Source organism: Argentina silus, assembly GCF_951799395.1.
Source record: "Argentina silus genome assembly, chromosome: X".
Taxonomy (NCBI): Eukaryota; Metazoa; Chordata; class Actinopteri; order Argentiniformes; family Argentinidae; genus Argentina; species Argentina silus.
In genome coordinates, this window is record NC_139653.1 from 8,791,094 (window position 1) to 8,935,272 (window position 144,179).

General features: G+C 42.8%; 7 protein-coding genes across 13 annotated transcripts in view; 4 read left to right on the forward strand and 3 right to left on the reverse strand.

Annotated features, from left to right (window-relative positions):
* The window catches only part of qkib (QKI, KH domain containing, RNA binding b), a gene marked incomplete at its 3' end in the record, with an annotated part of 51,796 nt that extends 30,333 nt beyond the window's left edge, over positions 1–21,463 (forward strand). The window contains exons 4-7 of one of the 4 annotated variants that reach the window (XM_083694431.1): positions 1,443–1,586; positions 14,015–14,102; positions 14,711–15,007; positions 17,715–21,463. In XM_083694431.1, the coding sequence (XP_083550557.1) occupies positions 1,443–1,586; positions 14,015–14,102; positions 14,711–15,007; positions 17,715–17,797 (612 nt within the window). Of the gene's footprint in view, positions 1–1,442; positions 1,587–14,014; positions 14,103–14,710; positions 15,008–15,802; positions 15,907–17,714 lie in introns of those variants that run through there. The other 3 variants (XM_083694432.1, XM_083694433.1, XM_083694430.1) reach the window with 3 other exon arrangements.
* Positions 21,464–31,954: 10,491 nt separating this feature from the next.
* Positions 31,955–37,253, reverse strand: LOC310822116 (uncharacterized protein). Of its 2 annotated transcripts, none has more exons than XM_083694426.1 (2): positions 37,180–37,253; positions 31,955–35,780 (listed from the first exon to the last, which is right to left on the reverse strand). In XM_083694426.1, exon 2 carries the CDS (start codon positions 35,672–35,674, stop codon positions 34,289–34,291), a length of 1,386 nt encoding a protein of 461 aa, XP_083550552.1. In that variant the 5' UTR covers positions 35,675–35,780; positions 37,180–37,253; the 3' UTR covers positions 31,955–34,288. The 2 variants fall into 2 exon arrangements, with proteins under 2 accessions (XP_083550552.1, XP_083550553.1); XM_083694427.1 differs by lacking the exon at positions 37,180–37,253 and adding an exon at positions 36,202–36,236.
* A 2,269-nt stretch (positions 37,254–39,522) lies between these two features.
* Positions 39,523–45,994, forward strand: timm23b (translocase of inner mitochondrial membrane 23 homolog b (yeast); the record flags this gene model as incomplete). Its single annotated transcript, XM_083696216.1, has 2 exons — positions 39,523–39,601; positions 45,882–45,994. The coding sequence occupies 2 exons, from the start codon at positions 39,523–39,525 to the stop codon at positions 45,992–45,994; spliced, it is 192 nt and encodes a 63-aa protein (XP_083552342.1).
* Positions 45,995–49,027: 3,033 nt separating this feature from the next.
* ncoa4 (nuclear receptor coactivator 4) lies at positions 49,028–55,274 on the reverse strand. 3 transcript variants are annotated; one of them, XM_083694424.1, is made up of 11 exons: positions 55,146–55,274; positions 54,473–54,544; positions 53,114–53,240; positions 52,647–52,787; positions 52,418–52,509; positions 51,969–52,077; positions 51,145–51,246; positions 50,883–51,014; positions 49,530–50,603; positions 49,269–49,361; positions 49,028–49,164 (listed from the first exon to the last, which is right to left on the reverse strand). In XM_083694424.1, exons 1-11 carry the CDS (start codon positions 55,181–55,183, stop codon positions 49,159–49,161), a joined length of 1,986 nt encoding a protein of 661 aa, XP_083550550.1. In that variant the 5' UTR covers positions 55,184–55,274; the 3' UTR covers positions 49,028–49,158. The 3 variants fall into 3 exon arrangements, with proteins under 3 accessions (XP_083550550.1, XP_083550549.1, XP_083550551.1); XM_083694423.1 differs by having other exon boundaries at positions 53,114–53,255; XM_083694425.1 differs by lacking the exon at positions 54,473–54,544 and having other exon boundaries at positions 53,114–53,255.
* A 989-nt stretch (positions 55,275–56,263) lies between these two features.
* On the forward strand, positions 56,264–60,387 carry yipf3 (Yip1 domain family, member 3). The gene is made up of 9 exons (XM_083694429.1): positions 56,264–56,493; positions 56,877–57,086; positions 57,370–57,476; positions 57,587–57,632; positions 57,794–57,886; positions 58,092–58,223; positions 58,328–58,441; positions 58,599–58,722; positions 59,399–60,387. The coding sequence occupies exons 1-9, from the start codon at positions 56,422–56,424 to the stop codon at positions 59,527–59,529; spliced, it is 1,029 nt and encodes a 342-aa protein (XP_083550555.1). The 5' UTR covers positions 56,264–56,421; the 3' UTR covers positions 59,530–60,387.
* A 1,333-nt stretch (positions 60,388–61,720) lies between these two features.
* lrrc73 (leucine rich repeat containing 73) lies at positions 61,721–65,722 on the forward strand (the record flags this gene model as incomplete). The annotated part of the gene is made up of 6 exons (XM_083694434.1): positions 61,721–61,992; positions 62,402–62,562; positions 63,029–63,151; positions 63,619–63,719; positions 64,940–65,135; positions 65,501–65,722. 6 exons carry the CDS (start codon positions 61,721–61,723, stop codon positions 65,569–65,571), a joined length of 924 nt encoding a protein of 307 aa, XP_083550560.1. The 3' UTR covers positions 65,572–65,722.
* Positions 65,723–75,295: 9,573 nt separating this feature from the next.
* On the reverse strand, positions 75,296–109,132 carry tjap1 (tight junction associated protein 1 (peripheral); the record flags this gene model as incomplete). The annotated part of the gene is made up of 8 exons (XM_083694422.1): positions 109,072–109,132; positions 102,057–102,263; positions 99,994–100,022; positions 92,368–92,529; positions 87,103–87,169; positions 81,177–81,284; positions 80,430–80,513; positions 75,296–76,786 (listed from the first exon to the last, which is right to left on the reverse strand). The coding sequence occupies exons 2-8, from the start codon at positions 102,213–102,215 to the stop codon at positions 75,296–75,298; spliced, it is 2,100 nt and encodes a 699-aa protein (XP_083550548.1). The 5' UTR covers positions 102,216–102,263; positions 109,072–109,132.
* Between the last annotated feature and the right edge of the window lie 35,047 nt (positions 109,133–144,179).

Sequence of the window (144,179 nt, forward strand, 5' to 3'; positions counted from 1 at the left end):
AAAATCTGCCCCAAAAATGGAAGGACACAACCACAGACAGCTAGCCATCAATGTTCCATTTGCAGCTACAATAGAGAGAGGAAAAAAGAAAATACAAAATATATGTGTTAGGCAGAAGAGAAGGATGGGGATGTAGTGAGGGATACATTTGCTTGACCTCTTATTTCTCGGGACAAAGCCAATTAGATTTAGTGTCTAACCTTAACCCTTGCATGACTGAAACTTTCTTTTCTTTCTTAAACTGAGACATCTGTTATTCATTGAATACTGAATTGAATTATTTAATTCAGCTGGGAGTGTTTTGTTCTTTAAAATGTGTGTATGGAGATATTTTCATCTACAGCATGCATGTTGCAGGGTGGAGTGGTATCTGGATTGGACACTAGAGGATGTCAGGTCCATTCTCATTAATCCATGTTTATTTTCCCGAACATCAGTCACATCACTAAGAACCTAACCTGTCTCCATCAAAATAAGATGTGGTCTGAGCTATATTATCTAGATAACCAGTGCTGTGTCTAGGTCCTGCCTGTATCCTGTGCCTGTGCCTGTGCTTGTGCATGTGTGTGTGTGTGTGTGTGTGTGCTCAGAGAGGTGTGTGTGTGTGTGTACAAGGCTATAGGCACTCAACTCTGTTTCAGCAGTAATCCTGGGTTAGCTAAGAACAAGCCCTCTTTGTAGAGGAGCGCTACCTTTCATATCATGTCCTCCGCTACAGTGTCTGGGTTGAGGCAGATCAAAGGCGCGTCTGTTCGGATACGCTCTGTATTTGTTTGTTTTGGTGTGTGTGTTTCCTTTGTAGCAATGGCTGGTTGTTGTTTGTTCTACAGTTGTGGTTTGGGGAGGAAGCAGAGGAGAGCATGGTTGACTTGTGTTGTATTCCCATCACTGTTTTGTGTGATATTATAACTTTGAGAGACTCAGTGAAATTCTAAATTCTGTTGGGGTTCTAGGTGTTGGGGTTCTTTGTGTGTGTGTGTGTGTGTGTGTGTGTGTGTGTGTGTGTGTGTGTGTGTGTGTGTGTGTGTGTGTGTGTGTGTGTGTGTGTGTGTAGAGCGTCCTGGTAAAAGGGAAGAGTGACTAGTGATTTTAACCTCTGTCAGTCTCCATTGTTTTCACCCAGACAGACACTTTTAGATGCTCACGTGGAGACGAGGAGAAGTAGGAAAGCTATATCTGATAAAGAGAGAGGGGTCACATTCCACATGTACGCCTAGTGACGTCATTAAAGAATGTGGGTCTGTGAGTTCAACCAGTTGAACAGGGGTCTTGTCATGCAAAGGATTATTGTACTTTCACCGTTCTCATCAACCACCATAAATCAGGGTGAAGGTTCTGTGGACAATTGAAAATGTGACCATTTGATATTGATCACTGGTGATGACTGACATTCATTTTCTAGATTTGTTTTTTAATTGTCACTTACCCCCCCCCCCCCTCAGGAGGAGCAGAACCGAGGCAAGCCCAACTGGGAGCACCTCAACGAGGACCTGCATGTTCTGATTACGGTGGAGGACGCACAGAACCGGGCTGAGATCAAGCTGAAGCGGGCTGTGGAGGAGGTCAACAAACTACTGGTGCCTGCGGTGAGTGTGTGTGTGTGTGTGTGTGTGTGTGTGTGCGTGCATGCGTGCGTGCGTGCGTGCGTGCGTGCGTGCGTACGTCCGTGTGAGAGAAAGAGAGACAGATAGCATGGCATGTTTTTGCTGATACGCATTTTCTGCCTTTCGTTTCCTGATGTCACTTGATGAATAGGAAGTGAGAAATTCTTCATCCCTCTTTAAAAGGGGAAGTTTAGGTCTGGGCTTGCAGCCTGCAGGATGGTGTAATCTTAGTCTGCTGTGCACCAGCTTCCTTTAGTGAATTTTGAATGTTATTTATTGAATGTACTATTCACAGATTCATCTACAAGTATATGATATCAAGTCCCTGGGTGGGGTGGGGGTTTACAGTTAACGTGTCACAGGAGGGTCTCCATCACTGGGATCATGTGACTGGCCCGTTAGGAGGGGTTATTAAAGCTGTCATACATAGATCTGGTCAGCCTTCTAACAAAGAGAGCATGACCAGTGTGCAGTGCACTGTCCTGTAGCTGGCCTCATTGATCAAATGACCACTCCTACTGTATATTAATGGAGAACACAAGACAGCCATGTCGGCTGTAAGATGAGGGACCTGGCTGGGGCTGGGAGTGGTGGGACATACCTTGGTGCATGTTAGTGGGGTGTTGTATTTAGGTTGGAGCTGGAATCAACTGGGAGAGGTGACCAACTGTGTGTTAGTTAGTCGGAGGGCAGGTCGGGGCTGATTTGGGTGAAATGACTCACTTACTTGCTAATAAGGGACATACAAGGAGGAAATGATAGAGTCATGTGACTATCATCACGGGACAAGCGTATTCCTACCCTGATGTAAGTAAATAAAAGGACAGTGGCAACTTCTGTGTTTAAGGAATATGTTACTTGGTGTAATCGGCAACAGAGTAGTCCATGCTCTGGGTGCAGCCGTGTGGTCTGAGCCGAGAACTGAGTTTTACCTCAGCTCTTCTAGTGTTTTACCCATTTGATCTATCACCCAGTCTGAAGCAGGATACAAAGCATTACCATCTTAATTGGTTTGATAGTTCTTGTCACACCTAACGTGATCACTCACCATCACAGGATGTTGTGAAAACCAGTTCCAAATGGTTGGCCTGATTATCATGTCTTCTAACAGTCTACATCTTGACCAGTGTAGGCATATAGCATAGCTGTAACTGGGAGAGAACTGTGTCATTGGTGCTGTCATTGAATTTATGTGGTTCAAAGTGCACATAATTGGGGAAAGTATTTTGATCAACTCTTGATTCTTGATCAAGTTCTTTTTTAATTTTAGATTTAATTTTAGATTGTTCTCCAAACTAGATTGATTCATTTTTATTCAGAGTGTGTTTAGCAGCAGAGGCCGCTTTCACACTACAATCATAAAGCTATGGCTCTGCCTCACTGGGCTGCCATGGCAACTGCCCCCTGGACAGATAGAATAAGGATGTCACTCACCCTCAGGCTCCCACTGCAACAGGCAGCAGTGTTCTGGTTATCAAACTGGAAACACCAGCATCCTGGAACCAAGTTTCCCTCTATGGTCCGGTTCACTCCAAGTCTGTTTCTCGCCCTCTGTCCCCTCTTCCCTCTCTCCTGTCCCCTATTTCCTCTCACCTATCCCCTCACCTCTCACCTGTCCCCTCACCTCTCCCCTGTCCCCTCTCCTCTCCCCTCACCTCTCCCCTGTTCCCTCACCTGTCCCCTCACCTCACCCCTGTCCTCTCACCTATCCCCTGTCCCCTCTCTCTTGTCCTCTCTCCTGCCCCCTCTCCTCTCTCCTCTCCTGTCCCCTCTCACCTGTCTCCCCTCACCTCTCCCCTGTCCCCTCTCCTGTCCCCTCTCTCCTGTCACCTCTCACCTGTTTCCTCTCCACTCTCTCCTCTCCTGTCCCCTCTCCTCTCCCCTCTCACCTGTCTCCTCTCCCCTCTCCCGTCTCCTGTCCCATCTCCTCTCCCCTCTCACCTGTCTCCTCTCCCCTCTCCCGTCTCCTGTCCCCTTCCCTGTCCCTCTCACCTGTCTCCTGCCCACTCTCCTCTCTCCTGTCCCCCCTCTCCTCTCCTCTCTCCTGTCCTCTCTCCTCTTTCCTCTCTCCTGTCCTCTCTCTCCTCTTCTCTCTCTCCTGTCCTCTCTCCTCTCTCTCCTATCCCCTGTCCCCTGTCCCCTCTCTCCCCATCTCTTTTGATAAGGCTTGGAGACAGTGTGTGTGGTAAAACCCATTAGCCATGTTTGCCTCTGGGGGCTTGTCATAGACAAAGAAATGAGAAGATGTGTTTTTCTCTGTGCGTAATCTAACAGCCAGCATCTTTGTTTCTCTTACTACCCTAAAGAGTTTCCTAATACCATCTGAAATGTACATACAGATTAAACACAGTTCTGCTCCTCATTTGGGCAGTAGAATTACACAGTTGGATAATGTGGTCCATTGCATGGAGCTACTGTAGATGGTTGATTGTACAGTATCAATATTCATCTTCATTGTCATCATCATCATCATCAACCACTGCTAGAGGCAATAAAAAACAAGTGTACAGTAAACATGTTGTCCCCCACAAATTATGTAGCCCTCTATAAAAGGAGGGTGATAAAGAAACCTATGAATGAAGCTAGATGTTTATTCATAAACATTTTATTATGACACTCTGAATGTCTCTGTTTTACAGTGATGTGTCCCGGTTGCCTTTCTCTTGGTGTGATCACCTTCTGTGACCAAAGAGACAAATAATTTGGGCACCATTAGGCTACTATCCTACTAACTCTATTGATATAAGATGCCTTTACTCCAAACACACATTTCACCAATAGGCTAAAACAAAATATTTGCACACACACACACACACACACACACACACACACACACACGCACACACACGTGTGTTTGCTTGTGTGTGTGTGTGTGTGTGTGTGTGTGTGTGTGTGTGTGTGCGTGTGCGTGTGCGTGTTTGCGCATGCCTGCATGTCTTTGTGATTCACAGCTCCCAAACATAGTCATTGAAGCAATTCCTCAAAACTCAAATTCTCTGCAATAACAGAGATGAGAGAGGAAGTGCTGATCAGAATGTGGCATTCATACAGTAGGATCTGATTTATTGGCACATACTGTCTTTGGACTGTCCTCAATTCAAATAGATATGATACTGTAACTCTGAATCATCCTTTCCAAACGTTTAATCATTAAATGTGGCAGTTAGCCTTGAGGTCAGAGAGGCTGACCAATAGGTCACTGGTTCAGTCCCCACCCCAGGAGGGAGGCAGATGTGAGCTAGTGACTAGTAGGTTGCTGGCGTCATATCTAAGGTGCCTACCACTGCTGTTGTGCTCTTGAGCAAGGCACTTAACCCCTAACTGCTCCAGGGTGTTGAAGGTGTGTGTGTGTGTTGCCTTGGGGGGGGGGGTGCAAAAATGACCACATACCAACAATTGATTTGAATTGATTGCACTGCTAATAAAACAGTGTTTGTTTGTCTAAAACTCCAAAGAAGAAGTGTCTATTTTCAGTTCATCAGTAGGAGGAAGTACAACGTTAGCGTTTTGTCTACACATCTGAGACAACGATAAGAGGGGAAACTCTAACAGCAAACTCTGCCACCTGCTGTAATGCTGTCACTGCTATCAGTGGAGCCCCCCCCCCCCCCCCCCGTCTCTCTCCCCACCTCTGCCTGTGCCCCCCTAGCAAAAGCAGTAGCCATGCCTGAACGCTAACTGTCTGGGTGCTGAAGGGACTGCTTTAATTAAAGTCCTGTCTATCAGCATGGCTCCTGGCCCCCACTAACCAGACAGATGCAGCCTGCTTTAATTGTCAGGGCTAAAGTGGGTTTCAAGTAGGTGTGTGTGTGTGTGTGTGTGTGTGTGTGTGCGCGCGTGCGTGGTGCCTCCGTCCATCCGTCCATCCCATTCCCTCTTTTGCCCTCCATCCCACCCCTTAGGCTTGGCCAGCTGTGCTGCTACAAAGTTTGAGCGCAGGCGAACCTGAGCAAACACACACACACGCTCTTGGAACCTGAATCTCTGCAGCACAGCCTCTCTGTCAAGTTAAACACCTCCTTAGCTCCTCTGCTTGTGGAATATGTACACTTGACAGTTTTTATTCAACACCGGCTGTCTCGAGGGAAACGGCGAGCAATTGGCTCCAGCTCTCGTTTCCTCACCTTTCTATCCCTTTACCATATCTGCCTCCCTCAGTCTCTCATACTCTCTCTTCTCTGTTCTCACTCTCACTCTGTCATGCTCCTGCTCAAACGTTCATACCCTCTCACTGTCTGTCCTACTTTGTACTCACACTACTAAAGCCTGCATTCAAACAATCAATGGTTCAGGATAAAAACTCCACAACCATTACTGTAGACTCTCTATCCCACATAGATGCTTCAAACTTTAAGAATAAGAGAGTTGTGGGCAACTCTTATACACTTTGTAAATAGAGCTACAGTGGATTCTGTTTGAATTCCAGCACTAAATATGTACGTACGTACGTACGCACACACACACACACACACACACACACACACACACACACACACACACACACACATTTTCTATGTTTTGTGAGAAAAGCTTGAGTGGGGTTTTAGGATGTTGTCTGGGATGCATTGGTCCAGTTTGCAGGTTTTGCAATGAAAGTGCTTACCCAGCATGTTCAGTGGGGGAGTTAGTCATAGACAGCTGACTGTCTCACATTGTAGACAGGATTAAAGACGACGTAAACATTCACTTGCAGGTCTTTCAAAGAGGTGGCTATGCCTCGTCAGTCCCTCCACATCCTTCGGGGGTTGTGGGAACTCGATTAAAAATCAATGCAGTGTACAAGCCAAGGCGAGAGAGAGAGTCACCCGTTTGTTAGGTGAGTGAGGGGGAGCATCGCTATTTTCTACCATTGTTGTATTATGAGTGAAGAGAGTGCTTGAGAGTGGCTGAACAAAAGCCCACTGGTTTGTGGGAGTTCCCATCTGTTCCCTCTGCAGCACAATACACACACACACACACACACACACACACACACACACACACACACACACACACACACACACACACACACACACACACACACACACACTCACACACATACACACACACACACACACACACACACACACACACACACACACACACACACACACACACACACACACAGCACTCTCTAGCACTAACACAATAGGTTCTCTCTTGCATGACATGTTGTTCTGTTGCTCTCTGTTTCTAAGAGTGCAGAGGAGAGAGGACTGTGTGCGTGTGCCGCTATGTGATTCTGATTCATGTCAGGTTAGGCATGTGACTGATGTGTGGCAATGTGAGTTAGACTGCGTGTGTGTGCATGTGTGTGTGTGTGTGTGTGTGTGTGTGTGTGTGTGTGTGTGTGTGTGTGTGTGTGTTGGTATGTGTGTGGCTCCGTGTGTGGCTCCGGTTCTTGTATGTGTGAACAGCAGGGACCTCTTCTCTGGTCACATGATTGAGTAGTCATCCAGGTCTTTGAGGCTGAAAGACCATCAAAAGAGCCTTTGTTTACAACTGGAGTGTGGAAATCCTGAGCTGGGCTTTCAGCTCCTGCAGGGCTGGATAATGCTCTCTGTGGGGCTCTCTCCCCCTCCACATAAAGTTCTTATCTCTCCCTCTTTCTCTCTCTCTCTCTCTTTCACACGCACACATTCTCTCTTTCTCTCTCTCTGTTCAATCATTTTGGAGACTAGTTTTGAATCTCTATCTCTCTCTGGGTGATCCACCCTGTCCTGAGCAAACAGACATGTTTTGGAACTCACCCAACGGGCCCCCTTCCTCCCTCTCCTCTCTCCTCTCTCCTCTTACATCGGGGATCTGAGAAAAAAATGGGGGGAATGGGTTGAAAGAGGTTAGAATATGCGTCTCCGTGGCAACCTGTTGAGTGGCTCTTGTCCCGGGCTTTCAAAAGAAGCAGGGGTCATGTGACTGTAAAAAGAGAGGCTTGAATTCCTCCCCAAACTGCCCCTGTTTTCAGACCACGGGGGTAGAGCAGGGACCCCTCAAGCTCTGGGAAACAAGCTGTCTATCTCCATCCTCACCCTATCGCCCCCTTCCTCTCCTCTCCTCCCCCCTGGTAGTGAGGGATTCGAACTATTGAGAAAAAACTAGAGAATGTGTTCTGAGAGTTAACACAGAAACAAATCTACTTTGCCATTCTATTTTGCTTAGATATTTCATTTCAGCAGCTGCCACCCTCGGGCGTGTGAAACGAAATGTCACATTAGAAATAAGGCCTGTTCTGACCATGCACCTTCTGTCAAGAAAACCTATATTTTTCATAGACAGGGCTATTGCTGTATACCGCCGCGCTTGACTTCTATGCTATTATGGCATGGATTATGGATGTCAAAAAATGAAGTATTTTTTGAAAAATTAAGCAAGGCTAAGCGGGTCACCATCAACTTCATGTTATTAGAATCTCTTGAATTCCAATTCCAAGTATTCTCACCAAAATCTTAGCTACATGAATATCAACATGAATCCAGAGTGCTTGGGTCTGATAGTGATGGAGATTCAGATGCTCTTATCTGACACAACGCGATACAATGTCACCACAAGCAGACAGAAAATTAGAATGTCGGCTGGAAATGAATTATGAACAAGGTGCCCCGCATGGCCCCAGTAGTCCCACTGGATGATTCAGCTTTCTGCCCAGTTTGGATTTGTATTCAGAGGATACAATGATGAATACAACTCGATAGTAATTGATAATCCATTCAATTGATCCAGTCGATCGATTGTGCTAAAGTTCACCATAGAGCCCCATGCTAGCTTCGCAACACAGTTCAAACCGGCATTACCGCCTCTGTCCCTCTCAGACAACTCTCTCACAGTTATAAGTGATTTAGTAGTACCTAAGCATTCCATCGCGGTAGCCTATTAGAATGCATGGTTCACACAGCACCCCCATGCACTGGGGACACCTCTCCTCTTGACTTCCATTTTTTTTCCCTGAAGCCAATTAACATGAAAGCTCCATGTGCCTGGAGCCGTGCAGGGAGCTCGGAGAGATTATCACCCGAGATGCTGAACGCTTCCTTAAGTCTACCCCCTCCTCCTCAGGCTCCTCCTTCACTTCCTCTGACCTACCATGACTTTGGATTCTAACCCTGTATCCAAAGGAGTGTGATTCCACTACACACACACACATACACACACACACACACACACACACACACACACACTCACACACACATGCACCCGCTAAGTGCTCTCTCGTGTGTGTATGCCCCAGTACACACTAGTAGAAATGCATAAAAGTACATCGACATACGTTATTGTGATAAGTTAAAGACAGCCTGTCTCTTGTCTCTACTGTAGCAACCCGTCCACCCCCATGTCCTGTCCAACCAGGAAAGGCTTTTCCACACCAAGACTGTTCTCAGAATAACCAGCAGGCTAATTTTACCCTCCCCATCGCTTCTCATTGTGTCAGTTCTAAGACAAAGGGCAGACATGGTTTGTTGTTTGAGCCTTGCATAATCAAACAGTCTCTTGTTAGTGTTTGGACATGCAGTTACTGTATAAACAGTTGTGCAACGTGTAGACCTTTTGGGACCTTTTATCCCACATTGTTGCATAAGTCACTGATCATATGAATATTGTATAGCTAGAGTCAATTGTTAAACATTTGTAGCCCTTGCCATTGGTCGTTGGTCTCCATGGTGCATTGATGAACTGTTGAGCGAAACATGGATTCTGTTTGTGGATGTGAATTGTAACGAGTGTTCATCTAATTAGCCAGCTAGGCCAAATAAAAGGAGTGCTACAAGTTCAATTAACATATATATTGGATTAAGAGCCAATTACACTCATGTGCTATAATGCAGAGGTAATCTTTCCCTCTGTGGTTTACTAGTTTAGTGTGTGTGTGTGTGTGTGTGTCTGTGTGTGTGTGTGTGTGTGTGTGTGTGTGTGTGTGTGTGCGCGTGCGTGCGTGCGTGCATGCCTGAGTGCATGTGTTTCCGTGTGTGCGTGTGTACATACTTTTTGTGCGTGAATGCACACGTGTGTGTGTGTGTGTGTGTGTGTGTGTGTGTGTGTGTGTGTGTGTGTGTGTGTGTGTGTGTGAGTGAGAGAAAACAAACAGGAAACGGGGCCTTCCACAGTGTGTTTTCTCTGCGCCGAGCTGCAGCGTCTGTGTGTCCTGTCTCAGCTGGAAGGGTGGGTGTCTGTACACACCCGTGCCTGTCTCCAGCTGCACAGTAATTAATGCAAGTCCCTGGGTGACTGTGTCTCTGGAACAGCCCTGCAGTTGACTCAACTCTCCCTCAGCAGAGCCTCTCAAACAGCTTATTCGATTAGCTGCAGTGACTCCCACTCTGGTTTGGCTCTGATGTTGTGGGGATGGGACATATTGAAAGTTTCTAGTAGAAATTGGTTGGAAAAGTGGTCGGAGTGTCCGTGTGATTGTGAGAGACAGGAAGGGCATGAGAGGATGAGGTGACGCTGTGGCCTGCTGCCAGGAGAGAGGGGGGAGGACAGGGGAGGATAGGGGGATGTTCAGAGAGAGCAGCTGTACTCACTGGGAGTGGGACACGTTCCTGGAGGGCTAGGGAGAGAGAGAGGGAGAGAGAGAGAGAGCGAGGCGTCCGGTTTCCAAATCCACCCCTGTCCTCTCTGTCCCTCTTTAGCCAATTAGAGCGTATCACCCTTCCTGCTCCCAAACAGCTAATCAGAGGGGCTGTTGGAGTTGACAGGCACCGCCCCTTCACCCTTGCCCTTGAGCGGGGGAGCTACATCGTAAAAGTTGTTGTAATGGTCACTCCCGACCCACTTTTACCATGGTGTTAATCACCGTCATCTTTGCTTTTGTTTGATGTCAGTAACCAGTGACATACAGATGATGAGAGTCACAATCTAATGAGAATTACATTTATAAATGCTTAACGGAATTTGTTCTGTGAAATATGAGAAAAGCTTTGTGTGTTTGGTTGTTGCGTACTGTACTCGCCACATTGAGAGAGGAGAATAGATATGTTGAAATCAATCTTCTGACAAAATCCCCAAATAGCATATCAGTCATGATCATATTTTAGAACAGCGGGAACCGGAGGCGAAAAGAGAGAGGGGGGATCAACAAAAGAGAAATAACAGAAATAACAGAAAGTGAAATACTGAGACTAGAGAGGGGGAGGTGAGGGGGAGATAGGGGGAGAGAGAGTCAGATCGACAGAGACTAAGGGAGAGAGAGAGAGAGAGAGAGAGAGAGAGAGAGAGAGAGAGAGAGAGATAGTCTGACAGGCTGTGATGGAAAGGGGTAGGCTGGCAGTCATTGTTTTCCAAAGGTCCTGGTGATCCCAGCCTGAATAGCATCGGAATTATTCCTCTTTATGCAAGCTGACATAAAAAGCATTCCACACAGCCTGACCTGAGCAGGCGACCAAAGGGGGCTGTATCACTGGAGTCCCTGACACACACACGTGTGTGCACGCACACACACACACACACACCCAGAGATAGACATACAGACAGACGGACAGACATACAGACACACACAGACAGACACACAGACAGACAAACAGACAGACGGACGGACGGACGGACGGACGGACAGAGACAGAGACAGAGACAGATAGTGGTTCCTGTGGCAGGCTGTTTGCATTGACATTTTCACTATTAGAATATCACAATATATTCAGTCAGTTCATCGTGACATCTTTTATATGCAGTGTCATTTTCACAGTCTCATGATTCTATATTCTTCCGTGTGATACTGGGTCAGAGTTAAGCGTTGACTTTGACACTCCATCCACCAAAAACAACATTCTCCCGTTTGAATCCCCTGCATCATCCTTTCAGATCTTATTTTGCTTTTGCCAGTAAAGACTAAATCCTGTGCAAAACATGAATTCAAAACCTATGAGAAGAACCATGTCAAATTGAAATGGCATCTCCAGTTCGCATAATCAGTGCAAGAAAATAGGTAAAACCACTTAAACAAAGACGCAGGGGAGCCATTGAAAAGAGGCTTTTAAAGAGTTAAATGCTCCATGTTAGCATGGTCATGGATAGCATGGTCATGGCTGAAGCCCGTCATATTGGATAGTACACATGCAGCACTCCAAACATGCAGGCTGACTGCTGGTGCCCATAGGGAGAGATGGGAGGGAATAATGCAAAACCAAAAAACAGACTTAAGGGTGTATCGTCTGAAGCATTTGTATTGGACTGAAATCAACCTTATTGATGTTTGCTGCAAACACCAGATTCTCAGCACATGCATACACACACACACACACACACACACACGCACGCACGCACGCACGCACGCACACACACACACACATACACACATACACACAATCGTACTGACACAAACATCCACATACACACACACACACACACACACACACACACACACACACACACAAACAGGCACACACACACTCTAGTATCTCTGCCTGGCTTCTGAGCTGTGGCACTGTGAGTTGTGCAGAGAGTGTGTCTTTGTGTCTGCACTTGGCAGGGTTTCACCATACGAGCAGGAAGGGCCCACGGCAACACTGTCACAGAAGGACAGAGAGAGAGGGGGGGAGAGAAACGAGAGAGGGCATAGCAGAGGGTTGGGATACATTAGGAGGGAAACAAGGTAAAAGGGAGTTTAGAGTCTCATTTATTCTAAAAGCAAACATTGTTGTGCAGAGTGAAAAGAAATGAGAAAACTCTAACCTTCCCAACACAACTCCTAGCATTGACACTGACTTTCAAAGACAAGAGCCCAACAGTCATGGTGGATAGACAGTCTCCCTTACCAGAATAACAGCAGCACAGGTGTTACAGAGTCACAGGTGTTACAGAGTCCAACAGGACTCACAGGTGTTACAGAGTCCAACAGGACTCACAGAGTGACAACACAGCACCACTCATTGGCTCCGTGCTGCAACTGCAAGTTATGGAACCGAAATATGAACGTCGTCCACCTGAGTCCAAAACAGAAAGATCACCTCACCTTCTCTTATACTACCCCCCCCCCCCCCCCCCCCCCCCCACACACACACACACACACACTTCATATGCATATTGTAGCGTCAATGTTGCTCAAAGATAATCGAACTGTACCACTCAAGGACAAGTGCACCATTTGTTGATTAAATAACAAGTCAGGGTGATTTATTTCAGAAGAGCCGTTCCTCCAAAGACTATTAATCACTCCAGACTTCACTTATTAAAAAGTATTGATGTTTTGATATATACAGGACTTAGTGACTGTTTTGTTGTTTTTTGCTTCCGGGGGCCTATTTGAGTCTTTGCTCATAGTCTCTTTTTCAGAAGCCCCTGCACTTTGCCCCCCCCCCCCTCACTCTCCTCCTGCTGTGGGCCCTCATCTCATTTTTACAAGTCTTCCACAAAATCGAGGTTCTGATAAAGACACAGAGTCTGATTGCATTTTCCTAAAGTTAATTGTTGCTCCAGGCCTTGAGATTAGTCATCCTAGTGATGTGAGAAGAGTTGGACTCAGATGAACAAAGTATTTCAGTACTGTTTGCAGATGATCAGATTAGAGATGATGTGAATATCACAGATGCTGAGCGGATAAGACCCCCCCACCACCACCACACCACCTTTGTGTGTTTGTGTGTGTGTGTGTGTGTGTGTGTGTGTGTGTGTGTGTGTGTGTGTGTGTGCACTCTGAAAGGATTTTAAATCAAACAATTACTGTAAGGTTAAAGTAGAGATTCTCAGCTTTTGTTTGATGGTATGTGTGTACAGAAATTACAAACTGTTTATGCACCTATTTCAGGGTCCCAAAAAGTGATGGGACACTTGGCTTGACAGGTGTTTCTGGTTCGTTAGATGTGTTCTGTCATATAATTTGTGCAGTCATAAGAGAGCTCTCAATGTCTAGTATTGATTCTAAGCTTTGTGTTTGCCTGGGAAGCCATTATGAGGTTGAAATATCAGAAAAAATCAATCAGAAACATTAAACAAAACCTTAAACCTACCAAAATCATTAAATGGAAAGAAAGCACTGGTGAGCTCAGAATCGCTGAGAGCTCAGATCTCGAACGGCCTGGTAGGCAAAGGAAGACTTCTACAGTGGATGACTGAAGAATGTTCACCATGATTAAGAAAACCCCTAAAACAACAGTCCCACAGATCAGGAGCACTCTCCAGGAGGTAGGCGTGAATGTGTCATAGACCATAACATACCCTAGACATACCTTAGGCATACCATCCCATCCACAGAAGACTTCACCAGCAGAACTACATAGGCTACGCTCCACTAGTTAGCAACAAGAACAGGATGGCCACGGTTACGGTTTGCTAAGAAGTACCTAAAAGACCCTGCAGAGTTCTGGATAAAGGTCTTGTGGACAGATGAGACAAAGATTAACATACTTGATCAACAGCGCAATGTTTGACACTTGGTGTGTGTGTGTGTGTGTGTGTGTGTGTGTGTGTGTGTGTGTGTGTGTGTGTGTGTGTGTGATTAACAGGCCGAGGGAGAGGATAGTCTGAAGAAGATGCAGCTGATGGAGCTGGCCATCCTCAACGGCACCTACCGAGATGCCAACATCAAGTCACGTAAGAATGACATCACCTCTCTCTCTCTCTCTCTCTCTCTCTCTCTCTCTCTCTCTCTCTCTCTCTCTGTTGCCAGGCCAAGGCACTGACTGACACTGGGTGGGTTGGGGGGAGGCTGTTGTATGTAATTCCAACTGTTCTTTTCTCTAACAAGTGAGGAGTTTGTGTGCCATGCAGTGTAGCTGAGCAGCTGTTCTGTGGGTAGCAGGGACTCAATTCAGTCCCTCGTTCATTGTTCTTTCACAGAGTGAAAGATTTGTGCTTCATTCTAATTGCATGTTGGTCACAAAGAACTCTAACCCAATACTTGAGATGGAACGGTAACTCATGTATACCTCTCTCAGATAATGTTAATTGCTGTGTAGTGTACTGTACATGTAAGCCCTGAGCTAGTTTGTCCAACAGTATGCATAGCTGATTCTCCGGTTGCGACTTACAGTATGTGATATGCTTTGAGCGTGCAGTATGAAATGCATGACAGATATTAACGTGTGTTATGTCTCCACCTTTTCTTTTACCCACCTTTCTCTCTCCACCTCCACATCTCCTCCTCCCTCTCTGTCTACATCCCCTCCCTCACCTTCCTCCCTTGTGTCCGCTCCCTCCAGCTGCCCTTGCCTTCTCTCTTGCAGCGACCGCCCAGGCGCCACGCCTCATCACCGGCCCCGGCAACGTGCTGCCCCAGGGTGCCTTGCGCACGCCCACTCCGGCCGGCCCCACCATCATGCCCCTGATACGACAGATCCAGACCTGCATGCCCAACGGCTCGCCCCACCCGGGTGCCACCCTGTTGCCCCAGGGGCCTGAGTCTGGGCTTATATACGCATCACCCTACGACTACCCCTACACACTGGCCCCTGCCACCTCCATCCTGGAGTACCCCATCGACTCCAGCGGTGTGTTAGGTAAGCATGCGTGTCCCTGCGAGTGCCCTGCAGCCCCTCATCACCACCACCCTCCCCACGGCCCGTGGACTCACAACCCCACGCTGCTCCTGCGACACTCCACTTAGAAACGTCCCTCCTCAGAATAATGCCCCCCCCCCTTTCCCCCTCCCTCCTACCCTGCCCCACAGCAGCCTCCAAGGCAGCCCCACTGGAGATCTCCACTCAGAGAGAAGGGTCGACACTAAGAACACTCCAGCTCTCTCCAAGTCTTATGTTTTACTATCCTGAGACACACATCTCTCTCTCTCTCTCTCTCTCTCTCTCTCTCTCTCTCTCTCTCTCTCTCTCTCTCTCTCAAAAAAAAAAAGAAATGTGTGCATAAATGAAGCAGGTGATTAAGTGCCCCACTGGCTTTATGTTATAAAGGAGGGAGCATTCAGTAAAAGGTCCTTTCTCTCCTCTTTCCTCTCTCCCCACACGTATAGCGGCCTTATGGTTTTGTTACGTTACTTCAGAAAAATCGGATTACAGTGTAAACTTGAACTGCTACAAATGCATCAAAATGCCAAAAGCAGCTCCTGTCCTATTGGGTTTAGGGTATTTTAGACACCTGTGTGTTTCCTCTCAGCCAGTAGCAGCCAGAGTTGCAGCCCAGTGCAGTGGAACCAGTCTTTGACCGTGGGTTTTGTTCAAGGGAGAACCGGGGAGGGTGGGTGGGCGGGGGGAGTTTTGATGGAGGGGGGTGGTGAGGGGGGAGCAGCGGAGCCTGGCGAAGATTTCACACTGTCTCTTTCTCTTGTGTAACCTATACAGCGTCCTCAAAGGCGGAAGAGCTGCCCCTCTACCTGGGGTTTCAGACCTGTCACTTTCCCATCACTGTGCAGCGAGGAGAGCATTCCAACCGGCCTCCCTTTTAAAGAAATACACCCCCTCCCTCCCCCCTCACAAAACACACACACACCGCACCCCCTCCACCCCCCTCCCCCCCCCCCCCCCCCCACACACACACACACACACACACACGTTGGACTGGCCGAGGATCGGCACTTCTGAACATCCACAAGCTACATGGGAAGGCCTGCCCTTCCCTATAATGTTCAGTTCAAAGTGACGTGTGTGTTACTGATGACCGTTTTTGATTTCCTGTCCTGATATATATTTGTGTATGATGATGAGGGAGAAAAAGCACTGAGCCCCACATTGCTGCAGAGTCCCCAGGGGAACCCTCTTCCCCCTTCTCTCTCTGGGCGGGTCCGGGGGGCGTCCAGGGGGGGGGGGGTAACATGAGGACGGTGAGGGGTCAGTGGGGGTCAAGTGAGGGGTTACAGAGCCAGGGGGTGGGGGTGGTGGTGGTGGGGGGGGGGGGGGGAGCACCTGGTAAAGCATAGGCTTGACATAGGCTTTATTCACAAAGTGATTCTAGGACATCCTGTCTCCACTGACGGTCTTAATTTCACTCTTATGAAAAACCACAGATTGAGACGAAAATCTATTGTAGCCACTCGAAACAACAGTCAGTGAGCATAGCCTTTTGAAATCGCTTTTTTGAACGATTAAAATGGACTGTCCTAAAATGGCTTTGGGAATAGGGCCCTGGTGTGTGTGTCGTTTCTGACAGGACCCACAGACACTCCTGCCACTAACTCCCTGTTCTCTTCCTTTATTCTTCAGCTGTGGCTTTCTCCACAAAAGGCTAAAAGAGTCTCAAGGAGCCTTACTGAGCCCCTCACCCGACCTGAGTGTTAACACACATGCGCTTTTTGTTTCACAGCTGCCTTTTGAGTAATGATGAACCGTGAGCCGGGCCTAGCAGTCAGACAGACAGACAGACAGACAGACAGACAGACAGACAGATAATAGACAGACAGGCGGCTCCCTCACTACTGACGTTTACACTGGCCAATCCTCCCCCCAAAGAGGCACAGCTCTTTATGCCATGTACAGTATGTGTGTGTATGGTTTGTACTGTATGTGTATATGTGTGTACACACACACTCTCTCTCACACACACACACACACACACACACACACACACACACACACACACACACACACACATACATGCATACGTACACATACTTATTAGACTGTTTTACTGACTGCTAAATTTGGACTTTAAAAAGATAGACAATACTGTCTCGCTTTACTAATCACTTAATTCATTGCCTTTTTTCTACTTCTTGTTTTTTTTTAAGTAAGAGATGTTCTTTTTTTACTACTGCAAATGTGCCTAAACGTTTTCATCTCTGGGCTTTGACCAGAGAGTGAGTGACCAGTATTATATTTAAAAAAACAAATAACTGGAGAGATTCTTTTCCTAATGGTCAACCTGAGATTATGTGACTAGTAAAGCATCCCTCTATATGTGTGCGTGCGTGCGTGCGTGCGTGCGTGCGTGCGTGCGTGCGTGCGTGCGTGTGTGTGCATAAATGCCTAATGTCTGTGTGAATCTGTCCCAAGGACTCAAGAACACAATGGATCCTTATGATCAAGGTTATTCCATAGTCATGAATGCTACTAAATCAGAGATTTCTACTTGTTACAAAACAATATGAGTATAATTTGTGCCTTAACATGAATTTCTAATGATTTGCATAATTTTCTAGATGTGTTTGGTCATATACAGTACATATATAAACACTGATGGTATGACGAGTTGACGAGATGGAAATGGCAAAGGATGACGTACCTAATCCTTGTTTTGGTAATGTTGTTGCAATCCGAGCAGGTGCAGTGACTGCTAAAGTTCGAAGGCACGAATTGCGGGTCCATCCTTACCAAAGGATTGTGACCGCAGACAGAGGTTAGTTTAGCTCCTATGCTTTTGTGTTTTATCTGCCTGCTCACTGTTGGTCCTGATCTGTTTTGCAACATGTACAAATTCTTAAGCTTGTCGTCCCAGGTTTGTGATGTGATGCAAGATACTGCACCCCCTCCCCCCCTATTGTCAACCTTTGGGATGGGAACATTGATTTTGCATATGTTTGTTCTCAGAGTGAGCGTGTGGAGGGTTTTACAATATGGTTCTGATGAATAGTGACCACAACACAGTAGTGATGATGCTTTTGTTGTTTAGGTAGAGACACAAACATACACACCTGCATTTAAAACACAACACTGCTTCACTCAACTCCATTATTTTGATGACCTTATGAATCAGACATGATGTTGATGACAAATAATGGACCACCCCTTCTTTACGCAAAAAAAGAAAAGAAAAAGAAAAAGATTAAGTTTCCCCCTCTGTTCAATAAGAATGTTGCAATGTTTTCAATGCACTTAAGTCTTCACTTGTAACATTGATTGATCAAGTATTACATTTGTATTTATTTGTTTATACAAATCAAATTTAAAGAATCTGACACATTTTATTGTGAAGGACAAAACAGAAGTGGGTGTAAACCTGTCATGTCATATTTGTTTTTTCACTGTCTAATTGGACTGCAATATCTTCCCATTTTCTCTTACAGTTTTTGATACAAATTTCAGTTGTTGATTTGTTGTCAAAAGCATCAAAGCCAGTCTTATGAGTAAAGAGAGATGGATACATGGTAGGCTATTGACCAGAGATGTGCATTGTGCATGGTTTATTCTGATGTTTTCTACAGATGGGGAAACAACACAAAGTGCCAAACCTTTTCCACACTAGAACATATTTTGAGCACTAGAAAGACACACATTTTTACTATTGTTTAAGTCCACATAAAAGTGAAAGTCAGACCAACAGAGTTGATTGAAGTAGGTATTTGAGTGCATAAGTAATGTTTTATATACCGGTAATTCACAATTACTCAATGAGGATTTTGCAGGTCTGTAGTCGACCAGTGCCATGGTCTCTGTTGTATCCTTTTGCTCTAGTGATAAACTGACAGGTGTGCTGTGTGCCTATGATAGATAGATAGATAGATAGATAGATAGATAGATAGATAGATAGATAGATAGATAGATAGATAGATAGACAGATAGATAGATAGATAGATAGATAGATAGATACTTTATTGATCCCTGAGGGGAAATTAAGGCGTTACAGCAGCTCACATCACAAACAACAACAACAAAATAAAGTGACAATAGAATAATAGAATAAAATAGACATCTGAAACATTATATACAGTAAGAACAGTCCAGTATGATTTAACATCCCCCAGCCTGACTCTGATCACCCCGATCGAGCCAGCCGGAGGAGGAGTTGTACAGTCTTATTGCGGCAGGCAGAAAAGATCTCCTATAGCGCTCCTTAGTGCAACGTGGTTGTAATAATCTGTTGCTAAAGGAGCTTCTCTGCTCTGCCACAGAGTCATGTAGGTGATGGGAGGGATTGTCCATGATGGCCAGGGGTTTGGTCCTCATCCTCCTATTGCCACAGTGTCCAGGGTGACATCGAGGACAGAACCAGCTTTCCTAATAAGCTTGTTCAGCCTCTTGGTGTCACCTTCCTTGATGCTGCCCCCCCAGCATACTACCACGTACAGCACTGCGCTGGCCACCACTGACTGGTAGAACATGTTCAGCAGAGTCCTGTACACACTAGAGGACCTGGTATGAACACATTGAGCGCAGCACTTCATAATAGGTATTTACTTATACCCAAATCATTTAAGGTATGCGATGTGCCTGATCAGTTGATGTCAATAATAGCAATTGAAGATAGAACATCCACAAGAGATCATTCTACTATTCATTGCTGCTAAATTATGTGGATCAATAAACATATTATCACTGTATTTAATAATAAGTAATAATGTTGCACTTTATATTGTTGGACATGCTTGAAACCCCTTCTGTAGCAAACACAAGATGTCTTTATGGCTATCATTCACATTCACCAGCAAATCCATAAGATAGGCTTTTGCTGTTCTATTCTGTACACACGTCTACAGATACATATACTACACATACAGGTATTATAAACTGGGTCAAAGGATACTAGGGTTTTGGCACTGTTGATCAGACTGAATTTCCTCAGAAAAAGTATGGTTCAATCACAACTGCTCTAAAACAAATGATTAGAGTGCATTTACAAGGGGTGTTATTACTAAAAGGCCAAACCTTAATAATAAATGAAAACTAAGTTATAACGGATAGGTGACACTGACAAAATTAATGAGAAACAAACTTCACATGAAATTGCACAAAGGCCTGTATTCAATCCATCTATTCATATATTTGGCCCGCCGGCCTGATTATTAACAGTTTTACTCCACTCAAAGTTTGGTCAACCATGAATCCAAACAAGTTGATAATGCAATGTAATAGAATTGACATTTGAGCATTTGTCCCCAGCGGTGACCTTTGGGGGTCAAATGATGCAGTAGGTGTTTTGAGTCCAGGCCAGTACTGTCAACCCTGTGTGTTAGTACCAGGCTGCCTCTGGTGGAGGCAGGGGAGGAAGCAGGTGTCAAGACAGCGTCTGAAATGTGTGCCACTTTATCAGTTCACATTTGTTGAATTATATGGTATCAAACGTGCAAATCAATTGGATGTAGGTTTTTTAGACAATACAATTTTTTTTCCCCTCAATCTGGACATTTTACGCTGAATTTAAAACCATTTTACAACTGCTGTCAACAATATATTTTTCCCCAAACTCTTAGAATCAGATTTACTATCTCTTTTCAATCTGTTAAAGAAGTCACACATTTCTTATTTCTTAACATCTGTTGAATTTTGCTTCATTTGAAAAGAGAGACTACGGCACAAATTTTGCACTGAACGATTTTAGAAAAGCATTCTTCATCTCCTCTGCTCCAGTCAGAAGGGCAGATATGTTTAAAAAGTGAAAACTACAACAAACCTCAGACGATGAAATGAAATGAAACAAGTGAATACATCATGTATCATTTAAGAGTCTTAAACGGACCACAGTGAAGTGGACAGAGTATTCTAGGGTCCACTTTATGGAGGAGTAATTGCCAGAGTATGAATGCATTTACGAAATACGAAATATTCCACTTGAGAATTTTTTTTATGTTTTACTGTAAGCTTCTTTTTATTTTTGTTGTTGCAAAGAAAATAGTATTTACTTGTGGCTTCTTGAAATATATATATAAATATATATATTAAAAATATAAAGCAGGAATGTATATGAAATGTCAGATTTTACTGTATTTTGCAAATAAATAGCAAGGATATTCTAGAGAGCTATTTGTAGAAAAGACAAATATGCATCATAGCAGCTTTATAGCACCACTTTAGAAAATGTCCTATATTTTTGAATATATTTTAGGGCTTTATACAAAAGACAGGACCTTTTCAGTGTTTATATGCAAGTGCATTTTATATTATATGTCCTGAATTGTCTATTGTCTCCTAAGCTGAGGGCACCGGCTGAAGTGACAGCTTTAGCATGCTCACAGCTTAAACTTTCATGGCTAGTATGCTACTTAGAAAATATCATGTAGTGTTGCTTTGTATCATTAAAGCAAAGATGTTCATGTTTGTTGTAAATAGAAAACATTCTTTGAAAAGGCAATAAAAAATTCTATTGAGTAAAAAAACAACAATCAATGTTTTGGCCCTAAATTATTTTTCCACGACAATGTGGTCCTCTTGAATTTGTCATTGTATACTTTCTAAATTCATCTCTGCTATAACAATGAAACATTCATATTCACTTCCATCATTACTAGTGGCTTGACTCTTGAACCTCTGAAGAGCTCTAATGCTTAATAGCAGTCAGATAACAATAACTTTACTGTCTGTTGTTAAGGCTATTCCTTCCTCATTTCATTTGAACTGTCCCTCTGTCCAGATCTCCTGTTCATTCACTTGACTGCTACTAACCATTAGAAATGTTACTGTAATTATCCTATTTTAATTTCCTTGCTGCATTTTTTTTATTTCCTCCTTTTAACATGTGAGCTAAGGGGTGTGTGCTGTCTTTCATTATGGTAAATCATGCTCTCATGATTTTACGAAAGTGTTTTAATAGTTCTTCTTGAACTCTTGGATTCAATCTACCCACCATATGAATCTATATCTTTACTAGCAAAGGAATTCACCCCTTTTTCCTTTCTTCCACAACACATTCAGTCCAAGGATCTGGATTTGCTCAAACATGTTGTGCAAGACATGAAAACGGTGTGTTGGTGACAGTCCTACAATTCTATGGTGGGTCGACTGGGTTCAGGGCTCAGTTGTGATTAGTAAAGTCATGTTGTCATCCTGCTGTCACTAGCTGAGACTAATCTCCTCTATCTTTTTTCCTTTCCTTTCCTTTTGTTTCTCTCCTTTTATTTTTTCCTTCCCCTCTGTTTGTTTGTTTGTTTGTTTGTTTTGTTTCCTAACCCACCCAGCCTCCACTGGCAACTAACCCTTGACCTTCTGACCTCTGAACTCTTCACCCAATGATGACCTGGCCATTGCCTGCCTGCAAATCACTTCTCTGGTAGAGAAAAAAAACAACACATAAAGCAGCCTTGGCGTGTAACGGCCAGCCAAGGCACAGCTTCTCATCATCTGACAAATGGACACACTACAATGGCCTGGCGGCCCCCTCCTGTCTGCCCTGTTTGCTTTTGAGGGGGGCGATCCTGGCTCTAGACTGCACTGAATCATTGTTAAGCAATAAGGCCTGACCCCACCCCCCCTACCCCTCCTACCCACCCAACCCCTCCAACCCACCCAACCCACCCAACCCACCCACCCAACCCACCCTCCTCCTAGCCAAACAACCTCCAATCACACACCACACACTTCATCTCCCCGGTAACGTCCCATCTCTTCCTCCTGAAGATGGTCCTGCCACGTTGCCCAGCTGACCTTCTCTCTGTCACGGTAACTGATCTGGCTCTGAATGTATGGCAGGGTGTGGTGAGGGCCCAGTGCATGCACCTCTCTCCCTCTCTGCCCACCTATCTATCACCACTGACAGAGGGCCCCTCTCACTAGCTTGGCTTGGTTATGACATTAAAACTTAGGGGGGGGGGGGGGGGGGGGGGGTCAATTAAGCAGGACTTCATGTGGGTTTGCAGCTAAAACAGAGCATTTCGACAGAAGACGAGGTACAGAACTTGTATTTATAGTACTAGAGCGAGATGTTGCCGTCAACAATTTATTTGAGGATGTATAAGCCATGCTTGCCTATCTGATGTACAAATGTTGAAATTGTAGATAATTATGTAAAGGGGGATGATAACACCAATGTGAAAAAATGGGCACTTTTATTACATGTGGGTGCTTGCTGGTGAAGTGAAAAATATATATTTTTCAAAAACAGCCTTTTGTACCTTCAAGAAGTATTGTAAAGAAGAATTAACAATGAAACCCTTTATGTCATGAAAACAATCCTGTTTTCTTTACACGGATAGACAAGTGTTCAAGACCAAAACAACCTTTCATTTCAAATTTAGGGTTGAACATTTAACTGAAGGGGGGGGGAATTGAACAAAGTGCCTTATTTTACTCATGGTTTCTGATATGTGAATGTGTCATCATCAGCCTTTAGGCTGCGTACCAGGTCACACAGCCAATCAGCCACAGAGGAGCCCTAACAGCGAACCAATGAGAGTGAGTTTGTAACCTCAGCTAGATCCCGTCTGGCTATTGTTACACTCTCCAGTCAGACTGGGAGAAATTCCCATTCCACCGCTGCCCCTTACCCCACCTCACCCCACACCACCTCCTAATCTGACTAATACACATGATCTATGTGTGACTCCAGGTAGAGTTCAGCATGTCAATACAGAGATTACATAAAAAACACAGATATTACAATACAAAATAAACTTGAAACTTGAGTAGTCGGCATAGAATGGGATAGGGTGCACGCGCATTATATACATGTTTGTTTTTGCTTAGATTGTCAAATACTTAAATTCAGTATTTGACAAGCCGTTTCTGTTGCTGTCTTTTTCAAGGGATGCTGGTAAAATGTCTAAAGCATAAGCAAGAACGAACTTGTACTTATATAAAAGTGCAAGACTTTATTCTTTCTTGTATTATTCTTTTTCTGTTTAGACTTTTTAGTCTAAGCACAGCAGCTTACATACAACTTTATCTAAAAAAACAATGTGGTCGGTGTGCGGACTCCTGACCTCAGTTAAAGCGCTTAGATCCACTGCCCCTGCCTAAAAGGACAGAGATAGTAGTTGAATAATTATTGTTCATGGTGAAACACAGTTCCACTGTGTCCAGTTAGGGTTCCAAACACCAGACGTATAGTCAATTTATGTGGTAACTGGTGAAAACACCACAGTGCTGAAGCGCTGTCCAGCCTACGTTCAGGACAATGAGCAGGTCAAGTGCCATCAGTTGCACTGAAAAATTATGTCCTTGGAAATAGCACTGATATTTGAGACACACCCCATAGTGCCACTGCCAGCGCCCGCGTTTGCGCTAAGGCTGGTTTTACACCATTAAACTATAGACCTTAGTGTCTTACACGTCTTCTCCCGAGAAAATGTCTGGTCTTTTGGTGTTTCATCATGATTGTCTATAAAGGGTTCTCAGAGTACAGTTGAGTACCAGTTAGGAATGTAGTGTGTATTGTATAGATGTGGTATTGCTCCACGGTTGTTCACACAAGAATATCTTGACATGTCCTGGGCAGTCTCTTTACTTCTCACCAAGTATAGTAGCTGTGGTTGTTTCTAAATGAATGTGTCCCACTCACTACAAATTCAAGAGGTGTAAGAAGCCTGTTGCTTGTGCTTGCTCGTATAGTTAAGCTCCTGTAGAGTAGCTGTGGACCTGCACTCTCACTGACTAGATTGACTACACAGAGGGGTGACTCAACACTTGCTGTGGTAATTGGAAGTGAAGGGTTTGTGTGATTGTGCTAACACGTGGTTGTCTGTCAAGTGTGTACTTCCTAGGCTGCACCAAAACATAGTTCCACATCCCCCAGCTTTATTTACTATGCAACAAAATGGCCTCTGATGGCGTATGGTGTATGGGGTTTCTGTGTCTCAAACTGTGTCTTGCTGTGTGCCATTTATTTTCTGTATCAGTAAGTTTCATAATTTATTCTGTCGTGTAATTGCATATTATTATAGCACACAGCATTTAACAAAGCATTTAACTTAAGGTGTATAGGGTTTCTGTGGCTTGCTGTGTGCCATTTTTTATTTGTTTGTCTCAGTAAGTTTCATAATTGACTCTGTCTATTATGATTATGACTATACTTTACTTTCAAGTAATGCAAATGATAGACCTACTTTTTGTATACAGTATAATATAAGAGATCAAAGAGTGGTAGCAAACCAATTGTTTCATTTGTGGGTGAGACATATCATAATCAATAAAGCATGACATCCCATCCTTTAGTAACTTTCAGGTTATGCTATTTTTAGAGATTTTATTTGTGCCATTTTGACAGCAACATTCATGATATGGTGTTTTTTTATGAGTGTTAATCAAGCTTGTTACAGGAGTTTGTGCTGTCAAAACTCGACTTACTCTGTGAACGTTTAATCCATGAATTGTGTATAACCATACCCAGATGATTGCCTATGAGAAAACTAAATGTGTATTTGCAGCCAATGTTACAAGTTTCTAATGTATTTTTCTATCTTATTTTATATGTGTGTAAAAAAAAAAGTAAAAAAAAAAGTAAAATGACTCGTTTCCAGGTTTGAATACATAAACAACAAAACCAGCTACATGATTTGTTTCATTTGAGATTATTTGTAGTTCATTAAAAATGAATCCTCGATAAAGCCTTATCTCTACTACTAATTTGACCTGGTTATTGCAGCTTTTTCTTTCCTCCCCTTTTGGGGAGTTTGGTTGTGAAGTGTTCCTGATAGCCAGTGTTATTTTAATAAATGTTTCCCTACAGATGCATTAACAATGGACAGTCTGTTTTATTACCATCTTCAGGGTGTTGCATAACATTAAATGAGACTGCTTCTAAAAACAATGGGAGCTTATTCATTCATTATACTAGCAGCTATGAAACACTAGATGACACTTGAATTTATGTACCGTAAAGTCATTCTGCCTTTTCGTTCAATTCATGTAAAAAAGATACTGACGTTTTTAAATATGTAGTTTATTCCTGTTAACACTTGTTAACACTTCACAATAAGGATACATTAGTATACATTACTTAATGCATTCACAAAGCCTCGTTCATGTTTAATAAAGACAGTAACAAATGGTTTATTACAGTAGTTATTCATGTTAATACAGGGGTGAAATCTCATGTCGCCGCATGTATGCGGGACAATTTGCAAGTACAGCAGTAGACAATTTTGGAGGCTTAGTCGCGCCTCGCGAAATGTAGGAGTGCTGATGTCTATACTCATAAGTTACCTCATTAGTAAAGATGGTTGAAGTGATTCAAAAAATCTCTAGACAGTTATGTACTAATAAAGCATACATTGCACTTCTGTAGGTACATCATAAATTGAACAAAGTCACATTCTATTCTTTGAGAATCAATGGGTATATGTCATGAATTGAAACGACTATTGAACATCAGATAGAATCCCATATTGTGCCTTAGGTAGGCTCTGCGATATGACGTCACCACAACAAGCAAGTCTTCGCGGCATGGCAGTGCAAGGAGATAGCCGTGTCTTGCTTTACGCTAACTAACTTGCCGGTAGTCACACAGTCTACGAAGGTTTAAGCATAAATAATCATCCCGTCAAAAACACTGATTGTTAGTCATTTGGTCACTGCTCTACATAAATACTCTACATAAAGGTTAGTTTCAATACATGTCAGAATTTAATTGGATTTTGTGGATGGATTTTAACTATTATAGTTTGTTTTATTGTTTACACCTTAATTACATACTTTTCATTAATTAATGGATCCTAAAATCCTTTAATTTGGCTGAACGAAAGGGACAATCTTTGTTTCACCTCAATCCCCCACAATGCACCAGAGTTTGAAGTGAATTAGAGATGCATTCAAGGTCAATGTGTCTCAGGATGGTTTGTTATGGATTTTGTAACAATGGGTACTTCTTTGTATCTCGGGTGAAAGATACACGGATTTTCTGTACTTTGTTATGGAAGGTTCATTCAATTGTACGGTTCACCAGGAGTGGAATTTGAACACTTCTGCTGTAGCATGCAAAGGTACAGAACAATACCTGTACAAATGTTTTGATAGGTGTAAGGAATTTACACTTGATTGATACATTTGAAAAACTGCCTCTCACTTATCCAGCACAACTCCCAGAACAATTGGAAAGAGGCCTGGTAACTTCATTATGTTTATAAATCAAGGTGGTAATCGTGAATGTAGCTTTACTATCTATCTGTACTGAACAAGAGAGGAACACAGAAGGGCAGAGCGGTGGGGTGGAAGGGCAATCAATACCACCCCTTCATGCTATCTGAAATTCAAGGGTGTATAAGTGGAATTGTAGAATTACTATCTGCTGTCATCTCCACAGCATGAGGGTAAGTCAGAGCAACGTCAGAGGCCCAAGCTCAATTGGAGTTCTCTCTCTCAACACATACCACCTTCAGTTCTAACTACCCGCTGTTAGGAAACAGATTTTCCATTTTCCTTTTCCAGCTGTAACAACTATTTCTCAACATGGCAACTACAAGACCCCCCTCTGTCACACACGCACACAAACACTTTTCTGCTCTCATTCCTTGTTTCACTCCTCATTCTCTCTTCCCTGTCCTCATTCTCCAATCCAGAGATTTGCAGAGAAATTGCCATGTCTATCACAGGGCTTAAATTGGCTGGGCTGCTGCGGCCCTCTGCTCTGTGCTGATAAGACGTACCAGGGGCCCCGGCGGCTGTTATGGGGAAGAAATCGCATCTTGTGTCGCCACCGGTGTTGAGCCATGAAAGTGTTTGTTTATGTGGAAGGGGAAAAAATCCCTGCTACCAGATCTCCAATTGGGTTGGGGGACTCTCTCTCTCTCTCTCTCTCTCTCTCTCTTTCATTTTTCCCTCTCTACTCTCTCTTCCCCTCCCTCTCTGGGGCGAAGGGGGCGTCAATTATGCAGTGTCTCCCTAGATGCAAGGCTCCCTGGGCGTCACGTTTAGTACTGAGACAGAGAATTGAGAAGTCAAATGTACAAGTTTACCCTGCCACAGATCACCAGGATGGACGAGGGGGTAGAGAAGAAAACTGTCTTCCCGGCTGTGCAGATTGATTTGTAAATTGATTTGTAAATTGTTTAAGCCACTCCCTGCAGAAAGCCCCATGTTGCACAGAAACAATTTAGCAATCATAGCAGAGCTTTGTGCTCTATTTTGTGTATCAAGTTTTACTTTTTTCATTGTGTATTTGTGTTTTTTGTTCTTTATTTCATCCAGCATAATTGGTGCACCCTGGTTACAGTAAATACAATATTCTCCTCCACAGTGGGGATCATGCAGAACTAAGCATTCATCCCTGTCCCCTGTACTGTATTTGTATATGAGAGAGAGAATGTGTGAGAGTGGAGAGAGAAATATAAATATAAAGCTCTACACACCCTAATAGATAAGGATGGTCACCAAAAGATATGCTTGTTTTTATGGACTTCCAAAAAGCATTTGATTCCATTTGGCACACAGGATTATTCTACAAAGCTATTGAAATGGGTGTTATTGACAGAAATCCTTCAGAAATTCCAAGACATTCAAAACAAAATTACATATCCTAATGGGAAATGCACACAAGCACAAAGCAAAATGCAGTGCTATCTGACTAATTATTATCTAACTGTGTGACTGATCCAAACAACTAAGAAAGACCTTGACAGTGCACAGCCTGGCTGTTGAAAAAGGCAGACGGGAAAACATGGCTTCTTAAAGAGAAAAGGCTGTCACTGCAACTGAAGCAGAGACAGAGCTGCACTTTATCACCAAATTTGATAATTACAAAACAATCAATTATTACCCCAAATTTGACACAATATTAAAAGGTTTTCAAAACCTCTCATGAAGCAAAGCTCCCCATCCTGGTTAAAGAGGAGAGAGAGTGTGGTACATTGGGAGCACTTTACATCACAGCTTGCCGGCATGTGAGAGACTGTGAGTGACAGATCAATACACTATTGTGTATGTCTTATGATTAACATTCATTACATTATGCAATATTTCATTTAAGGGTCAAAATGTGTTTAGTAGTCCCAATTGTTTTTACTTGATTATCCTGATTATTATGAGTAATATTATCGTTAATTATGATGATGATGATGATGATGGTGCTTATTATTATCATTATTATAGTTTTTTTTTGCTGTTTACTTCTTAATCATTATTGTTACCTGTTCTATTTTGCTTTTGAATTTCTGCTTTGGCAATATGTACTTCTAAAATGTCACACCAATAAAATAACTTTGGATTGAATTGAGAAGGAGCTGTGGATGAGATTACGTTCCCTCTGAATCTGCGGCGCCTACCTCCCCCTCCAGCCTGAAGCAGAAGGCTCCCCCTCCCCGTTGGCCCCTCCCCCGTCCTAATGTAACATAATGCAGTGAAGAGGGGGGGCTAATGAGTAGGTAAATGTCCTTATGGGGGGCAGGGAGCCCAGCACTGGCAGTGAGGATGAAAGCGGAGCTTGCAGGGACGAGGTAAAGAGTCCTGAGAGGGGCTTCAGTCGCCACATAGGGATCGTCTTAGCAAAGCCCAGAGCACTTGTGACCTTCATGTCTCTATGCTGGGATGTTGGTCAGCTCTCTGGTGACAGGTGGGATGACTGAAAAGTGATGCATTGCGGCACATGAGTCACGTCAATACCACACCAGTCCATACCTGTGTTATGGTATGGGATCTACGCAACCTTTGAACTGTATCCCCAGTCACTCTTAGTCAAGTAAAACGTTATGGGAGAGGTTATGTTATTATAATGAAGCAGTTTGTACAGTACTTTGTATTCAGTTAAATATTGCATACAGGGTTCATTTTCCTCAGTTGTTTGAAAATGCCCCTTACTGGCATTATGTTCCTCGACCACAGCATACAAAACACATCTGACATGACACTGTTATCTGACATGACACTGTTATCTGACATGTGTTTTGAACTCCTTTAAGCTGTATGTAGTCAAGCTTTGTTATCACAGAATGGCTGCAGGCAGAGTTCATGTGTTGTAAACATCACCTAAATGAGAGGGAATGAATTCCACTTCATTGTGAGAGCAGTGAGTAATTAGCTTGTGTTTATCTAATACTCATGCCCTTTGGCACTTTTAGTTTTTTCACCTAATTTAAACAGCCTTATCAGGCACTGGCACAATTCAGTAGATGCCTTTCTGCTGTGTGAAGATGTGAATGGGTATAACAGTTTTTTTTGTTTTTGTTTTTTACTTCCTGCCTGTATATTATTGCGGGTAGGGAATCAACCAGGTTTACGGGAAAATAAGTATTTGCCTTGTGTCTGTCTGCAATTACATCATGTAAGCCTGATGCAAGCTTGAAACTATATAGTTGGTATGGTATGGGAGAAGGGATGGAGAGGGATGTCTGAAGATACAGATAATCAATACAAATGAATGGTAATTGGTCAGGTTCTCAGCTTAGCTAGCATTTAATGATGAAAACAACTGCCATTTTCAGTCTTGTGCATTTGGTAACCAGTAGCATTCTGTATTCAGTGAACAAAGTGGATGAATAGATCTTTAGGAGGCCTCTTCAACCAAGCCATGAGTGAGCACAGGCTGAATCGGACTAAAAACTCCTTTGTTTATGGAAAGGCCTATAAATGAGGGCTTACAAATTTGTTTTCAAGGTGTCCAAATTCCTGCTGATCCGCTCCCTCCTCTATCTCGTCTCCTCCACTGATTTCAAAGACGAATAACGCCCTACAGCACTGTTTTCACGTTTCCACGGAGACCTTGCCTCACTAGGCTCCCAATAATGGAGCCCAAATAAGACAGGAAGGGAGCAGTGGAGGGGGTTCCAAGGCAGAAAGAAGCAACAAGAACGTTCAGAGATGCATTCATGATGACATCACTACCATTTCCCACAGCCGTTCTCATAGAGGGAGCCCTCTGCCTTCATTCATTGGCTGAGAGTTGGCTTTTCAGAAGCCCAGGGAGGCTATTGCTCCCCTCATCTCAATGGCTTTTTGTTGCAGAACACAGAGCTTGTTTCTAGACCCACAAAAAAGCCTGGGTAATTTAGTTTGGGGTTGCCAGGAAGTCTGAGCTCTCTCGCCTGGTAACAATGGCAAATGTTATTGCCGCACTTCGAGGAAACCAGAACCTCCACAGCTGCAATGCCTGAATTCTAATTTTTTCTCTCTCTCTCTCTTTCCAAATTCCATCATCCCTCCATCTCGACTGATCTCAAGAACCTGACTGTGACAGAAAGAGGAGCTATTTTCTTTGCGGTGTAGGTCCCCTAGAGGTTTTAGTGAGCATGTGTTGTTTGAGCATCACAATGTGTTTTACATGACACTGGTTGTTACTGCATATGCTGTGTCTTCACCCGTTACGAGAGCTTTTACTTGGAGTTGATTTGTATTTTTATACAATTATTCTCGCATGGCCAAAGTCACATATTCTGATAATAATATAAGTGAGATCTAATTCTTACATTTTTTTAAGCAGCAAAATAAACCTTCCCTTGATTCACTGTGTGATGTACCAGTCCTTATACTGTAAATTAAATCAAACATGACTGAAAGAATTCTCTGACAAATTCTGCTTCACTGAAGGAGGAAAAACTGTGCTGCGTTTCAGTGGGCCGCACCATTGTGGAACACATGCAGAGGAATCACGTCAACTCCTCCTAGCATCTCTCTCAAAGCTGGCTCAAGACATGGCACTCTCTTGAATGCGACTGTGTTCCGGTGAGTTTGTTGCCAGCCTTCCTTTCCATTTAGAGTGTTTTGCTGCCATCTAGTGGAGGGATTTAATTAATGGCTGTAAAAGCATGAATGGTGACTGTTGTATCATAGGCGTACCACATTTTAATTGTCATCACATATCACAGCTGAATCGTCAAACAACAATTTAGCTGAACAGTGTGAAACCAACCATAGTCCCTTTTAAAAAAACATGCTGGACACTGTGGAATATTTCTTTCATCAAAGGTTTATTACAAAAATGCAAGACAAAACATGTCAACTGTTTTCTAATGGCAAACACAATACAAAAAACATACACCTTTATAAGATGTAGGTCCGCTGCATCAAAAAAGGAAACAATGACAGCGAAAAAGAAACTGATATGAGTTTCAGAAAATAATGAGATTGCTGAAAATCAAAGAGAGGAGACAGCTGTTTGCCACTTCAGAAAGGCCAGAACCACAACAAAAGACAAAAACCAAAATCAAGTGAACTCGATTCTAGTCAAGTTTGAGGAGGGCCAGGAATCTAGCCCTTCAAACAAACAAACAAACAAGAACTAACATAAATAAAAGGGAAAGTACCAAGCTTTTTTTCTTTTTCTTCTTTTTTCTCTCTCGAATATTGTGGGTGCAATACACTGGGTCTGTGCTTGATACATGCAACTACACACACTTCCCCTAGGTGTCATTTTTATGCACTTAGAGGTATAAATAGGTTAGAAGTCACAATTAAATTCCAATTAAAACAGTAAATGGTATTCACAAGGTCAAGTGTTGATCATTGTTCAGAAAGTACCCTTGTTGTGCTTAAAGCAAATACAGACATCAAACTGCTACCTCTCTACAAATAATTGAACCGATTATCTGGAAAAAAACAAAAACATTTTGTTACAGAATGTATGAATACAAGCAATATTTGAAAGCTTTGGTGATATTGCAATTGAGAGCATTTGATAATATTTCTGTGAATGGTGGTGGGTTATGTGAAGGGTACATCTGAAAAGGTGGAACTTTGGGGCAAATGGGGAAGGCTTTGCCACCTGGCTTTGTCAACGGTGTTCTCAACCATGGCCATTCTTGTGAAGTACATTCACTACCATTTAAATTGCACCTTACCTCATAATTAAGTAGTGCAGTTTCCCCTACAACCTCAATAGACAAAAACTTGTTAAAATATGAAATCCTTAATCCCAAGAATATTTGACAATATTTGTCCAAATACACTGCATATATTAGTACATATGTAAATTATTCTGACCTTTATAAATGCATTTTTTTTGTACACACTTGTACACACACTTGCACGCACACACACACACACACGCACACACACTTTTCATGCATACATATACATGGAGTCACAATGTATACTTTGTGGTTAATGCAGTAAATATCAACAAATATCAAAATTATGCCATTCTAAATTGTTGGGATTTTTTTTGTATTTCATATTTTGACAATAATATTCTCAAGTCAACAATTCAAACGTTCACAATTAAAAGGTATAACAGTCAACCTATCAGAACACTGTCTGCACAGTAGAAACCAAGCTCAAATTGATCAAACGAAACCAAAAATTGAAACTTGTCAAACCATTCTTTCTAAACCAAAATGGTTGAATATCAAATGCTTGCAGTCTTTAGAGGAAAAAATGCAACAAAACAATGGTTCCAAATATATAGAAATACATCTTTGTGTTCTTTTTAATTACACAACTGCTTGTTATCATTAAAACCATCAAACTAGAAATATTGAGTTGGAAAGTGGAGGAGAACATTTGCCGTAGTTTTCTGGTTGAAAAATCATCAGCATGTTTACTGATGAGGCCTGTATTAAATCAACCTTCCTTACCATACAGTGCTTCATTGCTTGTTTTTTTATTCTTTTTTATTTCATTTTCAGCATCATAGAGAACTTGCATGAACTGAACATAGAATGCTGAGGATAAAACCTTAAAAAGCTTGATTGAACCACGGAATGCAGACATTTAAGCTCCTGGAGTTCAAATCTTGATTGAATTTGATGACACATGGCAGGCAAGGTTTATATTTTGACCCTTTGTCACATCACAAAGATAAAAAAAGAAAAGAAAAAGATCCTTCTGAAAGATTATATACAGAAAAAGGAAATGGGAAGCACTACATCGGCCTAGCAGTTTTGTTTTCTGATGATTTTAGGTAGTGACACAGTTGCTCTACTACATGGATGGTGCTGTATACTTCACACCTAGCAAAACTCTCACAACACTTTTACCCTAACATCAAATGAACCCTGTAGCTAGCCAAGAACAAAAGGGAATGTCAACACAAATAAATCAAATCTTTCTTTGCATGGACAGCAGAGAACAACAGTGCAATCTAAGGGAAGTATAGGGGGACACATACGGGCGGGCGGGGGCACCTTGCACTCAACATTAATCCTAACCCCATCCCAGATACAATTTGCTAAAAGCATACAACCATAGGATATCACACACTTTATATACTCAGAATAATGCCAATTCCAGTCCCAAATTTAGAAGAAACAAAAAATCCCAACCGCTACGACCCAGAGTTCCATCAGCTGTGTTCGGGCAGTCGAGAGCTGACCACGACGGCCCTCATTCCGAGTCTGATTCAAGTGGCGCGCTCTCATTAATAGTGCCACGCTTTCGCTGCCGCTGTTTGGCTGCCTGCTCCTCCTCTGTGTGCGACCGCTTGTGCCTCGAATAGCTTGACGAGTGCACAAATGTCTTGTTGCAGATGGTGCATTCGTAGATTTTCCCCGCGGTGTGCGACTTCTCATGGTGGTGAAGGTTGGATAACCGGGTGAAGGTCTTTTTACAATAGGCGCAGTTGAACTTGTTCTCCCCCTTGTGCATTTGCTGGTGCCTGGCGAGGCTCGACGTGTGACTGAAGTGCTTGTCGCACTGCTGGCAGGCGTAGTGTCCCTCCTCTTCTTCTGAGGTAGACACGGCACGCTTGGCAGCTTTGGACCTCTTGTTCTTCTTGCAGAGAGTGTAGAAGTTTGGTTTGTCCCTCGAGCACAACTTGAGGCGTATTTTCAAGTCGGAGGACTTGCTGAGGCTGTCCTCCCCCTGGGTGTAAGTGGTTAGGAGCTCCTTCACATGAGAAACCTGATGTCTGGAGAGACTCGCAGAGTTCTTGAAGGTCTTCTCACATTGTGTACATGCGTAGAACTTCTCTCCGCCAGGGCGCCCCTTCTTGACCTTCCTGGACGCAGATTTTGGCAGGCGCGAGCGGCGGGCATGACTCATCACCAGCTCAGGGGGAACACCTGGGGGAATACCCTTTCCTTTTTTGTGGATAAGCCTATGTCGGGACAAGCTGGAGCTGTGGTTAAAATCCTTCCCACATATGTTGCATGGATACAGTCTCCTGCCTCCATGCACTTTCTTATGAGTTCCAAGAGTCCTGCTGCCTTTAAATCTCAACCCACACTGATTGCACTGATATTTTTTCCCCTCACCTGATGCGTTATCTGTTTGCTTAGATGAGGATGGAGGGACTGGTGGCTTTCCCGTGTGCAATTGCTGGTGTCTTGAGAGGCTTGAAGAATGACTGTAGCACTTCCCACAGTAGTTACAGCGGTAGTTTCCTTCTTTCGAGTGATATTCCCCTGTCTCTGAGCCTGAATCAGAGCCATCCTCTTCATCACCGCCCATCTGGCTACTCCCCGGCTCAGTGTGGTCATCCTCATCAGAGTCTGTCCTAACTACGACACTCTGCTCTGCCACCTCACAGTCCGGGTACACCTCCTCATACTGGGCATAAAAGGTCTCATCTGGCTCCGCCTTGCCCGGCTCGGACATTAAGCCAGACCCCTCATCTGCCTCTTTTTTCACACAGGATATTGTGAACTTTGACCCTACCTCGGCCCACTTGACAACATATTCTATGGGCTGTGTGTCGAGTTCCACAGTGATGAAATCAGCTCCAAGTGCGTCCGGTTCAGATGAGGTAAATTCTGTCTCTGAGTCCTCCATTTGGACAGAACCTTATGGAAGACCAGTGAGTATCAAACCTTGTGTCTGTATAACTTGGGGTCCTCTTAAGGGTACAGGTTAAATTCTGTAATAGTTTCCACCCCTTCTGAAAGAGAGAAGAAAAAAAGTCAAACTTGAGTATCACAGAATTCACCAATTTAGTCACTAGACCCTAAACAACTTTTACCTCAAAAAAATAAAATGACATTAAATATAACAAGTTTAATATACATATATATACACATATGTAAAAACATCAACATACTTTGTGCGCACACTATCGTAACATGGCAATTAATGTTGTAGCTATCCAAGCAAGGATGAAATTGAGATGGAGGAAATGAAACAAAACGACATTGCCTCAGTAAATTAAAGCTACAGTAGTAGGTGTGGTGGTGTTACTACGTGCAACGTTTGTATTCGCTTGACTGAAATGACAAATTATTCATAATTAAACAATTATAACACATTCTAGTATTTTAATGTTAAATTACGCTAAAATCAGGATCTAAATGTCTGTAAATTACCAGAGAAAGCGGCAACAACAAACAGGAAATACAGTACACGACTGGGATGATCACAATGCATTCTGGGAACGGATTAAATGGGTCGTGGAACGGCCGCCCTATCGTGACTAGATGCCCGAAATTACGATTGTTTTCTTGCCTCCAAAACACGCTCAAATGCAATCTCTATTGACGTTCACATAATTAATTAGCTAGCTGTATGGCCAACAATACACTTTCACATTATCGTCGCAGGACGGAAGACGGTGGTTTGGTAAAGAATGATGATTTAGATCATTTCTGAATACCCTCACTTAGACAACAAGCGGACACTAACGCCAACGGTGTGAATTTATACCGCCCGCCATAAATGTGCACCGACCATTACATAGAAAATACGTGTTTATGTTAATTCGTAGCCAATTCATTACATTTCTCACAGACCTACATGCCTCTAGGTCATAGGCAAGAACAGCCCGAGCAAACGTTTCATGACTGGCTATGGAAGATGTCACAGCCTGGCTTTGTACAGATAATCTAACGACAGCTACATAAAACAATGAGCATGTCTACAGTTTATGTCTGATAATGTGGGCCATAGCATAGGGGGTTTATCTTTGCGAGTTGACGACAGGGTCAAATCTAGCATCTATTCTATTGGCACATGCATGCAGGTTGAGGAGGAGTATTAAACACATGAGCAAGGCAAGCTTCAATTTCCCTGATCAGAAGATCATGCACCAAGGCGGGGTGGTAAGTAATGTGACAGGAATTATTACCACCAAGCCTCCATACCAACCGGCATATGGCAGAATACTCGACAGACATGGCAAGCTGGCTATATTTGGCATATACCAGGCAACAAGACGTTAGCTATTCTATTGTAGTCTTCGATCTTCCATCTACGTGGGCTGTATAGCCAAATTTGACGTGTGAGTAACGTTAGTTTTACCGAACTAAGCGGGGGTGCAAGGTTCTTGATCCAAGAACGGTTATTACCGGGTTTTTATCTGTAGATTCGATGTCTTGACCCTCGACGAGTTCTGAGTCGATTCTGCCGCACCTCTCTGTCAGATCATAATCAGCAGCGTCCTCACGAATATCTCAGTCTTTGGCAATGGCTGCGCATGATCACTAATCTTGAGTACTGTGGATTGGCTAATTGGAGTTATAAAAAGTGGGTGACCAGCTCAGTAGATGCTTCTTTAATTCGTGAATTTGTTCCGCTCCTGTGCATTCTGTATTGCATCTTGGATTTCATTGGACAATGGACCAAAGAGGCACAGCACGATTGGACAGGACAAAATATGCGCAAGGCGTCGCGAATACTGTCGTAAATCCTCTCTTTAATGATATTGACAGGCGAAAATATTGTCCATTGGTCAATTATTAAAAACGTTGACACATTTTGATATAGTAGTTATAACAACCACACATTCCATGTTTAACATCACTTGAACTGTTGTTGTTGTTGTTGGAAACAAAGGACATCTGTGTGTTTTTCATAATTCCTTTACGGCTTTTGCCTTATGTCACGTGATGATGGTGGCCAAAGAGGATGTGGTGGCGAATTCAATGCATGAGTGTTTGACTTTTTCTTTCAACAGTATTTAGCCAGGCAATACGTAGTATGATGATCTAAAAACAACAATACGTAGTATGATGATCTAAAAACAACAACAACAACCTACTGTGATTGTTTAGCTAACTGGGTCGTAGTCAAGAAATTAACACAAGCATACTTTTTTAAGTGGGTGCTCAGATACTAAGATAGCGTTGTGTGAGCTTTTTGGGGCTGCATGCGTGACAATAGTATATCGTTATCTAACTATCTAGATTCTAGTATGTGCCAAGTGCCAACAGCCAGAAACACGAAGGTAACCCTAATCCCTCCAAAGTAAAATTAGAGAAGAAGACAGACAACCACTGGTCAGGGTCAGTGATCATGGATAATCAACCACTACCAGGAGCATCATCAGGCGGATCCAGTCAGAGTGGTTTCAGTATGTTTAGTGGAGCATCACCCGACTGTTCCAACTCTGAGCTCTGTGTTGTGCCATGTAAGTTATGTTTATCGCAGCTGTCGATGTGATGGTGTTGGGGTCTGAAATAGGAGAAGAGACGTTCAAGTTTTAGGCAGTCAAATATTGAGGCTTTTATTCAACAGAATCAATTTCGGAGTCAAACCTTTCTCGGACCTATTTCAGAGCAGAACACAGCTTTATCGACTTTTTCCTTGGTGCAAACCATCTGTTGTTTTGGGTGATAAGTAATGAACTTAGACGAAACAATACCAATGTTTGGATGCCATTTGGGGACTGACCCATAACACAGAGAAATGTTTATAGGAGACCCAAGGGCACAATCGGAGGGGTTCAAATTCATTCTTAACAATGGGATGTACAATTGTTGGCTGTCAGTTCAGACAAAGCACATCAGCTGTGTAATATTTTTTCTCTTCTCACAGTGACTGGTATGAGCCATCTCTCACCATATCTTAATGTGGATCCTCGATATCTTCTACATGCGAGTTCTTAATGAAGACTGTCTTGACAGATCTGTGAACTCATTTGACAGGTGTGATTGTCAATCATTTTGTCAAGCTTTTTTTGCTTGCCATGATAAAGATATGACAGGATGCACAAATGATTTGGCCACAAATCATCCTCTGAAACAAATCCAACCTGAATCCATATACCATGAGTGTGTTGACAAACAATGTTCCCAACTTCAAATTCTGAAGAATGTGCAGGTTTCAGGATTTATCTCAGATAAATATATGGTTGTGAACATATTCTTACAAGTACATGTTATTTATTATGATGATCATGTATTGTATTTATCTTGTAGTTGTAAAGTTATTATAGTTGCAGAAAATCTTTACTGGCTTCACTATACCTCTGCCTTAGACATCCGTAGAGCATTCCTGTCTGAAGTTCAGTCTTCTTCAGAGGCCCAAACTGTAAGGTCTTTCTTTACATTTAGCCTTAATTCAAAATAGAAAGTCTTATAATATTATATATTGATAATGGGCTTCCTTCACCCCACATGAGGAAACTGAAAACATGTAACTGGCTTTATTTCTAGACTAGAGTGTCATAAAATAATGTGCAAAAACAGACCACATTGGCAATGCACTGATGGACAGTTAAATCAGCAAAATAACCACATGACTCTCCTACTCAATTGGCTACCTATCACTCAACAGCTGCATGATGAAAAGGATTTGTGCAGATTTCTTTTACTGCGTGGCCTGAAACCTCTGCTGTGGGGCCCTTCACGAGAGAACCTTAGAGGGAACATTGGTGATGACCTAATGATACACAACGATCCCACAGGACAATGAGTTCATTTTGCACCAACAAAACTAGAGGTCGATTTGAACTAGCTTTCTTCAACATTGGAGGCTGCTGTATCACTGGTGAAGTCTTTTGACCTCTTTTGATCTTTACAGGACTGGAGCAAGTAGACAATCACCTCCAAGTAACTTAGAATCACTCAAACCAAGTCTTATAGTTTTTTTGAGTGGATTTGGCCATGCAATTTATAACTTATTCTACTTTACGTTAGCTGAAGCTAACTTTGGTTATCTAAACAAATCTAAATTGTGGATTACAGTTACTCTTTGCCCATAGACTACTTTTAAGGTAAGGAACCATCTAACTAATTGTGTAAGTTGAGAGAACTATCCCTTTAACCCCACAGCTTTACACTAACATAAGGTTGGCTGTCATTTTGAGTTGGATATCTTTCATAAGTTGTTTCTGGTTTTGTGACATAAAGTGTGTGTGTGTGTGTGTGTGTACACTCACCGAGCACTTTATTATTATTTAGAAACACTATACTCATACTGGTTAGGGCCTCCCTTTGCTCTCAAAACAGCCTCAATTCTTTGTGGCATTGATTCCACAAGATGTTGGAAACATTCCGTTGAGATTCTGGTCCATGATGACATGATTGCATCACTCAATTCCTGTAGATTTTTCAGGTGCACTTTCAAGCTGTGTATCTCCCCTTCTACCACACGCCAAAGATGCTCTATTGGAATCAGATCTGATGACTGGGAAGGCCACTGAAGAACACTGAACTCATTATCATGTTCATGAAACCAGTTTGAGATGACTTTTGCTTTGTGACATGGTGCATTATCATGCTGGAAGTAGCCATTAGAAGATGGGTAAATTGTGTCCATGGTCAGCAACAATACTCAAATAGGCTGTGGCATTCAAGCAATGATTGATTGGTATTAACAAGCTAACAAAACATTCCCCACACCATTACACCACCTCCACCAAGAAGGTGTACAGGTGTTCCTAATAAAGTGTTCAATGAGTGTATATACAGATGTTTATCAACCAGCAGGGGGCAGTCTTATTCCATGTGTTCAGTCAGTGTGCTCCCTAAGTTATTACAGTTACATGACTGTCCTGTTTTCAATGTTTCAAGGTTATGTTTAATTAAATTACCCAGCTTATCATATTTATTATGATTTTAATGGTAAAAATCTGAAGGTACCAACTAATATGAGCTGCTTTTATATTTACATTTCAATAGCGATATTGCTCATAATTCTCAAGCGGCTGGATTTTTCTCCAAATGTTTGTTAATTCAATGCCCTTGTAGATTGCTTTAGCAATCAGCTCTACTTGCCTCAGTAGCTACCAAACTCCCTAAGCTTTCTTCCTTGGAAGCTAATTAAGCTTGTGTGTTTGCATGCACCTACAGTTGTGAGGCCATGATTTGGGCCTAGGCCTACTCAGTGCTACAGTGTAAACTCCAAACCAACAGTGGCAGCAATATGCCGATTTTTGTTCAGTGACGAATAGCTGATGATGCAAGAACAATATGAAATGACATCCATGATTGTAATTGTGAACACTGGACCACCTGTTGAAGTCATAGAGAGGATCACACTCAAAGGTGAACAACAGATCAGTGTTTTCATTTTATATGTAGATTTGCCAAAGTTGATCCTCAAAAGCATAGGCCTAAGTACTGACAAGTTGATCTGGTCAGCTGAATTTAAGGAGCTGATATGCAACACTATTTCTTCCTCTGAATTAAGGAGATCATTCAGTCTCATTATCATCAGTCAAAACATTCCATAGTAATAAGAACACATTGTACCTAGAGGTTGGTAGGAACTAGAAGAAGTAGTGAGGTAATCCAGTGTAAATCTTTGCATTGTTGCTTTCACTGGGTTGTTTTTTGTTATGCTCACGTTTTGCCATCGATTGACCCCCATGCTCAAACACAGCTGTGTTGACACCCATGTGCTGCTGAGAGTGCTCCAACACAGCTGGGGATGTCAAGGCCAAGGTCAAGGTCCATAAACCTAGAGTTTCTGCATGAGGAGGGCAAAGTCTGCCTACAGCCACGGGTACACCACAGGGGTGCTGCACTGGCTCCAGTTGGAATGTCAGTCTGACCAGGCAGGGTCATCCCTCTTCAGCTGAGATGCACTATAGGAGACAGCAGTGCACATGCTACTCTGTCTCACTTTTTGTGAAGGGTTTACACTGGTTCTCACAACTAAATATACATATATATACATACATCTGGCAGGATGTTCACACTTGGCTTGACGGTCATCACAGCACCTCAGTAAGAATAGGTTTGGTTTATGATTGCCATAGAAACATGATGGTCTATCAGCCAAGCCCAGAATTCAAGGAGCCTGTGTCCTTGTATTCAGTTAAGTAATATGAAGTATGGTCATAGAGTTCTTTCCTTGTTAGACCTATTCTTATTAATTCTCTTTTCGATGTGTCCATGACCTAATTGAGCCATGTCTAGCAATACAGTTGATATATATCATAACAGATGGTTGTCATCATCTGGTTTCTTTACCCACACAAGGAAACAAAGACAGACATGATCTCACATTGCTTATCATTATTAGAAGAAAAAAAAAGCACTCCCCATTACATTTTATTTATAATATGTTTTTAGGGCATTTCTGCTTTATTGGGATAGAGACAGTAGAGATTGACAGGAAGGATAGGAGAGAGAGGAGGGATGACATGCAAGATAGGTCGAGGGTCGGAATCGAACCAGGAAGCTTGCGATTACATGGTGAGCGCATTAGTGTGCTACGCCACTAAGCGCCCCCACTCCCCAAGTGGTGTGCACATCACACGTGAAATATACAGAGGACTTTCTTTTAGGCCTTCATGAAAGTAGGAAAAAGCCCCTAGTTTTACAGTGTTGATATTTTGCATCGTCAGTAATCATGTGGAGATCTATAGAATCTATAGAGGTCAAAGTTTGAGAGCAGGAAGAGCAATGTTAATGATTCATAGAATGGCTGCCTTTGTGGCCTGGGGTGGTCCAGTGGTCTAGCACCATGGGCTACAGTGCACACAAATGCCCATGTCGACATGGGTTAGAATTCGGCCCATGCCCTGCTGACATACCCTCTCCTCTTTACTGTCCTGTCTTTCTTCACTGTCTCTATCCAATATCTCCGTCCCACTCAAAAAAATAACATTTAGATTTGCTCAGACCTTGTTAGGATTCAAAACAAAAAGAACTACAGCGCCCTGCATAAGTAATGGGACAGTAATGGATTGTTTTCTTCTTTTGGCTCTATACTCCAAAAGTTTGGATTTGAAATCAAAGTATAGATTCTCAGCTTTTATCTGATATTTGAGGGTATTTGTGTAAATATTGGTTTTGCCATTTAGAAGTCCCTGAAATAGGGGGACTATGTATAATAATAAATAATAAAAGCTTATAATGTCTACTTTGACCTCATAGTATTGTTTGATAAAATCCAACCTTTTGGAGTGGAGAGGCAAAAGAGGAAATAATGCTTCACTGTCACATTACTTACACGGGGCACTCTGCTCAGAGGATGCATGGCACCAGAGTATCAGGAAACACTCATTTCCGCCTGCAGTGAAAGGCAAATACACGCTTCTAGTTTTGTTGATATAGTCAAAGTCAAAGTCAAAGTGGCTTTAATGTCAATTCTTCACATGTCAAGACATACAAAGGAATCGAGAGGACGTTTCTCACTCTCCCACGGTGAGACAGATAAAGTGCACAGGCACAACAGATAAGACAAGACATACTAAAAGTAAAACATTTCAATAAAAATATTGGACTATCTTGTGTAGTTGATCAACACCTTGTGGTATATGCCAATGGTTAAAATGGTTTTAACAAGGTTCTCACTTTTCTTGATTTGATTCCACCGAAAATTCCACTGAGAAGTTTTGCATGTGACTGAAAGAGGTAGTTGCAGACACCAGTTGAATAAACAGGTTCAGTGTGTTTGGAGGGAGGGACTTGGCCTTACACTACCTTTCTACGCAGGGTACTCCTCTGCTGCCAACAAAAATTTCCCAGCATGCCTTTTTCCAAATTCACTGAGGCAAAGTTCTTAGAAAGCTGGCGCTGTAGTCCTCTATCAATGGGAGGGAGGGGGCAAGATATACTAAGGGGGTTAGGTACACCCAACTTAGATACACAGCCATGGAAACCGGGGGGATCTTCAGCTATCGAGGTGTATGGCATGAGGTGCCGTTTTTACTCTGATAATGTTGTGTTACAACGTCTCTTCCCTGTCTGTGTTGTGTCGCTTTGCCTGATGACTTCTATTTCTGAAATCGTCAAGACACGTGTAGAGTTCACATGCTGCAACCCCCTCTGTCAAATTGCTCTCTCTCTATCTTTTTACGACCGATCACATAAAATGCCAAATCTAGCAGTTAAAACAACTTTTACGAGACTTGTGGGGTCATTTCACTGGTTTCCACTGTCTCATTTCCCATTGAAGTCAGGTCATTTCACTCCTCGAACCTGCTGTAAAGAGTTATGGTGTTTTGATCCTTCTATAGTGTCAGTAGAAATGTGCTGCTGAGTCAAGCGTCAGACCAAAGAGCATGGTGATGTTCTCCCTCCCCGACTCAGATTGTGTAAAATAGCCATGATTGCAGTCGAAGTAGGCTATAGGCTTGTCTGGTCTTGACCACAGTCATGGACTGTATCTTTCTGATCTCTCAAGTAAAAGATATACCAAGATATAACCTCTCATATAGGGTTAGGGTTATATATAACCTCTCATATAGGAGGGAAACATACTGTCACTAGTTTTTTTCTTTCCCCTGGTATTTATTTCCTGAGGCAACTTGCATAATTGGAGCAGTAAGCCCTCTAATGCCTATTGTGCTGATTCTACAGCTGCCTAGCATTCACAAAACTTACTTAAGACTGAATTGTTTTTAGTCTTGTGTAATGGTGTACTGTCGGACATGAATGAGAATTCTGACACACAAAAGAGAAATAATTACAATGTTTTGTTCCAAGCTGCCATGTCCAAACTTGTTATACACTCAGTGAACACTTTATTAGGAACACCTGTACACCTTCTCATGGTGGAGGTGGTGTAATGGTGTGGGGAATGTTTTCTTGGCACACTTTGGGTCCGTTAATACAAATCAATCATCACTTGAATGCCACAGCCTATTTGACTATTGTTGCTGACCATGTGCATCCCTTCATGGCCACAATTTACCCATCTTCTAATGGCTACTTCCAGCATGATAATGCACCATGTCACAAAGCAAAAGTCGTCTCAAACTGGGTTCATGAACATGACAATGAGTTCAGTGTTCTTCAGTGGCCTTCCCAGTCACCGGATCTGAATCCAATAGAACACCTTTGGGATGTGGTAGAATGGGAGATTCACAGCTTGAAAGTGCACCTGAAAAATCTGCAGGAATTGCCTGATGCAATCATTTGAGGCTGTTTTGAGAGCAAAGGGAGGCCCTACCCAGTATTAGTATAGTGTTCCTAATAAAGTCCTTGATGAGTGTATATCATTGAGATGTTTATAGCAACAAACTAGTTTTCAAGATACAAGAGATGTGTAAATGACATGTCCAATCCAGTGTTGTTGAAAAGATGAGAGCATGTTTTGCTCTCATTGGTGTTTGCTGCCATGGCTGTTGAGTGCCCTTGTATGAATGCACAGGCTTTGGGTAGTGGATGTTGTTAACATGAGGATCCTCTCCCTGCCACAATGATGTTGCATCACACACACATACACACACAGACACACATACACACACATACACACACACACTTCTTATCTAGGGGCTCCTGGTAGTGGGTGTGGAACGTAGGCTTCAGTACCAGAGAGCTATCAGTCTTATCCCCTATGACTGGATGGGGCCAGGGACAGCTAGCCAAGTCATAACTACTACTGATCACAGTCACAGTCTTTCTGTGAAGAAGTGTCCCCCTGTCAGATGCTGAGGGATCCACGGTCTCTGTGTCTACATATGCATGCCCATAGTTATGGCTTGACAATGACACAGCATTGCCATTTAAACTTGACCGTGTGTACTTGTGTGAAATATTGCTTCAGGTTTAGTGTTGTTGGTAAACACCCCGCTAAACCAAAAAAGATCTGATGTTTATTTGTTTGCTGTACTTTCCAGTCTACTTCCCTCTACTATACCTTTGACAATAGTATTGGTTAGCATTGAATGAAGATAGTGTACACTCATAGCTCATACAGTATCTTTGTTCTATTGTGGCTGTGTGTTTTCCCTGGTGATGTGTGTGAGGGATGGTCACGTCCTATTTCTGAATTCCCCTCACGGCATTCATTTCTCTTTCTTTGAGATCTGCCTTAGCTAATGGGGATTTCACTCATGTCTGATCATATGATGTTTTTGTGTGTGTTTTAGGTGCTATACGTGGGGCAGTGCGAGGGGGCTTGGCAGGCCTGGCCCTCTCAGGACTCTACGCCCTGTACAACACCTGGGACCACCTGAAGGGCATCCCTCCCACCCACTACTGAGCTACATCCCTCTCACCCTGCACTGCTGCAACACTGGAGGATGGACCAGTCTAAACAATTACCAAAACATTTACTGATTCCCTAGCAGACATCCTCTTCCATCCCAATACCTGTTCTCTTATCCCATACCTGAGAAGGCCTGAGATGCCCCAAGGATCTTATCTAAAATGAAATGTCTTAGCAAGCCATCTTGATATAATGTCTCACACACTACAATTCAAGTGCTAACATATTAACCAAGAAAGAGGAAATGAGTTATAAAATATGAGCACTCTGATTATAATCATAATTGTAAACATAAACCTCGGAAACAATATAATATTTTTATACCTGTTTCAAAGGTCGGTGTCAATTGAGTTCAGCCATGTCCGTTTCATATGATAAACATCAGTGTCTCAGAGGTCCATGTGTGTTGTTAGCATAGGCACCATTACTTGTTTTATGTCGGTTTTCCTGCAATGAATTCCAGAAATGCTCAGCGCTGCATTGCCTCAGTGACGGGTGTATTTTTAGGCCATGGGTCGTTGAGGCTGTCACATGCACAAGCAGGGATAAACAAAGCAGCCTGTGTATCATGGTTTCATCAGAGGGGATGGCGCCTTCCTCCCTGAACACAGGTATAGTTGGACGTGTTGGACAGGTGACATCCATGGTGACGGTGTAGAAATAGATTACAATTGTCAACTGTACATACAGTATGAATATGCGGAATACATTTCTTGAATATATTGTGATGGTTATGATTATTGAGAAAGATCAAGCGATGAAACAAAGTGAGATAAAGTTGGCTTGATCTGCAGCAGATATCCAGCATGCAGCCATAAGGAATCATGGGGAGACGGTAGAGACTGGTGTTGTGTAGTCTGACATGGGGAGACGGTAGACTGGTGTTGTGTAGTCTGACATGGGGAGACGGTAGACTGGTGTTGTGTAGTCTGACATGGGGAGACGGTAGAGACTGGTGTTGTGTGGTCTGACATGGGCTTATCTAATAGTGTTCCTCGATTGCTATTTGTTCCATTTGAGTTCACGTGCCCACCACAACAACATCGCTTTCACATAAAATGCAAATGTTAAGCACCTTTTTACAATATAACACAACTCAGCAAACTCAGCAAACAAAACTGAATTATTCGATACAGCAGATAGCTATTTCTCCCATTATAGTGAATCTCTAATCTTATTGCTCAACAGTTAAACTGGCAGCAATGCAATTTCTGCTTCTTTCTAAATATTTTAGATGAATTTGATTTATATTAATAGTCAGCATGCATATTCTCTAAAGATATAGTACAAAGTGTTTCTGCTGAGTGATTTTTTCACCTTTGTTTTCAATTGATCGGTTGGCCAACCTGCACAATGCATATTTATGGTTATAGTTACAAGTGTCATTATGGAATGAATGGTGGAATTCATTTTTCATTAGATTTTTTTTTTTTAAATAAATTTGGTGTTGAGGGGAACGTGTTAACTGTTTTCAAAAGTTGAATACCGTTTCAAGAAATGTGCTTAAGCAATCGAGAAAAACTGTAATAATCTACTTAAGTTGTACAACTTGGTTGCAACAGCAGCACTTTGCATGGCATCAGCACAAATACTGATAATACTGTACTTTACATTTCAGAGTCCAACTGCTTATGCTTGCATCATGATTTGTGCAATAAAAAAAGGAAGTTCAAACTCAACACTTGGTTGCTGAAAGGAGGAAGTAAAACTCTGCAAAAGCACTCAAGGTTTACTTGTTTTTATTAAGAGTTAAATATGGTACACGTATCAAAGCAGAGTGGAAATAATCATATGGATAGGTCTACTTTATGATAGTATGGTATAAGCATTTGCACAGGCCCCCTAGAGAAACTCATCCAAGCACCATTGATAATGTCCATCCTCTCTTCTCCTCTTAAACCTCTGTGAATGTAGAAAGCCATGTACAAATGTAGAAGCATCTTTGGTCTACCCATTATGTGGAAGACATCTACAGAGGTATTATACAGAAATACCAGTGGTTATGAATAATAAGAAAATGTGATAACTATAAGTAATATAATTATAATTATTAAACAGTTACCTTCAATGGATTCAGTTGTGTCATAAAGAACAGGTAAGCTGTTACAAGTCAGAGGGTGGGTTGACACCATGACAAGGAATGGCAAGCTATATCAATAGTATCAATATGTGCCATATTGGCCACAATGTCTTCAGATTGTTTTAATTTCACTGGTGTGTAGGAGGCAAGCCCATAGAGAAGCTGGACTGAAACACTGGCTTGCACTTGCAAAAAGCAGGAGGTGGATTCAGACTTTAACAATGTATCCACTAAATACAATGAAGCAAACTTCAGGCACTCTTTTTTGAATTTTGTTAGTGCCTACATCAAGGTAGTATTGAAAATGGTGAATGCTTTTCATTTCTGTTCATCATTAGTGTTACCTCTTTGAAGCGGTTTCAGGGAAAGCTATAATGGTGCTTAAAGCCAAACTAATATTGCACCAGAACAGATATAAGGAATTAAAGAACACATTAAGGAAACAAAATAAAATAATAGTGAACAGAATGGTTACATTTAGTTCACACTCTTAATTAAGTAGAAGAAAGAAAACATAACTCACATTATCAATATTGGCATCATCATACAGACCACTACAATGACCCGTCACCAATAGTGATATGAAAACTCTCCACCACTTTCTATAAAAACAAGCATTTCTTAAAATAAATATCTATTTTCTTTCTGTCAACCAACCCCCCTACCCTCCCTCTTCTGGAATAGTCTTACATGCGAGTCTGATCCTTTCTCAATTCTAGTGATTGTAATTAAATAATGTGTCTTAATCTTGAATCTTAAAATGCAGGCTTTATCTCGCTAGCTTGACAGGACCATTTAGAGAATTCTACTGTGATTATAGAAGGCAAATTCATAGAATTCCATCAAAAGTAAATGCTCAGATCGATCAGACAAGTCACACTGTCAGCCCCACGAACCCTGGTCCCTACTTGGGACCGGGCCGGAGGCATCTGAGAACAACCAACACAAAGAGAAATACAACGCAGCAACAGTGCCACAAGAGCAAAAAGGCGATTCATTGTATTGTGTGCGAGGATCAGCATTTAAGTGGTTCCAAAAAAGTAATCCAGAGTCTTCAAAAGGTTCGTGGATAAAGTTTTCACATCTGGAAAAGAGAGGGCAGGGAAATCAGCTAAATCTTGTTGATACAGGAACACAGAATCAACAAACTGGACCACAATGAGCACACGTTAGGAATGAGGTTCATACCTGTATAGGAGCCCTGTGTAGCCACTTGTCTTTGTCTCCACCAAGTTTCATACAGGAAAATAGATCACATACTGTGGGAAGGGCAAGTCTCTCCTGAAGCCAGACAGAGGAACATACATAGCATCAGTAAGATCATACCCTAGTTCTTCCTTGTGGTAATTGTTCACCTACTGATTGATTAGCAGTTGACAGAGATTACAGAACTAAGAATGCTACCCCCGGATTGAGTTTGGGCCATCATTTTCTGAACCGTGTTCTTACCTGAGCTTTGGCCCTCTTGCGTAGAAGCCACTTGTCCTCCTCTGCTTCTGTGCTGGGTTTCTCCTGTGTGGCTTCCTGGCTCAGTGTGGCAGCAGTACTCAGAGTCTTCTCAGGTACGACCCAACGCTCTGGCTGAAGTGGCCCATTGAAGGGGTTCTCCGACTTGGGGCCTCTGAACTGGGAGCTGTGTTCCTCCCTGCTTGCCTTCTCATCTCCCTGGGCAGCGGGTGGACACATCCAGGCGGAGAGCGAGGCCAAGGTTGGGGGTGTGGAGCCCATGGCCTTGCCAGGGTGGAGCCATGCCTCAAGGATGGCCTGTACTTTCTGCTGCTGCTCCTTCTGGTGGAGGCTGGATAGCTTGCTGGGGCTGTTCTTGTCGACAGGGACCCCGTTCTTGTCCCGACCCTCCTTCTTGAGGAGCCAGGTGCCAAGAGCCTCCTTACAGCAGTTCTCCTCACACACACACTGGGAGAAGCTGGTGCAGGGCTCGTTGGCTTTGCACACTTGCTGAACTGGAATGGTCTGCTGCAGCCAGACCTCGACAGGGCTTGGGGTCTGGGGCGTGCTGGTGCTGGTGATGGGAGTGGTAGCTGCGGAGGTCGGGGGTGACTTCAGGCAAAAGAGTTTGCCCAGGTTCTCAATCTCCACCGCTTTGGTGCGGGTGGCGCAGCACGAGCCGCAGTCTGGTTTGGGCAACCACTCGCTGGAGGTGAAGCCCTCTTGGAAAGGCTTGAAGACCTGCTTCCACCTGTCAGTGTCAGACACCTGGCAGCTCTCTGTGGTCTCCATGGCAGTGGTAGCCGGGGTGATGAGCCAGTCACTCAGCTCCTCAATCTCGGCTCTCTCCTCTTGACCCTCCTGCTCCTCCTCCTCCTCCTCCTCCTCTTCCAGAGCCATGTTGAATTCAGACTCATCAATCTTCTCAATGGAGAAAGTGGAGCTGCTGCTGCAGCTGGAATTACTGTTGGCCCTCTCTCTGACGGGAGTCTTCTCAGCCTTCAGCAGCCACGCCTCCAGGTCCCTCAGCTGGCCCCAGGCCTTGTGGAAGTCAAAGGGGGCCAGAGGGCAGGTTGACTGTATAGTACAACAAAAAGAAAATCATTACTCCACACACAACCTATAGGTAGCCATTTAATGCCTGTATAATACAACTTCAAGTTACACTTATAACATGGGGAAACTTGGAAATGTTCGTTATGGGTGGAATTGAGTTGAATCCTCGCAAATTTTCCATTGCCGCAATGAAAGACTTGCGCAAAGGTCGGAGTTATGCGCATGGACCTCAAGTTAGGATTCCACCCTACGTTTCTAGGTGTAGTCTCGAAAAATCCACAAAGAAGTTAATGTCCTCACCTGAATATCCCTGGGGGTGATCAACCAATCCTGTGGGTTCTTGCTTGACTGGTATCCCACTGGAGCACTAGTCACCGACCGATTTCCAAGCAGCCAGTCGGCAAGAGGTGCACCCCATTCAGACTCCAGCCTCTGCAAAAACAAGTGAGCATTTCACTACACTGTATTTCAGTGTGAGGGGGGAATCCATTAATTCATACCAGTGGAGTCAGCCAACAGTTTACATGGAAAGAGTCACACGTGATGTCACCACGGTACAAACCTGTTTCTTGGCTACAATTGGACAGCTCTGGTGAAGCCCAGGTTGCTTGCTGCTATTTGAGCTTTGAGCGGTGATGTCCAGCAAGGCACCTCCCTCCATGGGCTGGGGAGGAGAGGGATGTTATGAACATTCTATCCATAGTGACAGGACATGTGGGATATGTTACCATTGTAACACTGTAAGGGGCTGCTACAAACAAGATTGAGATACAAGGTGTGCTGTCCCTGTCAGCTAGATGGGCAGAATAACCAATACCATCACACTGCAATCTGTAAGATTTCCCAAATAATGTCATGTCCTGAAATACATCCCTTGATTTGAGGAATTCACCTTTCAAATGATTAACTAGTAGCTGAGTACAATGGTCTTATCTTATCATGACAATCAAGCGAAAGATAATGTTAAAATATACAAAATCCGGTTGATAATGCTGTTGTATAGACAGGTGCCAGCCCAACACTACAGACATATGATAGTTATCATAGTCAGGCTTAGTTACAAATGTTAATCTTACAAAACACACCATGTAACACCATTTAACAGACCTATACGAAATATATAAGTTGACTTATGTGTGACTGCCACTGATACATTGGCACAGTGCTTTGCTTCCATGTTAATAATAACTACATACAGAGCCCTGTTAAGAGTAGACAGCGAGTCTGACACTGACATTGTGACAGTAAAGAGACTCAGTCAGTAAATACACAGCGAAGTCCAAACCTCTCCATTCAGTAATCTGCCATTGGACTAAATTCAGTCTTGGCAGAGGGGTACTTTGTAAGCTGTGTGTATTTCTGTCTGTATATCAAGAGGCCACGTACCTGGGTGGCAATGTTCCCAAAGGAGGTGATGGCCTGGCGCAGGGAGCGAGTGTCAGCCTGGAAGCTCATTTCAGGGGTTTCCTCTGGAGTCAGGTTCAGTGAAGACAACCTAAACACAGACACAGAGGGAGCTATAAGGCTAACGCTTCAAAACACTCTCCACCTTTCTTTACATCGTCTTCTAACACGTCAACATTCAAGTTCTAACCTCTGACTGAGTTTAACTGAGAATTACAGAAGTATCAAAGAGGCAAACACAGAGAGACTGCAATGATGTCTTGAGAGCCACTATCATTGACTGTAAACAATATGTGTGCAATCAGAATCAGAATTCTTTTATTTGGCCAAGTATATTTGCACAGACAGGAAATTGACTTGGTGAGGTTGAGTTTGATCATCATCAAACTCCCAAAAAACACTCAATCCAAGAGGCCTTTATTCACTCTTACTTTTCCATGCAGCTATTGAGCTGGTTTGCCAGGTTGTGGCTGTTGTTGGAATTCTCCAGCTGATGAATGAGTATGTCAAACTGGCCCCGAAGCTGTGGGAAGGAGAGAAAAAATAACATGATCAGAAGCTGGGACCAGCAGTAACATGAGGAGAGAGTCACTGCAGTATGAGGCTCAAATGGAACGATGCAGAGACTGTTGCAATGCAGACAAGACACAGGACACTGACCCAGTGAAGCTGCTGTAGTTGTGACTGCAGAGTCTCGCCCTTCAGCTGCTCGACCAGGTCAATCTGCTCCAGCAACCAGACCTCACGCGAGCGCAATGACTCCAGGTGTCTGCTGATGCATGTGTGCAGCTGGGACTTCACCTGAAAAACAGAGACATTTGGTGAATTACAGAAGATCTGGAGAAATAAATAAAATCTAGGTTGAGTCTTTAATGTATTAAAATACACACACACACACACACACCCTATTCTCATTGCTGCTCCCTAGGCCCGTGGCAACTAACCAGAGTGCTTGTCCTAAATCCCTGAAAACCACTGTGTTTACTGCTGAGACTGTGTGGTCCTGATCCAGCAGCAGTACACAGACATTGACCCAGCTGGGTTTCATGCCAAACCACTACAACTGGGTCATCCCTAGGTGGGGAGCTGTGTGGGGTACAAACACAAAGGGGCCCCTGGTCTCTCACCTCTCTGGAGTTGTCCTTGAGCTGGGCCTCAGCCTGCATCACCCCGCCGATGGCCTCCTCCAGCTGAGAGCGGGCCTGCATACACTGTCTGAGTGTGGCCTTCTCTCGCTCCTCCACAGGTGACATTCTGTACAGAGAGAGACTGTTTTGTTCCCCAATTAGTGTTATTTCTTTTTTCACTCTTATCGAGCATAGTTTTATGTTTTTTTCCCCCACATCAATGAAAGAGGTGAATCCTCCTTGGGTCAATCAAGCTTTATAATAACCGCTTCCCCTTTCAGCTTCCCCTTTCTTGCCTTCTATCTTTTTTTGATTTCTCCTTTACACCTCAAAAATAACTTTTGATTTCAGGGGAAAACAAATTTCAAACTCCTTAAATGCAACAAGGTGCATACACTTGTACAACAGATTAACATCATCACCATGCCAAGCACACTCAACTAGACAGATCAGTGTCCACAAGAAGAAAGTGCTTAAAAAACTGAATTACAGTGCTGTAATCACATACTGTAATTATTTGCATGAGTGTGCACGTAAACGCGTACCCTTCATTATGTTATTATTGATTAGGCTTTCTTTTCTTTCAAGGGGTGACTGTGTTCAATGTACAGACAATGTGGAGTGGACTTACAGTTAGGTCTAGCCTTGTTTTGCACAATACAGGTCCAGACCACATACCAAGTCTTTCAACACAAAAAACTGGACCAGAGGAGTTTGTCTATTCAAAGCAAGTGCAAGCTAGTCAAGTAAAACGTTTACAGATAAACACATTGTCAACACCTCTTGTTCAGAAAATTGGTGGGGTGAAACAATATCATCTCACCCTTTTGCAGCACTTTCCTGTGTTTTCATGAAAATGACTGTTAGCACAAGTCGCTGATTTACTCTCTCCTAGGGATCAAGCTATGCAGTCATTTCTGAAATGTCTATTCTCCTATACCAAGGAACCGGTGATTGAAGTATAAATACAAAAGATAAGCCTGCAGAGAAGTCTCGCTAGGAGCCATTTGACCTCGGACACCAAATCCAACCTTACCACTGTCTACAGAACTTCGAATTAGCTAGATTGCATTTGCATTATAACTGTTATCCTCAAGTGTCAAATAAACTACCAAAGGATCAGCTGCTTTGTTGCGAGGGCTAAACTTGTAAAGGCACACTGCAAATGATATTTTCTCATATCAAACCGCCCTTGATAAATAACAGGATCGATGGATTGATACATTTATATAAAAAGTTGTGATAACGATCGATCTAGTTTCAACAACACAATTTGCAGTAACACCAGAGTTTACGTAGCTTAAAAAATGGCGTATTGAATGTTGTCCATAAAGAAAACTACCAACTCCAAGGTCATACCTCATGTTGGTGTATATCCAGTGATACAAGAGCTGTGTGTTTAATGTCCTCCACAGTTCTGTCTCGTTCCCCCTAATCCCGGTAAACAAAAGATACTGGTTTTATTGCTTCTTCTTGCTTTATCGAGACACGAAGCCCGGCTGATCGCTACGTCATCGCATGCCTGTGTTTCCGTCATTCCGTCAACCATCACGGTTTCACAATCTGCACGTACACACCAGAGGATGAAAGGGGCCTTCAAAGCCGGTTAGACACACGAACAAAAGCGAGTCAGCTCGACTTCTTTCGCACATTAGTTACAGAAACGCGCTAGAAGATGAGTCAAAATGTATTTAGCTAGCTGGTATTTATTCATTACCAGTTTCCTCCGGTATAGTGTGAAAACAGTTTGTGCGTCCTCCTAGTATCTGTATTTCCCCGTTCTATCTAGCTACATCACGTTTTATCCACATACACGGTCGTGACATTAAACCGATTGACAACAGCAAGATATGTAGATTAAAAAAAAAGTAATGTAGCTCGCTAAACAACATACAATAACTCACTGCTTCATGCTTGAGCTTGCTATTAGTCGTTGCCACATGTTTTAGCTAACTCAATGGTTAGCGAAATAGCTACACCAAGGCAAAGCTAACGCGTATGCAGCTGTCGCAGTGGCACCAAGCGAACTTACTTTGTCCCTTTGAAATGCGATCTTGACTTCGAAGACATCAACGTTGTGGTTTTCTCTTAATACAATGTACAATTTAAGAAAAATAAGTGTTCTTAGTAACGAGCCTGTGAATCTCCGACACCTTCAATGTCAGCAGGGAACCAGGCGTGGAAAAAACGTCAATGTATTTACGTCACCATTTTTTTTCCGTCTCGTCGACATCACAACTTTCAAAGAGGACGCATTGCTCCCATCTAGTGGCAACAAGCATGTTTTAATCATTTGTCTTGTCTGCCTATGCTGCCTCCCTCTGCCACTTTGCTGTCACCCCGCAGACCCATTGATTCCAGAAGGACCTTAGTCGAAATCGTTTTTAAAATCATGATATTTTTTCAATAAAAAGTCATGAGTCACTTAACTATGTGGTGGTGGAGTACAGATATACAAGTAGTGGCAGTATATGTTTTATTTTGAAATTTTATTTATATTGTGGACAGGGTGAACATGCAAAAGAGGCATTTTTCTCAGAGTATTTCTCCCTGTGTAAGGTTAAATAAAACATGTACATACATTTACAGCCACCGGAAGTAGGTGGGCGGAGTTTAACTATTGGAGTTCACGTCACGATCGGAACATCTGTGTTCTCTGAGCTCAAATAACCTCAATTTAGCTCCATTATTATTTCCGGTTTCGCTTTTCGCCGTTTTCGCGACTTTAAAATAAAAGCGCGAGTTAAGAGATGAATGGAAAGTAATGGGAATATTTTTTATTATCTCTCTTTTTATATCTTATTTTTTTACTGAAATATGGATTATTATTAGCCAAGAGAATGTATATACAATTTCGAAAAAGTACTTTTGATCTTTACAATTTACATGCAATTTTACACATGCTTATTATATTTTTATAAACTGGACTGTACAGAAATATTTTTCAATCATTTCAACTCATATGTGGTACTAGTCTTCTCGGGAACACTTCTAGAATATGGATCAAGTGAGTTTGAGTCTAAAGCGATTTAGCAAATGTTGATGACTCTTTTTACTGGCGCCATGCACCTTATTTTGAAGAAATCCTAATTTACATAAATTGACATTCACCGGAAGTAAATGGGCGGAGTTTCACTATTAGAGCTCAGAGAATACAGAGATTTATGGGATAGTGTAGGGACCCAACACTTCTCTTTAATGTGTGTCCCTGTTGCTATGATTGACAATCATTAGTTGGTTGTATGCGAGATTCTACAAAGTGCAGTTTCTTTTTAAAGGGAGTAAGAACACTTCCAACACTCTAAAATATGTCTGCGTCTGAGGGAAACAAAAACACGAACACGGAACCATGGGGCGGCTTTGACGACAACATCATCCAGGTAGTTAGTTAGCTAGCTAGCTAGCTAGCAAAATCTACGTGGCTGTCTGAAATATACAGAAATAGTCGCTAGCTTGCTATATTAGCTGGCAATAATGTCTTGGTCATCTGATGGAGAGGCAGCTTGTCAACGTAGGGTTGCTAAAATATGTTAGCTACAATTCAACCATGCAAAACATAACATAACACTGCTATATCTTGCTATACTATACTACTATTAGTGATCATAGAGATCCTTTATTATATCCTCTGTCCTGATTATGTGTGTATTTCTTTGTTGCTGACCTGACAGTGTCAAAGAAAACATTGGCTGTGAAACTATTTGACATTACTGTATTGATGTGGTGTAAATATATATTCAGTTTCTACTATTTCTCTTACCAGACCAGTGGCTCAGCAGTGATTGACATGGAGAACATGGATGACACATCAGGGTCCAGCTTTGAGGACATGGGGGAGATGCATCAGCGCATGAAAGAAGAAGAGGAGGTGTCTGCAGAGGCAGCAGCAACTGAAGAAGAGACTGGAGAGGATGGCGAGTTTCTAGGCATGAAAGGCATCAAGGGCCAGCTAGGGAGACAGGTTGCAGATGAGGTGAGCTTGAGGACATAACATGTGTGACAAGCAATGTCTCTCCAACAATGATCGAAAATTGATTTATATAGCACATTGGCGGAATAAATAGAAAGGTCCATTTAGTCTCTCCCCAATAGCAAAAAAGATCCAGTGAGGGCTGTAGACACTAATGCAAAAATGATGATGGATAACATGATAGAGATTTCGGTCTGATGTACCTAAATGGGTTCTGGGCTTTTTGACTATTCACTATCATTGTATCAGTATGTGATTCACACCTATTGTTTCCATATTCTTTCAGGTGTGGCAAGCAGGAAAAAGGCAGGCTTCCAAGGCCTTCAACCTATATGCCAACATAGATATTCTACGACCATACTTTGATGTAGAGCCGATTCAAGTTAGGAACAGGTGAGTGTCCTATTATTATGTGTTCATCTTATCCAAACTTGTAACCTGTATAGGTTTGCATCTAAAGTTAATGACAATATCAATGACATGGACCTTTCTTACCCCAATAGGTTGATTGAATCAATGATACCCATCCGCATGATCAACTTTCCACAGGTGAGTGGCATCTTTTCTTTTCATGTTATTATACCAAGTTGGAGTTGAAAATTACACTGTAGTTAGATTTAAAAAAAACATGTATTTGAAAAAGCAGTCATCGAGAACTGCTTTTGAACCATATGATATTTAAGTCTGAGGTTTGCTTTTTTGAATTTCAGAAGATTGCAGGAGAGCTTTATGGCCCCATGATGCTGGTGTTTACTCTGGTGGCCATTCTCCTGCATGGAATGAAGACCTCTGGAACAGTTATTGTAAGACAACTCATCTCTTACTCATTTTAATGTACAATATGGATGGATTGAAGGTTCTGAGTGCAATTTTGCCAACAGATGGGGGAGGACTATCACACATTTTGATATCATGACAGTAAGAGATCAGATCATGCTTCTGAGACTCATGAAACCTGCATTGTTAAGATATGATACCTTGACCAATATATTTTCTTTCTTGTGACAGAGAGAGGGTACTCTGATGGGAACAGCCATAGGGACATGCTTTGGTTACTGGATGGGAGTGTCCTCCTTCATATATTTCCTGGCTTACCTGTGCAACGCCCAGATTACCATGCTCCAGATGTTGTCTCTACTAGTGAGTGAATGTCACTCCCCTCACATGCTCCCTGTGTAATCTCTATGTGATAAATACAGTGTTAAATGCTCCAATCCCATCTGTACTGCTTTGTGCTCCATCAGGGTTATGGTCTTTTTGGGCATTGTGTGGTCCTCTTCGTCACCTACAACGTCCACTTTCACTCTCTGTTCTACATCCTGTGGCTGGTGATAGGTGGACTCTCCACATTGCGGATGGTAAGAAAGAATTCCCAGTAGTCCCTTGGCAATCACAGACTTACAGGCTTCCTTTGATTATGCAGTGTCATTAAGTGTATGCTCCCCCTGTTACCTGAACGATAATCGTAATGTACTGGTGTTTTAGAAAACATTTGAACCTTCGCTTTCCTCCTAGGTGGCTGCTCTCATCTCTCGCACCGTGGGCCAGACACCACGCCTCATTCTCTGTGGGACACTTGCTGCTCTGCACATGCTATTTCTGCTCTATCTACACTTTGCTTACCATAAGATTGTCGAAGGTAAGATTCCTGAACGGCGTTGAGTTATTTGACCCCAAACTGAGATGTAACTTTCAAGAGTGGATATAGAGATGTATAAAAGTGACCTGACCAGGAAACTTTCCATCAACTCACTACCAGGATCATGTTATTTAGGCATGAAACTATATCAATAGTTTTTACACAGAAGAGGTACTACCTGAACTTGTGCAGTAATAATAATGCTTATTTATTCCAATTGGAAAAATAAATTCCTGTGTGTGCCTACTGAATGGGACCCAGGTACCCCATTTCGCATTTATAGTGAGATAATAGATTTTTTTTAAATAACAAAATGAGAAACAAAAATATATAATGTGGCTTTTTTAACAGATAAAGCGAATTATGTATCTTTCTGTAATTTAGTTTTATCCCACTGGTCCCATTTTAAATACAATTGAATTGCTCCTATTCAAATACTATGAGATAATAATGAGATATATTTATAAACTCAGTCTTGAATTGAATGCATTATGTTTTAAGAAATATCAAGAGTATGGCATTATGGCATCTTATTCTTCAGTCTGTTATGAACCAGGCATTTTTTTTAGAAAGTGAAAGAAAGAAAGTAGTTATTTGTTAATTAGCGGATCAATTCTGTTTCTAATGCATTTCTGAGTAGGTTTGTTGTATTAAGTGTTACCATTTTTGTGTGAAGGTATCCTGGACACTTTGGAAGGGCCCAATATGCCACCCATTCAGAGAGTGGCCAGAGATTTGCCTGTTGTGGTCACCACTGCTCTGAATGCCACAGTGAAAACCCTTGGCGTGATCCTGCATTCACAGTGATTGAACACACTCAACATCCAGGCTGATCCCATGCCTGAATTCCATGGTAGTGGTGGGTGGCTAATGGAGACTTAAGTGAAGATCAAAGACCATGTTGATTGAAATTGACATTAGGCCTCCTCATGACATGGCAACAAATAGTCTCAACAAACAGGTCATCACTTCTCAACAACTTACATGTTTATGGTCTCCACTGGGAATTTCATCCGATTGTTTCTATTGTACCAAATCAAAACACATAATGGTGGAGTGAGATGACGTTTTATTGCTGTAAATCTTCAAATTCTCCTGCCTTCTCATAGAGGCAGCATGAATGCACGCAGGCACTTCGTCTTCAATTTTAGACAAGTTAATCTCCAACTAGATACATTCTCACCTCTTGTTGGCTTTGTTACACGAGTTGGTAACATCTTTAGATGTTTTAAAAGTCTAAATGTGTGATTGGAGGGGTGAGACCCCACTGTGTGACTGTGTGGAACCTTCTATTGTGTGCTCTGAAGGATTTACGATATCATGTATGTATGTATGAAATGAGGTAACTTTAGGGTTCTCACGCTTGTTTTAAACAATGCAGCTCCTTCAATCACTTGTCTGTAATTTTATTTTCTCAGCACAGTACCAGAATTGCAGTTGAAATGTCATATGATATATGTAATAGTGCATTGACTTTTGAATATTGTTCTAACCAGCTTTTCATTCATCCAGTCGTTTTGTTATGTGATTTTATTCTTTGTCCTTCTGAAAATATGTTTTTGTTGGGATGCAAGGTAACACACTCTTTTGGTTTTACATGTAACTAGTATTTATAGGGTTATTGTACAGTAATATACAATGGAAATAAACTTTATGGACCTTTTTAAAGTATTTGAGTATGAGTATATTCTCATAAGCAACAACAACCTGGCATTATTCCGTAGTAACCATTGAGGACACCAAGTACATGACCTCGGTAGTTTTGAGCCATAATTCAACTGGTCCAATTGCGTGTAATTAATTTTTTCAATGAGCACATTTGTTCTTTTTCTCTTTCTTTCTTTCTCAAATAGCGCTACATTGCAGGTTATGTATTCACAAGGTTGTGGTACAGATGCCTGAACAGATAATAATAAGTAATCTGTTTGCAACATACGCTCCACAGTCTTCTACTGTGGGTACCAATGACCTATATAGATCAGTGGTGGGTACTGCACACGGTGGTTATCTAGTAGCACCAGATAATATCTATGGTCAATCAGATATAGGTAACAGTTGTAAACATGAAATACTTAGAACACATGTGCGAAGAGATGGTAACATTGAAAATGTTTAGATCCAGACATTAATAAATAAAACAAAATGTCAAGGACAGGATGAAGCCTATTGCACAGGTGACAAGCTTTTGACCGAAACATAAATAGCACGTGATCACTGGCAGCACCAAGACTTCGGCCATTGCCTTCAGCTGGCTCCTTCTCCTCCCGACGGAACGCTTCAGGCGGTTGATGCATGCTGCCTTTAGCGACTGAGAAGGAATATGTGCATTAATAATTAGTGTTAGAAAGCAACATGCTGTAACATACAGAAGGACTGTCGCAAGTTGTGTTTCTTGTGACATCGAGAAGAGGGTGTCCATAGTAACCGTCACCTGCAACGGGAGAAACAAACCGTCGTCCAGGTTAAGTGTAAAAACCGAAGCTCAAAAAATGAAAGGACTGCAAAGCGCGAAAACATGGGGAAACTGGTAACATTCGATACTATTTGAATGTGGCTGACATGTATTGACGAATGTATCAATTCATGGCCTGCGGAACAGTGGCCACGGATTACACTGTAGCGCTAAGCAGCGCATGGGTCTTTTGGTTTATCTTGAAGCCTAAATTGTGTGTGCCCCGGCCGGCCATGGGCATGAAATGCACAATTGTATCATCTGCAACGTCGATAGCCTACAGATAAAAAGTACATCGGACGCTTGGACTATTAAATGTCATTTTGGCAGCGAAATATTTCTTCCTGTCAGCCAGCTTGCTATCAATAGGAATAGCGGGCTATTCTAGGCTTATGATAGTAGCCCACAATAACTCTAAATGCAGAAAGCATGTGTAGCCTATATAGCTGGTGGTCGTTATCACAGCCTATCACCATTGGATTGTGTATTTCATTTTGCGCCTAAAATGCAAGAAAGCTCGAATGTTATGTAAATTAATTGACCAAAATGCTGCCAGGGTCTATTCAGATTACGGGAGAGGCTCTGTCGGGGGCCGAGATAAAGGATATATGTGACAGCTTGAAAGAGAATAGTGTGAGGCTTCTGTCTGTGAGGGGATGTCAGCTTTCGGACCGAGATTTCGGACGGGTGTGTCGCGGTGTGGCAGAGTCGCACTCTCTGGCGCAACTCAACCTGAACCTCGGCGTGGTCTCCAGCATCAGCCGAACAAAACATCTCGCAGATGCACTCAAGAACAACAGATCAATCCAGACGCTTTTGTGAGTAACATACTTTCGCCAATGATGATGTTTTGGTAATAGGGTGCTCTACTCTCAGGCTCCAGGTGCATCTTTTTAGGGTGCTGATAGCTCAACCGTAGTAAAAGTCTAGTACTCTAACCGTTGAGGAAGGGTTCACAGCCATCATGTGATATGAATAATTAAATTCAAAACATAACTTTAGAGTGCTAGCCATTTTTTCATCATAGTTGATCTTTGGCATGACAATTTGGCATTGGAATCAATGGATCAATGTCTATAGGCTACCATTGAGAGAAGGTAAATAGGCTACCTATCTGGTATCCCTGTTTATGCACATGCTCTATCTTGTGAATTGATCAGGTGGTCTGTTCTTAATTGTTACCTGTGTGATGCTCAGTATTTGTCTTTCTCATTCCTTATGTCACAGTCTCCACGGGAACCCCCTTCTAGATGAAGGATTGGTCACTCTCAACACTGCTCTCTCTACCCACCCATCACTGGTGTCGCTGGACCTGGGGGACTGCATGCTGGGGGACGAGGCACTGCGGCTGATCTGTGGCATGCTGCCTCCAGACGGAGCTAAATCAGGTACAGCCACGCAGCCCTGCTCACACTTACTGGGTCTGGGGCTGTCTCAACCTGCTGGAGGCAATAAGAGGTCAATCTCTGAGGAAAATGTAGACCGAGAGGGAAACATCTATTTTTTAATAAATCCAGTTACATCACAAGCTCAAATACACACATTCAAGCATAAATTCACACATTTACGACTCTAAAAAATGTAATGTGTCTCTAACTCAGAGAAGGAGAGGTTGAGCAGATGAAGGTCATCTGATGGTGATGAACAGCCTATGCCCACATAACCGAGTTGAGATGGTAAACTCACTCCGCAAGTTCAAATACTCCCACCCAAACTGTCTAATAGCTAGCTTTTCGATAGCGTAGCTGGTTTACATTGGATATTTGAGGTGACGGTCACATGTGTTGGCAAGCCAGAGGTCGCAAGTTCGAGGGGCTACTGTTTGTGACAACTTCATGTCGGTTTCACCCACAGGTCTTAGGGAGCTGACTCTGAGTGCGAACCCAGGCATCACTACTAAGGGCTGGGCCCGACTTACCATCGCTGTGGCCCACAGCTCCCAGCTTCGAGTTCTCAACCTGGACTACAACCCCCTTGGTAAGAATGCCCAGAAATATCTGTCACATCCTCTCAGGACCAGCTACTCTGTTTTTATACACATACCTGCAAACATGCCATTCATTTTTATGAACTTTCGGTAAGCACCATTAACATTTAATGGTAGAAGCAAAGCTTTTGAGTTACCTATGATATACATTTTATTGGCCAGCTTCCTATTGCATCATTTTTTATTCAGGCGTGTCTCCATGACAACCTACTGGCAGCTCACACTAGAGAGATGATATAGAAAAGGAGGTCATTTGAGGAACAGGGTCCCTAGATTACATTCTGAAAACTCAAATGGGTTGATGATTCACAGTACAATTCTAAGCTTTAGAATACAGTGACAACTCCAGGACTGCAATTCATTCACCTGAATTGTTGGATGTTGGCACCAATCACATTAATACATGTTTCTCTTCTACGGCTCGCCCTCTTATGGCTTGGTTCTGTTGGGGTTCCAGGAGACCAGATTGCCGGTATGCTAGCTGTGGCTGTGGCATCTAGCAGAACTCTAGAGGTGTTGGATCTGGAGGGAACAGGACTCACTAACCAGTCTGCGCAGGTCTGCAACGTCAACATCACCATTATCAATACTAGTACTGAGTGAGGAAAATGCTACCTTGATAGTGATGAAATATGATTCAATTACGTTATGATTTAAAAACACTGTCAGTGATTTCTGCATGCAAGGCCAAATTGATGGCATTCTATGAGACAGAATTACTTTTGTAAAAAAAAAATTCAAACTTCATAATTTGTTTACAAAATATCAGATGACAACTTTTTTTTGTTGCAGTATCTGTTGTTTTTTTAACCATGGCTTTTGTCCACTAGGTGGTGCTGTTGTTTATAATATTCATTCACCCAGTTTAATGGGCATCAATAGCAAAGCCCCCCTCATGGCAGTCTTATTATGAAGTCAGTCCACTTTCTTAGGAGATGAAATAGACCCTTTCATGTCCATGCAGATTAACTCCCAGCCCTGTGAAACAACAGGGTTGGGAACGTTGAACAGTGCCCAAGGCTAGCATACCAAAGTCAAAGTCTGGTGGCTGGGAGGGCCTCCTCGTGGTCTTTGATCAAAGTGCACTTCATCTCGACAGCCAGTCGGTCTTGCTCCTTCTCCGTCTCCCTCTCACACACCCAGTGGTATTAACCTGTAACCTTGAATCTCATTTGCAGTAAAGATGTGCTGCTTACCCCAAGCTGTGAGAAGATGGTCTCTTCTCTTACCAAGCAATTTGGCAGCAGTAGCCTGCCCAATAGCAAGTGTAAATGAAAAGCGCTGTTGGAGCTAACTTCAAGTTTCAATTCCGTTTTCTTTCTACCTCCTTCTCCTGTATAATGCTAGCTGTATAACAATACTGGTCATGCTATAGTGATGCCACTGCTCATAATTTCCTATGCAGTATTGGGAAAAGGATGATTTTTTTCTTCTTTTGGCTCTATACTCCAACAGTTTGGATTTGAAATTAAACAGTTACTATGAGTATTCTCAGTAGAGATTCTCAGCTTTAATTCAATGTTGTTTTCGTTCAGATTGGTTTAACCATTTAGATGTTTTTAATATATCCCAGGGTACCAAAAGTATTGGGGAAAAAATTATATCATGTCCAAATGAAGCACTCATGTTTAGTATTTTGGTCAAAAATTCTTTGCATGCAATAACTGCATGAAGTCTGAGCAAACGCAGCAACCCCTCCCCCCCCAACCCCCTACTGAGTTACAGTATTAATAACCCCTTCTGCCAGTGACAGCCTACTTGCCCTCTGCTCTCCTCAGGTCTTCCTGGACATGGTGGAGAACTACCCCACCTGTCTGCGTGTGCTGGTGCTGGCCGAGAACGCCATCAGCCCTGAGCTGCAGCAGAAGATCTCAGACCTGCTCTCCGAGGGAGAGGAGGAGGATGACAAGGAGGGCGAGGCGCGAGGCAGCGCTATTCCCACCAGGGAGAAAACCATCTGGGTCCCCCACAGCAGTAAGGGCTGACCTGGCCAACCAAAACACTTTCCCTGTCGCTTTACCTTTTCTTAGTTGTAGTCTAGACAGGACAGACCTGTGTCCTCTCCTTCTTAGTCTATAGTCTTGACTGGACAGATCCACCTTAGTCTATAGTCTTGATAGGACAGATACACAGTCTTCTTCTGCTCCTGACGACTGGAGTCTTGCAGATTCTAGATGAACCCTTTAGAATCTACTGTACTCATGTTTCTTCACCAAATCTCTCAAGTTCTGGGGAAACACCCTAACCCTCTATGCTTAAAACGGGCTTGTTCCTAATCCAGGAGTGCTGAATAGTTTTAGAAGACCTAAACCTTTTTCCGTTGTCTCTGACCCTTGCAGACTCCAACCGCCAGATGGTCCTGTTGACGTCAGGTCTAGGTGAGAGCCTACTGGCTGAGACTGAGATGTGAATCCACAGCTTTCCTACTTTTGTTCGATTTCTTTTCTGTTTGCTCTGCACATAATTGAGTTGCAAGATCACCTGATAGCGTGCAACCAATCACTTTTTGCATGACCTGTAGCACTTGTACATAGAACAATATGTTTTGGAGCAGGCACAAAACCTTAACACACCAAGTGACTTATAGGCAATAGTGAATTATTTATTTTAAACATGTACAGTCTATTTATAGATGCTATTTAAAGACTATATAACCAATGAAAGTCTGTATGCTCTGATAGATATACTATATAGGATTGTTGTGATGTCAGAATAAATCTGTTTACATCTTCTTAAAATGTTTGGATTTTTATTGTTTAATGATTGGAATACACATTAATGCAATCAACATGTCATGACCACTGTAACTCTCCAAAAGGTGCTCTTGATTTGGACCAAACTGTCCATCTCTCTCTCCAAAGAACTAATGCCTCATTTCAACATGGTGTGAAACAGTGCAATGTCTCCCACACATTTAATAGCCGCATCATCTTTCTGGAATCGGCACATGTCCTTATGGAATCAGATAAATGAAATGTACCAAGCTCTGACCCCTCACCGACACTGTCTTCTTCACAGCCCTCCAGTCAAAGCTGATTCAGTCCTACTTACTATTGAGGACAGCTAATATCCCATCAAATCCCTTTGTGTAAGCCCCTTTGTCCTCAATGCATTTCTAACCTTATCTGCAATATTCTGACATTTTATAGTAGAGTTTTTTTTAACCTTGACATCACTGCAGCTCTTCTCTGTTCATTGTGATGCTGTGTGAAGACTTGAAAGGATACGGCATGACATAACCGGAGAGCAGAATTGGAGGCCATTCATTTCAATTCCCAACTCAGAGCAGCAATTTTCATGTAAGGGGTATCCTAATCACTCCCATCTCTCTACGTGTCACATTCAGTTTGTTTAGTAATCATTTCCATACAGTCCTACAGTATGGCATTATGCTTATCACTGATCTAATTGAGTATCAAATGAGGCAGGATTCCGATGTTGGAGAACATGAATGATGAAAACTGACCTCATTTAAAAACCATGTTGCCACCTTCAAGTGATACGTCCTTCCATAGGACAGCTGCCATGCCAATAAATAGAATGAGTGGAAAGAGAGATCCATAATTAATGGACAGCTAGATCAATCTCCTAAGTTGCTAAGTGACAGGGACAAACACAAGCCCGTTTTACAGTGTATCACTGTTCCCTACCTTAGTAATGTATCTGCTCCTTGTACACCTGAACCATTCGCAGGACGTGCTCAGAGGGCCAGGCACCTGGTCTTATAAAATAATCATCAAGGTCATACTGTAGAGATCAATTAATGAGGTTGATTAGAATTAACTATCATATTAACATGACTGACTACTATTACTCCTCTCACAACCATGTTTTGCCTAGGCAGATCTCTGGACCTGTAGCAGTCAACATCATTGGATATTAAATAAATTAAATAAACAGATAGGAGAACTGAATGCCCACAGGGAGGCAACAGGGAGGCAAACATGAAAGCTGCAGTGCTGACAGTTTGTCTAATCTGCAATCTAAGGCCTCTGACATGGTCTCCTCCCCTAAATGTGCATCTAAATCAATGAAGAGTCCTTTTTATTGCCATCCCCTTTACCATCTTGGACAATGTCGGTCATGGCTTTTCACTGTCCTGGCACCTCGGTGGTGGAACGAGCTTCCCACTGCTGTCAGAACTACAGAGTCACTACCTATCTTCCTCCGTAGACTGAAGACCCATCTCTTCAGGCTACATCTTGACTGTCCCTCCAACAGACCTCTTCATCCCCACTACTACCTTATACAGTTTCTTTACTGTAAATAATAAAAAACTAAATTTAAAAAATAATAATCCTTCCTTCTTCTAGCATTGTGACTGCCAATGGCCCTTGGTCCTAGCATACAGTGCATTCGGAAAGTATTCAGACCCTTATTCTAAAATGGAAAATTCTTTTTTTCCCTCATCAATCTACAATGGTCACTCTGACAGAGCTCCAGAGTTCCTCTGTGGAGATGGGATCACCTTCCATAAGAACAACCATCTCCACCAATCAGGCCTTTATGGTAGAGTGGCCAGACGGAAGCCACTCCTCAGTAAAAAGCACATGACAGCTTGGAGTTTGCCAAAAGGCACCTAAAGGACTCTCAGACCATGAGAAACAAGATTCTATGGTCTGATGAAACCAAGATTGAACTCTTTAGCCTGAATGCCAAGTATCACGTCTGGAGGAAACCAGGCACCACTCATGCATGGTGGTGGCAGCATCATGCTGTGGGGATGTTTTTCAGCGGCAGGGACTGGGAGACTAGTCAGGATCAAGGGAAAAATGAACGGAGCAAAGTACAGAGAGATCTTTGATGAAAACCTGCTCTAGAGCGCTCAGGACCTCAGACTGGGGTCTCAAGACTGTAATCGCTGCCAAAGGTGCTTCAACAAAAGTACTGAGTAAAGGGTCTGAAGACTTACAGTGGGGGAAATAATTATTTGATCCCCTGCTGTTTTTGTTAGTTTGCCCGATTACAAAGAAATGAGCGGTCTATAATTTTCATGGTACTTTTATTTTAACAAATAGAGACAGAATATCAACAAAGAAGTCCAGAAAAAACACATTATATAAAGTTATAAATTCATTTGCATTTGATCGAAGGAAATAAGTATTTGATCCCCAAGCAAAACATGACTTAGTACTTGGTGGAGAAACCCTTGCTGGCAAGCACAGAAGTCAGACGTTTCTTATAGTTGGTCACCAGGTTTGCACACATCTCAGGAGGGATTTTGGTCCACTCCTCTTTACAGATCCTCTCCAAATCCTGAAGGTTTCAAGGCTTTTGCTTGGCAACTCGAAGCTTCAGCTCCCTCCACAAATTTTCTATAGGATTAAGGTCTGGAGACTAGCTAGGCCACTCCATGACCTTAGTGTGCTTCTTCTTGAGCCACTCCTTTGTTGCCTTGGCTGTATGTTTTGGGTCATTGTCATGCTGGAAGACCCATCCACGACCCATCCTCAGTGCTCTGGCTGAGGGAAGGAGGTTCTCGTCCAAGAACTTATGGTACATGCCCCCGTCCATTGGCCCCTCAATGCAGTGAAGTCGTCCTGTACCCTTAGCAGAGAAACAACCCCAAAGCATAATGTTTCCACCTCCGTGTTTGACGGTGGGGATGGTGTTCTTGGGATTGTAGCATTCAGCATTTCTCTCCCTCCAAACACGAAGAGTCGAATTTATGCCAAAGAGTTCAATTTTGGTCTCATCTGACCACATCACCTTCTCCCAAGCCTTCTCTGAATCATTTAGGTGTTCATTTCACTTCAGATGGGCCTGTACATGTGCCTTCTTGAGCAGGGGGACCTTGCGGGCACTGCAGGATTTCAATCCGTTACGGTGTAGTGTGTTACCAATGGTTTTCTTGGTGACTGTGGTCCCAGCTGCCTTGAGATCATTACCAAGCTCCTCCCGTGTAGTTCTGGGCCGATCCCTCACCCTTCTCATGATCATCCTTACCCCACGAGGCAAGATCTTGTATGGAGCTCCAGGCCGAGGGCGATTGATGGTTATTTTGTATTTCTTCCATTTTCTAATAATTGCACCAACAGTTGTCTCCTTCTCACCAAGCTTCTTGCTGATGGTCTTGTAGCCCATTCCAGCCTTGTGCAGGTCTACAACTCTTACCCTGATGTCCTTTGAATGTTCTTTGGTCTTGCCCATGGTGGTGGAGAGGTTGGAATGGAAGAGATTGATTCTATTGACAGGTGTCTTTTATAGCCATAACAAGCAGAGATTAGGAGTACTTTTCCTAAAGTGACAGGACTAATCTGTGTGCCTCATGGGCATAGAACCAGTCTGTATGAGCCAGAATTCTTGCTGGTTTGTAGGGGATCAAATACTTATTTCCTTCGATCAAATGCAAATTAATTTATAACTTTATATAATGTGTTTTTTCTGGACTTCTTTGTTGATATTCTGTCTCTATTTGTTAAAATATAAGTACCATACAAATTATAGACCGCTCATTTCTTTGTAATCGGGCAAACTAACAAAATCAGCAGGGGATCAAATAATTATTTCCCCCACTGTATGTAAATGTGATATCAGTTTTTTATTTTTTAATAAATCAGCAAACATTTCTAAAAACCTGTTTGGGCTTTGTCATTATGGGCTATTGTGTGTAGATTGATGAGGGAAAAAAAATAATGGAATCCATTCTAGAATAAGGCTGTAACATATCAAAATGTGGAAAAAGTTAAGGGGTTTCAATACTTTTTTCTTATGATGACTGATGTATAGATGATTCACGTACCTTAGACAAATGTACTTTGTTGTAAGTCACTTTGGATAAAGGTGTCTGCTAAATGTCTAAAATGTAAATGTAAACAATGTTGGCAACATTTCAGGCATTGAAATCAAATTTTCACAGTTCATTTGATAGGGCTTTAATCTGTGTAGGTTTCACTATTATGTAAGAGGGTTTTGGAGGGTGTGATATTAAAAGAAAGAAAAGTTAAAGTGGATCTGGCATAGGCTAATAATTTTCATTATAATGCGGTTTACTGATAGTCACTCTAAATAAGTGCAGTAAGAAACGACATTCACAAATGTATCACAAACTGGATCCTGATTGGTGACAACTGGTTCTGATAACTTATTTTGTATTCATATTGATTCATTATTGGAAGAAAAACAACAACCTACAGTTAGAATACTACAGTAGTTTGAAAGTGCTCGTCACCACCAGAATGACTCATGACCAATAGGTGGCAGACATGGGTAAGCACCATTGTTCTAAACTTGCATGTCATAATCCTGATTACAATCATGTTTTAAGTAGCAATTAATAATAATACAACCGTGGCCAAACCCATCTACAGACCTGACCACACAAAATAAGTTTAAAATATTTTATTTGTTTTAAAATATACATCATCAGTTTACAAATTCAGAAAATAAAATTAGTACAGGTTTAACAGTCTTTTTTGTAGATTTTTTTTCTTTTTGAAGTAACTTAACAGGAAGAACAAAAATCACATGGTACAGCTACATGACCATGGAAACTTACTCGCTTACATAAAAATCAAAAGGAAATCAACAAAGCCATGAAAGAACAGACACTGCATCAGGAGTGTGACGAATATGCAACCAAAGAAAACATAAATGGCGCACTTGTTTCTCAGTATGAGAGAATAATCCGATTGCCCCTCTTAACTCTATGCAAGACTGGTAGACATGGTTTGTGTGAACCCGGCGACAGGACTGGATTCACAGTTAGGTGAGTCAATCATCTCAGCACCTGACAGTCATCTTAATGGCAAAAATCAAGATACCATAAAATGTCCCCTAGAACCAATTGTCCAATTACTGTATATAAGTATATCAGTAGTTATTCTCTTTAAGCACATTCACTCAAACACTCAAAGAAATGAAGACATCACTTCATGATACTTGAAATTGCACCTGTACCAAATAAGAGAAAGTGCTGAAAAAGACTTGAGTAGCTGAGGGCATGTACTTCATTCATAGCGATGGCAGAATTCATGACTCAGTTAAAACACAATTAAATTAGACATGGTGAATAGGATACATAATGATTAAAAGCAATGGAGGCATACTGATGTGACTAGACAGTGAGTACAACCATGTTAGGATTCCTGAACCATCTTGTTACAATGACATCACTTCTGGTCAGGGGCTCGGTCACCTGATAAAGATACTGGGGAACAGCACAAACTCAACTCAGAGCTCAAAAGGGGGTTTCAAATACAGGAAAGAAAATATGACTACTCCGCCTTTGTGAGATGGCCAGCCTCTGTTAGGCCCATTAGAAACGTAATCACAAGAGATGACACTTATCCAATTGCCTGATCTAATGTTTGTCCAAAAGTCCTTCCGGTGGATGTTTAATATCTTTAACCACTGTATCAATACTGTCATAACAGAGAGGCTCCTGAAACTAATAACAGTTTTATATGGACAATGCACACAATGAAAAAATACGTGGGCTATCTGCAAAAGGTCATGGGGGGGGGGGGGATTAGCACAAACTGTGTTTATTTTGATTCATCAGATAAAAGGAGTGACAGAGCTGACATTTTCAACATTTCTCAAACACTAAATTTGCTCCACTAGTCTGAAGCATCCTGGGAAAGTGACCTTGGATCAAAGAAGAAATCTGTCAGACGGCAATGTGTTCAATTATATTCATGAAAGAGGAGTCATTAAAGTTGCAGGAGACCAGATGTAAAAGGCCTATTTATACGCACAGTACATTAGACCTGCAAAGTCTATCCTCTTTTTCTTTTCATTTCTATTCATTTTCTATTTGAACAAAATCCCATCTACGAAACCTCTGATGAGCCAATGAAATATTAAAATTGTACATTTCCATGTTCAAGACCATGACAGACTGTTCTTCCTTTATCTTTTTGAGGTATTAGAGACCTATTTTTGAGGGTAATAAAACATGAATAATTTAGTCATGGGTTGTTACAACTCTATTCATTATGGGCTATTAATAGTACATGTATATATAATGGAAAAAACAATACAATATGCTGTAAGCAAAAGAAAAGTGTGTGGTGTGTAGACGTGGGGGGTGGTGTAAATTGTAAGGATTTGGGAGTGCCGCATCTTGCCCCGTCACACTGAAGAAAATGGCATTGCATTATTCAAGGCCAAGGAGTGCAACAGAAAGCCTACAGTATATGGAGAGGCTTTTATACTGGGCCTGGGGACTCATCTTCCTCAGGAGGGAATACAGCCACCTTAAATATGACCCAGAGGAACTGGCGGCAGCACAGTACTTAACAGAACAATGTTTCCAATTTCCTGATATGTCATGTACTTGTTGGTCTAAGAATAGCCATCTTAATATGGGTGACTAAAACTACCTCTACATGTATCATGAGAAGGCGGGCTAGAGAGACATCGTAGGTGGTGTCAGTGTTCCAGCATACACTACACTGCCAACTGACTTGAAATGATATTACACTGTCATAGATGGTGGCATGAACAAAGACACCCAGGTGGGTTGGAGTCTGACACCATGTGCAAATACAGTAAACACATGTATGAGTTGAGAACACTGCATGAGGTGTGCAACAGCCCTATACAGAAGGCTAATGCAGAGCAGCTGGTGTGAGGTGTCAATCAGGCATCAATACCACAGTAGGACTGTCGGAGAGCCTACACCACACCATCACAGAGCTGTTTAAAAAAAAAAAAAGAAAAAAGGCAACATGCTGACTATGACAGAAATCAAAACGTAGACTTTTGCCTCAATAAAGCATGATCCTTATTATGAACTAACCTACAGTACATAGCAAATGACTGACACTCAAGACAGAATGGGACAAAAGTTAGATGGATTACACATAACACAAAATAAACATTGCTGAATACAGACTGCTAGGTCAATCAAATATACTGGACCACATAACATTCCAAAGGAACACACAATCAAATAATTAATCCATAAAATCACAAAAATAATCTCTTGATGATTATTATTCCCTATCCATACAAAAGCATGTGGATGAGAAAAGACCAAAAAGTTAAAATAAATGCTGCATAAATTATGATTACAATCCCAAACAGGTACTTAGAAAGGGCTATAGTTTGAAACGTTTGTCAATAGATCTGGGATGAGTTTCTCTAAAGCTTCGTAGCGTTAAGTACTTTGTGAAGTCGCTCGTACAGTATAGAGCCTTCTGCAATTCAAGCGGGTTTCAGTGAATACCTTGATTTATTGTGGTGCATGTTATTGAGAAAAAAAACAGATGCCGCTCCTTTTTACAGCTCAGCATAAAGTCTACATTTCGGATAAAGCGTTTTGTGTAGGCCTACATTATGAATCGTGAACTGTAACAAAGGCAGACAGATACATTGATAGGTACATATTCCTCTACACAAACATTTAAGTTACGAGCTGGTTTGGGAAACACCCGCCAAGCTACATAGCACATTAGCTAAGCCCTTCTTGAAGTGCTTCGTGAAGATCCATCATATCGGGAAACTCAGCCCTGATCTCTCTTGTAAGCATTGGGGAGTGGGAATAGCTGACAATCAAATGATTGCAATTCATGAATACAAAATGTGTCAGATCCTTTTCTTCACAGAGTTTGCGAGTTACAACAGTGAAAACCGATTGAGTAGGTAATACGATAATGAAAATACTTTCCTGTCCAGAGATATCAACTGTCAAGAAATACCAATTTGCCAAATACCAATCTGCCATTATTCGCCAGCTCACTCAGACCTTGACAATTCCTTTTCTATCAGATGTTCTGAACAACACATGCTGTTACTGTGGTACAACACAGTGTACTGTACAAACACATTGCTTTGACCGGTACACAATGAGTTGATGTTACCTTTAGCCAAAGCCCAGTGAAAACTTTCAAAACATGCCTTATGCCTTTGGATCCTTGGTGCTTGATACTTCCATTGTTGCACCTCATGTGCAGTAGTAGTGTTTATTTGTTTCTTCAAATTGAAATACATTAATGACGAACTAGTGACAAATCAATAAAAGACCAAAAGTGAAATGATCTTGAATTATACTGTAGGGTCCAGTTTCTTTTTTTGTCCCATATCTATTTCCAAAAGTTTCACAGCAATGACAGATTACTCTAAATACCGAGCTCTTATCATACTTTGTATAATGGAAATACTTGAACTGTTGTCCACCATCATTATCTCCATAATTGTTTGCATCGAAACATCTGCCTTAAAAATAGTCACTAAAATGAGATTAAATGTCGAAATCAAAATGATTTGAATGAACAAATATGAACAAATAAATGTGAAAATCATTGAACGACCAAACAAAAAAATAACCAAACCAGACTACAATTTTAGGAACTAATTTATAGAAGTCTGCGAGTTTGGGGCATACGAAACACCCTCAGACAGAGAGGGATAGGCACTGAGAGTCAGTGTGTGTGGGGTCCACCAACACGCAACAATAGAATGCTCTTTTTAAGTGCTTGCCCTCTCCTCCATTCAAAGATGGGGGAAGCTGTGATGTTATCAGATGCCTGCATGCCAGATCATTACTCTATGGGGTGGAGAGGGGTGGGAGATCCAGGGAAAAGGAAAACAAAAGAAAGAGAAGGCAACAACAACAACAACAACAACCATACTGTTTGTTTTTACCAGTTCTGCAAATTGTCAATCATCTCTGGAGACGAGCTAAAAATGCTGCTTCATCTGGCTGTCGAACACACACTGGCTGAAATGTTTACACACAGGAAACAACAAGGTATGGCTATATCCTGGAGTTGCCCTTCTCCACTCCACTGAAACAGTTCATTCACTTAATAATAACTCCTGTAGGACCGTTGAATCTTTGTTTTCTTACTGGAGGAGATTTCAGCTCACAGCTCACAGTGGCAAGAAAGAACGGTGTCAACTTCCCGGATGGACAGCCAGGTTACATACAGCTCTCAAACAATAGTGATCTCTTCAACGCTGTTAGTAGAGAGAGAGAGAGAGAGAGAGAGAGAGAGAGAGAGAGAGAGAGAGAGAGAGAGAGAGAGAGAGAGTGCACGTTTCCTAGCCCAACCCATGGGAGACAGCAGCACTACACAGAAAGGACCAGCGTGTTGGTAGGTCTCTTTCCTTTGGTGGTTAAGACAAAGTCCACAGAGCAGTAGTAGAGTAGTAGTGTACGAGCTGGAGGACAGAGAGTTCTGACCTCAATCTAGCAGATTACCATGCTCCTGTGCCCTGGTCAGGCTGTCCTTGCGGTGCAGGTGGTGGACTCCCATCCTCTTTGCGCTCTTCTGGGGTCGGCTGGAGGTGGAGGTGGAGGTGGAGGTGGAGGTGGAGGCGCTGCTGGGTAGGGGAGGGGTTTGCTCTGGGTAGTCCTCCAGCCCTGCCACGGCCCGAGGGGCGATGACGGGGAAGTCTTGGGGCAGGATGTCCCTCTCCTCGGCAGAGCTGCCTGCCGACCCTGTCTCCTCCACAAACTCCTTTCTCTTGGCTTCAGCTGGGCTTGTGGCCATGATGGCCGTGTCTCCACTGGCATCGTCCTCGTTGTCCAGCGGGTCCATGGTCATCAGCAGCCGCTCGCTCTCCTCCTGGGAGAAGTCAGTGCTGTACTGCCCCCTCCTGGTGCGAAGTTCTGCCATACTGCTGGTGTCTGTGTCCAGGCTGGACTCCCGGCTGGCTGTCCAGCTACGGGTGGAGGAGCCCTCCTCTCCGTCTGAATAGGCCCCCCGCAGCGCCCCCCTGTCTGAACCCCCACCCCCTGACTTGCCGGTGCGGGTCATCTGCAGGTCCTTGACTGTCTCACTGCTGAAGGAAGTGCGGTTGACCAGGGTGCCCTCAGATGACGGAGCCATCTTCTCCACAAACATGCGCTGCCAGTTGGCCAGGAGGTCCTCCTCAGAGCTACCTGAGCTAGCGAAGGCGCTGGGGGGCTGAGGGGGGCTGCTGAAGGGGCTGGACTGGCTGGAGAGGGGGTCGGCCATGTCCAACTGAGGGGGGGTGTGGTGACGCTGCCCGCCACCTGAGGAGGAGGAGGTCCCAGAGCGCCAGCCTCCATCGGACACAGCAGGGCTGTTGGGAACGGTGCGTTGACGCTCTGCCTCCTCGTCGTTCTGCACCAGGCTGAGGGAGATGGCCTGGCGGGTGGCGTAGGTGCAGTTGGGCAGGGGGCTGTTCTTAGGGATCTTCACCTTGTCGTCAGAGGAGAACTCGATCACCTTGCGGCCAGGATAGAGAGGGTGGGGCGGAGGCGGGACCGGGTAGGGGTTGAGCTTCTCAAAAGAGGGAGCTGCCCCCTCCTCCCCTGATTGGCCGTCCAGGCTGCTCTGGCTCCTGCACATGCCGTTCTGCTGGAGGAGGTCCTGGCTACTCTGGGCTGGGGCTCTGCTGTGACTGGGACCGCCGTTCTCACGCCCCCCGCCTCCTCCTCTTCCTCCTCGTCCTCCCTCGGCCTGGGGCCCCGTCATGTCCACATGGACAAACACATCCTCCGCCACAGGCCTCCCTACACTGCTGCAGGACTGGGCAGAGTTGAGCAGCAGGGGCTCTGGCTTCTCCAGGACACGGGCGATGACGGAGGTCGGCACCACGTCGGCGGGTGTCAGGCTCAGGGTGTCCGAGTCCTGGAGACTTTGGCCCTTGTCCGGCAGACTGCTCTTCATGTGCTTGTTCACCATGTCCTGCAGCTCATAGGGCAACTGGGAGACAACAGAGAGAAGACAGACAAACTAAAAACATGACAGGTTTCACAGGCAAACAGGGAGAAAACATCAATTTACATCACAGGTTTGTCATTCTGTTGACAGTGAATGTCTATAAATGTCTGAACTAAAGGCTGTTTGAAGTCGAGAGCCTTCTTACACACAACTACATTACTACTACATTACTGAACAAGTAACTTGGAGAAAATATGTTATTAATAATGAGAATAACCCCCCACCTACAGCATCTCCAAAAGCAATCCACTATGAGTAATGGCAGGGATGACAAATCTCCTTCAGCTTGGTTTTAAACAGCACGGACAGCACTTAAGGAACTCATACTGGGACTATTTAGATCAGCATGTCAAATGCAATAAGCCTGAGTTTTCCCTAATAAACATGTGGCAAAGACACCCTTCTCTCTCTCCTATGCAGGAACATTGTGCTCAAATCCAAATTAGAAACCTGCACATCTCTGTGGAATAGGAGTGAGACACATTAGACAATTACTGGCCATTTCTAAGAGTGCCCTGATGCTGCAGTAGTGGATCAGGCCCCTTTATATTACAAGTGACACTACCAGAGGGCAGCCAAGTCAGACACATCACTGGTGGATCTGATTCTAGATGTGTGAGTGGGAGAGAACAGAGAGGCCCATCTTCTAGACTAGAGCAAATATATATATATATATATATATATATATATATATATACATACATACATATATATATATATATATATATATATATATATAAAAAGGCTCACCTCCAATGACATTTTAACAGAAAATCGAGAAAGAATGAGAAAGAGAGAGAGAGTAAAGAAAAAAGGGAGCGATCTAAGGCCCGTCTATCATGGAGATACCCTGTGTAAATGGCAGAGGCAGGGTATAGTTATTGATTTGTGGAAAATGGGCAGGGAGAATCAGCACTGCCTGATGCTCTAACGATCCTGTTGAGCAACGATCGTCCGCATCGGCCCTTCACTTCCTCTGGTCAGCGGGGCGGGTGGGATCAATGCCACAGCGTGGGGCATCCAGAATGACCACTACTCTGTTGTACCCCATCAGAATGACCACTACTCTGTTGTACCCCATCAGAATGACCACTCCCCCACTGCAGGATTCAACATGACATACCAGTGACCTCTCCCCACTGCCCATTATAAAGGCAGCTTATGCGCTGGCGAGAGTCACAGGTGGTAACTCATGAGTCAAGAGTCACCCATGCCCATACATACAGAGACTGCACAGTTCTCTATGATAAGAGTACTAAATCAAAGATACCCACGGTCAGTAGAACAGTGCGTTGTGTTCCGTGAGTGATCATGAGCAAACGCGCCAAATCCACATACAAAAGCTATGCGTGGTAATGTGTGAATGCATTCATGATGACTGACAACAGTATTTAATTGAGTTGTGAATGAGTGCACTTTAGCATCGTTTTATGCTACAGAACACTGGCTCGCTCTATTCCAGGCCCTGGAGACAATCACAGCGATGTAAATCTGCTGCATCGATCCAGTGACGGTCATTTCCATGCTATTGTAAAAGCTGCTGACTCGGTGCAAAGTTCATCAATTAGCATTAACAGAATAATAGAGGGACAGTGGGGCCAAACTGGATATTATTGTATGTGGCATAATGCCTGGGAGACAAATGCGCACAGCTTTGTCATAGCACAATCACGTGCCGCAGTGTGAATTGGTCCTTGCAGTGCCAATATACTCTAGTGATTAGCCTGCGGACTGGGCTGGCCAACTCCTGCCACACTGCGTAATTGACCTGTGTTTCCTTAGGCAATCTTCTGAATCCATCAAATCTCTCACAGAGGCTCCCGCCAGCCTGATGACATCACAGTGGAGATGATTTGTATACACAGGCACGTTTCCGACCCCCTAGCAGGGAGCAGCTCATCTGGACACAGGATGACTCAATGCTGCCTGTCTGCATTCTCGCTGCTCATGCCTTCACTGCCTTTCCCAGGAGGACTCCGTAACCATGGTTATCCATGTTTCCTTTTGGTCTGGTTTGATCTGCCTCAGTCAGTGACATGCCTCCTCCTCCTCTCTCCCTACCTCCTTCCTTTTCTCTTCACGGGTGGTTGTCAGGGGAAAGTTGTTGCTTCATGGCCATCGCTTTGAATCCTAAAAACATGTCCTCATCCTCCAAGGCACTTGGCTTGTTGTTGTGTGCAATTGGACTTGAATCTCAATACATAAGGATAATGGCCTTATGGCCCTTCTACAAAATCAGCAAGCTCTCTACTTGTTTTTTTAAAAATTATATCCGTTACGGGAACAATTGCCATCAAACATGTGGAATTTATATGGGTATATCAGTGCATGCAAGTGTAATTGAAATCGGTGCTTTGAGCACATTTTAAAATGTTTAATAGATTGTGTGAAATAGCATTGAATTAGCAAGCTGCCCTTGGTTAAGAACATCTGGTCAAGAAAGACATTGTCTTTCAATTAACACTTGACAAAACAGAGCATCAAAAGTTCCCTCAGAGCCCAGGAGTTGCCTCAGACCAGTGGGAACAAGGTGGTGGCAGCATGTGCCTCTCAGCATCAGCAGTAACAGCGTTTGTCGCTACCACATGATGTCAAGTAATGAATTACTGCAGGACGGTGTGATAATTCAGCAGAGATGAATTATACATCCCCTAAAAATAGCCACGGCTCCTGACTGCCACTCGTGGCCCTGCAGCAACAACCTGGCACATCGGCACTAATAGTCCTCTGGAGACCAAAGCACAAGGGATTAGACAGCGCTGTCATTTATATACAAGAAAACTAAAAGGTGGGAGAGGAGGAGCTTTATGCTCTGTGTATCAATAGACCGTGCTGTCTCTGACTGACTAGAGGAATTTGATCATTACATTGCTGCAACTCAAGTGTATCCAGACTTACGGTTGTTTTTTTCTCTCAAAACAAAACAATACAGAGTGATGCCCAGAAAAATCTACTTCACAATGGCATTGAGCGACACATTTGGCACGTCTCTCAATGTTTTCATTTAATCTTCGATTGAGGGAAAATAGAAGATCTTAAATTGATTGAACACTTAGGCGACAAAACATTCTATCAAAGACAGATTCATAGCGTAACACTTTGGTTTCAATTGATTTGTTTAAACAAGTTCTAGCTCAAAACGTTATGAAAATGAAAGTCTCATAATCTTCTCTCATTCCTGTGACATTTATTTACCACCAATGTTTCGACTCAATAGCCTTCCTCAGGGTGTGACCCATGTAAATAAGGCCAAAGTGATATCGATTTGTGTAGAGTTTGTCTAGCAGGGTCAGAATGGCAATCCATGTCTTTCTGATACATCCACACAACATGTAAGTCAAAGTGCAGGATTGTCCAACACTCTCGTATAGACACTCAGGCCAGGAGCTGTGATAAAGCGTCCAGTCAGAGCAACACAGTATTTTTCATCCACGATCAAGGTGCCTTTTTCTATTCTCTCTGTTTCTCTCTTAGCCGGCCCTCTCTGACAGCAGTCAACAAGGAGCCGAACATTCCACAGCCTTTTATAGTCACCTAGGCGATCTCTCTCTCTCACACACACTTGAAAGAGTGTCACAGTGGAGTGCAAAACACGATCAAGGTGCTGTAGAAGAACTATACTTACGTCTGCAAACTTGTGGTTTCTGAAATGGGACTTATTGCACTTCAACAGCTGCACAGCCAAATTGCAATCCTGCCGGTAGCGCTCCTGTCAGGGAGAAAAATAGACGGCGGTGAAAGGGTGAGGGAGTAAAAACAGAAAGAATGACGTGTTTAAGGGAGGTATCATCAACAAGGCCATTCTCAGACAGCACTCACACTCACTTTATTTTGCAAAAAACTGGTACACCCGTACGAAATCAAAATGGGAACCAGTCATATACTGCAACATCTAAAACTGCAACATGTAAGAAGGGCACTCTCCCTTCAGAGCTACTTCAGAACATGACAATATAATTAACGTGTATTTGATATGTCCAAGGAGATAAGGCAGTTTAGCTAGTGGAAGAGTTGCATTTATTTACCATCATGATGGGTTATCAATTATCATGACCTGATATTCAGACCTCCATGCATGTTGGAGACTTTCTTAGGGTTAGGGTTAGCATGTCTGCACATCTCTAAGGCAAGCTAAGGTCCCAAAACAGCAATTTTGAGACCACACGGGTACATGCTAGTGCTAATGATTATCTTTATACACACGCAAAGCCTGAATGCACTTCAAATCAGTGAAGACAATCTTGTATTAATTCTCTCAATCAATCATTCACTGAGCCAAGCACAGTTCATGTGTCAGTCTTACCACACAACAAAGTTCAATAACCCCCAATATACAGTCAACTAGTTTAAAGACACAGTGATTACCACCCACATTTAGCTCTTCCAGCTTGTCAATGGTGTTCTTAGCATCCAGGAGCTTATTGGTGAGCTCCACTATCTCCTGGTCCATGGTCTTCTTATCCCTCTCCACTTTACGGAGCTGTAGAAGTGGAAGACACAATGTCAGAGAGCTCCGTGCATCACCCGGGGTGGGATTACCATAGCCAGTCTAGTGGTACAGTGGCTCACACACTGGGAGTCTAACGCCTGTCCACGGGGAGTAACACTGATTCCAGCTAACGCCTGTCCCCTCCTTTATCCTCTTTGCCTAGCTGACACAGGGACATACAGAGGCTGCCGCTGCTGCGGCGGCAGCAGCTGTCCGCTCAGCTCAGCGGGGTGGTTAGAGGGAAAGAAGAACAGAGCAGGTGCAGGAAATGCCCTATATCAACGGATCAATAACGCATTATGAGTTGACAAACTGTAAGCTCAAAGGACTCTAGATCTCAGCCTGTTGAGTCCTGTCTTAATGACGTTTCTCCCTCTCTTTCATTCCCTCAGGCCAACTCTTTGGAACAAAAAGAAGTCCTTGAGAGGGACAGTCAACTGCTTCAGTTAACATCCAGCTCAGGGACTTCTGGAATATACATAATATGATGCACAGTGTCAGCGTGGGCCAAAACAACACACAACAGTTGATAAAGTACTATCCTTCAGCACTTGCATGATCTGAGTATCAGGATTCAATAAACAGGTTTTCTGAAATTACAAGAGGTAATGTTAGTGATTCATCCAGAAGTACGACAGGACATGTTCCTGGTTTTAAGTGGCTACTGTGAATATTCTTTCAATAACTATGCAATTTAGCTCACAAATTGAAGTTGGTTCAGAAGGGATTTCCCACTATACGTGCAATGTCTGTCAAGTTTAAACTTAATGACGAAAAACCATCCTATTTAAAATTGGAAAAACAAACAGCACAATCGGCACGTTCTCTTGGAGCAAATAATCCCCAAACCCCTGAGCTGGAGAAATTCCAAAGCAATTAAGAGCGCAAGGCTGATCCAGATGCTGTGGTTCTTGTGTAAGTGTGTGTGTGTGTGTGTGTGTGTGTGTGTGTGTGTGTGTGTGTGTAGGCATAGATGAGTGTATTAAGGTTAAGGTTGAACAAAGGTAATGTTAAGATTGTAAATAATTCCACGCAAATGTAAAATCAGAACTGTAAATTAACATCAATGACAGTGTTCTATAGTATTCTATAATTTGATATACATTATGTACATATGAATATGAACTGTTATTAAATGTCATAGAAATCATCTTTATAATAACCATCCTGCTTTAAAAGTGGTGGGACAAAGTTTAGAGTAATGCTGAAAATCAAAAATATTGTGTGAAATAAATCTTACAAATAATATGATTATATTAAAATCTAACAATATTTATTACATTTGATCTAACAACAAAGGGTGGCCTCTACAAGGGAAAGAAGGAAAGTGAAACATTGCCATACAGGGAATGACGGAGGGATCACAGAGTTAGGAAAGAAATAGGAGTTTCAGTTGCAAGCAGAAGATGGCCAAACTTATATGGTAAAACCTTTACCATGAGCTTGCAATTCCCCAAATCACAAAGGAGTTTGGAAGAGTCTAGTGAAATGTTCTTACCACAAAAGTGTTAGCATATACAGAGGATTTTTTCTACAGCAGGCATCTAAAAACCTTTATTGATAACAAGCTGTATGTAAAGAGGGACAACAATGGTGTCTTTAACTGAATGATATTCCGGTGTTTTATATGGTATTTAACACTGTGGAATAGTGAAAAGTATGCTGACCTTCCCGAAATATTAGAGCAGTTTGAAAAGTGCGCCTTGAATTCAAGCTTGTTTTCCATGGGTGTGGTATTGGCCCCCCTCATAGCGTCAGCAGAGGATCTGATGTTAACACACCATGACAACCAAGTACACCGCAATCAAGTAAAGGAATAGTATTGTAGCAAACAGTGGGGTAGATCAGCTTGCCCTGACCGGGTACCAAACTCACAACCGTCCATTTACAAACAGCCAAGACTAGATGAAACTGGACTTTTAAAAAGTTGTGGTAAAATGCAGCAAGACTGTTCAGAATACAACAGTAAGAAAATGATGTCGTTGGAAGTTATGTTGTTGATTGAGCCAGCAGTGTTGTATTTTGCAAGCTAGAAAAACATATATCAGAAAAGAACGCTTTCATATTAATGAAAGAATGACTCATGAGACGAACTGTCAATCAAAAATGCACCACCACGCCCACACCAGCAGAGCATTTCGATTGCAGGCGGAGGCAAGGGGATAATAATGATTACAAATAATAAGCGACGACTTTTCTTACCAGAAAATACACACAGTGACTTTTTAGATACCCAGGGATGTTTGGAAATACAATTAGAACGAGAACATGGCCACTTTAAGGAAAAGAGGTCAGAGTCAGATGGTGTTTGAGTGGACAGCATTCATAAATCAACACATTACCAACTTGTTTCATTTTGAAAATATAGATGAGACCCTATTAAAATGAAATCAACATCACTTGGGTAGTGACTGACTCAATTTGACTGTCTATAGAGGAATCTGCCTGTGTGTGTGGGTTCAAACCTGAGACTCCTGTGCGCCAGACTCCACAAAGCCCCATACCTCTGCCCATCCCTCACCTTTCCCCCCGTCTCTGTCCCACACATATCCTACACCCTACTGGTTATTACGCTCATGTTGTTTTTTTTAATGGTGAAATGAGACTGAATAACTTGAAATAATAATATATACTAAGTTATATTGTACTTCAGTTGTAAAACAAGATTTGTATGTATTATCAAAGGTGTAATTGTTCATCCGTAATCCTAACAGAGGGGTTATATTTGTGGAAATTAGATTACAAAGCAGTGTTTAGGTTTACAGTGCTGATTTTACAATTTGCGCTTCACATGGAATTATTTATGATCTTAACGTCATCTTAACACGTTCGTTCAACCTTTTGGCAGCTATTTTAACGCCATACTCCAGAGAGGCTCGTAAGAGAGACCTGTGCAGCACCTGTACAGAGACTGTCAGGTGAGACTGATTGATGTTCTCTCTGTCTGTTTGTCTAGAAATACAATATCAACATCATTATTGCTGTGCGCAATATCTTATTTTCAGAGTGTCCATTTACTGGATGTTCACTGAGGCGAGTAGTGAGCAGCTGTCCAGTTGTGTAAGTGGCTATAATGGAGCATTATAGTTATTACACCATGAAAAACAAATCTCTGTGGAGGCTAGCAGTCGGACAACATAGAGAAAGGGAGGACAGACAGAGAGAGAGAGAGAGAGAGAGAGCGAGAGAGAGAGAGAGAGAGAGACAGAGAGAGAGAGAGAGAGAGAGAGGGAGAGAGAGGTAGAATGAGAGAGAGAGAGAGAGAGAGGGAGAGAGAGGTAGAATGAGACAGAGAAAGAGAGAGAGACAGAGAGGGAGAGAGAGAGAGGACAAGAGATCCAGACTGTTCCTCCTGCTCCATTGCTTGCCGTGTCAATAATGAACCAATTATCTTTATGGTTACTGCTCAACTGGAGAAGGTGAGGAGGAGAAATAAAATGCTGAGAATAAAACAGCCAGCTCTTCATTGTGATGCAGAGCCACGGCTCAACTGGGCAAAGCCACAGCCATAAAACACCTTACTGATCTCCACAGCAACTGTGCTGCTGTGCATAACAAGTTTATGGGTAACTCAAAAGAGGGGGCAGAGGAAGAGAGAGGAAGAGTGAGTGGGGGAAACTCAAACAAGACACCTAAAGTTTGAATCACTGGAACACCTAGAAGAAGGCATACCCATACAATCCCCCTCCCCCATGCACAGGGCCATAGCAGAGCTACCACAGAATGATCTATGACAGCTAGACATCTAGAGCAGTTAGCTAGGACAGGACAGGACAGGACAGGACAGGACAGGACAGGACAGGACAGGACAGGACAGGACAGGACAGGACAGGACAGAGAGACTTCCTATTTCAAAGACAGCAAAGCAGAGAAGTAATGAAAATGACAACAGTAATAAATGCGGGGAGGGGTTGAGGAAGATAGAGGGAGAGAGAAAGAATGAGAACGCAACTGCATAGACCCAAGTTTGACTGATAGCAGCCTGATGATGATGAGACAGCCCCGTCACGAAGCAGCATGGAGAGAGAGGGGGAGAGAGTGAGAGGAACAGACAGAGAGAGAGAGAGAGAGAGAGAGAGACGAAGGTGAGAACAGCAAAAACAACAGCAACAACAATGCAGAACATTTGGTCTCTTCTTCATTGGACACCTTACTTGGCTAATCTCTGTCTGATATGATGCAAGCTAACTAGCTATTCTAACGAGTATGTCAGATCATGTGGAGAGGGGAATTTCCTCCTCAGCTGTTAAGTAGTGGTCTGTATTTTCAACTACAGCATTTAACAATATCAACATACACTTCTACATATCGAGATAATTGGGTGCAATAAATTCAATACATTTCAAAGCCGCAATCCATAATTAGACAAAAACAATAAAGACAGAAACATCAGCCCCGCCACATAAAGCTGAGGGATGAGGTGGGAGAAATGTTACCACTCTCAAATTCATAGACAGAACTCTGGATGGACTGACAGTCTGTGACATCAACATGTGAGTTTTAAAGATATTTTGAAGCTATACAAATGGGCTTATATTATACATTTATATATCCAAAAATGGCTTCATGAATTACTGATTGTGGCTTTAACACCAAAGCAATGGAATTCCCATGGCCCAAGGGTTTGAGAATTGGATGTGTTTGAAAAGGTGAGTGGGCGTGAGCATGTTTGGGGAAAGAGTAATCTCCTGGCCAGAGAAAAGAGATTACCCCATCACCGGGCCGCACATCAGGGACAGCGACACAAATACACACAAATACAAATACACACACACACACACACACAAATACAAATACACACACCACCTGTTCCACCTGAGATCCACAAAGCTCTTAGCGGGAGGCATCAACCATCTCCCCACCCCCCATCCCCATGTGAACATTCCATTATATGTGGCTTAGGCTAAAGCTTTTCTCACCCACAAACTGACATGAAATGGAATGTTCCGACTCAGATGGCAAAATGTTTATTGATAATTCCACACTAAACTTCTGTGTGTGGTTTCCAGTCTGGGATGGCAGTGGGTTGTGGTGGGATGTGTGTTTCCAATAGAGGCAACTTGTAGTTGAGCTCAGATCACATGCCACCCTGAGAGTTGGCGGCGTAAACCCACTCTCTCTGCCTTTTTCCTAGAACTGAACGGATTGACTTTGATTTTGTCATGCAGCACGGGGGACAGAGGATCATACCAAAGCCACCAACAGGGATCACAGGAAAACTATCTTGACATCAGTCAATTTCTATTTTTCATGGGAAATCAATACTGTTCTAGGGGGCACGTTTGCTTTGGGTGAATGTGATTGAGTGGAGGAGAGGTGTATACACACACACACACACACACACACACACACACACACGTGAGAGCAGTAGACATACTATACAGCGGACATAGATGCTGTCTGTGCACATTGGAATGGCTTGCTGCCATGGTAAACAGCAGAGCTATGAACCTCCCTCTCCCCCAGGGTTACCAGGGACACGGGTGATGAAACGATTTGGCCTTTGAATAGAGACTGTTCCCTTGGAACTAATCCCTTACAGTACTCTGCACCACAAAAAGCCTACCCGAGATCCTGCTGGATAATTGTCTGACAGGTGTGGGATAATGGCATAATGAGAGTGGTGAGGAGAGGAGCGATGCTCTTTAGAAGAAAGGAAAAAAAAACATCTGCATGAGAGATACATCTGACAATAAATAGCTCCACTAACCTGTAATACTGAGACACACATTGACCATCACATGAACACATTGTCTAGGTAAGATCAGAGGACATCCACAAATGTAAAAGGTGAGAGTTGAAAGGTTACCAGGGCGTGAAGCTTCTCCTCCAGGTCCTGGTTGGCCCTTTGAGAGGCAGTGTAGCTGTTCTGCAGTCTGAGGAGGACAGAAACAAAAACAGATGGGTTTCAGTTAACATATCAGCCAATCCACATACAAAGATTAGATATCCACAGATGCTAGGCAGTTTACAGAGAGTGAAATGTCCCCACTGTTATAGAACATAGCACTGTGGTAATAAGAGAACACAGAACCCTCTCAACCACTTTATCTTGCTTCTCTCTTCATTGCAATCATAGTTCAGATTATGCTGTTGTCTTCTCATGTGCATCTTGGCTCGGGCTGGTTGTCATATGAATAAATAAACTGGCCATATACTCAGAGTTACTACCGCAATAAGGCACCATATAATGGGCACATTCGGAGGTTAAAACTATGCATGCTGTTCATTTGGCAGTCATCTCTGTAGATTGCTTTTTTTTTTATTTCACGCTTACTTTTTTTCTTCTTTTAGAAGCGTGGTATGAATCCTCTCAGAGCACTTAATGAAGCCATCAGGACATAGCTGGCACCGTTTCTCAACAGGTTAGGCATTCAGCACAAATTACAAGAGATGCGAGGATTGAGGGGAAAAAGGGGTGGTTGAATTAAACCCATTTCAATAGGGCCAATAGCAATTATTTTTCCACTCTATCCACTGCCTCCTAAATTGGCTTGATACATTCTTTCTCTCTGAATGAAAAGCTGTGGATTTTATGTGAATGCAATTATGCGGGAAAGATTCAAAAGGCTAAACCAGCACCATACTGATTTTGCCCACACATCACTGTGCAGGATAATATTAAGTGCATACTGTTCTAGAGAAAAGGCCTCCAACTCCTGATTGTGCTCAATTATTGTCGCCATCATCATCATCATCATCATCATCAGCACCAGTGACTCTCACAAAATGTAATCAAATGTCAAAATCATCAACCAGTTTTTTGCACCTGACGAAAATCATTGTTGCTCAGGGTGCAAACCTTCCTTGCCCCTTTCACACCTGTCGTTTGAATCCGGTCTGTATGCACATTGTGGCCACATTCTTGCCAAATCGCATTTTTTCAGACAGGTATTGATGCGCCAAAGTCGCATTTTCATCAGACTGTTATCCGATCGGAATGTCCTACTCCGCAGGTGGACGAGCACGCATTGTATTCCGATCTCTGTTCAGTTTGGACGCATTCAGGCCTCCGAAAGCGCAGACTGGCAGGTTCTGGCAGGTTCCCTCTGCTGTAAACGCATGAGGAACGTCAGCAGGCGCCATGTATGGGTACAAGTGCAGGTGGACTCATAATGAGTCGGGTGGCCGGTTAAATATTAGGGAAAATGATGCATCCGTAAGTATATCCATTGTGAAATACAATTAAATATCCTAGGCTACATCATAACCAAATGTTGAGCGTGCAGCTGTGACAGTTAATGATTTCAAATGTTTTATTCTCTTTATAGATATAGAAAGCAGTGTGACCAGAGATGTCGCCATTAATACGAGTCTCGTGTGAGAAAAAGGTTTTGGCATTGATTAATAAATGCATCAGACTAGAGCATGGCCTTGCGATGGCAGACCTGCCCTGGTCAGAGTGTGTGTGTGTGTGTGTGTGTGTGAGAGAGAGAGAGAGTGTGAGTGTTCATCTGTCCATGCAAATGCCAACATGTTACAATAACCCTAGCCTCTGGCAAACTGGCCAATTGATCAATCCATCGATAGAGCAATATTATTGCATACAGAACACGCACTGGTGTAACCTTGTCCTGATAACCCTATGACTCTTAATAGCTCTCTCGGTGTCCAGTGTGTATGAACATGTGATTTACACTCCAAACATCCGGCTTTAACAAAATCAAGCTAACTTCTCTTATTGCTCTCTCAGCACATCCTCATTCCTGAGTCATCAGAAAGGCTTCACCACCACTCATCCCAGTTCATTTCCCTCGCTTTGTCACAATCCAAAATTAGTAACACATTTGAGCACAAATCTCACTGATTGATCAGAGTAGAGATTCATCTGACTAGCGCTGATAGAATGCTAAATGTACAGAGCCCTTCAAGTCACTTGATGATTCCCACCAAAAAGTCAGATTGAAGAGTTTGGCAGATGCATACAAATTAAATCAAGTCCTAAGAGAGCAAGTCAAAATGTGAGGGTTGTTCTTGGGTTGGGGTAAATGTTTATAATTAAATCGTAATCATAATTACTACAATTGGCTTTTTCATTCCCAAAGCCTTTTCCCACGCAGCCGCCATCTGTACCCCAAAAGCATTTGTGTAACTGCGCTGGATGATAAACAGATACAACACACATTCATTATGATGCTAATCCAATTGAAGCATTATCTTCGCTGAGGTTGCATTGAAATGTGTGATCTAGGACAGGAAATACAGATGGCCCACCACAGACAGTGTAGGCCTGTAGCCTCATTCTTAGATTCATGATGGAAAAACTCTGGGGATAATTCAATGTGACTGCCGGCACCGAGTGAAGACCAGTAAGAGATGCCGCTTGATTGGAGATAAACCACCATGATTGCTTTTGAATTCCACACACACAGGGGATTTCAAACAACCTGCCATAAGGGTTTCCTTCGAATCAGACTTAACTACTTTTTACGTTCCTAGAGCTAGATCCCCAGAGCCCCAAAACATTATTTCTTTATGCATATGGGCAGCTAAAGGCAGTTTTTTTTCCCTACACATTCATGTTGACAGCAAAAAAATAAAATAAAATAAATGACATATTTACATAAAAACAATACGAAATGCCTTGAACATAATACAAATGGACGCAACAAATTAAAGATTAAAATGATGGCTGGTGTTTTGAGAAAAAAATATCACTAGACTGCAGATACAGGAAAATGGGTTGCCAAGTTCTCTTTAACTCACTAACAGCCACTCACCACCTGGAGTGCCAAGTGTTTTATGTGGTATTTACCTAGCAACAACACTTTGATTGGCTACAAAATAAAGCATCATCATAAATTATGCATTTTTGGTGCATAAAGTCAACCCACTCTAGAATGTTGCTCATTTAGGCGACTTTATTCACCCATGGCACTTGGCAAACGAGTTAAAGCTATAGCTGCGTGTCCTCTTTCTCTCTGGAGCGGTTTGAGTGTAACTGCTTCTGTGCCCTCAGTGTGGTGTGGAAACTCATTGATCATTACCATGTCACTTCATAATTGCATTAGCTTTACAATCTCATTAAAGAGAGTCTCTAAGAGTTTCTCGTCTCATTAAAAGATGGATTATGCACACCCTGGACCACTACACGCTTGTCATTTTGTTGGCACTTTTTTTAAACCTGCAATTAGGCATACACATTAAAAGCGGTAAAAGACTGACTCTTCTGCTAACAAGTTTTGAAGTGTACTGTAAATTTTGAAAAAAAATACATCTTTATCTAAGAAGCTACAGGGTGTACACAGCTGGGAGTAGCTCTGCCTTTTACTTGAATGTGGACTCGGCGATATGATATAACCACAGGAAGTGGATGACTTCAGAGATGTTTCAGATTCACCCAAGCAAGATGTTACACTCGTAGCCATTCTGTAGGGGCACGCAAACACAACAAGACAACATGACAAATCGCATGACAAAAAGCTTGGTGAGTGAATTGTATTACATTTTGTTCAAGTTCTCTCTTCTGTAAGTCTCCCTGCTATTTCGTGGCTTCATATCGCTGAGTCTACCTTTAGGAATAAACTTGATTGACACAAGTAGATGGATCTAAGGAGAGGCCATTGATTTCTCAAGTAAGAGCCCTTAGGTGGGTTGCCGGTGTATCACCAGGGAATATAAAAAAAAAAAAAGAAAAAAAAAAAGAATAATAAATGGCTGTAAAATCCTTGTGTTTACGGGGTTCTGAGAAACCAGACAGCTCTATGACAAGACCTCTAATAAACGCCATAGTTGTGTGCCCTTCATATTGAATGGGAAAAACAAACAACAAAATAAACAGTTGACTAGGTACAGTTCTGTTGATGTCGCACGGCCATTAGTCAGCACTTAGTCTCTTTGAATCAACTCAGAAAGGGACTTGAGGGCAAGCACCGCAGAGGACGGTGTTGTCTAGCTCGGGCTGACAGGGAGTGTGACGGGGACACTGAAGACACCGAGGGAAGAATCCTCTGAAAAACAACTCAATGAACTGTAGATAAACAGCATTCACTTCCTGGCATACAATAATGTTCATGTGGCAGAAACTTAACCAACATTTTGGGGCCTCACTATACATTAGGTTGCCCTATATCTGTGTAGCAAATACTCCATGAATAAAACTGCTGTTAAACAGAACATTAGTAATTGCATAGTAATGGATGAAATATGGATTGTTTTCTTGTATATTAACACAAACCACTCATCTCCATATACAGTACCATGTAATTACAACATTACTATGTAATAACATCAACACAATGTTGGTACTAGTCACTACAGCATTGCTACTACACAAGTACAGGAGGAACTTCATTCCAATTATACTTCACCTAGTCTCCCACAGCCATACCTCTAAATCCTGTTGTTCTCACGCCTCTTTCGGAGGTCTGTAGAATTTTCGATTAGCCAATCTGGCTTGGATTGAACTGGATGGAGCGATGGGAGAATGTTCTCATAATTTCATTGGATGTTACATTCCAAAAACCCACATGCCTGTAGAATGGTTGCTTGTTGTTATATGCATCGTCTTTTACGACCGGGTAGGACTATTTTGCAGAGAGTTGTTGCCTATGCTAACTTGCAACATTGAAGAAAATGGAAGAAAACCTGAGCGAAAAAAACTGAATTCTGTTTTTTTGAGCTGTGCCCAAGCAAGGTATTTTATTGGTTTAATGTGTCGCAAGGCATCACTCATTGCAAACGGTTTTCCCCCCTTTGTAGCTACTTCCTGCAAAGGATTTCCCCAGGCTTTCCGAACTAGGAAAGCCTGGTCTCAACGAGGTTATACTTCACACAACCTCACCCCAAATCCCAACCCTGCTCTGCAATAGACAATTCAACAGGCACCGGAGGTTGACAGAATGAAAGTAACAGCTAGATGCATAATCAGACAGCTAAGCTCTCATTAATTCAACGGCTTGGATCAGATTCATTAAAAATGGATTGCCAGGGAAGGTATTCATTTCATCTTTCTCTGTTGAAAGATTTGCTGGAGAAGAAGTGAGCATGGTGTGTGGTATAAGGGGACAAGAACATCACTAGAGTGTGTGTACCACAGTGAAAGGGAATTAAAAGAGTTGGAACTAGTCGTCACCTGCGGAACTTGTCTCTCATCTTTTCCAGGTCGTCGCGCGTGCGGCCCATCTCCGCCTGCATGTAGTGGCGACTGGTCTCAAACTCTGTCTCCATGGCCTCCATCTTGTGGGTGGTATGGGACAGCCGCCGGCGCAAGTCTTCATTCTGCTGCTGCAGGATCCTGAGCAGGGGAGAGAGGAGGGGTAACAGATGTTGTGGGGTAATAAGACACACCAGTGTGGAATACACAGATGTTACTGCACCAACACAAATAGACAGAGAGCCACAAGCAGAGCTTGCCTCAGCCACAGAACTTCTCATTGATCAGTTAGTAATTACTCAGTTTAAGTGTTAGAATCACAAAACCTACAGTAAAAATCGTGAAGGGTGAAAATGAGATAACAGCACTCAGGTATGAGAAAAAAACTACTAAATATGGGTAGGAGAAAGAAAGAGAGAGTTCATGGTTTGCAGGTGTACGTATGGGTGAGCATGTATAAATAAATCTTGTGTGTACTGTGAGTTTGTGTGTACATGTGAATTTTCATGTGTTTGCGCACAAGGGTACAAGAGACAGAGATAGTGTGTGTGTGTGTGTGTGGCCGCCTGTCCCTTGGGTGGGTGGCTGTGTCATGATTCAGTCGCCCTGGGTCTGTCTGTGGAGTTTAATGGGAGCAGCTGTCAGGATGTTGGGGGGACGGGAGCAGCTGCCATGGGACAGGACACATCTGTTAGCTGCCACAACCCACTGTCCCCAATCCTGTCACTATGCACTGCACCATGCTGCATCCATCCAACCGCCCACTGCTGGCTGCACACACTCATTTAAAACAAACTGTGTTTCATTCTCTCTGAACAATCTGCCTCATATAGACCTGTACCCTGGAGACACACATCAGTACCAGTAGACCACAGGGACTCATGTCACTGACCCATCCAATCAGCAACTCTACAGATAGCTAAAGAATAAATACTAGGAGGAGAGGAGGGAGAGAGAAGAGATAGAAAACATTTTTGCAAAGACAAGCAGTTGGAGGGCTCCTACTGTAACAGCCCATTGGCTGTGGCACTATGAGGCCAAGTTTCCCGGCCAAGTGGGCTCAGATTAGGTCGTGAAGGCCAGGTAAATGATTGGGCAGGGGACACACAAGAGCAACATCCAGGTGCTCCACCCTGTGACAGAGCATGACAGTGTGTGGAATCAAATAAGTCCCAGCGCAACTGTCCCTTCCCTGCTTTCAGCCACAGCAGATCAATGGGACTCCCCCCCCACAACATAACAGCTTGCAGACACTAAATCTTTAATCAACAGAAGGTCTGCCGACACCCCCTAAGGAAGAGGGGAGCCCTCTTCACAAGGTCTACTGCCTCAAAAAAAGAGGAAGAAGAGGGAAGGTAGAATACACACACGTGCCAGACACCAATCAACCACTCAAAAACAGAATCAAGTATACAGTCATGAGAAAAAGTTAGGACACCCCCCAAAATATTAAGTTATTCTCTTAAAAATATGGACATATCAATATGTTATCTTCTTTCTAACAATGTCTATAGATAAAGGGGATGTAATTGAACAAAAAACTATGAAAATGTAACTTTGTAATCATTTATTTAACGAAAAATTAACAATAATGCCAATTCCTACTGAGGAAAAAGTTAGGACACCCTATGCCCTAATAGCTAGTATTGCCCCCCTTGGCTGAAATAACCTCAATTAGACGTTTCTTATAACTGTCTACAGGTCTCTGACATCAATTGGGAGAAAGTTTTTCCCACTCCTCCTTGCAGAATTCTTTCAGCTGTGTGATGTTCGAGGGGTGTCTTGCATGCACAGCCAGTTTCAAATCAATCCACAGCATCTCAATAAGATTAAGATCCGGGCTTTGACTTGACCATTCCAGAACTCTCAATTTATTTTTCTTGAGCCATTCCTTGGTAGATTTACTGGAATGTTTTGGGTCATTGTCATGTTGCATGGTCCACATCTGCTTCAGCTTCAACTTTCGAACAGATGGTCTCACATTTTCCTCAAGCACCCTCTGATACAATACAAAATTCATAGTGGATTCTATGATGGTGAGCTGACCAGGCCCTGCTGCAGAAAAGCAGCCCCAAACCATGACATTTCCACCCCCATGCTTCACAGTTGGTATGAGGTTCTTGTTCTCAAATGCTGTCTTGGTTTTGTGCCAAACATGTCTACTCTTACTGTGCCCAAATAGTTCAACTTTGGATTCATCTGTCCAAAGCACATTGTTCCAGAAGTTCTGGTCTTTCTCTAGGTGTTCTCTGGCAAACTTTAGTCTTGCCCTGATGTTTTTTTTTGACAGCAGGGGTTTCCTCCTTGCACACCTCCCATGTAATGCAAACTTGTTCAGTCTCTTTCTTATGGTGGATGCATGTACTTTGACATCAATTGTGGCAAGAGATACCTGTAGGTCTCGTGATGACATTCTGGGATTGTTGGAGACTTCTTTAAGCATCTTTCGGTCAGCTCTTAGGCTGAACTTGCTTGGGCGGCCTGACCTGGCCATGTTGGTGGTGGTTTTAAATGTTCTCCACTTGTAAATTATTTTCCGGACAGTGGAATGGCCAATTTCGAATAGTTTGGAGATCTTTTTATATCCCTTCCCAGACTCATATGCATCTACAATTTTTCTTCTGAAGGCCTCAGAGAGCTCTTTTGATCTCGCCATGGTGATGCAACTCACTTCAACAATCAAGAGCAAACCAAACTAAATATCTGAGGCTTAAATAGGACAGGCTCCTCCAAAATCCTCTGTAACGATGTTCTAATCATTTGCACCTGATGTGGTGCTCTTTATTATAATTTTAGGCATTTTAAGTGGAACTAAATGTGGGGGTGTCCTAACTTTTTCCTCACAAGAAGATTGCATTTCTATTAATTACATTTTACCAATCATTTTTTAAATAATTTGTTTCAGTTGTATTTGTTTAGTTATATTACCTCAATTTTTCAATATTGTTCAAATGAATATCAAATGTCCATATGTTTGAATATGTTGAAGAAGACAAAGGTTTTCATAGGGTGTCCTAATTTTTTCTCATGACTGTATAAAAGGAACATTAATGATTCATGGTCGGCAGGGGAGCGGAGGCCAATGTTTTATTCTATAAATACACACAGGATCTCTTCCAGGGTACAGGTCTGAGTAATGGGCAGGAAATAGGTACTTACCACAGTCAGTAGGCGCTGGGTACAGTTATGGTTTATTTCTGTGCGTTTTTGTCAATGTGTGTTTGCATGCTTATAATGACATGGAACATGTCAAAAGCTCAGGCCTATTGAAATGTCAAGGAGTGAGAGTAGGAGTGTGTGGATAAGAGACTAGGCTTATGCCTTGGGTAAAGCATAGCTAATAGAACATTATCCACCACATTGCACTGGTTAAATATAAGCAGTGAGGAATTATTTTTTAATGAATTATGATACATGACTGTGAGTAACCCAAATGCAGCAAACAAATACAGTTGAAGAACAGTATCTGTACCTTCAAATCAAAGCTATGATGCTTTAGCACTGCAGTGCAACTGCAAAGTGAGCATGTAAAAGCATAAAAGGGCTCGACAGTTACAGTATCTGGTAGCTGAGTGCAGAAAGGTTTACTTAAGGGCTCTCTTACAAACAGCTCTGACAACCTGGCACATTGATATGCTCTACAGGAGGCAAAAACAGGAGGGGGCAAAGCCACATTGGGGAAAATAAGTGTGATAAGAGAAAATAGTCACTCTCAAACTCTCAAAAAGTAATTTGAAAGACTGGGATTGGAAAATGCATTTTCAATTTACTTGTAAAACACATTCTCAGAGGTTCTGGGGTTTTTACATGAATTCGATTTTGTCCGATTTTAGAGAGGTGAGATAGATACGTAGGTGTGTGTGTGTGTGTGTGTGTGTGTGTGTGTGTGTGTGTGTGTGTGTGATGATGCTGAAAATGTGATGATTAGCAGGGAAAAAATAGGATTCCCAGGACAGTAGAAAACATGTTTAAAAGCCAAACAACACATATTGCATTGCAATATACGAAATAACAAAGACCAATGGCCACCATTTCACATATGACAGAACTACCCAAGGCTGACTACAGTATGTTGTCCCATTGAAACAAAGTCAATACTGAAAGCTTGTCTTTAAAGACATCAAGTGTGACTTTTGTCTTTCATAGGGGCCATGCCATGCCAGTCACATATAGGCACACATTTGGGGGAAATCATGTTGATAGTGTTTGGCTGAGAGGGTAGGCTGTTCAAAGCGCGGTGGGACACTGCAGTTTCAGTGGAGAAAGAAAAACAGAAAAATACTATACCCTAGTTCACACTACAGAGCCGAGCTGAGCTGTACCTGGGCAGGCCTAGTTACACATCCATTTCACATTTACATTTATGGCATTTAATAGACGCCTTTATCCAAAGCTTTTTATCCAAAGCGATTTACAACAAATAAATTTGGCATCCGCCAGAGATGCTGAAACTGTGCTGAAAGGACAATGTGAGAAGAAAATCTGAGCCGGCACGGTATGGTTCAGGTCGGCCCTGTAGTGTGTAAAGCCCCTATGGGTTCTGTGACATTTCTGGCCTTCGCATCCAGAAGAGTAGGAGGAGGAAGAGGGAGAAAGGAGGAAGATCTGTCTGTCAGTCAATATATGGATAATCCTATTCACAGAGAGATACACATGCTACGAGATTTGCTCCTCTGCAGCATACACAGGGGATAACCAGCAAGGACTACAGTAAAACAGTATAACAAATCAAAGCTACTTGCAAGCAATTGGTCTGCCCCCAAATCCCTGCCCGATCACTCCGCTCTTCCACTTCGGCTGGCCGCCTGGCACCGCCGCCCCTACGTGGATGCAGCAGCCGTGCTACTCAGTCACGGCTTTTCACTATCCTGGCACCCCGCTGGTGGAACGAGCTTCCCACTGCTGTCATGACTGCAGAGTCACTACCAATCTTCTGCCATAGATTGAAGACCCATCTCTTCAGGCTACATCTTAACGGTCCCTCCTAAAGACCTCTTCACCCCCACTACCCCCCTGTACAAGTTTCTCTCCTGTTAATAATGGTCTGAGCAATGATTACTTTATCTTATGATGACTGATGGATAGATGATTCACTTAAACAAATGTATTGTTGTAAGTCGCTTTGGATAAAGGTGTCTGCTAAATGCCATAAATGTAAATGTAAATGTAACAAAGCTCTGCTAGCACTGAGGAGCCAAGCTCTGACAATGGAGGCTTGTGCCTTGAAGAATTTCAGGGGCAAGAGTGGGCAGTAGTCATTACAGCAGCACTCAACCTAGGTCCGGTAGTAGTCTCACACTGGCCATCTTTCAGAATCATTCAGCATCCCACACCCCATCCCACACAGGGGCATCTAGGCCAATCAATTAATTTGCCTGTGCCAGAAAGCAGCTTACGCTTCCATTGACCACTGTAGGAAGGGGGCTGGATCCAGCAGCTGCGATTAACTTAACACTGACAGTCCAGGCCAATGGTGCTTACAGGCCGCTCATGGACTTACACCAAGGCAGTGCTAAGCAAACAAAGTTGATATGGAGTGTCTGAGGCTGAGCTTAAAGGAAAAGCTCTCACTTGTTTTAAGATATATCTTCCATGTTGTCGATCCAGATGGCTTTTAGGTGCGTAGGTCTGTCGTTGTTATTTAGCTACGTCAACCACTCCAAAGCTCCTATAGCACGTTTGTTGTGATTCTGTGAGTTGAGATTGCAAAAGTCTAATTAGGATCATTGGGATTCCATGAGAATCTCGCAAAGTAATTCAATGTGGACATGAAAGTCATGTGTGAAGCCACAACTTCTGGGTGAGATTCAAACAAAGTAGAAAATAAGATTAATTTTCTGAAAAATGAAATTACTCTGTAATGATTATCCTGTAATATGCCCAATCACAGCCTCAGAAGATCTACATAGCCACTGCACCAGTTACTTTAGAATGTCTACTAGGCCATTTTGTGCTTTTTTGAGTAGGAAGCGACTTGCCCGGTTTTCCTCCACTCTATCGGCGAGCTGAGCAAGCAGGCTGCTGGACTTTGTAAGATACGCACTTAAAAAAACATACAGGTCCATCAACATATCTAAAAAACTAAAGTGTCCAAATAGAGAACCATCCCTTTAAACTTAAAAACAAGCACCATCACACACTTGAGCTATTTAGTAGTAATTAGCAGAGTATTGGGATTCCTGTGGGAGAGGAAATAGAGCAGAGGAGGACAGGAAGCACTGACTGCGGTCTAGGCTTCAGCCGTAATTATAAATAGTGATCTGTAACAACCCTGTGTTACCGGTGCCTCCTCCCAGAAAGTTCAGAACTTTGACTCATTATTAGCTAGCTGTGTGACACCAGCAGGTGCAGGCATTTCACAGCCTGGAGCAGCTAGGACTCCCTGGGGGGTCCGCCACAGAGACGCCACTGATCACACAGGGTCGCCCTCAGCACAGTCACTGGTGGGAGGAGAGCAGAGGGGGAATAGGCCTGGATTGGTGCCAATAAAAGGAATGACAGATGCTTGCGCTAACAGCAACAAGCTCCTCATCCGCTCTCACTCGCCCCGCCCCTTTGCAGCAGCCATCCTACCATGCCACACAGCATGAGCCTAGTCATCATTCCCAATTTGTTTTTAGTTTCAATTGATAATTGTGTTTCCTTAAGGAAAAAAAAACATCAGTAGACACAGGATGACAATGAAAAATGAAAGGTATAATTACCCAAGTTACAAAGCTAACTTTATATTTTGGCTGTTATGCTATGTCTGCTTTTTCTTGGCTTCCATGGTAGCATGGATCATGCATGGAACAAGGATCCTTCAAGATCCTTAAAAACATAATGAATGATCTTACAAGATCTTTAAGGATCCTATAAGATCCAAGATAGAAAGATCTTGAAGGATCTTACAACAGTGTAATGGATCTTGTAAAGATTGTTGAATATCTTGTTAGTGAAATAATGTAAAATGTAATTAGTATCAAGTACATATGATAGCATCTATAGCAGCAGTTACCAAACTGAGGTAACTGCTGGTGGGGGCTAACCAAATCAAACTAACTAATTTGTGGTAGCGTATTTTTTATTGTAAGCACTCCGTGACAAAATGTGATTACTTTATTACAAAATGTAAAAATGTGATTACTTGATTCACCATGCCTTGTCCCCTACACCCCAGTCCTAGAGGTTCTCTCTGTCTGTGTCTAGGGCCTGGCTCCCTCTCTCCAGGAAGCGTCTAGACATAAGCAACTGGGGCTCCTGGGCAGGGTTGGCTGTGGCAATGGCTAAATGCCAACCTTGCTGCCTCCTATAAGCACTACCCACTACCAATGGGTTCTCACCACCCAGGAGTCCAGCTTCCCACACAGTGAACATAGAGCTACATTCACACTGTGGGTGTCTCAACAGAGATTTATACTGTGGGTGTCTCAAAAGAGAGGAAGGCAGATTAACATCGAAAACCAGCAGAACACACAAGCTATGCTGACGTATAACATTGTTTTAGGGTATCAAAAAACCTTGTCAAATGTGGGGGTTTTTCATTCCGTGGCTGAAGCATCTCAAATCAAATTCAAAAGGTATGCCAATACAGATTATTGTATAATTCATAAAAGATCCACTCACTTGATCCTATCTGCATCTGATAAGGAGTCCTGGAATAAAGAAAAACAGCATGTAAATTTAGGAAAAGTGGATATATAGGCAACAAAAACAATATTGTTTATTGGTCATCATTACTGGCTATTATTTCCTTTAAAAGATTACGCATTGTCAGGTCAACATGTGGATGACAACATTCTCACACTGCATTTGATAAGAAAACAACTTATATTCGGACTCATCTATAGTGTCGGACTCATCATGAGCAGCCAGGGGAGAATTTTACATGATGCGTCTCTGCACAGGTCAATAAGCACACGCCTCATAGAGCTATTAAATCGATTTGACAGCTCCTGTCATACTGCCAAATATAAAGCCATAATTTTTCAGAGAAAGGGTGTCTACACATACAGTGTACAGTACTGAAGAGGTAGTTAGTTCAGCTCTGCATTTAAAGGTATCATACTGTGTCTGTAGGCTAACTGCAATGTAAAACAAGAAAGCAGACCAAATGATATGGCTAGGTTGTACTTTTGTGCTTATTCAAGCCACCTGGGGAGAGGTTTTACCTTCAGTTCCGAATGAAGAACGATCTGTCATTTCTAATTTCAATATAGTGAGAGTTGTAGCTAAGCAACCAGCCTGTTCAATCAGTTCTCAATACAAGTGACAGACATTTGAAAAAAAACATCCCATTACTTCTCTGGAAGACAGAAAATAATGGCTGGAGGTGTGGTAAAAAGTAACTGCTCCTGCTCACATACCTTGATCTGTGATAAAATAGAAAAAGAGCTGGGTTGTTGTGATACTGTTGTCACTTTTTCCACCTCAGAATGAGGAGTCTGGGGCCCATATTTGGTAGGCGTGGGTTTATCCATAGTGTCCTTGTGCTGTGCCCTGATCTCCTGCTGTGAAGGCTGGTGCTGTTGTTGGTGGTGATGATGAACTCCCCGCCGGCTCCTGTCCTCCCATTCTGACTCACTACTGTGGCGGGAGTCTCCTCCTCCCCCCGGACGGGAGTACACTGGCCACTCGGCCTTGGGCCTAGCCCCCAGTGGCCCTCGGTGGGGGTCCAACCTGTGCCTCTCTGACTCCTGGTCCGAGCTGTCCCTCCTCAGGAGGATGTTTGAGGTCTTGAGACGGCCCTCTCTCTCCTTCCTGAGGGGCCTGTCTGCTGCTGTGGCCCAGTCGTCCCAGGGCCGGCTCCGCTCAGGCTTCCTCTCCCCTCTCTCCTTTGGTCCAGATGCCTGGGGGGAAGTCTGTAGCCGTGGCTGGGTCTGGTTTCCTTTTACTGGCCTTGCAGCCTCTGGCTGCTTGCCCCCTAGCATCTGCAGACTGGCTGGGGTCATGACTCTGTAGGTGATCTCATCCAGAAAGTGGGAGAACTTGAGTTTTTCCTCCAGCTTCTGGATCTTCCACTTTGGGGTTGCAGAGCTGGGAAAGGTGGGGGATGTCGTTGTGGCTGCCTGGCCACCTGAGGAGGTCTTGCCCTGATCCGGTCTCTCATTCTCCCTGTCCAGAGATAGGCTCTGGGGCTTCCGGCCTCGCCCTCGCCCTCTGCCTCGCCCTCGGGTCTGGCCCAACATCTCAGCGGACTTGGACTTCCTGAGGTTCTCTTTGGTATGTATGCCCAGCTGGTTGGGCTGCTTGAGGATGCTCTTGGGAGGGAGGGCAGGCATCTGGAAGGCTGATTCTCTGGGCACCAGGATCTCTGCCTTCTCCTTGAAGAACAGCGAGCGCTCCAGGCTGCTGGGGCGACCACCCCGTTGGGAGCCCTCGGAGCTGGGGAGGTCCTCATACCCAGACAGAGCCAGCAGGACCTCACTGTGGCTCAGGAAGCGGTTAATCCCCTGCTGCTTTTTGGCTGTACTACCAACGGCCATGGCTCCATGGCTGAAGATGCGCGGTGGGGGCAGGACAGTGAGGTCCAGGCTGGACAGGCTAGAGACGTCCAGCTCACTGTCTGAGCCCAGAGACCAGGAGGACGAGAACACATTGTGGCTGCCTGGGCTGTCTGGACATTTAGGGTAGGGGTCTGTGAACCTTGTCCGCTGAAAAATTGAGGTGTGGTTTGGAAGGTGAATTACCTGGCTGGGGTCGGGCGGAGCTGGTCCTGCAGTGTAGGGAGATGCAGGCGGCGTGCTCCCACTAAGGTCCTCTCGGAACACAGGCAGGCTGTGGCGTGTCTCACGGTGCTGTGGCGGAGCCTTGCGGTAAGGCTTCCTGGCCGGAGCAGCGCTCGTCATTCTTGGCGCTCAGCGTCCTCCGTCGGTGCACTGTCCGTTCCGTTATTCCTGCCAGGAGACAAGCATTAGACACGGTTGGAGCAGCACCAGCAGCAACCCTGAGCCCTACCCTGTGCAAAAAGCCAGCGGTGAAGGTCTGTGTTCAGTTTGTTCGTTTGTTCGCCCCTCCCTATCTCTTTCTCTTTCTCTCTCTCTCTCTCAAAGTGACTGCAACAAATAAAAGTGGTTAGAATCGATAGGCTTTGATGAGAGCAGTGGCAGTGGTCAGCCTGCTGCAGACTGCCAGAGCAACAAAAAAAAAAAAGTGGATGGAGGGGTTTGGGATGCCGCTTCAAATAAACATCAAGCATGTCAATTTATGTGCAGTGATGTGGAGGACTCTCAGAGAATACACCTCATGCATGCCAGGACAGCATGTGAGAGGGAGGCGCACGCGTGCATGGGTTAGGGTTAGTGAGTAAATGAGTGAGAGAGACAGAGAGGAAAATCTAAGCATGCCCTGAAGCTAGTGATTGATTACAAGCAGAAGTGTGTTTCCAATAGAGGAACTCTTAAACCACAGTCCACTGACTGGCAGCATTGATTCTAGTGGGCTATGTTTAGAATGTGAAAAGTGGCAAATTATGAGGGAACAAAACCACACCCACTCCCAAAATCTCAAGCTAAACAATGGAACAAATCTTATTTATCAACACAAAAGTATGAGCTTGAAAAAAAGGCCTACTACACAGGCCTGCCGGCACACCGGCATTTGTCTACTATATGTAAATGACTGAAAAGCTTAAAGCTGAACAGGAGGGTGGCCAGTCACAACGTGCACTCTGATTGATGACTTGGCTGATGCTGAGTCATTCCCTAGGCCTGTGGATTCAATGAGTGGAGAAACTTCAGACAGCCATCCTACCTGCCATCATAGATAAGGAAACTAGACTCTATGATCCTCTGTACCACATTCTGCCTCAAGTAAAACATCTAGCTTCATCCGTTGTTTATTCTCCAGTCTGAAGCACTGCGAGACCAGCAAGCCATAGACATACTCTCTTTTCTTGTTTATCTTACACATGATTTAATAGATTAGATATAACAAGGTTGGTTGGAGCTTTGCCCTTTTTATCCCTAAAGGAAAGCATTCTGAGATAAATGGGAAGGATAAGGCAGAGTTATAGTGGAATTACAGACTCTTGCAAAGCCCTCACCAGAGTTCTACCTCTGGTTTGGCTCATGGACTCCCTCCATTCGGAAGAGTGCACATGACTGGATCAAGGCCTAAGGGGGCCAATGGCTGACAGTCATTGATCGCTCCATCTCTTCCCAGGTCACAGCTGCCCCCATCCCTGTCCCATGTCCTCTCCAGTGTCCCATTCCCACACAGAGAGCATGTTCATCATGTTTCTATTTTTACAGCTTGTGTGATCCCCCTCTGACTGGTGTGTCACAGCGGAATTGCCAAGAAAGATCAATGACACCAGCGGGGCAGGGGGGCTGTGGTCCAAACTAGTGAGTGTGACGTGAAAGGGCCCCATCCGTCCCCATTCAAATGTCTGCAAATATTCAACCCTATCATATGTGGTGTGAAACTTAAAACAATAAGGATATAAAATACTTGTCAATTCAATTTGGCCAACTTTTTGGTTTAAATCAGTCCTCTCCTATAACACTTTGTATAGATAAAATTTGGAAAATATGGTCATCCTGAAAATAACTTCCTTACATCTTCTTTATTCAAAGTATTTTCGAACACGAAATGTAACATTTGTCTTATGATTTGCCAACTACAGTGCCCTCCATAAGTATTGGAAAGAGGTAGCTTTATACTCCCAACAGTTTGGATTTTAAATCAAACAATTACTATGGGGTAAAAGTAGAGATTCTCAGATTGATTTCACCATTTAGAAAGTACAACATTTTTTAAACATACTCCCCCTATTTCAGGGCTCCAAAGGTATTGTAAAAAATCATATAATGTCCATATAAAGCACTAATGTTTAGTATTTTGGGCGACAATCCTGCATGCAATAGCCTCAAGTCTGCAACCCATTGACCACACCAGATGCTGGGTATCTTCTCTGGTGACGCTCTGCCAGACCTGTACTACAGCCATCTTCAGTTGTTGTTTGTTTTGTTTTTTTCCTTAAATTCCCTCTTCAGCAAATTAAATGCACGTTCAATTGGATTTAAATCTGGAGATTGACTTGGCCACTCTAGAACGGCCATACACGGCCAGGCCACACTTTACACTTGCCATCATCACTTGTTAATCTTCGTCTCATCTGTCCACAACACCTTTTTCCAGAACTCTGCATGCTCTTTTAGGTAGTTTTTACCAAACTGTAATGTGGCCATCCGGTTTCTGTTGCTAACTAGTGGTTTACACCTTGGGAGTGTAGCCTCTGTATTTCTGTGGATGGTAGTCTCTGACACATTCACGCTTACCTACTGGTGAGTGTTCCTGATCTGTGGGACAGTCGTTTCGGGGGTTTTCTTAATTATGATGAGCATTCTTCGGTCATCCACTGTAGAAGTCTTCCTTGGTTTACCAGGCCGTTTGAGATTGTTGAGCTCACCAGTGTTTTTCTTCTTTTGGGTAATGTTCCAAACTGTTGTTGTTCGGCTTGCCAACAACAACAGTTTGGAACATTACCCAAAAGAAGAAAAACACTGGTGAGCTCAACAATCTCAAACGGCCTGGTAAACCAAGGTTGGTAAAAAAAGGTTGTGGATGTGTTTATGATATTTTCTTTCTGATTCATCAGCCCAATGATGGCTTCCTTGACTCGCAGTGACAACTCTTTGGTCTTCATGTCGACAGACACCAATAGCAGACTCCAAAGGAAAACGTAAAAGCTAGAATCAATACTAGACATTGACAGCTCTCTTATGCATGTACAAATGATGTGACAGAACACACCTGACTAAGCAGAAACACCTGTCAAGCTAATTTTCCAATACTACTGGTTCCCTGAAATAGGGGACTGTATAAAAAGAGTTGTAATTACTAAATGGTGGAACCAATCTGAAAAAAGAAAACACTGAATTAAAGCTGTGAATCTCTCCTTTAACAGTAATAAATAATAATTTCAAATACCAAACAGTTGGGAGTATAGAGTTAAAAGAAGACAAAAGGCTCCCTCTTTCCAATACCTATGGAGGGCACTTTACTTACAGTTGTGGTCAGAAGTTTACATACACTTGTAAAGAACATGTATGTCATGGCAGTCTTGAGTTTCCAATCATTTCTACAACTCTTATTTTTCTGTGATGGATTGATTGAAGCACATACTTCTTTGTCACAAAAAACATTCATGAAGTTTGGTTCTTTTATGAATTTATTATGGGTCTTCTGAAAATGTGACAAAATCTGCTGGGTCAAAAATACAGATACAGCACCTTGAATTATAAATTTTGGTGATGTAGAAAGTTGTGTCAATCAAATTTGCTTCGTGGCATGGCCTCTTAACTTCTTATGAGTGATTATGATTGACTACAGCTGGTGACTTATTTCAGCCATTTAAATAGGGCTCGTTTGATACACTCATTACACTCAGCCAAAAACGCTACAATGGGAAAGTCTAAGGAGCTCAGCACAAATCTGAAAAAGCGCATCATTGACTTGAACAAGTCAGGAAAGTCACTTGGAGCCATTTCAAAGCAGCTACAGGTCCCAAGATCAACTGTGCAAACAATTGTTTGTAAGTATAAAATGCATGGCACAGTTGTGTCACTGCCACGATCAGGACGAAAATGCAAGCTATCACCTGCTGCTGAGAGAAAATTGGTCAGAAGGGTCAACCAAGAACCACCAAAAAGCAGGTCTGCCATGAATTAGAAGCTGCTGGAACACAGGTGTCAGTGTCCACAGTCAAGCGTGTTTTACATCGCCATGGGCTGAGAGGCTGCCGTGCAAGAAGGAAGCCGTTGCTCCAGAAGCGGGCACCTTAAGGCTCGACTGAAGTTTGCTGCTGATCACATGGACAAAGAAAAGGCCTTCTGGAGGAAAGTTCTGTGGTCAGATGAAACAAAAATGTAGATATTTGGCCACAATGACCAGAAATATGTTTGGAGGAGAGAAGGTGAGGCCTTTCACCCCAAGGACACCATACCTACTGTCAAGCATGGTGGTGGTAGTATTATGCTCTGGGCCTGTTTTGCTGCCAGTGGAACTGGTGCTTTACAGAAAGTAAATGGAATAATGAAGAAGGAGGATTACCTCCAAATTCTTCAGGAAAACCTAAAATTATCAGCCAGAAGGTTGGGTCTTGGACGTAGTTGGGTGTTCCAACAGGACAATGACCCCAATCACACATCAAACGTGGTAAAGGAATGGCTAAATCAGGCTAGAATTAAGGTCTTAGAATGGCCTTCACAAAGTCCTGACTTAAACCCCATCGAGAACATGTGGAGTAGGCTGAAGAAACAAGTCTGTGTCAAAAAGCCAACGAATTTAGTTGAACTGCACCGATTCTGTCAAGAGGAGTGGTCAAAGATTCAACCAGAAGCTTGCCAGAAGCTTGCGGATGGCTACCAAAAGTCTAATTGAGGTGAAAATGGCCAAGGGACATTTAACCAAATATTAGCATTGCTGTATGTATATTTTTGACCCAGCAGATTTTGTCACATTTTTAGAAGACCCATAATAAATTCATAAAAGAACCAAACTTCATGAATGTTTTTGTGACAAAGAAGTATGTGCTCCAATCAACAATCAATCCATCACAGAAAAAAAAGAGTTGTAGAAATGATTGGAAACTCAAGACTGCCATGACATACATGTTCTTTACAAGTGTATGTAAACTTCTGACCACAACTGTATGTGAAATCCATTTTATAACTGACACTTTGCCTCTTCCCTTTGAGTGTTTATCTGCTTCAATCAAAATGGGAACTTTACAATAAAGTGATGGAAGAAGGATCTGACATGACATCACAGTGCAGTCAGTGACTAAACCAGTGTGCAAAGCTGTAACACTGACACGATAATGCTGATATTTGGCTGTCAAACTTTTATTTTTATTTTTTATGTTTTTTTAGGGCATTACTGCTTTTTATTGGGATAGAGACAGCAGAGATTGACAGGAAGGATGGAGGGATGACAATGCAAGATATGTCGAGGGTCGGAATCAAACCAGGAACCTTGCAAAAAAATAAAACTGCGCAGGTTAGAAGAAAAAGAAAATGTCAGCCATATTAGTGAGTTTTCACTTTAGCCAAGTTACTTACCAGTACAAATGTTACACTACCAGTACAAATGTTACACTACCAGTACAAATGTTACACTACCAGTACACACGTCTCAAATATGAAATACTAATATTTTAGCCATAAGAGAAAGAAAAGAAACATGGTGGGCATGTCCGTTTTAAGTCTGTAAAACATGTTCTTATGTCTCCATATTACATTAGAGTTGCAGTTGCAGCCTAGAGCAGTGGCTCCAATACATCCCAAAGTCATTCAAACCACAGCTTTGAGGAGGAGGTGCCGCTAAAACAAAGTACTCATCTGCATAGGAATACCTAGTGACCTAATAAACATATAGCCCGCTACAAATATTTTTCTATATATTTCTAAGAAGGAAGTAAGATCTTAATCCAAATTGGCTTACATCAAATGAAACCCTATTGGCACACTGGTCACTTAAAATAATCTGATCAATGAAACATGTGGATGCTCAAAGCAATGCTCTGCCTCTGCATTACCAATAGGAGACTGTCTCTTCAGCTCAGCTTATTTTCACCCAGTGCCTCCTAAGTGTATGTGAGGCTCTGTGGAATCGAAGACCATTAAGAAAGCCAATTAAGACTGGATTCCTGTCACTTTAAAGCACTGCAGGTCTTTACAGAAATACCATTAACAGCTGTACCGCCGCTTATCCCCAATGACAGCACACAGTGGAAAATGGCATTATGATTGTCCAGAGTTTGCTGCACTTCATGATTGCGGTATGTGAGTGTGACAGGGTGTCAGGCTGTGTTCCATCAGTCGTGTAAGGATCTGTTTCTACCAGCTCTCTCTCTGTTTTCAGAATCATTCACACAGAGGGTGGTCTCTGTAAACATGGCAGCAGTTTGCTGCAATCTTTTGTGGAATTTTAAATTGCACAGGAAACTAGCGTTTAATTAACTTCTCTTGTGGATTATCCCTGCAGAGCACTTTACTTCAGATACCTCCATCTTACAACAAAGCCTTGTCACAGAACCACCTTAAAATATAAATCAGCTATCCTATTTAAATTATGACAAATGTACAATATAAATGCAAGTGTTGTACATAATGGTGGACTACCAGTTATTAGAGAGATGGAATCATTTGCAAGCGTTGTTGATAGCCATCGCCAAGAACATGAAAATGTTTACAATTGAGTGCAAATGTGTCCACACGGTGCATTTAGATGAGCCACCAGGTGTCTGGTTAATGAAGACAGGGATTAATCAGCACTGGAAATTCAAAGATCGGGTGCAATAACAATGCAGGAAAGAATAGGTACATGGAATGAAGGGGTACTGGTTATGCAATAAAAAAAAAATGATGATCTCATGTATAGATTGGAAGTGGGTACAACTGTTTTTTTTTTTGTTTTTTTTAAATAGAGCTAGACTAAATATTTTCACCCAAAGATTATAACAGGAGCAGGACAATTCCATAGGACCTGCATCTTAGGCTGTCTTTCATCAGAGGAACTGATGATTCTCTGATCCTATACTCATTCAGTGTCTAAAATGCCTTCTTCATCTAGGTTACTTGTCATTACATAGACAATTAGTGTACTTCACAGAGCGGTTTGGTTCCTCCATTTAGAGCTATTTCTGTGGTAAACTAGAACTTTAATTGTACTCTAAAAAGCACTAAAGCACGACCATACCCAAAGTCTGAGGTATTCCAGCGATGTCCTCATCCACAGGTTCTTAAGCCATAGGCATTCTGAAACACACAAAGGAGCAGGCTGAATTGAGATCAAAAGGTGGAAAAGAATGCCATAAAGGTACATGTGTATTACCAAGGATTTTGTGAATTTTGTGCTGTGTGGTGGATTTGTGACCCGTCATTCCATCCTGCAGCACCAGGGGATTCAGTCACCTGAGACAATCCTACAAACTGTTTGTGTGCATCTGTCAAGGCATACGCACACAGGGGACATTTGTGCAGAACTGTAGGGGTATTGCAGGTTCAAAAGCTTTGCAAATACACTCTTTATAAATTCTAATCAGTATGGAGCAAATTAATTTGTTTTATTAACATTTATATGGTATTTGGATATTGTCGATTCCGTTATTGTCCGAATTATGTTATTCTGTCTGCTTTTCCCGCATAGCAGGATTATCAGAACCTAATGGTAGTAATTATAAACAACAATTTACAAGGCCTACCAAAACAAGGGAGGCCTCTGTTTAATTAGAGTATCATGTTGTATAGTACTGTGAGTGTTTGGCATTCACAGAACTACTTTTGAAGGATACATACAGGCCTATCTAACATGAATACCAATATAAAACAACACATTTAATTGGTTTACTGGGGTTTCCTGCCGCCTTCTCAGTTCTCTGAGTTTTATCTGCCTTGAGCTGATACCATACAATATTTATTCAGTGTTAAAATGGTAGCATTTTCTTTTTCTTCTTTTTTTTTTTACTGTTCAGGGCCTTCTGATGTAGATAAGCAAGCCTTGCAAGGGGATGTGGCAGAGAATAACGAATGTGAAGTCCTGTGGCCGCAAGCATGCGTGACAGTCAGCTGGTTGGGCCCTAGAACACAGGCTCACACACACACAGCCACACACAGACATACATATGCACGGACACACACTTCAAACCATCCTGTGTTTTCACATACACACGCCCACGCACACATACACTCACGCACCATGACAGACAGCAAGGCCAGGATGGGGGAAGTGTAGGGTTTTTCTCTGTGGAGAAACAGTCAGGACTCAAGGGCAGTCCAATGGAATGAATCTAGCAGAATAGCAGACTATTGAATACATCTTCTAGTCAAAATGAGGGAATCTGACAGTTTCAAGTTCAATATCGAAGTCTGAATTAGAAACATACTTTTTCAGCTTGAAGTCTACATTCTTATTCTCAGGGGTGAGTTGTATGGGGTGAAGATGAGCCATCCTTGCAGTCACTCTGGCACAGTAGGTTGGATTCAGATCACTCTCATTGGCATGTCATGTTTGGCTATTAGGATTCTCTCTGGCCAAGGACTGTAGTTACTGCCAAAGTTAACTACTACTGAAGTACTTATGTTGCACATAATCTGTGCTCCCCCTGCTGTTGTGCTTCATTTCTGCCTCTGTTTGATCATCACCACTGCTGAGAGAAATGCTCATTTAGACCTGTAGGCCTGGATTTGGTTGATTGAGCTTTCTCTGACAAATGACTTGTTACACAAAGTTTGATTGATTGATAGTGCAGCCATTTTGGCTCAATTACAGCAGCAGTTTGCGCTGATCTTATAACTGTGTGGATTTAATAGGGAGATGGATGCTAACAGCTGTTACTTACTGTACAATAGGTAAGGTCATCTGAATTGGTTCTATAAAAGGATCATTTTAAAACTTAAAATTAACAAATGTTTCCATAGTGTCTTTTTCACAAAGAGCACCTGTGCTCCTAAATTGACAACATTTTAATTCCTTGCATATATCGAGCGAACTAGCAGTGAGTACCACTTACCAGAAGCTCCATTTATAATGTGTTAATGGAATGTATAATGAGTCAACTGAAACAGTAACATTTAACAGTTTCATTTAACACTTAATTTTCTACAAAATAAAGTAGCCTAGTGCAAAAACTAATTTAGTTTATTTTGTAATCATAAAGTTGCCATAACACATTGCTTCTAAATTATTTATTCAGCTTGCACCTTCACAGTTCCAGATGCATACTGTATGTGAGCAAAACACTGGCACTGTGGAGCCCTGAGAGTGAGGTGAAGGTGGTGCTGTGCTCCATTATTAACAAGCACCTGGAGCAGGCCATGGTGTGGTCTACAGGGCCATGTTCAGGCTTGTTTGGGCTAATCTTGAATAATTTAACGGAGGTAGAGACGGCTACGGTTCATATAACCAAGCCTGTGGAAAAAAGGTCATTATTATTCCAGGGACAGAGTCTGGGCGGGAATAATAAGCCTAGTCATTGTGTTACAGTCAAGTACACTGACTTAGAGAAACCTGCGCGGCTCTCCTTTTTCAACATTATGGGGTAGCAATCATGAACAAAAAGGTAGCTTTCATCTAAACAAACTGGAAAAGGTAATATTACAATACTTTTGTATCAATGAATAAAATAAACATGTTCAAGCAGGTTTTTCCAAAAAATGCTTTGCTTGAAAAATCATGGAAGAATATCCAAACAGCAACAGTTCACAGTTGCCAATGCTAAACATAACTTTACAGGCAGTGAACAAAACGGCAAGCATGACTAGTATGCAGAGGAGAAACCAATGTGTACCCCCAGTATAAGACAAGAATGATTGTTGTGCATGTTCCATTATGAAAGGAATAAATAGAAACAAGGACCGGGAGTAATGGATGAGTAACCTATAGACTACATGTATGGGTGAGTAACCTATAGACTACATGTATGGATGAGGGGATGACTAACCTATAGACTACATGTATGGGTGAGGGGATGATGGGGAGGGAGAGAGAGAAAGTGATAAAGAGAGAGAGAGAGAGAGAGAGAGAGAGGCCAGGAAAGCAGGACAGAATACAGAGTGAATGAACAGCCCCTCACCTTCTGAACGTATGCCACAACAAGCTCCAGACTCATCGCTTCAAGTGCGCGCCTCGGCTCTGGGAAACTCAATCCAGCACCAAATGTCCTTCTTCCACTTCTCTTCCTCTCTCTCGTCCTCCTCCCTCCCTTGGCATATGAACCACTGGGCAACTGATAACCTGAAACAAAAGCAGGTGGATGGAAAAACACGGCCGGCGTCAATACCTCTGAGCTGTCAATCTCTGGACTCCTGAGATACGTTGAGGACCCAGACAAAGCCAGGGCTCAGGGGACAGACAGCTTGTGAAAGTATCATACAGGAGTCTGTTTCATTCTCTTAGTCTTTACATTCACTTCACTGTCTGACGTGGCTTCCACTTTCTCCTTGGAATGGGCCTGAATAATTTTCTGTGTTGAACTTATGAGAGGAGATAGGTAGCGCAGTGCGCCAAGGATGATGACAAGCTACTTCTAGACAAAACAATTAATTTAGTTTTCAATTTGATTAGATTACAGGAACAAATATAAGATAATAGGCTTAGTACAAAACAAAATATCTAGGCTACATAAACATTGAATCATCTGTCTAAAAGCAAAACTTGTGTCCAGCACATAATCTCTTATTGTTGGCTACAAAGGAATCACTTTCTAAAACTGTGTGCATAGCGAAAAGGCGTACATGTGAGAGGGACGAGTCTTGCTTGAGCTGTTGCGTTGTGTTAATTGTATCACCCCAGTGAACATTTGACTGACCCTGGACGTCGATATTGTGTCCTATATGCATCCAGGCTGGCCGGACACTTTTTTGGCCCTAATATTGACATTCAACATGGGTCCACGAAAAGACCAGAAAAGTACTTACTAAAACATTGAATTTGAACAATATGAACAAGATGATGGAATATATCAATGTTTTTAGACAGATGCTGTAATTAGAGAAATATAGCCCAAAAACTGTTTAAAGTATTTAATGGACATGTGGGAACTACTTACCAATATGTTTGGCGCACTTCCTGTCCAGTTGTGTAGGGTTGTTCAAATCTGCTGAAGTGTGTTGCTGTTATGACAAGTGAATATGCACCACCTGACTCACAGCTTTAAAATTTTAAGTACAAGAAAGAGGTACACAATTGTCTAACTGCTTTCTACGCAAGTTAGGGGAATTGTTTTGATCTGATGGAGTGCTGGAAAGATAATTCAATGTTTTATATGCACGTTAGTCAAGTCACGTACTTATTAGTAGGCTACCATTTAGCACGCTAGCTCACAGGGCAGCCAAAAGTCAGCTAGCCCGACGATAGCCACAGAGCATGCCGTATGGTTAGTCAAACAAGTCTAGGTTAGAATTGTATTGTATATAGAATTGTATATGTTGAAATGTGGCAACATTGAAAATGTTTCAACAACCTAAAAACACAACCTCAAATGGACGTCAGCAAACACTAACTTTGGGCCCTGTATTGGCTGGTCTTGCGGCGTCGACGTGATTTCAACGGCCAATCCACATTGAAAAGTTCACCGGGATATCTGGATCAACAGTGTATGCCCTGCCATTATAGCTACATTGATCCTACGTGACATGACGTGTGCTTTGTGCTGTTGCATTTATGTTGTGAAAGCCTGTAGTTATAATAATAGGCCATCAGGGTGTCCTCTGATGTTTCTGTGAAGTGTTGGATTGAATGTTCGAAGAGTTGTGCATGGAGTTGTACGTTGAACATCTGCCAATTTGTTGTTACATTTGTTCTGTGTTTTGGACAGGGTAGGGGGGCCCAGACAAAAGTATAGCCCCAGGACCCATGGTAAGCTTAATCCGGCCTGGTCACACGCTCCATTTTGGGTGTTGGAACATGATATTGGCATTCCTAGAACGTTGAGATTAACTCTTCAACTGTGGCATTTGTCAAATTTATTTCAGAGTGCCTATGACTGATTATGATTAGGCAAGCCAAAAAATGTGAATACTAGTTCATGATTTTCATCGTTGCAGCCCTACACTAAAACCATTCCTCTGTGCACTAAATCTAGCCTCTCTTCTCTGCACAGTGTCAAAATGATGATCATACAATCTTAATAACTGGGTTCTAACTGTGCAACAGATTCAAAGACTATCTATACACTAATAACCAAGTGTCTTCAAACTAATTGTGAACCTTTTACAAACCCCAAAAAGTATAGCCAAACTTCAACCTTACTCTAAAAATATGAGGCTTGCTACCAAACCTTTCATCTGTGTGTGGCTTCCCTATAAGACAAATTGGTTTAAAGTGCACCTGCACAACAACCCAGCAAGTGCATGACAAATACCCTCAACCAAGCTGACAAAGAACCTGACTCAATAGCCTGAATTCACAAGGTTTTTTCACCACTCATTTGGACAAAGAAATACTTTAAGGTCTTTAAGGTGGATGTCCTTAGTTCAGGGAGACAATACAATAAACACATTTATCAGACAACGGAAACATCTACAGCTTCGGCATAAACAGCATCAGGGGAAATGTCTGTCAACATTTCTCATGACAACAGGGCACTATTCTCATGACAATAGGGCACTATTCTCTACCCTGCAGGTAACAGGATGAATGTTGGATGGCACAAGAGTGCGGAGATGTGGTGCATCTGTCTAATGTAGGTGACGAGGACATCTGTCTAATGTAGGTGACGAGGACATCTGTCTAATGTAGGTGACGAGGACATCTGTCTAATGTAGGTGACGAGGACATCTGTCTAATGTAGGTGACGAGGACATCTGTCTAATGTAGGTGACGAGGACATCTGTCTAATGTAGGTGACGAGGACATCTGTCTAATGTAGGTGGGAGTGACGAGGACATCTGTCTAATGTAGGTGACGAGGACATCTGTCTAATGTAGGTGGGAGTGACGAGGACATCTGTCTAATGTAGGTGACGAGGACATCTGTCTAATGTAGGTGACGAGGACATTTGTCTAATGTAGGTGACGAGGACATCTGTCTAATGTTGGTGACGAGGACATCTGTCTAATGTTGGTGACGAGGACATCTGTCTAATGTAGGTGGGAGTGACGAGGACATCTGTCTAATGTAGGTGGGAGTGACGAGGACATCTGTCTAATGTAGGTGACGAGGACATCTGTCTAATGTAGGTGACGAGGACATCTGTCTAATGTAGGTGGGAGTGACGAGGACATCTGTCTAATGTAGGTGGGAGTGACGAGGACATCTGTCTAATGTAGGTGACGAGGACATCTGTCTAATGTAGGTGACGAGGACATCTGTCTAATGTAGGTGACGAGGACATCTGGTCTAATGTAGGTGACGAGGACATCTGTCTAATGTAGGTGGGAGTGACGAGGACATCCGTCTTATGTAGGTGGGAGTGACGAGGACATCTGTCTAATGTAGGTGACGAGGACATCTGTCTAATGTAGGTGACGAGGACATCTGTCTAATGTAGGTGACGAGGACATCCGTCTAATGTAGGTGACGAGGACATCTGTCTAATGTAGGTGACGAGGACATCTGTCTAATGTAGGTGGGAGTGACGAGGACATCTGTCTAATGTAGGTGGGAGTGACGAGGACATCTGTCTAATGTAGGTGACTAGGACATCTGTCTAATGTAGGTGGGAGTGACGAGGACATCTGTCTAATGTAGGTGGGAGTGACGAGGACATCCATCTAATGTAGGTGACGAGGACATCTGTCTAATGTAGGTGGGAGTGACGAGGACATCCGTCTAATGTAGGTGACGAGGACATCTGTCTAATGTAGGTGGGAGTGACGAGGACATCTGTCTAATGTAGGTGGGAGTGACGAGGACATCTGTCTAATGTAGGTGGGAGTGACGAGGACATCTGTCTAATGTAGGTGACGAGGACATCCGTCTAATGTAGGTGACGAGGACATCTGTCTAATGTAGGTGGGAGTGACGAGGACATCTGTCTAATGTAGGTGGGAGTGACGAGGACATCTGTCTAATGTAGGTGGGAGTGACGAGGACATCCGTCTAATGTAGGTGACGAGGACATCTGTCTAATGTAGGTGGGAGTGACGAGGACATCTGTCTAATGTAGGTGGGAGTGACGAGGACATCTGTCTAATGTAGGTGACGAGGACATCTGTCTAATGTAGGTGACGAGGACATCTGTCTAATGTAGGTGGGAGTGACGAGGACATCCGTCTAATGTAGGTGACGAGGACATCTGTCTAATGTAGGTGACGAGGACATCTGTCTAATGTAGGTGGGAGTGACGAGGACATCTGTCTAATGTAGGTGGGAGTGACGAGGACATCTGTCTAATGTAGGTGACGAGGACATCTGTCTAATGTAGGTGGGAGTGACGAGGACATCTGTCTAATGTTGGTGGGAGTGACGAGGACATCTGTCTAATGTAGGTGACGAGGACATCTGTCTAATGTAGGTGGGAGTGACGAGGACATCCGTCTAATGTAGGTGACGAGGACATCTGTCTAATGTAGGTGGGAGTGACGAGGACATCTGTCTAATGTAGGTGGGAGTGACGAGGACATCTGTCTAATGTAGGTGACGAGGACATCCGTCTAATGTAGGTGACGAGGACATCTGTCTAATGTAGGTGGGAGTGACGAGGACATCTGTCTAATGTAGGTGGGAGTGACGAGGACATCCGTCTAATGTAGGTGACGAGGACATCTGTCTAATGTAGGTGGGAGTGACGAGGACATCCGTCTAATGTAGGTGACGAGGACATCTGTCTAATGTAGGTGACGAGGACATCTGTCTAATGTAGGTGGGAGTGACGAGGACATCTGTCTAATGTTGGTGGGAGTGACGAGGACATCTGTCTAATGTAGGTGACGAGGACATCTGTCTAATGTAGGTGGGAGTGACGAGGACATCCGTCTAATGTAGGTGACGAGGACATCTGTCTAATGTAGGTGGGAGTGACGAGGACATCCGTCTAATGTAGGTGACGAGGACATCTGTCTAATGTAGGTGACGAGGACATCTGTCTAATGTAGGTGACGAGGACATCTGTCTAATGTAGGTGACGAGGACATCTGTCTAATGTAGGTGACGAGGACATCTGTCTAATGTAGGTGACGAGGACATCTGTCTAATGTAGGTGACGAGGACATCCGTCTAATGTAGGTGACGAGGACATCTGTCTAATGTAGGTGGGAGTGACGAGGACATCTGTCTAATGTAGGTGGGAGTGACGAGGACATCTGTCTAATGTAGGTGACGAGGACATCCGTCTAATGTAGGTGACGAGGACATCTGTCTAATGTAGGTGGGAGTGACGAGGACATCTGTCTAATGTAGGTGACGAGGACATCTGTCTAATGTAGGTGACGAGGACATCTGTCTAATGTAGGTGGGAGTGACGAGGACATCTGTCTAATGTAGGTGGGAGTGACGAGGACATCCGTCTAATGTAGGTGGGAGTGACGAGGACATCCGTCTAATGTAGGTGACGAGGACATCTGTCTAATGTAGGTGGGAGTGACGAGGACATCCGTCTAATGTAGGTGACGAGGACATCTGTCTAATGTAGGTGACGAGGACATCTGTCTAATGTAGGTGGGAGTGACGAGGACATCTGTCTAATGTTGGTGGGAGTGACGAGGACATCTGTCTAATGTAGGTGACGAGGACATCTGTCTAATGTAGGTGGGAGTGACGAGGACATCCGTCTAATGTAGGTGACGAGGACATCTGTCTAATGTAGGTGGGAGTGACGAGGACATCCGTCTAATGTAGGTGACGAGGACATCTGTCTAATGTAGGTGGGAGTGACGAGGACATCTGTCTAATGTAGGTGGGAGTGACGAGGACATCCGTCTAATGTAGGTGACGAGGACATCTGTCTAATGTAGGTGGGAGTGACGAGGACATCCGTCTAATGTAGGTGACGAGGACATCTGTCTAATGTAGGTGGGAGTGACGAGGACATCTGTCTAATGTTGGTGGGAGTGACGAGGACATCTGTCTAATGTAGGTGACGAGGACATCTGTCTAATGTAGGTGGGAGTGACGAGGACATCCGTCTAATGTAGGTGACGAGGACATCTGTCTAATGTAGGTGGGAGTGACGAGGACATCCGTCTAATGTAGGTGACGAGGACATCTGTCTAATGTAGGTGACGAGGACATCTGTCTAATGTAGGTGACGAGGACATCTGTCTAATGTAGGTGACGAGGACATCTGTCTAATGTAGGTGACGAGGACATCTGTCTAATGTAGGTGACGAGGACATCCGTCTAATGTAGGTGACGAGGACATCTGTCTAATGTAGGTGGGAGTGACGAGGACATCTGTCTAATGTAGGTGGGAGTGACGAGGACATCTGTCTAATGTAGGTGACGAGGACATCCGTCTAATGTAGGTGACGAGGACATCTGTCTAATGTAGGTGGGAGTGACGAGGACATCTGTCTAATGTAGGTGACGAGGACATCTGTCTAATGTAGGTGACGAGGACATCTGTCTAATGTAGGTGGGAGTGACGAGGACATCTGTCTAATGTAGGTGGGAGTGACGAGGACATCTGTCTAATGTAGGTGACGAGGACATCTGTCTAATGTAGGTGGGAGTGACGAGGACATCCGTCTAATGTAGGTGACGAGGACATCTGTCTAATGTAGGTGACGAGGACATCTGTCTAATGTAGGTGGGAGTGACGAGGACATCTGTCTAATGTTGGTGGGAGTGACGAGGACATCTGTCTAATGTAGGTGACGAGGACATCTGTCTAATGTAGGTGGGAGTGACGAGGACATCCGTCTAATGTAGGTGACGAGGACATCTGTCTAATGTAGGTGGGAGTGACGAGGACATCCGTCTAATGTAGGTGACGAGGACATCTGTCTAATGTAGGTGACGAGGACATCTGTCTAATGTAGGTGGGAGTGACGAGGACATCTGTCTAATGTAGGTGGGAGTGACGAGGACATCCGTCTAATGTAGGTGGGAGTGACGAGGACATCCGTCTAATGTAGGTGACGAGGACATCTGTCTAATGTAGGTGGGAGTGACGAGGACATCCGTCTAATGTAGGTGACGAGGACATCTGTCTAATGTAGGTGACGAGGACATCTGTCTAATGTAGGTGGGAGTGACGAGGACATCTGTCTAATGTTGGTGGGAGTGACGAGGACATCTGTCTAATGTAGGTGACGAGGACATCTGTCTAATGTAGGTGGGAGTGACGAGGACATCCGTCTAATGTAGGTGACGAGGACATCTGTCTAATGTAGGTGGGAGTGACGAGGACATCCGTCTAATGTAGGTGACGAGGACATCTGTCTAATGTAGGTGACGAGGACATCTGTCTAATGTAGATGACGAGGACATCTGTCTAATGTAGGTGACGAGGACATCTGTCTAATGTAGGTGACGAGGACATCTGTCTAATGTAGGTGACGAGGACATCTGTCTAATGTAGGTGACGAGGACATCTGTCTAATGTAGGTGACGAGGACATCCGTCTAATGTAGGTGACGAGGACATCTGTCTAATGTAGGTGGGAGTGACGAGGACATCTGTCTAATGTAGGTGGGAGTGACGAGGACATCTGTCTAATGTAGGTGACGAGGACATCCGTCTAATGTAGGTGACGAGGACATCTGTCTAATGTAGGTGGGAGTGACGAGGACATCTGTCTAATGTAGGTGACGAGGACATCTGTCTAATGTAGGTGACGAGGACATCTGTCTAATGTAGGTGACGAGGACATCTGTCTAATGTAGGTGACGAGGACATCCGTCTAATGTAGGTGACGAGGACATCCGTCTAATGTAGGTGACGAGGACATCTGTCTAATGTAGGTGGGAGTGACGAGGACATCTGTCTAATGTAGGTGACGAGGACATCCGTCTAATGTAGGTGACGAGGACATCTGTCTAATGTAGGTGGGAGTGACGAGGACATCTGTCTAATGTAGGTGGGAGTGACGAGGACATCTGTCTAATGTAGGTGACGAGGACATCTGTCTAATGTAGGTGGGAGTGACGAGGACATCTGTCTAATGTAGGTGGGAGTGACGAGGACATCCGTCTAATGTAGGTGACGAGGACATCTGTCTAATGTAGGTGGGAGTGACGAGGACATCTGTCTAATGTAGGTGGGAGTGACGAGGACATCTGCAAATCCATTAAAGCATCAACCAGACACTACAAGATTGAACACATTTGTTTCAGTCATACTGGATGTAAATAGTAATCTGTAAAAAAAAAAAAAAAAAAAAAAAGGATCTGATTAATCCATAATGCTTTGTGTGAGAAATGGAAGGGAAATTGTATCATACGTGGCTCAATCTGCACTGAGATGAGATGCAGCTTTGTAATCATCAATTTTTCCTGCTCTATTGAAAGACGGTATAGAGGATTGAAATCATTTCATCCTTCAACATTATTGAGAACTGCCATGAGACTCCTCCCTGATGCAAAACAGTGCGTCACTTCACACAGATGACACATCTCTACCCACAATTTGACTTGGTTTACGCAAAAACCCTGTGGCATCTAATCCCATCATCTCTCCTGTGCTCTGTGGAATATCACAGTCTGACACACACGCGCAAGTGGACACGCATACAGACAGACAGACAGACAGACAGACAGACAGACAGACAGACAGACAGACAGACAGACAGACAGACAGACAGGCCTTGACGAAGGAAGGAGGGTGTGGTCTGGACCCTGAGTGGTGGTTTCATACGAGGGGACTGTTTGTCCCTCTGCCAGTGCACATGACATGTTTGAGTCATGGTTGCCTTGCCTGAGGGCCAGCGTCCAGGTGGGTCTGGGAGCTGTCAGCTCGATGTGAGGCAGCCGCCTCACTCTCAGGCTACGGCTTCCTGTCTCCCTGCTGAGCATATGTCACCAGGCTCCCCACAGGAGCCACGGAGCGGTCGCAGGCAGGCAGGCTGGCGTTACATCTCTATAGAGCATGATCCTGTGGTGCATGCCACTAGGCTGACATGCTAGGCTCAGTTGAATTTAGCCTAGTATTCTTTCATTGTTGTTTGTCATCCAGTAATATCTTTAAAATCTTTTGAAAACATTGGTCCTACACATGTTCTGTTAACAACCACTACAGTATGCTTGTAGAAAAAAATATGTTGTGCGCTCAAAATTTGCAGTGAGCATTCAGCGATTCAAAGCAACTGATTATCATTATTTCTGTCATTTGTAGGAAATTGAAAATGACATCTGTAAAAGCCTCAGCAAGAACAATTAATCAAATGCTGATTCCCATGGGAACTATTATCAAGAGGCTGACAGGTGTGTTTAATTACTGCCGTGCTGACACAGTTTGCAACATAAAGTTCTAATTCAATGTTATGGTAATTACTTTCCCTTGCCCATTAGTTTCATTCAACTTTCTCAGGATAAGACTGTTGACACAATGTACTAGTACAATAGTTAGCCTAGTCAGCTTAGACAATATAGCAACATGCAGAAGAGGATCAGGGAACATACTAAGGATAGGGTAGCTACATCTGTTCTGTGCTAATAGTCCAGTCAATTATGAACCAGTAGCAATTCTAAATATCAAATTGTCTACACTACATGGATGTCTGTATCATAAATTCACATTAAATATTTCTGTATGAAATGCAAATACAGTAGCTTTCACTTGGTACACAAGACCTTAATATGTCAATATTCTGCTCAGGCCCTCACTGCTCGCTCACTCACTTCTGATCCTGTCGTCTTATTAGTGAGAATGTAAGCATTTCTACTTCATTACAGTTAAGGACGAGCAGAATCATAAAAAGCCACCACTCCAAATGGACAGTTTAACAAGTGTATGAGCTCTTTCATCTCATAAAGTGCTACCCTTTAATCATGACTAAAAGCTTAGCAAGCTTAACACTACAGACAATCCATAATGGCTGTACCAACATCAGTATGGTGAGGTTACCGTTCCAGTTCTCTCAAGAAGCCTTCTACCTTCGGAGGTCAGGAGAATTTTAGATTAGCCGATCTGGCTTGGATTGAACCTGGAGGGAGCGATGGGAGAATGTGCTCACAATTTCATTGGAGGTTACATTCCAAGAACCCTCCCCCACATGCCATAGATGATTGCTTGTTATGTGTCGTCTGGACTCTTTCCAACTGGCTGCGACTATTTTGCACAGAGTTGTTGCTAGATGCTAGCTTGCAACATTGAAGAAATCCTGAGAGAAAAACTGAATTCTGTTTTGCCAGAAGTGTGCTCTATACACAAAATCAAGTGGATGAAGGCATTAGGTATCTGATTTGGTTTGACTTGTGGCGAGGGGTTTCTACCCCTTTGTAGCTACTTTCAGAAAAGCATTTTACCAGGCTTTCTGAAATAGGTTACTCAACAAGGTTACCATTCCAATGATATCAGCGGGAGTTCAGGGAATGGTTAGGCGACTGGCTCCATGTGTATTGATGAGGTGACTCACCCCCCTGTTGGACACCCTAAAAGGTAGCCCAAGTCTTGTACATTTCACTCTGTGTCGATTTTTAGACACACATTTTCCCAACGTTTCTTTTTCAACCTCTACAAAACTGTGGCCAATAGAGAGTGGTGGGTACACCAGCCAACGTTTGAATGAAATCCTGTGGCTCACTCCACTTTGGTCCACCAGCTGGACTGCTTCCTTTCCTCATTATTTTTAATGAAAAAATTCCTCACCTGCAGGCACCTGTAGAGGCTCAAATTACACACACACACACACACACACACACACACACACACACACATTATCACCCTTTGAACTTTAAGAGGAAAAGTCATAGCAGAAATGCATAGGAGAAACATAACTTTTTCTTTTCTTTTTTACCATAACTTTACCATGTACAGACTGCTTTAATTGGTGTGTGGATGTCCTTTCTCCTTTCAGCCTGACCACATCCATATGTCTCAGAGGAGCTCTCACAAACAACTCTGACACAACGGGTAATGTCCAGGAGCAGAGCATGGTAATTCAGCTCACAGGTTTGTGACAGCTAATAAAAGACTAGCCCTAATTAAATCAGTAACACCCTCTGTTCATCTCTGCTCTGCTCTCCTGTCTCCTCAAGGCAAACACAGAGCATTCTAACAAAGTACCCTCTAGGGATGGCGATGACAGGCATCATCATAAAGGGCATTACAGACATTAAGGAATAACATACACTGAAAGACACACTCGACTACACACCTGCTTACAGGTGAGCACTTTGATGTGCAAACAGACATGCGTAAAAAATCTATGTATGTATCTCATGTATTTCCATCTACCCATGGTAAATCGCATACACTCCAAGGTGTGCCAGGGTGACCGATAATCAAGGGGATGAAGAGAGTGAAGATGTTAGAGTCAGAACTGATAGCAGGATTCCAGGTTATTTCTACCTGCAAATTCACTCAAAATGCATGCTTAAACAAACGTTGTTTTGATCTTTGATGAGTATATAGCCCTTGAGGATGGTACACACTATGGTGATTACACAAAGCAAGAAATAAAGAAGAAGGTTAAAGTCTGACAGGCATTAGAGATGGTCCATGCCTGGGAGAGGGTACCTCATCTGACTTTCATTCCTGTGCATTTCATACTGCGACTCTCTCTTTATCAGCAGCCAGGTACCAAAGCAGAGACTGAAAGTGAGCACAGGTAATGAGATACAGGCTCAAACACTGAGATGGAAACCACTGGGTTGGAAAGGGAAAGACGCATGCTGCTCACACAACCACTGTGAAATGGACTAAATCAATTTCCGTGGCAGTGAGCAGTGAGCTGAAACTGGCTCCCTTCAGTCCTCCAACTTAAAAGAGGATTTTTTTTCATAATATCTTCAATCGTAGTCTTGAGCCGTGGCAGCGAGACAGACAGATCTGGCGTGCAGAGGGCCCCATTGAGTCAAGTGGTCATGCGTGGCACAGGAAAACGTTTACACATACAGTACATGCACCAAGAAGCTTAGCACACAGCTACAAAGAGAGCTCATGTCACTGACTGTACTTGGCTAATTGCTGTTTTTGATGTATTTGTCATGGTTCCCTTAAATATTTTAATCTAAAAGGGGGTTACTTTTTTCTCTATCGCTGATGGTGATGACTGTTAAGGGCAATTCCACGGTAACAGAATGAATTTTCACTTTCAAATGTATACCAAACAAAAATCCTTGATAGAAAAGTTTAACAAAACATACAACTCTATGCAGAAGGACTACTTCACAATTATAATTCCGACTGAGAACTTAAGAAAAACACATTTCCTTGTGATTCAAAATTTGGTAACCGAATACCCATAAAATCTCCTCTTTTTTTTTTTTTTTTTAATGTAACCACATTTCCCCAAATCTCTGTTAAATATCTGCTCCATTGCATTGTCTTACATCAGGAACAGAAGTATGACGAGCACCCATTTCATTTCATATGAAATGTGACTGGCTAAACTAGCTGACCAATCTATGCTTGTTTTTTGTCCTCATTGCCAAACTCAATAAATACTGTAGATTCAACTTCTAAACTCCTCTGCTAGTTATACAATCATGTAACTAAGAAATGAAATTCTCTGGAAAGAAACTTATTCATGGATTGATTGACAACTTTCTAATAGTCCTACCCGGTCCGAAAAAAAAGATGCACATAACAACAAGCAACCATTCTACTGGAATGTGGGGGAGTTCTTAGAATGTAACATCCAACGAAATGCATATTCTTCCATCATTCCATCCAGTTCAATCCAAGCCAGATCTGCTCATCTAAAATTCCCTAGACCTCCAAAGTAGGTGTGAGAAAAACATGATAGGTAGGTCTAACTATACTTCTTATTTTTGTTAACTTTCATTATCCTCATAATATCTTACACTTTTTTGGTAACAGAATTTTTTGGTAACAGAATGAGCCGGTGACTGGGCAATGATTCTTAAATTCACAGAAGCCAAACCATTTCTGCAAAACAAAACATAAGTGTTGATATTAGTTGACAAGGGTCTATATTTTAACATTAATGAGGTTTGATGTTTTTCTAAACACCATTAAAGACTTTTTCTGGCAGATGTTTTCTTCGATGATTTTCTATATGACTTCCAAGAAGTCAAAGCCATTTCGTAACTCTATTTGTGTGATGGAAGATGGTTGAGAAATGTATTTCTGACTTCGTTTCCCAAAAATATAGACTCTTAGCTTTGATTTTACACCCAATTTCATAAGCTCTGATGAATTTCACATTATGGTCCTCATGGGTCCCTAACGCAGAACTGCTTTAAGCAATATTCTATGTACTGGCAGCCCCATTCAACTCTCCCAAGTCTGTGTGATTTACTGCCACAAAACCATAACGACAGAGTGGTTTTGTCTGGGGTGGGGGGCTGAAAGAAATGTCTGAGATGCACCAGACCTGTGCACAATCTATTACCAGCAAGTGCGCTGCCATTACAACTGAAATAATAGAAAATGGTTTGATATCAAAGTCAAACGTTTATTTCCCAGTTAAATGTTATTTCCAACGACTCAGTTGTTGCCTACAAGTATGACTAACGCAGCAACAATGGCATGAACATTTTGAGAATTAAAAATAAATATGCATACTGGGTGTAATATATGGGCTGTCACTCTGTGACACACTCTGAGATAGACTGGTATGAACAATTACACTCCTACCTGACTGCCATACCGTTTCTACAATTTCATATTTTTTGGAAATATTAGAAATGTTAAAATGTCAGGGCTGAATCTGTGCATCACAGACAATGACACACACACACACACACACACACACACACACACACACACCAAAGTGAAAATACTCCCATAACCCTTCATAAAACAAATTTTAACTATATAAAAAGGGATAGATTAGAGCAGAGCATGCAGATCAGTATCAACATTAGCACACTGTCCAGAAACAGGCAAACAAAGAGCACAGCAGTGTCCTGTGGATTGGAGCAAACATTTAACAACAAACAAATGCTATTAACAGCTGAGTGGATGTGGTGGTCTATAGAGGGAGGAAAAATGACTCATTAAAGGCATGCAAGAGTACACATTTATTTACAGGGCAATTATAGCAGTGCATCGAGCCCAGAGAAGCCCTACAGGAATGCAGTGTGGGGGAGAGAGGCAGGAGACGAGCCGTATCACTTTTCAGAGAGGCAGTGGAGGGAAGACGATCTACCTGCTTAGCTGAGCAATGTTACCCAAAGCCTGAGGACAGATGGTGACACTCATCCAGGCGTGAACTCATGTTTCTCTTTCATTAACCTGACACTGAATGCACAAACAAACACAAACACACGCACAAACGTGTGGGGCTCATCCAAGTTATCTAACAAAAACGTAAGGGTGCGCACACACACCTTAATAACACAACCATACACAAAAAGAACCTACAGACACAAACGCATCTCTGCACCCATACGTATGCCTTCATCTTCAGCACAATTAGGCTTTCTTCATCTCTACTTCTCTCCCACTCTCCCTCTTTCCCTTTTGTGTGCCTCTACTCAAATATTAGCGGGAAAAGGAGGAACTTTATAGAGACTGTTCTGAGCAAGAAGGGTAATTTGCTCAAGATATCACTGGACATGTTGAAAAGTACAAAAGTACAGCAATCACTCGTATGTCTAGTCCACATGCATGAGGGGGCAGCACTGCAGTGGTGTCTGAAGAGTTCAGGTATGGGTAGCCACAGGACGGACTGGAACCAGAGCTGTTTGGTGTCTGTGTGTGCACTGTGCACAGACACAACAGCATCAGACCAAGCCAGCAACTTCTCATTTCCTGAGGGAAAGGGATCAGAAGCAGACCACACCCATGCTACAGTACATTAAAATCCCTCAGGAATCAGACGATCACCATATGAAAAAGAAAAACAACTTGTTTTCTTCCTTTCTCTAGCACTGGGCCTGCTGTTGGCACTTGTTCTTATGGAAGGTTTAAATTATGATGACTGTGATGTATAGCTGATTCACATACTTTAGATAAATGTAGTTATTGTAAGTCTTTTTGGATAAAAGCGTCTGGTAAATGACTAAAATGTAAATGTATATGGAACATGCAAAGAAATGCAGGACATGTTATCTGCTTCTAAAACAATGGATAATGGGATAGAGCCCTGATAAGATGCTTGGATTTTTTATATGGGCCACTGGTGTATCTGAGACATCAAGGAAGTAGGGGGAGGTACTCAAATAGCACAGAGCCTCTACTTTCACCAGATAAAAGGTGGAGAATTCAACAATCCCAGGAAGTCTTCACCACTTCACTCCTCAGTCAGACCAAAGCGCGAGGACAGATGGCGACACCCATCCAGGCCTGAAGTTGTGTTTCTCTTTCATTCACCTGACACTGAATGGACTCACACACACACACACACACACACATCTTAATAACACAACCGCACACAAAAAGAACCAACACACGCGCGCACACACACACTTCCCCGCACCCACACATCTGCCTTCAGCTCAATTAGGCCGTTGAGGTTTTCTTCATCTCTCCCACTCTCCCTCTTCCTCTTCCCCTTTTGTGTGCCTCAACTCGAATGTTAGAGGGTACAAGAGGAACTTCACAGGGACTGTTCTGAGCAAGAAGGGTATTTTGCTTAAGATATTCAACAGATGGAACGACAGCATGTGATCAAGTCTAAAACAGAAACATACTTTAGGAAATGACACTGCCGGATTAGGAGGGAGAGTAGGCAAAATAGAGAAAGCGGGAAAACAAACAAAGAGAATGAGACATGGATAGACAAAAGACAAGAGAAATCGAAGGGAGGGGGGGGCTTGACTCATTGGACAGGTTGAAAGGTTCAAAGTCAAATATATAGCAAAATATATATCGGGATATAGCAAGCACTCGTATGTATAGTCTACATGCATGAGGGGGCAGCACTGCAGTGGTGCCTGAAGAGTTCAGGTGTGGGTAGCCACAGTCTGTGTGTGCATTGTGCACAGCCACAACAGCATCAGACCAAGCCAGCAACTTCTCATTTCCTGAGGGAAAGGAATCAGAAGCAGACCACACCCATGCTACAGTACATTAAAATCCCCAGGAATTCACCATCAGACGATCACCATATGGAACATACAAAGAAATGCATCACATGTTATTTGCCTCTAAAACAATGGGGAATGGGATAGAGCTCTAAAAAATGCTTGGATTGCATGTGTTAAAAAAAAAAGGCATGAGAATTAATTGGATGATGATGATTGTATGGGCCTGACTACTGCCTGGAGTGGTATTCACAGAGCAGGCATTGTTTACTTACACTGTGTAAGGTATAAAATAACAATGACAATACAGAAGTGTCACACAGCTGGCTGTGCATGCCAAAACTGTAGCTACTGCGCACACACATTGCACTTAGATAGATAGATAGAAACTTTATTTATCCCTAGGGGAAATTCAGGTTCCAAGTAGCTTAAAGACATAGAGACACATAACATACACATACAACATATAACATACAACATAAGCAGGATGTTGGTGACTTGGTGGAACTCATAAGGTTGTTGTCATTATGATAGGAATCATGCATGTACATGTTATTTCCTGCCTTTCCAGCACACTGACTGCATCACTCAACACCGGTGTTGTTGAACAACTGAGTCCAATGTTAGCCTAACGGGCCACTGGTCTTTCTGAAGAAGAGAGGACTCAAGGAAGTAGAGGGAGCTTTTACTACTTCACTGCTCAGTCATGAACTCCACAAGGAGGAGTCAGGACTATCACAGCCCTGGAGGTGCAAACTTAGTGGAAAAGCTGACAGACTGTGATAGGCTCAGGTCTCTCTCTCTCTCCCTCTCTCTCACTCCTCAGAGAGGGGTTCTGTTGAGGCATGCCAGTCCACCCTCCCCTTGCATGGTGACCTGTGCAGTACAAGACTGAGCCCCTTTCATCAATAGTCCAATATCACAGGCAGAATACCCCCCTCCCCCACCCAGGGGGTGTGTGTGGCTTTACCGCCACTTCATATAGAAATTAGAGTCTGAAAATCCCTGGGAGGCTCGCGAGCGAGGATATTGGACATGGACACTTCTAATCCAGAGCCAAGCTGTTCTTTTATTGCTTTCAGTTGATTTCTTTTATTTGTCTAGCCTGGAGTCAAACCCCATACTCTTCCGTCAAGGCAAGGACTGATTCACAAAAGCAAGTATTAGCGCATGCGCACACGCACGCACGTCTGTATCAACATACATACCACACACTCACACACACACTCACGCACGTCTGTATCAACATACATACCACACACTCACACACACACTCACGCACGTCTGTATCAACATACATACCACACACTCACACACACACGCACGCACGTCTGTATCAACATACATACCACACACTCACACACACACTCACTCACAGCTGAGACACTACACAGAGGCACATTTTAGATCAGCTTAACTGATGGCAAATGGCAAAAACTGCCGCTAAAAATAACATCTAATTGTGGGATTCTTATTATTACAAGGCACACTCAAGAAAAGCAAACACATGCCTTTCATTAAAGTTCATGGTGGCCATCTCTCTCCCTATATATGCCTCCAGAGCATTTGCTGTGTACATAATGAAACACAAATCCAGTCTGTACACACAATGTGCTCCCACACACTCTAGAGAGCTAGGAATAGTTAAAGGCACACCAGCCAGGGAAAACAAATAAGTACGTGGTTAAGATAATCAAAATATTCCTTCTTTAATGCCATCTCTGAGGTACTGGAGAGAACTATTTTACCTTGCCCTCAAATCGCCATTTTTGGGAACCCTGAGGAGGACATGGTCTTAACCAAAAATCAGGCTAATGTGATATCCTTTACCTCATTGATTGCCCGCAGGAGGATACTATTACAATGGAAGGTGGAACCACCCCCATCACCCATGTCATGGCTGAGCGACATGCTGTCCTTTCTAAATTTGGAAAAAAAATAATTTACAATTCGAGGATCCTCTGATAAATTGTACATACATTGGCAACCATTAATTTCATACGTAGAAAAACTAGAATCATTGCCCCCCGATTGAGGCCATGTGGTGCGGGAGGTTTGTAGGAGGGGGACAGGGAATGTCCTGTTGTGTGGTTGTGGAAGTATTTTCGTTTGTATAGGGTCATGCAGCCTTAGTCTCGAAATATGGCGTTCAAGTGCATTTTTATTTATTTATTTTCTATACTGTCTGGGTTTCTTTTAAGAATATTGTTATTATTTTATTTAGATTTGTATTTATTTAGATTTGTATTATTACTCTGATGTTGTTTTGTACTTACTTTTCTATTGTTATTTTCATTATCTTTAAATGTCCATAGGGAGAACAGGGTTGGTTGGGGGGGGGGGGGGGGGGGGGTATAGGGGAGGGGAAGCGAGGGGTGTTTGTTGTTTAAGGGGCAGGGAAAAAAAGAAAAAAAAAGCCAGTCATCTATGATATGGTGTATATCACTCTGTCTGTTATCCTGTATTTGTACTCTTGGAATAAAAACTTTGTTTAAAAATCACTGGCTCTCATTCAAAATATTCAGCTACTGTATTTAAAATGATTTAGCCGTGTTCTATTAGCTGCTGTTAGGACTGCTGGTCTCACCAGCTGGTGAGAATAAAAATCAAGCAGAGGCTAAAGTGTCAGGATGCATCAGGGGAAGAGATGGACTGAAGAAAGGCTGTCTCTAGAGAGAGCAAAAAAAAAAAAAAAAACTTTGCCAGTGCCAATGCCTTGTCATGCTATGAGTGCAAGTGTATTCACTACGGAAACAAGGAGTTTCAAGAGAATTAGTGTGCATGTGTGTGTGTTTGGGGGAGGGGGGGTGGGGGTCAATAATGTGCAATCGGTGCACAATCACTACAAGACCAGGGCAACCTTGGGAGAACTCATGATAACAGCAGGGACAAAACAGCAACAATGTAACTGTGTAACAGTAGCCATATACAGTGACTCACTTTTTCCACATGTTGTTGTGTTATAGCTTTATATACTCAATTTTATATTATGTATATTATGTATTTATAATGTATTAAAAGTGAAATACAGAAATACCACATGTACATGAGTATTCAGACCCACTTTATTTTGCTGTATCAATTCATTGTTGCTTACACAATTATGGATATGAGATAGATTATTTTCCATGAAGGCATTCTTTTTGGCCACTTGGTTATAGACCAATTTTGTAGAGTGACTGAGATGATGTTATCCCATCGACTGTGCTTTTTCCTCTCCACCATTCAACACTGTAGATTTTTGTCCATTGTCTCCCCAGTCCTCAGGGTCACATTCCTGAGCAGTTTTGTTCCTCTCCATTTGCTCAGTTTGTAATGACAACCTGATCCACACAGTGTGTAATTGATTCCTATGCAAATCAGACACCCTACAAAAACAAAGATATTTATTCCAAAATCATATGAACTATTATCCTTGCATTAAGATGGACTCAATTGAACTTATTGAGGGATTTGTTGACAACATTTTTGCATTTGAGCCAACTTTAAGAGTGCCATAGCAAAGGCTCTGATTACTCATGTACATGAGGTATTTCTGTATTTCAATTTTAATACATTAAAAACATTTCTAAAAACGTGTTCACTGTCATTATGGGGAATTGTCTGTGGATTGATGACAAAAAAATAATTTAATCCATTTTAAATTGAGTCTATAACAAAAAACAAAATGTGGAAAAAGTGAAGGTGTCTGAATACTTTCCGAAGGCACTATATATAGTATGTATGACTGACAGAAATAGATAATAAAACCATTGAACTCATTTAGTGCCAAGGATGAATAAAGTCACCCATATTGTCAACATTCCAAAGCGCCAAGGGTGAATTTATTCATCAAAAATGCAAAACATTATGATGCTTCATGTTGTGTGTGTGTATATATTGTTGCTAGGTAAATATTGCATAAAACACTTGGAGTGAGTGTTCCGGAATTATTTGTTGGTGAGTTAAGAGTGAGTTTGACAAAGAAAAGACACACTGTGAACATTGAATGTCAGATGAAGGCCCCACAATGCCAAAGATACAATGGCATGACCCTGTTCAACATCTTTGGAACGGTGTGTCCAAACATTCACTTGACAATTACAGACAAGGATAGCCACTGGTCTGACGCAAGAGAGAGAGCTAGAGGCAGAGAGAATAGGTGGATGAGAGAAAATTGGGATAGACTTGGGGAGAGGGTCAGAATTACGTGCTCTGTGAGTGTATATACATTCAATATATACATGTTTGTCCTACAACTGGACAGAATAAAATGAGGAACGTTAGCTACTTCTCCAACAACAGAAAGTCAGAGGCCAGACAACATCCTAACAAACAAGCCAGTCTTGGGCTGTAGTGGAGGGGAATCTGGAAGGCATAGAGACCAGTTGTATGATAGGCAGTGGAGGATATACTGTATGCTAGAGGTAGCAGTAGGCAGGGTGAGTACTTTTCTCTGCAGACAGCGAGCCAGGCCAGCAGCAGTAACACGGCTAGGCTCCTCATCCCTCTGCTGCTACTGCTGCCTGGTTGGAGAGAGGATTGTCACGCACGGGAGATCCCAGGCTGCAGGGAGTTAAGCCCCCAGCCTGTCAGCAGCTGGTGGCAGGCACAGGGAGTTAGCCTAGCCCTAGCTAAAGTCTTGGCTGGGCTGGCTGGGCCTGAGTGGGTATGTGACCGTTTTCTCAGCGATTACTGCTCCCAGCCTCTGACTGACTCTCAGGCCCCGCAGCCAGGGCTAATACAAGGGAAGGTAAGCAGCAAGAAAACGAAGGAGAACAAGAGATTGATGGAGAGACACAGGGGGGATGTGGGGCGAGGAGGGGGGACAGGGAGGTTTTGAATGGCTATGGTTGTAGGCCTATGTCATTGTAAAAAAAACACTGCAGCAGGCTGTCACAGACAACAATTCATTTTTAATGTGAAATATCTTGGGGGGTTTTTAAATATAAACTGAAGTTGAAGCATGGAATCAATAGCAGCTTATAGTTGTAGCTTATAGTTTGAAGAAAAAAGGAGATTGGGACATTACAAGGTTACTCTATAACTAGTTCATGTTGTTTTGGGGGATGGGCATTTAGTTCTCACCAGTTGTTGGCTTAGCTATTGACAAAAGTAGTAAATCAGTGTAGGCTTTCTTCTGGTCCCTGACAATGAAACATTAACATTCACACGAGAAAGGGCTGACCGTCTTCCAACATACCATTAGAAACCAAACCCCCCATATAGAACAGCCTCTGAAAAATACAGTGTTCAACTTCAAATGGACAAATTCCCACAACATGTGGCCCATTTTGTGTAATGAACCAAGCACCCAACTGACATGACGTGATTGGTCCAAATAACAGCTTAAATGTAGGCGTAGCCTTTGGAATCAATTCTCTGTCACACATCAGTCCCGTTTACAACATTTAATTCCACACTCTGAATGTACTTGTGTTGAATGATACCTATTACTGTAAATTGGGCTTTATTGCTTTTTAAGAGATACAGAGTGCTCTTTATTAAAGAAAACAGTCTGACATCTCTTCTCTGAAGTGACAACCTTTCACACATTGTATAATGAGGAAACTAGTGACTTCATTAACTTTGAATAATCCCTGAGATGCATTTCAATTTTAAGATGTGGATGAGAAAGGGAGAAGAGAGGGGAGCCAACTCTGAGAAAACACAATAGGCCTAAATCGTCAGGAGATCCAGAGAGACATCCAAAAGTAATCTCTGTTGTTTCTTCGATGTACAAATAAGTGTTGGTGAATTGAGGTTCCACATTCAATCATTTAAGGATCTGATTTGCCCTGAACTCTGGCAGATAAACACTGTTGCGCCGGTTGTTTGTATACCTCTGTCTTAGACCAACCGGAAAGTATGTGGCGGGTCACAGATAATTGGATTCGGGCAACAAACAAACAGAAAAAGAGCCTTGACAGGTTGACAATGGGAGCATGTGGTTGAAGGATAAATTTGCACAAGAATCGCTTGGTGCTTTCTGAAGTGCATTCCACCAAAATGGGGGCACAGAGGGGCGGCTCTGCGTTCCCAGCGAGAGCCTCCCTTTCACCAGCCCCACGGCTCTTCCCCTCACACAACAGATCAACAACTGTCTGCCGAACTCTCTGGGGATGGCAGACAGGGGCTGTCCACGTCATTTCCATGTCTGCTAGCAGCATCTTTCTGGAGGCCCAATGACTGTGATATTGAACAGGCAGAGAATCACTGGCTCTCATTCAGCTCAAATCCACTACGCCCAGACCTTCCGGTGACATCTCTAGAGGATGATAAATACAGCAGATACAAATCAGTCTCAAGTCCCATTAAGCAAGAAGTCCAACTGCTTGGAGCTGCGATGTCTGGTGTATTTCAGAACCTGCTCCACAGAACTGAGTTTCTCAGCATTCTTCAATAAATATATATACACATATATATATATATATATTCCATGGTGAGGTGCACAGGCCTCCCGGCACAACTCTCCTCATTAACACACAAGTGCAACACAGATTTAATTTCCACGGAGTTGTGAACCGTTTTCTTTTACAAGCTCCAATTACGAGGATCACCAAGCAAATACATCTTTAAGAGTCTCGAAAAAAAGGAATGAAAAGGGAGGAGGCAGGCTTGAGTCATTGTCAACTGCCGGCTATATACTCTGATCTTCATCTGTAGACTGTCAGACAGACAACAATGAGCAGGCAAAAAATGCATCGTAACAATGCAGTGATGAATCACAAAGGCTAATAATACCTCGTTATAACTGTACAACTCTCTTCATCTCCTTCACTCAGTAAGCTCTATCAGCACGGAAATACTTGACAGCGTAATCTTGCAGCGAGTCCCAACGCAAACATCTCTCACAGTCTCCGTCTTAATTGACATAACCCAAACAGAGCTCTACATTACCATATCACACATCTTAGAACATATCACCCCTGCGCTCCCCTCAGAGGTGGCATTTTCAATCCTCAAACTACTGAGCACATGCCTCTACCACCCGTAGACTTCATGCCACGTGGCACCAGTGTGAGGAGAGCTTGGCCAGCAAGCTCTAGCTGTTTGAGACCGCTGGCAGAGGCTTCCACTCAGGGGAGAGACATCAGGAGAGACACTGAGTGGTGATGACAGCTCTTTAGAGGCTGTTTCACTCAGCCACTGTTCCCATACCGCACATGTGAGTACAGGTGGCCCCCCTCCTCTTCCATAGAGGATAGCAGAAGAGTCCTTTTCACACTGCAGTCACACCAACAAACATTGTTCTGTAGGTTAGTTAACCAGGTGAAAAGCTATGTCCACCAGCAAATAAATACCCTATCCATTGAAACGCATAGTGAGTAGGGAGGGATATCAATGTTATCCCGCACTGTCTTTCCTGGTTTTCAAAACGTCAACTAGGCCTAGTTGAGGATGGAAGCCTCTCCAGAGCCGTCACCACAGCGTGTTGGGAGAGCATTGGTTTTCTGTTGGCTCAGAAAACCTAAAGCTTGTGTTGTGTGCATACCACATAATCGCAAGGTCCCAGGTTCGATTCCAACCCTCGACATATCATCCCTCCTCTCTCACCCATCCTTCCTGTCAATCTCTACTGTCTCTATCCCAATAAAGCAGGAATGCCCTAAAATAACATATTTAAAGAAAACCTAAACATAGAGGCTAAGCACCAGACCAATTCAACTCCCTGTGGTCATAAAACAAACACACATTCTTATGCTGATTTAGTTTGAGCAAACCTTTTTTTATCAATAGACCACTACTTAACCCAAGCTCATCTCCAAAGGAAAACCACTAGCTTTGCAATGTCACAATTGTCCCTAAGCACTTCAACCTCAAATATGCAATGAATGATTAGCCCACAGCCACCCCTTCACTGTTGCTCTCAGAGACATACATGGTATACACCACCCAGATTGTTACCACTTTAGTACCACCTAAATATTAAATCGGGAAAAATACAAAACAAAGGGATATTAAAAGATAATTTCCTTCCTCCAACGCCTTGATTTAAAAATCATGGAAACGAGGAATCAGGGCATCAATGATTAGCAAATTGTAAATTACTTGCCAATCAAGGTTTGATTTTATAGTGCTATGATTAGCCTCAGCTCCGAGATGCGTCTGATATCAATTCATGTTTATTGATTGCGCATGACAACTTGCTTATTTATTAGACCAATGCCAATATTCACATCTATAGCAATGCATTTCCATTATCTAGGCTATTTGGAAACAATGCTTGAGAGGTTACAGTACAATATATCGCATCATGTATCAACCCTAAATATGTACACACACTGCTGCTACATCGTCAAAGGTGTTGGCACCTACTTCATAGTTCGCGTATCTCTGAAACGAGACTGCCGAGGACCTTCTACTACTAGTACGTCTGTATCTACTTACTGGAATATACATTAGTGAAAATCACTACGGTTCCGTCTCTATTCGTGAAGTGCATTAGCCACCATCAAACTTTTTCATTTCAACATTTAACTCCTACCTCGTTAGATTCATGGAATAACACACAGACCAGACGAGGTTTTTCTTCAAGTGAGCAGAATCACAGGTGGCTAGATGACACGATATATGGCCGTTCAGAGGAAATGGGATTAATTCAACAAGACTCGAAGCCAGTCATTTAGCAAATGTGATGAGCAATGCATTGACAGATTACTGACAAGAAAGCTACATTGTCGCCATCAATATCAGCATAGCGGTTTTCGCGAGTCAGTTCAAAATTATTTAAAAAAATATATAAAAAAATAAAACATTACAAGCCTACTGCAGGCACCCCTATTGTCGAAACTGGCTACAACACATTCAGCCTGCGGCAATGTCCGACTGCTTTTCAGTGATTTAGCTATACAATCGGCAAACGATTTAGCCCTTCAGCGAATGCAAAATAGGCTATTTGTTCTTGTAAACAATGTAATGAAATGCAATTCAATTGATTTATTTATTGTCATGACAGAGGTCTCGATTACGGATGTCAGTCCCCCCATAGCATAGGCATAGATTTATTATGGTCAGTCTCAGTGATCGCGTCCGGTTGCGTGGCCCACTTCAAAGGTGTATCGAATTCTGTTGACAAATATCACATGTCCAGAGATGTTGGTTTGCATAGAAATGTAGAAAAATCTAACTCCTGTCTTACCTCTTTAGTTGCCTGACAGTTGTGGTTTCGCCGGATTATCTCAAAATCAGTGTCAACAGAGGACTGTCTCAGTCCGTGATAAACTTTATCTGCTCCCGTCTCAGACCCAGGACGGATTCAGGAGTTTAGTGGCGAGAAGGCTTGTGTGCACTGACAAGCATACTTCAATTCTTCGAGCACGTTGCAACTTCTTGACTCAATATGACGAGTATATGATGTCTAACCATTGAACAACCTTCGATATCAATAACTAACGGTCGGATTATTATTTCCTAAACAGACATTCAGATATGATCGTTCCCGAATAAAGTTGATCTCCAACCCTCTTCATCTATCGCCATCTTTACCCGCAGGGTACGCTGGGTAATCCTTAGGAATCCCCACGTACAGGGCGTACTTACGTTCATAATACATGAAAGGGATAGGAACAGGCTTTGCGCACTTTGGTATAATATCAATCTTGATATCAACTGAAGTGCATAGCATAGACATATGGCTTTATACATAGCAATTTATTTTAGACCATCAGTGCCAGGCTTCATCTCATCACATCACATTTGTGTGTGTGTGTGTGTGTGTGTGTGTGTGTGTGTGTGTGTGTGTGTGTGTGTCTGTCTGTCTGTCTGTCTGTCTGTCTGTCTGTCTGTCTGTCTGTCTGTCTGTGTGCGTGCGTGTACGTGTGTGTACCAAACTTTTAAGCTATTATTTTACAGTTATGTACATTAGTAAAAGCCACCCTGTCGAGGTGTCAGTGAGGTGAGCAGTGTTCATACATTCAAAACAATTGACCTAGAGAGTGAGCAATGGTAAACTCAAATATACCTTTTGTGGATACCATATGCACCATAGCCTATCACACAGTGATGTATAGGCTACAGTGTACTTGGAGATACATTAATTTAAACTACTGTAGCCTACAATACTTGCATAAGGTGCAAGTGTGAACATGCCAGCCAGAACACAATCATAAGAGACATAAGAGAGTGCATCAGGGTCCTCTGGGCTTATGGTGTTACAGAGAGAGTGACTGAGCAGCAGGTGGCAGTCTCAGATCTTAGTTGACACATTTGTGAATCCAAGAGCATGCGCCACTAGGCGCTCCCCAGAGCGTCAAACCAGTTCAGTTCACCTCATCAATGACAGTTCACTCCAGGAACCTCCGCCTCTGACTCCAAGGTACACTGACTCAATTGTTACAGAAGATTGCCAATTGTGCTGTGAGCACCAGCACCACAAGGCAAAGAGCTGATGGGATGAAGCTTTACGCTCAAGAACAACAATGTAAAGTGTAGTATCTCCTTGTGGATCAGGTAAAAAATCCTCAAAATGGCTATAGGTTTGTGGAGGTCATAAGAAATATGCTATTCAAAGGGTTGGAATTTGGACAAATAAAGATGTGCACTCTTTTTTAATAAAAAATAATTAGACCAAAAGTAGGTAGGCCCTTGAATATTGAAGCGAACAGCGGGGTAGAGTAACTTGCCCTAAGCTGGTGCCGAACTCACATTCTTTCGCTTACAAACCGGCCACGCTAGCTACAACATCAAGAGAGTTAACTCCCTTGGCGGAGCTGCTAACGGGCCTTATACAGGGTCGTTACACTATCCCCTCCGTTTGGGAGAGCGTGTGGTCACGCTTCACTATACCGAGTCTCTCATGTGGACACGCCTCTCCGATGGCCTCATGGGCGCCATCCCACTGCTGACACCAGTGTGGTGAACGGCGGGGTAGAGTAGCTTGCTCTAAGCGGGTATCGAACTCACTTAGCTACCCCGCCATTCGCTACAATATTAAAGGCCCATCTTATGTTTTTCTTAGTATTAATTGTTTGTAATCGCTCAGAGTGAAAACATTTCAAACAATGGTTGTCAAATACCTTGCCATACCCTCCAATAAAATAAAATAAATTTGGATTAATCTCTCCACAGTAGAAAACAATGCCCCTGCAGCTACTCGTCTCTCTATATAAGGCTATGGCTATGGTTGATTTCACCAGGTGAGGTGCCCCTTTACTGTCAAGCCTAGCAGGAGGTTGAATACTAATGCTCTACCTGCCTGTCAGACGAGCAGACGGCTGACCTCAGAACAGAAGGTAAAGAACACGTGTCACGCTGGAGGGGTCAGAGTCCACTGGCCCAATCCTCCCACCATGACGGGGAATAGGTTGGTGGAGGCAGTCATTTGCATCTGAGGTGGGGAGCTACTAAAGAAAATAAATTTAAACCACACTGTCAGCATGAATAATTTTCCCCCTCAACACCTGCGGAAACCAGCCAACCAGAGCATTGTGTGTTTCCACCATCCAACTAAATCCCCCTAAAATCTGCACTGGTGGGGGTGGGGGAGGGGGGGTATATCCTTGGCCTGAACAGCAGAGAGAGGCGGATTAGTATTCTCAATTAATAGTAATTACTAATTCCTTTCCAAATACAATCTAAAAATGTATGTTAGAACAAAATCTCTACAGTAGTTTACATAAAATGTGCACATCGTAAAAGCACAGTGGTGACCATGCAGCCTATACAGTAATTGTTAATTCAGTCTATTGTGTGACAATGTGAATGACAGCACAGGAAACCATTGTGTTGATATCCCCCATGGCTTGTTATTACCACAACAACCTTTTGGATACATAAATGTGAGTTTGTTGTGTGTAAATATGCTTGTTGTTAAGATGTGGGTTTGTCTCAGTTCTTAAGAAAACTTTCAATACAGTACTTTCTGTGTTTAAAAGAGAATACAATTGATCATAAGACATTAGGTGCCAAATTTCCTCCACAAGAGGAAATGGTGATTATTCACATTAAAGGTGCAATCCTTAATTTGTTTCTCATTGAAATAGCTGCCCCAGTGTCCCACCATTTGTTTTGGTATAACATTGAGAGATCGGGCTTGGTAGATGTGACTCCTCTCAAATGCATAGACAGAGCTTTGGACTAGAATAACAGTCTATTAAAATTATAGTTTTAAACACATATCAAAGACAGTTGAACTACACTCATTTATAGGCATTTATACAGTCACTAATATTCCTTGAGAATCAATAGGTTTAGATCATGAATTAAAGTTACTATTCAGCAGTAGTTCAAATCCCAGATTCAATAATACTGAATACAGAAGATCTGAGAGTGAACCAGTGTAAAAGGGGTTTGATTTTTCTCAGATCCCAATATATGCTTGTGATGAAAAATGCACCATGTTTTTGGGTGACGCAGCATGAACCTCAAGAGGACCACTGCTGCTGTAATGTTTTCTCTGTTCACACCAGCAAATTCAGCCCCCAGCTATGTTTGTTTTTCCTTGGTTGGAGAGCGTTCTGGGCTGCTGGAAAACCCATTCGTGGCACAGCAGGAAAATCTGCTCCTCTTCCGCTGGGGCGTAGTGGAGCGTGGCAGAGCTTCATGTCACAAATGTGGGTTCTGCAGAGTGACAGTGGAGCCAGATCCTCTCCCCCTCCATCCCCTGTAGGCCTCTGATAGAGCGTCATATGGCTTACAAAGTCAACAACAAGTGGTGACAATTACACACAAAAAAGTATTTACAATCCCAAACATTTGACTAAGATATTATGAATTGTTGATCACCAACGGGAACAACAGGAAGATGGATTGTCTACAAAGCTTTGATCAACTCCAGTGTATTTTGAAGATAAGAGAGTAAAGCTTTGATGTTGGGTGAAGTTCTCAGTACTCTCAGTGAATATTACTTGAGATAAAAAAAGATGAAAGCAATTATGGCAGAAGGTCAAACTGTGTCACCAGAGCAACGTCTGATCTCTTTCAGGAAGAAATGAGAGGGAGGTAAAAGTTTGTTATAATATCATCACAAGAAAACAGAGACAATTTAATGAAATGTTAGGGAGTAGTTGCAGTCTTTGAATAAATGAAAAATAAATTTAATTTATTCTTTTTGTCATCTGTATATCTGGCATTACCAGACAAAGCCACAAGGGGAGGATAGGTAACAGCAAGTCCTGAGGAACCGTCTGCTGTTTTGAATACTCTATGCTCATTAGATACAGTAACTGATGTTGGTATTGCCATATATAATATCAGGTGGTACCTATACCCTGATCAAAAACATGGATTGTAGAATAGTTAAATTATAGAGATAAAATGTTCTAATCTGAACATTAGATACATTTTTACTCATGATCTGAAAAGTAATCAGAAGATTTTCAGAAAGTGTTTAGCTCATCTGTGACATTTAGATACTGAGATGAATATGAAAACACCCGCTGACATTTTCACTTGACATTAACTGAACACTCTTTTGAGCATTATGAAGACATGGAAATGGTTCATGTGGCCCCTCAAATGTGAATGTAAATGGTAATGTCTCATTAACCATAACTGTCTCTTCACATTTCTCTCTCTGAAGGCACGTTTTCTATTGCACACCATCCTTAATTAAAATGTATCAACAGAACTCCTCACTAACCCTCCTGGTATTTAATTGCTCTTGAACTGCATTATTGTAAATGTCAGCATGAAAATAACAAGCGTAGACTTGCAGACATGCAAATATGCATATCGCCACTGGCCCCACAGACATTATAGATTTACAAACACCAGCACCCTTGCTTCTTGGCTCATGGACACAGGGAATGGCATATGCATGATTTAGATGGAAATGGCAAGTTTATAATAATATTATTTGCCTGTTGGACAAACATTGGTTTTGTACACTGATGCTCAGTTCAATACGCTATTGAAAGACCTATAAGCTACTAAAAGCTGTATACTATAGCAGAACACAAAGGGAAGCCATTTCGATTTTTTAAGAGAGTAGGTTTATTATTTATTATTGAAAGAATTTGTTTTTGATTTTTTAAGAAAGAGACTTTAATCCATTGAATGCACGTCTGGCAAAAGAGACCTGTTAAATCAAATCAAAGAATCAAAACAATTGACCAGGAACTAAAGCAGTTCTTAGTTAAGGTTAGTACTGTCTAATGTTACTCTTAGTCTTGCAGTTAAGTACTTTCACTTGTTACCTCAATCATGGCCTGGGTCTTGACCTTAACAATACCTTTAATCGTGTAAGGACTTCATCTCAAGATCTCAGCCTCCCGCCTGGAATTCACACCTACTGGGTAAGGCCAGAGTGCTCTACACTCTGGGCAGGGCAACCATGGCATGAAGTGAAAATGTATCTATGTTCTGTATTTTGAGAGGAACATTTCATATTTGGATGAGATAGCAAGGTGTTCTATATCAGGATCAATTATATACATCATGGTGAAGGTATCATGATAATACAATAATATATGCCATTAAGCTGACGCTTTTATCCAAAGCAACACATTTTTTAGTATATATGATCCGAGCAGGAATCGAACCCACAACCTAAGCGTTGTCAGCACCATGCTCTACTAACGGAGCCACAAAAGACCATGACTGTCTTCATCCCCACTACCCCCCTGTACAGTTTCTCTACTGTAAATACAATAAAAATAAATTTTTCAAAAAGAAGTAATTCTTCCTTAGCATTGTGTTATATGTAAAGATGTATTTGTTGTAAGTCACTTTGGATAAAGGCGTCTGCTAAATGCCTAAAATGTAAATGTAATCATGAACTTTAAGGCTTTTCCATCACAACACCTTGTCCTTGAATGTGTAATATCAGGATGACAAGCCAAACAATAGAAAGAATAGGTCACCACATACATCACCACATACATCACCACATACATCACTACATACAGTGCCTTCGGAAAGTATTCAGACCCCTTAATTTTTTCCACATTTTGTTGTGTTATACTCAATTTAAAATAGATTAAATTAAAAAATAACTTGGCATCAATCCACACACAATACCCCAGAATGACAAAGCGAAAAAAATTAGAAATTTAGAAATTTCAGTAAATTTATTCAAATTGAAATACAGAAATACCTCATGTACATAAGTATTCAGACCCTTTGCTATGACACTATTAAAATTAGCTAAATGCAAAAATGTCATCAACAAATCACTCAATAAGTTGAATTGAGCCTATCTCAATGCAAGGATAATAGTTCATGTAATTTTGGAATGAATATCTTGGTTTTTATAGGGTCTCTGATTTGCACAGGAATCAATTGTGGGGTATTGTGTGTGGATTGATGGCAAAACATTTTTTTAAATTTAATCCATTTTAAATTGAGTCTATAACACAGCAAAATGTGGAAAAATTTAAGGGGTCTGAATACTATCCGAAGGCACTGTACATCACCACATACTTCATCACAGCTTCGACTGCCTTAAGGAAGAAAAAAACAAAAACCTTTAATAGCTCATTATCCCGCAATTACCCACACTGTGTTGAGTTCTAATCGAATGACATTAAAATGGCTCTTTCTCTCTCTGGTGCTTCCAGGGGCAATTGATAACTCTGCAGGGGGCTGGTTTTTCATTAGTAATCATTACACAACAGCTTGTCTGTTATCAGAACCCATTGCTAATCAGCAATCTGCTCCTAATTTGCCCTTTACTGTCCTGTCTGAGTGCACTTCTGCATCTGGGGAGGCAGCTGGTTACTACTGAGGACCCCTGGCGATTGGCAGCAATGTGCTATTTTTACAAATGATGATGACAGACTCGTTCGTCTTGACAAGGACCAACTCCTCCGCCTCTCAGCCTGGTTTGCTGTAGATTACATGCACTATGCTGTTGTAAGAGAAAAGACAATGCCTCGAGTTACCCCAGCTGCTTCAGAACAATGCCGAAGCCAAACTCTGCACTCTCGCAATAGAAGCTATGGCAAGTATGCATGCCCACCAGTTTGGTGAACAACTCTAGACTTTAGCAGCTGCTGTTGTCATTATTTCTCCTACTGTTGGGAGCCAGGCTGTTGTTTTAGGTTGCCTCCATCATCGTTGAGTTTCTAATGGTCCATTTATGACGAAGAAATACACCGGGGGTTGCAGTGAGTGCGGCTTTGGTGCATCTGTCTCAGTATGTGTTGGTCAGTTCGAAGATGACAGCATGGGTATAAATGTAATCTCAGGGAAGTTCAGACTTCAAAGGCAGAGTGTCCCACGTCTGACTTGAAATAGCGACACATTTCATCACCTCCTGCTGCCTCAGTGCCTCCTCTGAATCTGGATCCTCCCCTGCTGCAGAGCCATGAGAGACAGAGACAAGAGCAAAGAGCCAAACTCTATGTCAGGAGAAAACAACACCAGGCCAGGTGACAGATACAGAAATCCATTACATTTCCAATAGCT

Bases quoted from the DNA above. Each gene is read 5' to 3' on its own strand.
- LOC310822116 (XM_083694426.1), bottom strand. From the start codon at position 35,674: ATGGAGGACTCAGAGACAGAATTTACCTCATCTGAACCGGACGCACTT.
- yipf3 (XM_083694429.1), top strand. From the start codon at position 56,422: ATGTCTGCGTCTGAGGGAAACAAAAACACGAACACGGAACCATGGGGC. The intron at 57,087-57,369 runs GTGAGCTTGAGG...ATATTCTTTCAG, and splicing joins GGAGACAGGTTGCAGATGAG to GTGTGGCAAGCAGGAAAAAG. The intron at 57,887-58,091 runs GTAAGACAACTC...TTCTTGTGACAG, and splicing joins AGACCTCTGGAACAGTTATT to AGAGAGGGTACTCTGATGGG.
- ncoa4 (XM_083694423.1), bottom strand. From the start codon at position 55,183: ATGTCTTCGAAGTCAAGATCGCATTTCAAAGGGACAAA. The intron at 51,015-51,144 runs GTTTGTACCGTG...TTGTTTTTGCAG, and splicing joins CAATTGTAGCCAAGAAACAG to AGGCTGGAGTCTGAATGGGG. The intron at 50,604-50,882 runs GTGAGGACATTA...TGTACTATACAG, and splicing joins TCACCCCCAGGGATATTCAG to TCAACCTGCCCTCTGGCCCC.